This window comes from Cynocephalus volans, chromosome 10 (assembly GCF_027409185.1).
Source record: "Cynocephalus volans isolate mCynVol1 chromosome 10, mCynVol1.pri, whole genome shotgun sequence".
NCBI classification, from domain to species: Eukaryota; Metazoa; Chordata; class Mammalia; order Dermoptera; family Cynocephalidae; genus Cynocephalus; species Cynocephalus volans.
Genome location: NC_084469.1, coordinates 111,974,886 through 112,114,632, shown reverse-complemented (window position 1 = coordinate 112,114,632; position 139,747 = coordinate 111,974,886). Strand labels below are relative to the sequence as shown.

General features: G+C 49.3%; 5 protein-coding genes, 1 non-coding gene and 1 pseudogene across 15 annotated transcripts; 4 read left to right on the top strand and 3 right to left on the bottom strand.

Moving 5' to 3' along the window:
• The first annotated feature begins 4,690 nt into the window (after window positions 1-4,690).
• Window positions 4,691-20,965, top strand: DEF8 (differentially expressed in FDCP 8 homolog). 2 transcript variants are annotated; one of them, XM_063109515.1, is made up of 13 exons: window positions 4,691-4,743; window positions 5,883-5,963; window positions 8,470-8,650; window positions 9,453-9,550; window positions 11,488-11,637; window positions 12,857-12,998; window positions 14,304-14,468; window positions 15,085-15,212; window positions 15,368-15,481; window positions 16,432-16,512; window positions 17,579-17,668; window positions 17,845-17,954; window positions 19,005-20,965. In XM_063109515.1, the coding sequence occupies exons 2-13, from the start codon at window positions 5,922-5,924 to the stop codon at window positions 19,105-19,107; spliced, it is 1,404 nt and encodes a 467-aa protein (XP_062965585.1). In that variant the 5' UTR covers window positions 4,691-4,743; window positions 5,883-5,921; the 3' UTR covers window positions 19,108-20,965. The 2 variants fall into 2 exon arrangements, with proteins under 2 accessions (XP_062965585.1, XP_062965584.1); XM_063109514.1 differs by having other exon boundaries at window positions 17,528-17,668.
• Window positions 20,966-27,301: 6,336 nt separating this feature from the next.
• Window positions 27,302-27,405, bottom strand: LOC134389799 (U6 spliceosomal RNA). The gene has a single exon (XR_010024771.1). It is a non-coding gene; the product is annotated as a U6 spliceosomal RNA (small nuclear RNA).
• Window positions 27,406-32,686: 5,281 nt separating this feature from the next.
• On the top strand, window positions 32,687-58,308 carry LOC134388921 (AFG3-like protein 1). The gene is given in 18 exon segments (XM_063112291.1): window positions 32,687-32,827; window positions 36,331-36,421; window positions 37,043-37,111; window positions 38,316-38,410; window positions 39,260-39,409; window positions 40,971-41,039; window positions 41,610-41,734; window positions 43,306-43,493; window positions 43,496-43,575; window positions 45,638-45,775; window positions 46,448-46,601; window positions 48,176-48,283; window positions 48,945-49,070; window positions 54,959-55,069; window positions 56,259-56,374; window positions 56,916-57,116; window positions 57,199-57,393; window positions 57,563-58,308. Coding segments are annotated over 18 exon segments (2,376 nt in total). The 3' UTR covers window positions 57,782-58,308.
• Window positions 58,309-61,298: 2,990 nt separating this feature from the next.
• On the bottom strand, window positions 61,299-69,656 carry DBNDD1 (dysbindin domain containing 1). Its single transcript, XM_063112292.1, has 4 exons — window positions 69,626-69,656; window positions 62,658-62,804; window positions 62,198-62,338; window positions 61,299-61,456 (listed from the first exon to the last, which is right to left on the bottom strand). Exons 1-4 carry the CDS (start codon window positions 69,654-69,656, stop codon window positions 61,299-61,301), a joined length of 477 nt encoding a protein of 158 aa, XP_062968362.1.
• A 3,939-nt stretch (window positions 69,657-73,595) lies between these two features.
• Window positions 73,596-89,588, top strand: GAS8 (growth arrest specific 8). Of its 6 annotated transcripts, none has more exons than XM_063111417.1 (11): window positions 73,596-73,659; window positions 74,507-74,593; window positions 77,118-77,315; window positions 78,020-78,226; window positions 80,085-80,139; window positions 80,816-81,021; window positions 81,549-81,716; window positions 82,048-82,134; window positions 84,886-85,095; window positions 87,741-87,806; window positions 89,323-89,588. In XM_063111417.1, the coding sequence occupies exons 1-11, from the start codon at window positions 73,657-73,659 to the stop codon at window positions 89,470-89,472; spliced, it is 1,437 nt and encodes a 478-aa protein (XP_062967487.1). In that variant the 5' UTR covers window positions 73,596-73,656; the 3' UTR covers window positions 89,473-89,588. The 6 variants fall into 6 exon arrangements, with proteins under 6 accessions (XP_062967487.1, XP_062967486.1, XP_062967491.1 ...); XM_063111416.1 differs by having other exon boundaries at window positions 80,759-81,021; XM_063111421.1 differs by lacking the exons at window positions 73,596-73,659; window positions 74,507-74,593; window positions 77,118-77,315 and having other exon boundaries at window positions 78,170-78,230.
• Window positions 89,589-89,788: 200 nt separating this feature from the next.
• Window positions 89,789-92,732, bottom strand: LOC134389381 (5-hydroxyisourate hydrolase-like). Of its 4 annotated transcripts, none has more exons than XM_063112932.1 (4): window positions 92,694-92,732; window positions 92,089-92,228; window positions 90,593-90,728; window positions 89,789-90,035 (listed from the first exon to the last, which is right to left on the bottom strand). In XM_063112932.1, exons 2-4 carry the CDS (start codon window positions 92,217-92,219, stop codon window positions 89,946-89,948), a joined length of 357 nt encoding a protein of 118 aa, XP_062969002.1. In that variant the 5' UTR covers window positions 92,220-92,228; window positions 92,694-92,732; the 3' UTR covers window positions 89,789-89,945. The 4 variants fall into 4 exon arrangements, with proteins under 4 accessions (XP_062969002.1, XP_062969000.1, XP_062968999.1 ...); XM_063112930.1 differs by having other exon boundaries at window positions 92,653-92,713; XM_063112929.1 differs by lacking the exon at window positions 92,694-92,732 and adding an exon at window positions 92,607-92,688.
• Window positions 92,733-104,821: 12,089 nt separating this feature from the next.
• LOC134388685 (small ribosomal subunit protein eS27-like) lies at window positions 104,822-105,084 on the top strand (annotated as a pseudogene).
• Window positions 105,085-139,747: the final 34,663 nt, after the last annotated feature.

Sequence of the window (139,747 nt, the reverse complement as noted above, 5' to 3'; positions counted from 1 at the left end):
AAAACCCAGACAGTCTCTGAAGGGCAGGACAGTGGTGGGGATGGGGTGCAGTGAAACCAGTCCTTTGAGGAAGGCTGACAGGGCTGGGATGCTGGGCATGAGAACTCAGAGTGGGTGGCAGCCTCTCCAGGTGACAGTCTGCAGAGTGTGCACCAGTTAAGGGGAGAAAACTGAGGGTTGTGGATGACCCCTCAGCACAAGCAGGACGTGTGTGCGAGTCCAAGCAGCTCTCAGGAGGAATGCTGGGATGTTCCAGACCACACTGAGGTTGGCGTCCGACCTGAGGGCTTCTCTTGCTCCAGCTTCTGCAGCCCACACACTCCGGCCTCTCCAGCTATTCCTCTTGATCTCTGCTGGCTGTGTCCTTCTCTTTTGTAAACCTCCTAGCTCTGTCTGAACATTATTCTCAAGATGCCATGTTCCTGACAGATCGTATTTTCTAAAGATAGTCACGAAATATCTTCCATTCCATAGGCCTTCCTGCACTGTGACCCTGCCACTCTCACACCAAGAGGCAGGGTCTAATTCCCTTCTTCCTGAAACTGGAATGGCATTAGTCACATTTTCGTAAGAATAACTTTTGTGGAAGTGACACTGCGTGACTTCCAAGGGTAGCTCAGGAAAGGTCATGAGCTCCTGCTTGGTTCTCATGGAACACAGTGCCATGCTGTGAAAAGCACAGCCACATGGAGGCATCTGGTCGATCATGCCAGAGAGCCCAGCCTGAGTTGTTTCAGTCAATGCAGTCAGGAGCAAGAACGTGCAGGCAGCTTAAGTGTTTGAGTGTCCCCACCTGATGTCACAGAGTGCTTCAGGCATCACGGAGCAGAGACAAGCCACACCCATTCTGTCTGAATTCCTGACCCACAAGACTTGTGAGCACTTATTCATTGCACTAGGTTTTGCAGTAGTTTGTTATGCAGCAACAGATACCCCAAACAGACCCCTTGGGGCTACACCCTGGTGTGTGGCTTCTGCCTATCCTGGAGTTCAGAGCCTGCCAGAGGCTGTGGTGAAGGACGGTGTCTTCCCATCCTTGGGGTCTGCTGCAGATTGAATGTCCCCCCCAAACTCATTGAAGCTTGACCCCAGTAACAGTACTAAGAGGGTGGGAAATTTGATTATGGTATTTGAAAGGTGGGGCCTTTGAGAGGTGATTAGATTGTGAGGACTATGCCCTTGTGAATGGATTGACCCATTCATGGAGTAATGAGTTATCGTGGGTGTGGTTCTGATGACTTTATAAGGAGGGCAAGTGAGGAGGCTAGGGCTTTCTTACAAAGCCCATTCTTGCTATGTGACACTCTGTGTTGCCACAGGACCCTGCAGAGAGTTGCACTAAGAAAAAGGTCCTCACCAGATGCACCCCCTCAATTGTGAACTTCCCAGACTCTGAACTGTAAAAAATGAATTTTGTTTTCTTATAAATTACCTGGTTTCAGGTATTCTGTTATAAGCAACAGAAATGTACTAATACAGAATCCTACTCAGCAATAAAAAGAATAAACTACTGACACCTGTGACAATATGGTGCATCTCAAAATAATTACTCTGAATGAAAGAAGGCAGACAAAAAAAGGGTACCCACTATATCATTCTATTTCTATAAGATTCTAGAAAATGCAGCATAGTGACAGAAGCAGATTAGTGGTTGTCTGTGGATAGAGGCAGGGACAGAGGTGGGAGTTGCAAAAGGGCAAGATGAAACATTTAAGGGTGATGATAGGTTTACTGTCTTAATTATAGCATCTCAGGTATACACATATGTCAATACTTATCAAATTGTACACTTAAATATGTGCCATTTATCGTATGTCAGTTACATCTCAAGAAAACTGTTAAGAAAAAGGAAATTTCCAATGGCTTGTGTCTGGTCACAAATCAAAGCTGATGTATTTACGACTGGCCCGCAGCCCCTCCTGTCTCCAGGGCCCTCCTCTGACTCCACCTTGCCCCGAGTTTGGGCCACGTAGACCTGCTTTCGGTCCTGCAGGCTCTTTCAGTTCCTCGAGGCCTTGGCACTTGGAATTCCCCTTCCGGATGCTCTTTCTGAGCTCTTCGGTGGCTCCCTCCTTCTGACCCTTCAGGTACTGGCTCGAGCATCCAGTCCTCCTTCCCTGACCTCAGTCACTACTTTGTTTATTTCCTTCCTGGTGCGCATCACATCTGTGATTAATTTGCATCTTTGCTTATTGTCTCTTTGGTTCCCTGAGTGCTGAGACTTAGTTGGTCTTCTCACCCCGGTGTCCTGGTGCCCCAGCTGGAGCATGGTTCTCAGTAAATGTGCTGTTGAATGAATGGTCTACAGAGGAATGGAGAAATGGTAGTGACTCACTCTAATAAATAAGTAGACATTAAAAAATATATATATATATATTTATTTATTTTTAAAGATGACCGGTAAGGGGATCTTAACCCTTGACTTGGTGTTGTCAGCACCACGCTCTCCCAAGTGAGCCACGGGCCAGCCCAGAAATAAGTAGACCTTAAACTGCATGTAGAGAGGGCCACCTTTGTCTCTCCTTGGGGGTGTGTGTGTGTGTGGGGGTCCCATTGCTTGCATAGATACTGGTTCAGAGTCAACATCGGGTACTGATACGCGTTTGTGGAGTGGGCCACCTGCTGGGTGGAACATTCTTCCTCTCAGGGCTGGCCTCACCTGTAGACTCACCCCTTCCTTCATTCCTGTAACTGAGCACCCCCGTGTGCAGGCACCGGTCTAGGCCTTGAAGCAGTAAGAAAAGCCCCAAATGCTCGCCAGCTGCCCTTAGCTTCTTGGGGGGTGGGGATCAAGGACAAATAAAAATGTACAAGATAGAGGATGTCAGGCAGTGACAAGTGTGTGTGGGGAAGGGCCCTGCCTCCCAGAGAAGATTGCTGAAGCCTGCCGAGGAGGAAGGCAAGGGGCAGGTGTCTGGATATGACTGAGGAAGTCACAGAGGCTCAGCCAGGCAGATGCCCTGAGGGGTGAGCCTGGTGAGTCGAGAAGCCAGGAGGTGAAGTCTGGGGTAGACTTCTTTTTCCCAGGATCCCCCTGACCGTCAGATTGAGGGTGGGGAGGAGGCTGCTGCAGCTATCTGTGTGGTCACAATGGGGCAGGGACAAGGGGTCAGATTCTGGGTACAACTGGAAGGTGGACAGTTCAGATGAGGAGTGTGGGAAAGTGGGGGTCAGTGAGGTTGGGTCTCCAGCAGTGGGAAGAGTGCAGCTGCCATCCTAGAGGTGGTGACAGCTGTGGAGGACAGCTGTGGAGAGGTCAGATGTCCATTGGGACATGTTGAGTTTGAGACACTTCTGAGAAGACAGTTGGTGTCACTGCCTGAGCTGTGGGGAGAGGTGGGCTCACCACCGGGGAGCCTTCAGCACAGAGTTGTTTCCAGAGTCCCTGCCTAAGTGTGATCAGCAAGGCAGGGAACAAGCACCGAAGGGAGAAAAAGACCCATGCAGAGCCAGAACACTACAGTGTCCAGCGGCAGGAGGTGCTGAGGAGCTAGCAAAGGAGACCCAGAGGACGGCCAGTGGGGTGAGCAAGCAGAGGAGGGGGCTCCTGGGAGCCAGGTGAGGAAGGTGCCTTGTGAAGGTCTCAGTTCATTCTCCTCTGCCATTGCCCAGGCCTGGGCTTGCCAGGATGGTCCAAAGATCTGGCAGGAGAGGAGCCGGGAGAGGGAGGCCAGGTGGAAGCAGGATCCCTAGAACTGGGGATCCTGGAGAGGTAGATAGAACAGCAGCCCCAGGTCCCAGCTCAATGAATCCTCCATGCAGGTCTGAGCGAGCAGAGAGGAGGAGCGGGGTGCTAAAGCTATGCTGAGCTGGGCTGGAGTGTCACTCCACCCTTCTCCCACTATGTGACCTTGGTAAAGTTGATGGAGCCACCTCACCTAGAGGAGACCATCTGACTGCGAGCTCAGACAGGGTTAAATGAGATGGTGTGTGGCTCCCCCTTGGTGGAGGCCCCTGGCTGCTGGCACTATCATCATGGTGGCCCCTCTGAACAAAGTGGGCCAAGTCCAGAGGCAGCCAGAGCTGCACCCTTCTACATAAAGGGGAAACTGAGTCTGGGAGCTCAGGGGCACCACAACCCACACAGGGCTGCCTGCCTGTCTGCCTTCATCTGTCCTCAGCTCCCCTTGCACGTGTAAGGGGCATCAAGTAAAGAAGCTTATTTCTGGGCTGAGGGCAGGAACAGGGGTGTGGCAGGTGGTGGGGGAGCAGCCCTTTTTCTCTCTATAAACACCGGGGAGCAGTAACTATACCAGTCCCTGCAGGTAGGGGCTGCCTCCAAAGTCCCATCCCTCTGCTCCTCTATTGAACGCCCCATAACCTCGCTGTGCCTCAGTTTCCTCTTCTGTAAAGTGGGGTAGAGTGACAGCATTTTGCTCCCTTATCAGCTGTGAAGACCACACAGGGTCCTGCCGAGGGACCCAGCACAAGCCGCTGCTGCCCGCACGGTGCTTCTCCCTTTTCCTTTTTATAAAAAAATTAAATGTCACAATTTTTAAAAAAGTGTTGTGGCTTGAATTTAAACCAGGGCTTTTGTGATTAAAGGAAATATAGGGAATGCAGCCCCCACGGCCGTGCCACCTTGAGGTCGCTCATCTCCCGGAGGAGGCCCGGCGCGCAGACTCCGGGACCCGGCGCGTCATGAGCCTCCGGGCCAGAGGCGGCAGCAGCGGGCGGCCGGGCGGGACACAAAGTAGCGACGGCGGCGGGGCGGGTTACAATGTAGCAGGGCGCGGCCATCAGGTGAGCGGCGGAGGGGGGGCCTCGGCTGGCCGCGGTGGGGGCTGGAGGGGACAGGAGCGGGGGGCGATCGGCTGTCGGGGGTCCACACGGCCCGCCGGGCCCAGGGGCTCCGGGTCCCCCATTTCCCGATGCGGACACCGAGGGCGCAGGCCCTGCCCGAGATTCCGCGTTCCGGTCCTCTCCGGGTCAGAGCGGGCGGTCGTGACCTCAGCTGGCCCCCAGCCCCATGGGGGCAGGGTCAAGATGGAGAATCACCCCCCCCCCCCCCCCCGGCCCAGGTGACACTGTCACTGCTTCCTGCGATCAACACAGGCTGCCTCTGTGGCGCCCGTGAGGCCCTGGGGAGCTCCGGGGATGCTGGGCTGCTGGGCCTCAATTTCTCCACCTATGAAATGGGTGCGCATGGGGGGAGAGACCTGCTCCTAGGAGGAACCTGGGACACGAGGGTCTCCAGAGGGATTTTGTGTTGTTGTGGGTGAAGGTGGGGCCTCCTGGGGTGGCTTGTCTCTGCAGCAGGCGGTGGCCACACTGCCAGGCTTCAGTGGCAAACAGTTCTTAAAGGAATGGTAACCCTATCCCTGCACACCCCAGGGTCCTGGGAGGCCTCTTCCAGGCATGAGTGGATAATACCCGCCCCCACACACCAAAGACACCAGCGTGAATTGTCAGGGCGTCTGGGTGGCAGCTGCAGTGATAACTCCACTTCTTGGTGGCTGTACCTGGGCAGGACATGGAGGCTGGCTCAGAGCATCCTGAGCTTCAGCCCAGTGTCCCTCAGCCTCTCGGAGCCCCTTGGACTTTGTTCTGAGGTTTCCTTTAATTGCTAAGTTGTGGAGTCCTCTCCGCCAGGGGAGGGGTGGTCTCTAGAGAAGGGCAAAGGGTGGAATAGTGAGTTTTCTTCCTCTCAGTCTCCTTCCTTTCAAGGCCAAGCCCAAATTCTGGGGGTCGGGTTCTGTGGGGTGAACCGTGGGGGTGGGGAGCTGGTGCTGGGGGATCCCATCCTCCGGGTCTGTGAGCTGGGACATCATCTGTCTGCTGAGGGCAGGGATATACGTGTGATCTCCAACTTGGCAAAGAGAAACTAAGGCTGAGAGATCAAAAATCTTCATTCGTTCATTCGTCCACTGTCTCTGTGCCAGGCCTGGGTCTCGTACTGCTGCTCAGGAGGTGAATAAAAGATGCTTTTTTCCACAGTCCAGAGGAGAGCTGCTGGGAAGAGGGTAGGTGCTCCTGCCAGGGCGCCTGCCTTTGAGATCCTCTGGCCATATTTTAAAACACCGGCAGGTTTCCAGGGAGAGCCCCTGGGAGTGGCCCTGCCCCCCCCAGCCCCTTCTGGCTGGACTGGTCACCATGTGATGACCAGTGATGGGCTCAGCAGCAGTGCTGGGCTACCGGCTTCACTAACACACAAAAGTGCTTTTGCTTCTGTCCACCCCAGAATTAGGTGTTCTCTCCGATTATAGGCAAGAAAATGGGGTCCCAAAGCTCATCACTGTGAAAGCCAGAGCTTAAATCAGCTGTCTCGATTCTTTAAAACAACAGTAACAATGATTATAATAAGTTGTAGCTGACATTTATTGGGTGCTGATTATGTGCTGGTCAGTGTCCTCAGAACTTTGTATTAACTAATTAACCAATCTTTACAGTAACCCTGTATGTTACTATTATAATCCCCAATTGAGACATGAGACATTGGAAGCAGAGAAGGGTTTAGGCATTCACCCAAGGTCACACAGGTTGGAGCTGGCAGAACTGGGCTTCAAATCGGGCCTGTCTGTCTGATCACCACAAGGCTATTGGGGTGATCAGTCAGGATCTGTTTTGGCTGCAGGAGAGAGAAACCTCCCTCCGGATAACTGTGGTATAATAGAAATCTATTTCTGTCTCACTTGAATGAAGCTTAGCAGTGAGCAGCTCAGGGCTCAGGTGGACTCCCCTGCAATCTTGTCACTCTACCATCCTCATTCCTGGCTTCTGTGTCACAGCCCAAGGTGGCTGCTTCAGCTGCACCTGTTACACCTGCACCCAGATAGCAGGAGACAGGAAGAGCCGAACAGGGGCAGCCCCTTCCTTTAAAAACAATTTCCAGAATCTTCTATAATCTTTGTGTTCATGTCCCATTGGTCAGAACATGGTCACATTACCATGTCTCATTCAGGGGAGGCTAGGAAATCATGTGACAGACACAAGGTGAGGGTTCCCCACTTGGGAAGAAGGGTGAGTGAATTTTGGAACAGCTCGATCTCTCCTGCACTCTGGGTGTTCCCTAGGACACTCTGGGGAGGCATTGGGCATCAGGTGGCCACCTCAGACTCTACCACCCTGTGTGACTCACCAAAGTCACTCAGGTAATAAGTGAAAGAGGTGGGACTTGGGCCCATGGCACCTGTGTCGCCCCCGTGTCTCCCTGTTCTGACCCAGTGGCAGCCCATCAGCACATGCTAGGTCCTGCCAGACTGTAGCTCCAGCCACCCAACCCACACTGCCCACCACAAGGGCAGGACAAGGAGGTCCTTCAGGTGGTGTGGAGTCCCTGGCCCAGGTGGAGGTGACCAGTGTGGGGCTGGGGTGGGGCCTCCTTATGCAGCTGCTGTGAGGTAATTGGTTCAAACTCCAGCTCCCCATGGCCACACTGCATGACCCTGGGCAGGCTCAGTTCTCTTCTCTTTCTTTTGGGGAAGGGGGCATGGCAGGATTTGGAGGATTGTCTTTTATAGTTATGAATTATTTCAGACTATAACAGGTATAGAGAAAGCATAACCAATACCCATACTCTTCACGGCTTAAAAACAAAGTCCTTCTGACTTCTTATAACAATAGCAAACCCTACCAAGAGCCTGCTTTGTGCTCAGTATCTACGAACTCTTTTCACCTTCTCAATTAACACATGAGGAAATGGAGGCAGAGAGAGGCTCAGGAACATGGCCTGGCTAGTTACGTGGAGGAGCCAGATGCAAACTGCCTTCCCAACCACAGCCAGGAACCATCAGCCCTGTGTGTTCTGCAGTTACTGATCCTCGACTTCTGCCGGGTGGGTGGTGAGCTAGGCACTTCCTACCTGACTCCTGGGATCCCAAGGCATGGAGCTACGGGACTGACCCCGGTCATGTTGCCCATCAGAAGGATTGGAACCCAGGCCCAAAGAGGGGCCAGTGTGGCCTAGAGCCTAGATGCATTTATGGGGGCTTCTCCAGGAGCTGGCAGTTAAGACCCCCAAGAACCCCCACTCCTGGGGCTTGGAGAAAGTGGGCCCTGCCCGAGGTCATCCCACAGGTGGCAGAGCAGGGATAGGCCCTGGTATTGGCTCCAGAGCATCCAATACTGAGCATTCTGATCAGGCTATGGGTTTGGGGTGGTTTGGGAAAAAAGCACCTCAGGAAGGGGGCCAGGAAGGAGAAACCCAGTTTTGGGAGGCATGTCTCTTGGGCACAGGCTGACAACAAGGGCACGGCTGGACTGGAGCTGAGTGAGGCATCTGGGGCCAAAGCACCCTGTGCTGGGAGGCAGGGGACCTGGGTTCCAGAACATCTGGCTGGGCCCCCTTGGATAGGTCATGAACCCACATGATGTGCGTGGGACAGGCATCATGCTGTGGGGCTCTTCCTGAGGAGACATGTCAGGGGGACCTGGGCAGGGCAGCTGAGGTGGTTTGGGGAGGGGATGAGGATCGAGACTGTGGGGTGGAGGTGCCCCACCAGACCCCCTGGCCTTGCCCCCAAACCCCAGGGGGGATGTGGCGAGCCCGGGACTGGGCACTCATCCCGGCCCCACAGGTGGAATGCTATGGAATATGATGAGAAGCTGGCCCGGTTCCGGCAGGCCCACCTCAACCCCTTCAACAAGCAGCTTGCGCCGAGGCAGCATGAGCAAGAGCCCGGTGAGGAGGCCCCGCGTGTCACTTCTGAAGGTGGGTGCCAGTGGGGGCGCAAGCTGTGTGGGCAGTCCGAGCCCTCCTTCCTTCCTGCTCCCCTCCCGTGCACCGCTCTGGATCTGCCCTTTTCCCTGGCAGTGCAAACCACTTTCCACCTGCTCTGCAGTTTACTGCTGTCTCCCCTGCTAGAACGAACACTCCCGAGGGCAGGGCTTCGTGCCTGACTTGTCACTGTGGCTTCCCAGAGCCCAGCACACACTGGGTGGGAGAGAGGTTAGCAGATGGAGTGTCCTGACTCCTCTGGGGGTCAGGAGGGCATGAATGCTCAGGGCCAGGGTGGTTGCAGAGATGGTCTGGGGTCCACACAGGGCTTCATAAATTTTGCTGTGTAGCCATTCAGTGACTGTTCTTCAATCCATGTTTATATGCAAGGTGTCTGCCTTAGAAATTGGGATATTTCTAGGGCCGGCGCCTGGCTCACTTGGGAGAACGTGGTGCTGACAACACCAAGTCAAGAGTTAAGATCCCCTTACCGGTCATCTTTTAAAAAAGAGAAAAAAAGAAATTGGGCTGTTTCTGTAGGAGTGTCACCCCACTTCACCTTTTTGAGTGGCTCTTTCCTGTCTGCGCAAGGAGACAGGTTCCTTTGTAAATGCAAACCAGACAGATGTGCAGAACCGAGCAGCGCCCAGTGCACCCAGCGCCTCCTTCCTGTGGGCTCCCTGAGTTCCCTTCCCACCCCTGGCCACCCCAGCCTCCTCCCTGGGGGTGGGGGGCAGAAGACAGCAGGCTGGCCTTTCTCTCTGCCACCCCAACACCTGTCCCCCTCTCCCCACAGAGGCCCTGCCTGAGTTGTGCCCTGGGGAGCTGGAGTTCCACTGCACCGAGCGTGTGATGGATCTTGGCCTGTCTGAGGACCACTTCTCCCGCCCTGTGGTAAGGTCTGGAGTCGGGTGACTGTGTGAACCCCCAGGGTATGAGGGGCCAGTAGTTTTCTCCTCACCCCCTCCCAGGTGTCACATCCTTTCAGACGTGGTCCTGTGGGCTGGGGGTGCAGTCTTCCTCCCTGCGAGCCACCATTGTCAGCCTCAGCTGCCCCCTCCTCAGCCAGGACTCCTGGGCCTCAAATCTGAGGCCCACATGATACCCCCAATGCCCACCCTCCACGCCTGTCTGGCGGCAGGTGGAGACAGCCCGGCTTGGGGTTTGGGAGCCTGGGGCTGCTCCTCCCCGCTGAGCTCCAGGCTCATGTGAAGCAGATGTGAGTTGGTTCCACCTGAGGTCCTTGGAGTCCTGGGACATACTGCAGGGTGGGAACAGGGAGGGAAAGAGGGAAGCCCCCGGCCCTTCTCCCACCAGTCACTGCACCACAGCGCCATGCTCGTCTGCCCTGTGGTTTGTTTTACAGAAGCCTTGTTTTGAAGAAAAAAAGTAAAAGAGACCTAATGACTAAAAAAAAAAGAAAAAAAGTTGAAAACCAACCATCTCCAACTTTTATCTGAGAGAAGCGTGGTAGTAACATTACAATGTAACTGGCAAAAGATTGGGCTGGAGTCTCCCAATTCTTTTTTTTTTTTTTTTTTTTTTTAGATTTTACCAAATTATGCCTTATTAATATTATTTTTTACATTCTATGATGTGGAGGGAGTGGGAGAAGAGAAAGGAGGAGGAAATGGGATGGAAGAAGGAGGAAGGAGGAGGGGTGGGACTCAGTCCTGTGACACCCCCCACATTCCCACAGGGGAGACAGGGGGCTTCCAGCAGTGCTTGGTCCTTGCCCGGCTGGGTGCAGATGTCAGGGGTGTGTGGCAGAAGCCTTCGCCCCCCACGACCCCAGCTTGGGAACCTGGGGCCCTTCTTGCTGCGGCTTGGTGGTTGTCACTGGGCTGGTTGCGGGTGTCAGGGCGGGGGGATGTAGCCAAGGCCCTCAACCCCCCACTGCTCTGGCTACGGACCCAGGGTGCTTCCTGCAGCGGTGTGGTGTTCATTGCTGGACAGAGCCCCTCAATTCTAATTCATTTTTTACTTTGTATGTGGCCTTTAAGCTTTCCCACACAGATATACATTTCGTATATGTGTTTTGTATTTTTATTGTAACAGTTTTGAGCACTTCCTTTGGGCCACAGACTGAGAGCCAAGGGGGATTGGGGGTACCACCTCCTCTTTGCCTGGGCCTCTGAGCTCAGCATCCTGGAGGAGGAGGATAGCTCCGGAGGGCAGGGTCAGCCGAGCTCCCAAGCTCTAAGTCCTTGGTGGCAACCGTGTTCTGAGTCTGGTCTTGGCTGCCCTGGTTTGCTATGTGGTAAGAGCAGCTAGAAGGACCGGGCTGGGGTGGGTGGGCACCTCCAGGCTACCTTGCTGGCATCTGCCTGGGCTTGGCAATTAAACCAGAGGCCAGGCTGGTTGGTTAGCTTAGTTGGTTAGAGTGTGGTACTGATAACACCAAGGTCCAGGGTTTGATCACCGTACTGGCCAGCCACCAAAAAACACAAAAAACCTAAAATAACAAAAACTGGAGGCCACTTCCTCTCCATGATGGCGAATGTCATTTCCCCAACTTTCCTCTAAGAGGAAGCTGTTTAGAAATAAGTGAAATGGCATCATGAAAAAAGCAATCGAATTTCTAAAAGAAGGAAGTTGTCTTTGAAAAGCGCCCTGAATTGTTTCTTCAGAGGCCTGTGAGTAGACAGGTCCAGCCAAGGGGGCAAGTGGTGCAGGGTGGATCTTAACCATGCTGCTGACTCTCCTGGGGCTTGAGCAAATCTCCGGCCCCCTCTGGCCTTCAGTTTCCTCATCTGGGGGAGGGGGTGTTGAGCTCTGCTCTGGCTCTGACTCTATGAGGATGGGCCTAGCTTTGACCCCAACCTGGACAGGGTCTGTTCCTGGCCTCCGACATCCAGCAGCTGCAGCAGGCAATCGAGGAATGCAAACAGGTGATTCTGGAGCTGCCTGAGCAGTCGGAGAAGCAGAAAGATGCCGTGGTGAGGCTCATCCACCTCCGGCTGAAGCTCCAGGAGCTGAAGGTGGGTGCTGGCTCCCTCCCACGTGGGGGGGCTCCCTCTCGGCTCTGAGGGGCTGAGGTAGAAAGGTACCCAGAAAGGCAGTGTGAAAGGTGGAGTCCTCACCCCCTTGCAGGCTGTTTCTCCGTTAGTCTAGACCCTCTTGGTTGCAAGGGACAGAAACCCAACCTTAAGTAGATTAAATCAAAGAGAAAAAAGCATCTGCGTGGTGAATGAAAAATCCTCCAACAGCGTCAGGAGTCTTGCCATCCTTCTACTCTACTTTCTGTTTGATCCACTCTCAGGTGGGCTTTCCTCTTGTGGTGGCAGAGACAGCCCCAGCCCCTCTCTGGCTAGCTGCCCAGTCCTGGCACAGGAGTGCTGCCCTGTCTCAGTGGCCAGCAGGAGCTTCAGGCCTGATTTTCATTGGCCAGTCTTGGGCCTGCCCCTGACCCAATCACGGTGGCTGATTGGCCAGTTCTGGGTGGAGTGCCCACCCGGAAGCAATCACAGTGATTGGCCACTTCTGGAACATGTGCCCACCCTGGGGGTAAGTCCCACCTTGAACCACATGACCTAGAGTAGAAGGGGTGGTCTCTTGAAGGTGACAACAGGAGGAGGTAATGGATCCCAGAAGCCAGAAACCCCAGGGTCCCTGATGCAGTCCTCGAGTCTGGGCATTCTTTGGCTTGGCTGCCACTGTGTGCCCTGTACACTGCGTCCCTGGGAATTTAGACAGTGGAATATCACAAGGAAGTGGGCAAGGCTGTGGTAACAGAGGAGAGAGGTGTGTAATTTTCCTCATGTAAAAATCCTGTGGGTGGTTTAGGGCCCATGTGGCAGCTAATGGTGTAGGGATTGTTACTCTGCCAGTCCCTGGGGGGTGCAAAACAGCCCACACCACACCTCCCGCATCTGCACCAAACAGCAGAAGAGAGGGCGGGGGGAGAGGCTGCCTCCCTGCTGCTCACGTGTCCTCAGCCCCAGTGCAATTCCAGCAAGGACGTAGCTGCAAGGCTGGGAGTGCATAATCCTGGAGGTCTGTGCCTGACTGATCTTTGTTCTAGTGCTGAAGCAAAGAAGGAGCGTGGCACTGGCCAGAAACACAAAATTTCTACTACAAATGGTGCCTGGAAGAAATAATTTGAGGGGCTTGTATGAAGAAGGAGCTGCAGCCAGCTCACCCATGACCCCTCACCTGTGATCCCTTACCCGTGACCCCTCCCTGACCTTTCCTCTGCAGGACCCCAATGAAGATGAGCCCAACGTCCGTGTCCTCCTAGAGCATCGCTTCTACAAGGAGAAGAGCAAGAGTGTCAAGCAAACCTGTGACAAGTGCAACACCATCATCTGGGGGCTCATCCAGACCTGGTACACCTGCACAGGTGGGCCGAGACCTAGACCCACTCCCCTGAAAGAGTGGTCTGGGTCCCCAGGGCAGGGCAGACAAGCCCAAAGCTCTGCTCCCATGCCTGGGTCACCTTCAAGTGAATTATCTACAGTGTACTCAGTTTACTGAACCCCAGGGTGTGCTGGACATACACAGAATGAAAGAGACCAAAATCCCTGCCTCTGTTGGGCTCACATCCAAGATCCGAATTGTCCACTGTGGTGGCCACTAGTCTTAGGTGGCTGTTCAAATTTTAATTAATTAAATAGGTAGTTCCTCAGTTGTACTGTCTATATTGCAAGTGCTTAATAGCCACATGAGGCTGGTGGCTGCCACACTGGACAGTAGAGAGAGGACATCTCCATCATTGCAGGAAATTCCATGGGCGGTGCTGTTCTGGATGAGAAGTCAAACCAGGAAGTGACATGATATGTCACACAGTCATAGTACAGTGAAGAAAGAGGGAAGGGATGGCATGTGTGGGATGGAGCAGGCATGGCTTCAGAGTGCAGCGAAAAGGCATCACATGGCATTTGAGCAAAAACTTGGAGGTCAGGGAACAAGCCAGGAGTGTATCTAGGAATGTTCCTGTGGGGGGAGCCATGCGTGCGCAGGCCCCGTGGTGGATGTGTGTCTAGTGTCTTCGAGCAGGAGCAGAGAGCACTGTGTCTGTGGAAGGTGGGGTAGAGGTGGGCTCAGAGGTGGCTGGGGGCGTTTTTTTAAGTGCAGCAGGATCACTCCGGCTGCTGAGTTGAGCTTGGACTGGAGGAGGAGGGCAGAGGTGAGGGGAGATGAGTTTTCACTGTGGCTTTCTAATCATGCGGGGCAGTGGGAGTGTGAAGTGGCTGAGTTCGGTGCTACATGAAGTAGCTGAAGGTTTGGAAAGGGGGTGTGAGATAAGAATCAAGATGACTCATGACTTTTAGTCTCAGCAGTGTAGGGTGGAGTTGCTGAAATCTGAGATGGGAAAAGCCCCGGGGTGGAGTGGGGTGTGGGCCTGGTCCCGAAGAGTGGGGCTTCTATTTGGACAGCTTGGGTTTGATGGGTGAGAACAGCCATGGAGGTGCAACCCTGGGGCTGAGGGGGAAGGGTCTGGATCACCTTTGGGGCAAGGCTCAGGATGGGGACAAGAGGATCTTTGAGGGCGTAAGACCTGTAGGTATGCCAGGAGGTCTTGGATGAATCTGAGCGTGGGAGTGGAGCCTGTGAGGGAGGGGAGCAGTCTGGCTGAGGGCAGCCTGGGCTGCAGGAGGATGCTCCCCAGCTCCTAAGAGGCAGGTGGTTGGTTCCTCCACCCCAGGGTGTTACTACCGCTGCCACAGCAAGTGCTTGAACCTCGTCTCCAAGCCCTGTGTGAGCTCCAAAGTCAGCCACCAAGCTGAGTATGAGCTGAACATCTGCCCTGAGACAGGGCTGGACAGCCAGGATTACCGCTGTGCTGAGTGCCGGGTGCCCATCTCACTGCGTGAGTGGTGGCGGGGAGAGGACAGGGTGAGGGGGCTGCTCTGGGCAGGGAGGGGGCACACAGGAGCCTGAGAGCTACTGAGGACCCATGGACGGGGCAGTCCTTGCTTCTTGTCCTTGGGTGTGGCCAGGGGCTGTGACTGACATTTTTTCATTTCCCACTCAAGCAGACTGAAGTTCCAGCTGTTTCATGACTTGCCCAGGCCACCCAGGACTACCTGAGGGGCCGGCACCTGACAGCCTCCGTGTATGGCCCTTGGTCACAGAGAGCTCGTGTAGACGGGGACTAGGGAAAACCAAACAATCATCATGCCTGTGCTGTAGCAGGCCTTCTTTCTAGACTCACTCATCTTAATTCATGGGGTCCCTTCAGCATTCCTATGGCAGGATCCTGTTATTGTCCCATTTTATTGATGAGAAAACTGAGGGTGTGAGGCCAGCTCCTGAGGTCTCCTGGCTGAGAAGCGGATATATCGGGTTTGCAGGGTGCAAGCCCTGGCACAGCCGGCTCTCACCCGGGAGGACTGACGGCATGGCCTGGAAGCTGTTGGGGGGCAGGGGGTGAGGTGGGGACCCTGACAGCTACCCTGACCTTGTGAGGACCCTGTCCCCTGCAGGGGGCGTGCCCAGCGAGGCCCGGCAGTGTGACTACACCGGCCAGTACTACTGTAGCCACTGTCACTGGAATGACCTGGCTGTCATCCCTGCACGTGTTGTGCACAACTGGGACTTTGAGCCTCGCAAGGTGGGGCGTGGAAGGGTGTTGTGGGGTGTCCTGGGGTGGGGCAGGGTGGGTGTGCATGTCCCTGGGTGGGTGGGGGCTGGCTGTGCAGGCCTGAGTTTGGGGGCATGACACCTCCAGGTGTAGTGCTATAGGCGCCACTCAGCCGTGTCCCGCAGGTGTCTCGCAGCAGCATGCGCTACCTGGCGCTGATGGTGTCACGGCCAGTGCTCAGGCTCCGAGAGATCAATCCTCTGCTGTTCAACTATGTGGAGGAGCTGGTGGAGATCCGGGTGAGGCAGGGGTGGGAGCGCTGCATCAGATGGATCCTATGGCAGGGCCAGGGACCCTTTTCTCCTCTGGCTGCTGTGGGGGCCATGGGAGGTTCTGAGCAGAGGAGAGATGCCACTTGCTTAGGTTTAGCAGGGCCCCTTGGCTGTCCTTTGGATTGAAGAGGCTAGAGCCATGTACAGTAGCAATCTGGTGCCAAGGCAATTTAAAATATTTTAGTAGCCACATTAAAAGATGAAGTTAACTGTAATAATATTCTTTATTTAATCCAATATAGTCAAAAGATTATTTCAACATGCAATTAATATGCAAAACTATTGAGATATTTTACATTCTTTTTCGGGCCATGTCTTTGAATCACAGCAGTCTCAGTCCAGACCAGCACTCTCAAGTGCTCAGTGGCTGTCTGTGGCTGGTGGCCCCTCTCTTAGGCAGCAGTGAGGCAGGAGGTGGGGGAGGGCAGATGGGGCTTCAGTTCAGGCAGGAGGTGGTGTCTCAGGTGAAGTGGTGAGAGGGGGTTAGATTCCATTTTATAGGGGAGGAGACTGAGGCAGATGGGCTGAGGAGGGATCTGAGATTTGACTGGAAGTTTGTCTCAGTGTGTCTAATGCAGCCCCAAGCTGGCCCTGAGGCTGCTGGCTCCTGGACACGTGGTGTTCTGGGCCTGTAGGGCTGAGGAAAAGTGAATGTCAAGGTCCTGTCGAGCTCACAGCTTTGCTTTGAACTTGAGCTAGGCTGGAGCAGTCAAGTCTGGGACTATCCTGGGGAACATGAGGGCACCTTGTCCATCCCTCACTGACCCTCCTGTCCCCCAGAGTATAAGGTCAGATCATCCTGTAAGCGCAACTCCCTACAAAGCCAGCACAGGGCCAGCCCCATCAGCCACGCAGGTGTGGCCACGGTGCCAGCCTGTGTCCTGGCTGAGGAAGCCCACCTGCTTCCCTGTCCACAGAAGCTGCGCCAGGACATCCTTCGCATGAAGCCGTACTTCATCACCTGCAGGGAAGCCATGGAGGCACGTCTGCTGCTGCAGGTCAGACCAACAGGGGGAATGGCCCCAGCCGGGAAACAGAGCTCAGGTCCTTTCCAGATAACTTTATAGCTGGTGTATGTTGTGCCTTTAGCAGAGGGTCTCCCGAACTCTGTCCCAAGGAACACTAGATCTACAATAAGCAAACTGGTATTGTACCCATAGAAGTGTTCTCTGATTATATCAGTTTGGGAAATTCTGAGATAAGCAAGTTTAGCCTTTATGTGAATCTCCACGGGGCAGGGTCAGCCCAGCCCTCCTCAGGCAGGTTGACCATGAAGCACAGTTTTCAAGGCTCACCTATTTAGTTGTTCAACAAATGTTCACAGACACTGTTCTAGATTCTCAGGAGCAGTGAACAAAACAGGCCCTTAGAGAGCACCTTTCAGGTAGGCAAGGCAGGAGGAGTAGGCAGTCCTCCACGTCTGTGGGGTCTACATCCAGGGATTCAGCCAATTGGGAATCAAAAATATTTGGGAAAAAAAATTGCGTCTGTACTAAACATGCAGACTTTTATTCTTGTCATTATTCTCTAAATGATATAGTATAACAATGATTGACACGGCAATTAACGTTGTGTTAGGTATTACAGGTGACGTGGGGATGACTTAGAGTGTACATAGGTTACATGCAGATGCTGCAGATGCTGTGACATTTCATATCAGCCTCTTGAGCATCCTTGGATTTTTGATACCGGGGGAAGGTCCTGGAACCAATCCCCCATGGGTACTGAGGGACGACTGTAGTATGTTGGGGGTGCAGGTTAAACAGGGAGGTCAGGACCAGGCGGGAGGGTTGCCAGCAGGGGCAGTCAGTACAGGGGAGAGGAGAGAAGTGGAGCACACAGATCAGGAAATGGCCCTGGCCCCACCGTCCCCACTGGCTTCCCTGGGCTGGTGGATTCTGCTCTTGGGGCCCAGACACAGAACCCATCTGAAGTTTCTGCAAGTGGCCATAGGTGGGCAGCAGGAAAGGGCCCCTTCCAGTGCTTGGGGTCATAGCTGCTGGGACTTGGCAGCTCCAGGACCGGCAGCATTTCGTGGAGAACGACGAGATGTACTCCATCCAGGATCTCCTGGACGTGCACATGGGCCGCCTCGGCTGTTCGCTCACTGAGACCCACACGCTCTTCGCCAAGCACATCAAGCTGGACTGTGAGGTGGGCCCCCACCCCCACCGTGGCTGTGGTCTGCTCCAGAGGCAGCTCTTTGCCCCCAGCCCTGAGGGCTGAGCTTGGCAGGAGAAGCTGCTGGGCCCCCTGCTGGCCCCAGAGTGCCCTTCAGAGCCGGTGCTTATCTGCCCCCCCCGACCCCCACACTGTTCCCCTCCTGCCAGCGGTGCCAGGCCAAGGGCTTCGTGTGTGAGCTCTGCAGAGAGGGCGACGTGCTGTTCCCGTTTGACAGCCACACGTCCGTGTGCAGCGACTGCTCGGCTGTCTTCCACAGGTGGGTGTGGCCCGGCCCCACTCTCAGCCAGGTGCTGAGGCTCCACCCTGCCCTCTGACTGGGGGACCTGGCCTTTGCCTCAGCTGTATTGGTCCTGTGGGAGCCTGCACTACTGCCCATGAGAGAGGGAGAGACAGCCATCTGGGTCTTTGCTGCTCATTTTCAAAGCCCTTTGTTGATCCTGAGACATGGAGTTAGACCCTGATGTCTGTGGCTAAGTTCAAAGTTTCATTAGAAATGAACACCTGTGTTCAGGGGCTGGGGAGGGGGCTGCTGTGGCTGTTTGGAAAAATAATACACAGAAATTAGAAGAAAGATATCTTACTATCATTCTTTAATAGGCATAATTACCAATTACTTACTAATGACATGTGTGCATCTGCTGGGCTCTGGACACCTTCTCAAACCTGGAGTCAGATGGGACAATAGCACTCCCATTTCTGTCTACACTGATTTTTGCCTGGTCTTTGCTGTTTGTCATAGCAACTGTTGAAATACCAGCTCTGCAAAGCAATGTCTCAAAAACTAATGTTGAAACTGTGAACTCCCTTGAGCTAGCAGGGAGTGGGTGGCATCTGGCAGACCTCACACACTGCCATGTTCTCTTCAAAATCTTAAACTAGCCTGTGGAGCCCCGTGCAGTAGTGCCCTGGGGTTCTTTAATGAGCAGTTCGGGAACCATGACTATGGTAGTAGTGATAAGAACTGGTGGTGACAGTCTAGTAACTAAGAGCTTGGAGCCTGGTGTGGCTCTCTGGCTCATTCAGGCCCTTCAGCTGTGAGGCCTGGGACCTGAGTTGGCTGGGTATAACAGATGTCATGAGGATCCCTTAGGGAGGCCCGTATCAACACACCAGGTAAGTACATACCATACATGGGCCTCATGGTCAGTCACACCTGGGTGTGGACCCCACTTCTGCCCTTTGGTAATGTCTCTGAGCTTTAGTTTCCCCATCTGCAGAGGGGGTTAGTGGGAGCTGACTTAGGAAGCTTGTGAGGGTTTGGTGGTAAATTTCATGGCAAAAGCCCCAACCTTCTTCCTGCCCCCAGGGACTGTTACTACGACAACTCGACCACGTGCCCCAGGTGTGCCCGGCTCACCTTGAGGAAGCAGTCACTCTTCCAGGAGACTGGTCCAGATGTGGACGCCTAGGGTGCTGGGGGAAAGCACTGAGTGCTGCCTGGCCCATCTGGCGCCTGCCCTGCTGGTCATTGCCAAAGTCAAGGTATTCATTCTACTCTGGAGACCACCAGGGTGCTGCCCCTGGACCCCTCCACCCCTGCTGGGCGAGGGGGTGAGCCCACGAGGATGATCTCCCAGGTGCTTTCCCAGACTCATGGTGGCCACACCTGGCTGTACCTGGTTTGCTGCTGTGAGGGGTCATGGTGTGGCCCCCGCTCTCCGCCACTACAGGACTCCCTGGGGCCCACCCCAGAAGCTGGTCAGGATAGGCTGGCTATAGACTCCCAGCTCCAGCACAGCTTTATCTGCAGAGATGGTCTGGGTTCTGCTCGGATGTGCTCACCCCAGCTGCTTGTCTCTTCAGGGGCTTCTGGCTGTCCCTGGCTGGGGCTGTCCATGGTCTCTTCTGAATCTGTCTTGGGCAGTCCTTCCAGGAGGGTTACCATCCTCTCTGTACAGCCAGGAGAGATAGGGGTGTGGAGCTTTCTGCAGCTGCTCCTGCCTTGGTCCATCCCCTGTCATCCTGGTGCTCTGAGCTGGGTGGCTGGGGGTCCAGCCTGAGGAGGATGTCTTGGCTTCCAGCTGTGAAGCAGGGACAGTGCCCGCTGGTTACAGTGGGTCTGGGTGGCATTTCTTTGCCCCTGAGGGACTCTGTCATGCTGCCACAGGCCTATGGAGGGTCCAAATGGCTTGAGGTGACTGACCAGGGGTCTTTTGTTTGGGGGCTGCGGTCATTTGCCCGAGGGAGCCCTGGGCAGGATGATGGGGCAGGGGTGTGGGAGGTCCTGCACTCATGACAATGGCCCCTGGATGGCAGATGAGACCTACAGTCACCACTGGCCTAGGTGTTTGCACTTTATGGATCCTGCGGTCAGGGGCCACAGGAGGGGACGTTTCAGGATGCAGCTTCCCAGTCTTTGGCCCCAGGAGGCGGTGCTGCTTGCCTCTGCCCTTTTCCTGCCCTGGACTGTGCTTGGCTGTTGTGCACATGGTTGACACACGGGGAGCGGGCAGGGCACATGGCTGCGTGGATGTCTGTCACCTTTGACCAGGAAGCCTGAGGGGAGATACCTCAGCCAGCAGGAAGGTCAGCTTAGCTCACCGGCCATTCAAGGGGTGAAAAAAGAGAGCGTCTCCCCTCCCTGGCCCTCTGGCCATCAGGAAAGGGGTGGTGCCATCTTGCCCCACATGGGGGCTTCAGGCAAGTACTGTCTCCTCTGTCTCAGTCTCCCTATCTGGAAAATGGGGAGCAACCTCAGGGAGCAATGTGAGAAGGGAGCACTGTGGTGTCCTTGAGAGACTGGTGTGGGACTGGGCCAACAGCAGATCCCGTCCTGCTCCCCTTCCTCTGTGGGGCTGAACAGGGGTAAAGGTCAAATGCCGTTTTTCTGCACCCCTCAATCTGCACATCTATCAACACCACATCACATTCTGTCATGGGGATATTGGCCATTCCTGAGTCTCCTATGTAATCAGCATCACATTATTCCAGTTACAAATCACTGTGTCCATAGAAAATGTTAGTGTGCTGGCATTTGTTGGACAAAGGGTTGGGTCCCTTTTTTTTTTTTTTAACCTCCCACCCATACTTCCTCCCCCAACATTGTCCACCTGCCCCTTATAGATGACAAACTCTTTAAACAGAATCATGTGCGGGTCTTTCTGTGAGTCCACAGCATCATAGGAAGAACTCAGCAAGGAACCGATTTACATGGCCAGCGCCTTACAGAAGAGACCCTGAAGTTGGCCCCTCATGGGACCAGGCTGGCCCGAGGGATGCCCAGTTGCAACAAGGCTACTGTCACTGTCATTAAATATGCATTCTCTAGACTCATGTGTGGTGGATCAGGGACAAAGCAGAGTTTGTTGACATACAAGCCAATTGCAGGCGTGGGAAAAACTCACAGCCTTCCCCATCCAGGGGGTTGAATGTACCTGGTTTGGGATGAAGTCATGTGTCTTGATTGCTTGGGAGCAGCACAAATGTTTGGTGTCAGTCATAGGTCTCAGTCTGCTGTGACACAATGTGCAGGGAAGTTGCAGTCTTCTAGGCCTTCATTTCTTCTATGAGATGGGATGACAAACATATTTACCGGGATTGTTGGGGTTCCAGGAAGTGCTTAGTACTGTGCCTGGCATGCAGGAAATGCTCAGTAGATGGGAGCTGTGTCTTTCTAGAGTCCTCTTGTTGGAAGGATTGTCTCCATAACTTAAGCGTTGAGAAACTGGCCAGTCATGCAAATCACAGCAGGCACAGCAAAAGCCCCATCCTCTCATCTTCACACCAGACCCACTAAAAGGCCCCTCACCACAGCTTAGGGCTGTTTCCATTACCCTTAAGTAGGGGTTATTAATGGATAGACTCCAGGGGAACCATAAATTCCTCCCAAATCAGATTCAAAACTGTATGTGCACATCTTTCTGCAGAGATACCTAGGGTTGTGACCAGGATCTCAAAGGGGCTCTGCTTTGGAAGGTGCCTTTCTACCTCACCCATATCCAACTGCAATCCAGATGGATCCATAGACTGCAACCCTGTGCCTGAGAAGCTCCAGGGCACAGGCATTTCTTTCCTGCTGTGGGGGTGTGCCCAGAGGGCGGGGGAGGTGCTCCAGGGCTATCTGTGGGCCATGGTTCCGAGTTTGAAGATCTGCCTCCAGTTACACATTATAAGCACCTAAAGTTGCATTTGGCTATCAGACGGAGGGAGGATGCAATCCCCCACCCCCACTTCAGGTTATGAATGTTTTTTCTTTTAATGTTTTTACCATGACAGATGTAGGGTTACAGAGAAGTTGCAGAAGCGCTCCCGTGTACCCATCCCCCGGACTCCCCAAATGTCAGCATTTTGCCCGTTTGCTTCATTCTCTTAACACTTTTTTTTTTCCCTGAACCATTTGACAGGAAGCTGCAGAGGTGACACTCCTTTGCTTCTGGACACTTGTATGCATCTGTCTGGTTATGACAAGGGCTACTGCAAGGCTAATGTCTCGAATCCTGCTCAGAGCGCCAATTGTCTAGCTCTTAGTCCCTTTTTTATTTTTGTTTTTTAAAAGATGAACGGTAAGGGGATCTTAACCCTTGACTTGGTGTTGTCAGCCCCGTGCTCACCCAGTGAGCTAACCGGCCATCCCTATATGGGATCTGAACCCAGGGCCTTGGTGTTATCAGCATCACACTCTCCTGAGTGAGCCACGGGCCAGCCCTTAGTCCCTTTTTTAAAGGTCCTTGTACCGTTCAATCATTCCACTGTCTGGGGATGATATGGCACATGTAACTTCCATTGAATGGACAACTGGGAGGCCCACCTCTGAATCCCATGTCCAGTAAAGTGGGTTCCATTATCACTTTCTATAACTATAGGCCGGCCATACATAGCAGTAAGGCTATTCAATGTCTTTGCAGTGTTTACCTGGTCTGGGGCCTTGCAAGGCCATACAAACAAAAGACCAGTAGCTGTATCAACAGCTGTGAAGATGTATCTGAAATTCTCCAACTTTGGCAGTGGTCTGACTAAGTCCACCTGCCATTGAATCAGGGGCACCCTTCCTTGAGTTATTTGCCCATCTGTATGGGGCATCCGCTGGGGGTGTGGACTCTCTTGAGCACATACTGGACAAGCACGACAGGCATTCACTACATCTTCCCATTTTATAGGCAGGGCCCATCTTTGAGCTGCCATCCACATGTTTTTACTGCCAGCATGCTGCATTCGTCAATGTAACCACTGGGCTACATCAGTAGCTGGAGCTCTCTCCATCCATCTTACCTTAGCCAAGGCATCGGCTTCATCATTTCCTCGACTGGCCAAGGGGAAGTGTCCTGTGACATGGAAAAGAGTTACTTCTTTCTCATGCCCCAATTCCCATAACTCTTGCCACATGGCTGGTCCCCACAGGGGTTGGTGGCCTACCATCCACCATTGATACTTCCAAGTAGAAATCCAAAGGGTTAAACCTTTGTACACAGCCCAGCTGTCAGTACAGAGGGTTAATGGACCAGGCTCATTCTTTATCACCATCCATACTGCTCTCAGTTCAGCCCATTGACTGCTTTGCTCTGTGCCATTTTCATACCACATGGTATCTGTTGAGGGCTGGACAGCAACAGCTGTCCACAATGCTGAGGGTCCCATGCTAGAGCCATCTGTATACCAAGTTTGCTCTGTGATAGGTCCCTGTCCCTCATGGAAAGGTGTAGCCTCCACCTCCATGGGTAACAGTTGTGTCAAAGTTTCCTCCACAACCTCTACTGGGCCTAGCATAGTTTGCAACTTTTTGGACAGAGGACTCATTGACACAATGCTCGTTTGTTCTATATATGCTCCCCATTTAGATAGAGTGGGAGTCTGAGCTACACCTGTTTTAGGGCTGGTTGCCCACGTGCACAGCCAACATATTATGGGGTATGTCATCCTTACCAGGACTTTGGCAGTTCCTGTGATAGCTTCAGTGGCTATCAAGGCAGAATACACAGCTGCTAATTGCTTTTCTATTAGGGTGTAGCACACTTCAGCACCCTTCCAGAGCTGAGACAAGAATCCTACAGGTGTGTGGAATCAGTCTTGTCTCTGCCACAAACTCCATCCTAACACTTCCTGGGTTATATGTACGTCTGACTCAAATGGCTTAGTGGGGTTGGCCACTTGTAAAGCTTGTACTTGCTGTACTGCCTTTTTCGTAGCCTGATAAGCTTGTTCTATTTCCTCAGTCCAATCCCAGAGGGCTCCTTTCTTTGTCAATGCATATAGTGGGCATGCCATTTGGGGTACAAAAGCTCTCCAATACCCCAAAAGTCTCAAATATGTCTAGCTGAGCTACCATTGTGGGTCGAGGGTATGCCTGTATCTTATTTATAATAGCTTCTGCTATGACCCTTGTCTTACCTGACCAGACCACTCCTAGGAATTTGACTGACAGCCAGGTCCTTGCACTTTGGCTATGTTCACAGCCCACCCACATTGTTCCAAATGACTTAGCAGCGTTGGAGCTGCCTGGGTTAAATCTGCAAGAGAATCAGAGGTTAGTAACACATCACCAATGGAGTGAAACATTGTAACTGTGCTGGGCCTAGTCCACTTGGCTAGGTCCCCAGCCATCAGACTATGACAGATTGTTGTGCTATGCAGATAACCTTGGGGCAATACTTGAAAGGTCCACTGTCTTCCTTCCCATGTGAAGGTGAACTGATCTTGGCTATCAGCCAAGATTGGAATGGAGAAAAAAAGCATTTGCAAGGTCCAATACATAATGATTTTTTTTTTTTTTTTTTTTTTTTTCGTGACCTGCGCTCAGCCAGGGAGTGCACCGGTCATCCGTATATAGGATCCGAACCCGCGGCGGCGGGAGCGTCGCCGCGCTGCTAGCGCAGCACGCTACCGAGTGCGCCACGGGCTCAGCCCCCAATACATAATGATAAGTCACCAACTGAGTCATCAGCTGATCCATCAAGTCGTGAACTGAAGGCACAGCTGCCTGCAGAGGAGGCCCTACTTTGCTCAGTTCTCGGTAATCTACAGTCATTTTCCAGGTACCATCAGGCTTTTTCACTGGCCATACCAGAGCATTAAATGGGCTCTGAGCTGGATGAATAATGCCAACTTTCTCTAATTCCAATATAGTGGCACTTATCTCTGCATGTCCTCCTGGTAGGCGATACTGTTTTACATTAACTACACGTCTTGGCTTGGGTAACACCTGTGAGTCATGTTTAGCATATCCTTGTAACACAGCCTTTACTGTCTGTATTCACAGCCAAAACTCTCCAACTGTTGTTTGCAGGTGCAAACCATAAAGTACAGACATACCCAAGATGTATTCAGCTACAGGAGATATATATATATATACACACAATATATACAGGAGGAGGTAATCTTCCTATGCCCAATGGCAGTGACACAGCTTTGACTTCAATCGTATTTCCTACATTGCCATCTATACGAACTGTGGCCCCTGGAAACTTATCTGGATTGCCATATATCAGGCTACATTCTGCACATGTATCCACCAATGCCAAAACACGCTGCACATTCATCCTCGACCAATATATTGCCAATTCAACATGAGGCCTTGGGTCCTCGCCTGCCCCCAAAAGATGAGTACCTTGGCCTTTTCCCTAATCAGAATGGAACAGTTCATCTGCCTCCTCAAGAGCAACCAAAAAGTCCTTTAAGTCCACTGAGCATACCTTGCTACCTGTTTCCCAATGTTTAGTGAAATGCTGTTCAGGGCGCAATTGCTGCCACAAGGCAAACAGGACCACATTTGGCTGCAGGTCAATTTTCTTCCTATCAACCCCTGCTGCAAGCAAGTCAAGCCACATCCGCTTATGGCTAGTCTTGCTTGGTCCCTTTGGGATAAAATCTCGAGTATTTCTTGAGGGTTTGGTCTTAGCCACTTTTTGGACCCCTTTTGCTTGTCTGCTATCCTCTACTTCACCCAAGCCAGCTATCATGGTTGTTACCTTGTGTATAGGACGACCAATGTATGGGGCCAGTATGGCCATCAGTGACCCAAAGGACATTGACAGGGCATCTTGCAGCACTATGTCTTTCATGCTGCCTGTAAAGTTCTTATCATCTGGCCCATGAGTGTTCACATTAAACATGGACTGCCGCATCCCCAGATCTCAATTGCTTTGGACCAGCTCAGCATACGCTTGCCATTTACTAACAATCTTGGGCAGTTTTCCAGCATTTTCCCGCAGGGTTCGGGCAGCTGCATTCACCCAATCCATCAAGTAGTGATTACCTCATCCGGGTGCACATCTGTGGCTATTTTGCAGCCATTGTCTCAGGGACGGGTGCATGGTGATGGAGGCCAATTTCTCCACCTCCTCACCAGAGCACATTACACTATCCACCCCTAGGTCCCATAACTGCAACAGCCAAGCCAGCCAGGGACTCCCCGTTTCTGCCGAAACTGTCTCCCCAAGTCAACTAACTCAACCTGGGACATAGGTAGTAAATTGGGTCATCTGTGGATTGCCCACTGGTTGTCCACCCAATACCATAGGCTGCTCGTGCCTCAATTTCTCGTGCACAACAGGTTGTGCCTGGAGATGCGTGGTCTCCCCCAACTCACCAATGGGTTGGTCTTCTTCCCTGGTGTGAGGGGAAGGAGTGGCCAGTCGCCGCACATCGTCCTCCAGGACATTTATCCTTGCTTCCAATGACTCTGCTTTCTGCCTCAAATCTGCCAGTAGATGCACATCATCCGCCAACAACTCTGCTTTCCATTTCAGCTCTCGATCAGTTTGCAGCATAGTTAACAGGAGCCAGGCTCCGGTCAGCAGAAAAGTGGCCACCGGGCACCACACGCTCAAAGACAGCCATATTTCTTTTCCCTCCCAAGGGGTTTTCTGCCATAGTACCTGGTCTGTGCTGCCTTGCAGTACAGTGTGTAGCAACCAGGTCCCAGTCAACAGAAAGGTGGCCATAGGGCACAGAATATTCACAAATAGCCACATTTCCTCCTTCTTCCAAGGGCTTTCGGCTCCTGTATCTGCTTAGAGTACTGTTGCAGGATACGCAAAATGTGGCATAATCTTGCCCAACTACGCCAATTTGTCTGGCTACTGCAAGGGCTACTGCGAGGCTAAGGCTGATGTTGTGAATCCTACTCATAGCACCAAATGAGCTCATAGCTCTTAATCCTGTTCATGACGCCAATTGCAAAGCTAGGCAACCATGCTAGTTGTCGGGACTCTTTTACCTGCCAGTAATCCTGCACCGACTGGGCCGATTGTCGAGCTAGGGCTAGGTTTGAAGCTCCCAGACCCCTCAAGCCCATTCACAGACTGGGTCACAAACCCTTCACATGCCAGGCTGGGTCACCAGACTCCTTCACACAGTTCTATAAGCTAGGCAACTGGCCACATGGTCCTTGGAAGCTGCAGGTTTGGAAAAAACAAGGCTGTGCAGCGCAGGCACCTGAGGCAGTAAAATACCAGCCAAAGCAGCGCTGTGCGGGCACACTCACTCCACCCACACAATGTTTACCAAACTGCCCTGAACTGGCTCCAAGGTGAGGGGAGCCTGACCAAATTGTTCCATTTTCCCAACAGCATCCCCCCAAACCAGAACATGGCCTCACGTAGCCACAGTGCGATGACCAAAATCAGGATAGGAAAATCCCTCAACACAACTTAAAAAAAAAATTTTTTTACAAACATTGAACGCTTCATGAATTTGCATGTCATCTTTGCGCAGGGGCCATGCTAATCTCTGTACAGCTCCAATTTTGGTGAGTGTGCTGCTGACGCAAGCACAACATTGACACAATTCTGTAAAACCTACAGCAAACCCTGTCCAGATTTCACCAATTGTCCAGTATTTTATGGTCGACCTCTACCCCTCACCAAGACCCACAGCACCTCTGGTTGCCGTGTCTCTTTAGCCTTCTCTAATCAGACAAAACATTGGCATATTTGAAAAGTGCAACCTAATTATTTTGAAGAATGTCTCTCAGTTTGGGTTTGTTTCATGTTAGATTCAAGTTTTGCACTTTTGGCAAGAATTCCACAGCAGTGACAGTCCTCCCTGGTGGACTCAGGAGATTTGTCCATTGCTGGAGACCTGATGAAGGTGTTGTCTGCCAGTTTTCTCCACTGTAAGATGACGATATATTCTTTTGTAATTAATAAGTATCTTGTAGGGAGATACTTTTAAGACTATGTAAATATTCAGTTACTCCTCAGACTTCCACCCACCAATTTTAGCATCCACTGATGGTTCTTGCCTAATTCAAATATGACAAAGATTGCCAAACGGTGACTTTCTAGTTCCAGCATTACTTCTGGATTTACCAGTTGGCTTTCTATTGTACAGAAGAGATTTCCTTTCTCCCCATTTATTTATTTATGTACTGAAGTTCCTATTCTACTCAATGGGTTATAATCCTTTACTGTAATTATTTGACATCCAAATTGCCCCAGATTTGGCCAGTGGGAGCTCTTTCAACCTGTCTCCTGTGTCCTTTTGGCATGTCCGTCATTCTTCAGGTGCTTGTTTACTTTCAAGAAGCCAGGTGTTCCACGCTTCTCTGTAGTTCCCCAGCCTTAGCCCTGTAATCAGCCAGTTCTCCAAGGAGCCCTGATTCCTTTTAAGGATAATGGCGTTAGTAGCCAAAATGTGGTCGCTGGGTGTGCTTGCTGCTACTGGGGTGTCACTGCTTCTGGGTTCTTTCAACAGAGACAGGAAATAGCACCCCTACGTCTGTTTTTAAACATATTAGAAACCATGAGCTCACACTGACACTTTCAGTTTCAAAACAACACCATAAGGTTCATTCTTTCCCTTTGTGATATTTCTAACGCCCTTCCTTGACATGGAAACTTGGATCCATTATCCATAATATATTTATTTGCTCAATCCTAGAATATACAGAAACTAGTTACAGCATTGCTAACCCATGCCTTTGTGAAAAGGAAGCCTACCAACTAAGTTTAACATTTGTCTAGAGTTATTTTTATCTTTAGCCTGAGGGCATGTAGTCAAAATACGGTGTTCAAAATTTGGGTGTTTATCCCCTTCACTGTGGTTATGTCATTAATTTGAAATATGGTTCAGTTCACATATTTTATTTCCCATCCTTGTTTGACTGTGTGAGATACTAACATGGTTACAAAAGCCTGAACTTTACAAAAGGTGCACTCAGTGACATGTCCTCCTCCCCGGCATTCCTTTAATCCTTTCCACCCCCCATGCCCCGCAGGTAGTCCATCTCTGTAGTCTCTGGTTTCTTTGCCATGTGTTTCCTTTCGCACTAATGAGTAAGATACACGTATATTTTCTTACTTCCCCTTCTTTCTCCCACAGAGGGCAGTATACTAGACTCCTGCACATTGCTTTTCTCAGTTAATATGTCCTGGGAACCATTCCACACCAGTTCAGAGTTCTTCCTCATTCTATTATTGTTATAATTTACATCTGTATCATACTCCATTGTGTCAAATATTTGACTACTTTTCTACGTACAAATACTCAGGTTGCTTCCTGGCTTTTGCAGTTACAGACAAGGCTGTGATGCATAACCTGTGCACGTGTATTTTCTTTTGTTGGAAGTACATTTTCAGGGAACAATCCCAAGATGGGATTGCTGAGTCAAATCTACTTTTAAGTAGATAGTGCCAAATGCTCCTCCACTTGAGTTGTACCAATTTGCATTCCCACCACCCACACGAGAGCCTGGGATCCCCAGCCTCCCCACAGAATGTTGCCATATTTTTTGATTTTTGCAACATGAGAAATATACCTGTGTAGTTTTACTTTGCATTTTTCTAATTATCAGTGGGGTGAAACCTCTTTTCACGTGTCTCAGGATCTAATTTATTTTATGAATTATGTCTTTTGCCCATTTTTCTCTTGGATTCTTGGTGTTTTTTCTTTTCAATCTTCAAGAGTTCTTCACATATCAGGGATATTAGCCGATTATCTGTGACATATGTTGCAAATATTTTCTTTCAGTTTGTTAACTGCCTTTTGACCTTACTTTCGGTGTTTTCTTTCCCTGGAAAAGTTTTGTTTTGTTTACATTTTTATATGGTCAAATTAACTAATATTTTCTTTTATTTAATGTGGATTTTGAGTTACAGAAAATCTTTTCCTACACCCAGGTTAAAGAGGCATTCATTCATGTGTTTCTGCAGTACATGTAGTTTCACTTTTTACACTTAGATGCCTGATCTATTTGCAATTTATTCTTGTATATGCTGTGAGTTATTGATGTAATTTTATCTTCTTTCAAATGGTTAACCAGTTGTTCTGCACCATAAAGTCTATCTGCACTTTCTGTTCTACTCTACAGGTCTGACTACTACACTGCTTTAATTACTAAGGCTTTATAGAGTTTTAATGTCTGGAAGGGCTAGTCTTCCCTTTGCAATTTAAAAAAAAAAAATTTTCCTTGCTACTTGCGTGCAGTCTTTTTTTTTTCTTTCTTTTAACTGGTAAGGGGATCGCAACCCTTGGCTTGGTGCACCACGCTCTGCCAGTGAGCGCACCAGCCATCCCTATATAGGATCCAAACCCACGGCCTGGGCGCTACCAGTGCCACACTCTCCTGAGTGAGCCATGGGGTCGGCCCTTGCATGCAGTCCTGTTAAAGCACATATTTAAACAAAATTTTAATGACAAAATTTGATACTCTAAAGTGCCAAAATGGAAGTACCAGCAGCAAGGTTTCCAGGGATCTTAAACCTTGGGAAGCAGAGAGGCTTGGCTGGGCCTCAGCCATTGAGATCATCTTGGTGCTTCTGGCTTCACTCTGGCTGACTTCTGGTAACACACACTGCAAAGTGACCTGAGACAAGTGCTCTGAGTGCTGCTTCTTTTCATGGTACACTTCTCTGTAGCACTGTATTGCATCGATTGCTCTTGAAACTTTCAGTTTCCACTCATCATCAAGGCTGCTACTGGTAAGGACCTGCAAGCCAGCCTCGAAGTGCGAGAAGGCTGCCGACAGTTCTCCTGTGGTCAGCTGACACAGGGCAGGTGGCACATCTGCACTCTCCTCCTCTCCTGCAGCCTGCTCCTGTTCCAGCTGCATCAGTTCCTCATTTGAGAAATCGTCTTCACGGGACTGCAGCAACTGCTCCATGTCAGTCTCTACAACTTCTTCAAAGGCCACACTCTTGGCAAGGGTCACAATGTTTTGGTGAAGCTGTGCAATGGTATCTGTTTGAGAAAAACTCTGGGACTGAACACACTCAGGTCAAATCTTCCTCCACACACTGTTCATTATCGCTGGTTTGAGTTTCTCCCAAGCTACCGCGATATCGTCCACAGCATCCATGATGTTGCCGTTTCTCCAAAATTCCCTGATCGTAGCTGTATCCTCACCATCTGTTGCTTCTAGGATATGCTCAAAAGTCCTTCTCAGGTAATGAGCTTTGAAAGCAGAGGCTACACCTTGACCCCGGGGCTGGATTGAGTCCGCTGCACTGTCATGACGATACTCTACTCTTATGTTTTCAGAAAGATCGCTCAAATTTACTGGGTGGCATGGTGCATTGTCTAGGGTGAGCAATGCTTTGTTAGTGAGATTATTTGGGCACAGTATTCTTCAACGGCAAGGTGAAAGCAGTACGTGAACCACTCATGAAAGATGCTCCTGGTTACCCAAGCCTTTTTGTTTGAAAGCCAAATCACAGGCAAACTGTGCTTTGAGTATCCCTTCAGAGCTCTGGGGGTTTCAGAGTGGTACACCAGCAAGGGCTTCAACTTAAAGTCGCCAGCTGCATTGCCACCAAGAAGCAGCATCAAGCGATCTTTGGATGACTTAAACCCCGGCTCAGCTTTCTCTTCCACAGAAAGAAACGTTCCTTCAGGCATTCTCTTCCAATAAAGCCCTGTCTCATTTACATTAAAAACCAGCCGAGGGCTGTACTCACCTTCTTCGATGATGCTTTTCAGCGAGTCTGAATACACATCCTTCTTGCTGCCTGGAGCCTACCGTTCATCCTGAAGCGGGGCGAACGATGGCGCTCCTTGACCCTCACAAACTATCCTTTACTTGCACTAAACTTCTCCGTTGGAGAGCTTTCGCCCTGTCCACGCTGTAAGTCATCAAACTCTTAACCTTCTCCTGAATGATGGTAACACTCAGGGGCACATTTCGCTGGCTCTGGTCTTCGAGCCACTTGAGCTCAACAACGGCTCCATGGTCTCCATTGCCGTGCTTCGATGTCGAATCTACCGCGAGGCTTGCAAGGGAGCAGCTGTTCGTGAGCTCGCTTTGATTTTCTCTTTATTATCACGGATGGTCGCCACAGTAGAGACGGCCAGGCCTAAGGCCCTGGAGATCTGACTGAGCTTTTCACCCACTTCGAAACGTCTCAACACTTCCAATTTGACGTCGAGGGTAATTGCCTTCCGCTCCCTTTTGGCACTATGGCTGACAGTTGCACTTGGGGGCCTCTTCCCAGGCATTTCTGCGTCTGAAATGTGATAGAACCGCAGCGGTCTGTGGCGCAAGGAGGCTGCAGTCACTGCGTCCAACTGCAGAACCTGGGAGAGAGGACAGGGCCGCGAGCAGCGCAGGGCGACGGCCCTGGAGACGCTCCCGGAAACAGGCGGCTCGTGCTCGACGCCGGCGCGGCCTTCTGGGCCCCAGAGCACAGCCCGCCCGCCGGCGGGGGTCCCGACGCGGCCTAGCCTGCGCCGAGCCCGGCCCTCTGCTCCCGAGGCACATCGGTGCGGCGCCGGACAGACCAGGGACGCGCGGGGCTAGGCGGGCCGCGAGCGCCCACGCGCGAGCCGCTTCCCGCTGAGGACCCCAGAAGTGAGTGTCGTTGGAGGGGCCCGACTTAAAATAGGTCTAAAGGCTCTGTGAGGTCCCTTAGTGCCTAGCCCGAGTCCGTCGCTGGGGTTCCTGCGCGCAGCTGTCTCGGCAGGGAAAGCCGTCCGTCAAGTTCAAAGCCTCACGCAGTCAGGCGAGGAAATGGACACCTCAACAGAGGCCCCCGAGGCGGCGCGAGGGCGGCGCGCCCCTAGGACCTGTGCGCCGCTGCGCGTGCGCGCGCCCGAGCGGCGCGAAGTCGGGGGCGGGGGATGTCACACAGGCTGGCGGCGGCGGCCGGCAGCCGAGCGGTGGCCGGCCCGCTGGCCGTGCTGTGGAGGTGCGGCGGCGGCGGCCCAGGAGGCGGCAGGACGGCCGGGGCCGGCGTGAGGGCCCTCGGCAGCGCCCGGCAGGTGAGCGGGAGGTGCTGCCCGCCGGTTGCGGGCGGCGGGGGCGGGGCTACGCGCGACGCCGCGGTGACGCCATCAGCCTGCGCCGGCCGGTGCGGGGATGGCCGTGGGGGGCTCGCTCTCCGTCCTTCGAGGCCCTGCTCCGCCCGCCACCCCTTACGCCCACGGGTGTTGAATTCCCCACCGCCTCCCAGGTGCGCGGCCTGTGTCCGTCCCTGCGGGAAAGCGAACCGCTGCCTCCGCCTCCCCTCTCCAGAGAGCCCGCGGTGGAGCGACCCGCCTAGCGCGAGCCCAGCTTCCCCCGGGCTCAGCGATGCTAACATTTCTGCTGTGCAAGCCGGACATGGTGATGCTCGTGAACGAGTTTTGTGAACTGTTACGTGTTCTTTGTTCAGCCAACAGTCGTTGAGTCCAACCGTACCTTTCTAATAACAGCTCATATTTCTCGAGGGCTTAAGTGCTAGGGGCTTTACACGGATTATCGCCTTTAAATTTTACACCCGTTCTGTAGGTAGATATTGCTATAATCCTATTTTACTGAAGAGGTGATGTGCTCATTTTTCCGTATGTTAAGGTTGCTTTATTTTTGTATTGAGACATCCCAGTGGGTTGCAGTCACACTGAATTTTTTCTAATGCATTGATGTAGAGCTTTTGAATTTTGATCTCAGGAACGTATTATGTTTTTCAGATAGTAGTAAAATAGGAAGAATTCCATGAGTTTATGTATTTTCTGTCCTGTATTCAGAAGATGAATTTTCCCTTTATTCATTTGGGAAACAGCATGTTAGTTTTGTTTCCAGCAATGCTAGTGAAAGCATCTCAGCATTGCACAGGGTTGCTCTGGGAACGCGTGTTGAAAGTCAGTAATATACTGAGTGTACGCAGCCTGGTATAGTACAAGTGAGTCATGAATCACTGAGCTGCTGTGGACCTCAGTGTCTTTATGAAGGGAGGAAATTAGATGATCTTTAAATTCCTTCCCAGACTGTCATTCATCCTTACCTCATTAATTAGACAGATATTTATTGACAGTCTGCTAGCCAGGGGATATTGTGGTAAACAAGACAGGCAAGGCTCTGCCCTGTGGGGCCGCTCTCCTTTGAGGGCTTTGTGATCTGTGAGCCGAGGGGGCTGGTGGCAGTCTGCCTTATAGCTAGAAGACGTACCCTAGACTCAGCACTGCTCAGAAGACACTTACGTTGTGGAGGCTTCCATGCAGTCATTTTTAATTCGGTGAACTGCCTGTGCCATTCCTGCTGTCAGAGTTTACGTGCTCTGTGAGGAGGAACTAGACAATAAACAAACAAGCATATGGCATCTTAAATGGTTATGTGAGATATGAAGGAAAAGGAAGTAGAATAAGGGAAACAGAAGAGAAGGGAATGGAGGAGGGATAAACACTGTTGTTTTAGGTGGGATAGTCAGGCCACTGCAGGAAGTGAGAGGTTGAGGTGAGCTTACCAGGCAGGTGCAATAACGAGTGCTCTGCCTGGGGCAGGTGCAGCTGGTGTGTTCTGTGTGGGGCTATGATAGGTGGTGAGTCTGCACCTGTGTGCTGTGTATAAGTCTGTGGGACACAGATAAGGGTGGCCTGATTTGTGATCTGACTGGAAAGAAGACAGTGATACTTTGCCCTTTTGAAAGGAGGTCTTTGAAAGGAGCTTCAGGTCTGGGCTTTGTCTATGCAAAAACCAATTTAGCAAGTTTATCTATTGTGAGCTATGAATTGATTTGCTGAAACGAAACTCTACAAAGGGATGGTGTCTCAGTATTTACATTTCAGTGAGAGCTACATCTGACCGGATGTTCACAACCAAATCACAGAAGGACTAAATCATGAATTAAAACAGGAATGGGATGTGTTATCACGTTTGGGGGTTCCTGAAGAGTCATCCTTTGTACTCTAGAGCTGTAAGTTACCTCATATCTGTCAAGCCACAAGCACCAGAGCTGCTTTCTCTTTGGGGTGGTCCTGGAGAAGCCCTGGAAGGTTTGGCTACCAGAATTCTCATTGCACACCTCCAGCTACCAGTTGTCTTACTTCAGGCACTCACTTTACCACTCTCAATTTTTGCTTTTCTGCATGTGCAGTGGGGATGATAGCACCTGTTTTCACAGGGTGGGTGGTGAGGATCAAGTGAGGTGACTAAGGAGCACCTGGCTCCTTGCTAGTGCCTATAATGACCACCTTCTCTTCTCCTTTGTCTAGGTTTTCTCTTGACCTACACCTTAGGTTCCAAACCCCCATCAGGGTAATATGCCTTCATGGCATCTGTGTAGTTTCATTGTTCAGTCTCTCTCAGGTAGTGTTTCCCCTTGGTGATGAGAAAACTGTGGCAGACAGGTTTTCATTTGCGGTGGGGAGGCTCCCGTTAGCCTCACAGCCTTTACTTCTGGTGGTATGGTGTCATCACCATTACTGCCAACATCTCCTTTCTGAGCTTTCTTGTTTGGATTTTTCCCTAATTTTAATATTTTTCTCATAGCTTACTTTACTTTTCAGTCTACTGTGGCCTTTGATAGGGATACTTGAATAATTTAGTTAATTAGCAAGTTATTGATTGGAGCATGAGTTTGCTTTAGGGTAATATCCTATAGAGCCTGCCTCATCCTGAATGTTGACGTGGCTGAAATAACACAGGTGTCATCGCCTACCATTCTAATTTTATTATAGTAAAATATTGTATTTTACGGTATTTTATTATAAGTTTATTATAGTAAGATATAGTCTGAATTCTTTGGTTATGTTGGGATTTTGTTAATACAGTTAATACTGAGTTATTGAGTGTGCTTAGATTTTTACATGTATATATTTTTAAAGATGACCGGTAAGGGGATCTTAACCCTTGACTTGGTGTTGTCAGCACCATGCTCTCCGAAGTGAGCTAACCGGCCATCCCTAGATAGGGATCTGAACCCGTGGCCTTGGTGTTCTCAACACCACACTCTCCCAAGTGAGCCACGGGCTGGCCCTAGATTTTGTTTTTTTTTAATATGTTGGCTTTTATTGCATTTTTTGTTGTAATGGCCTTTGACCTATAAAAGTGAAAAATCTAAATTGTCTCTAGTCTTGTCATTAACTAATTTGTTAGGTACTATTAGCAGCTTGTGGAGAAAACTGGTATTTTCCTCTTGCAGACTGAATAAAATACGGGGGGCGTCTGGGAAATCGTTTGCCTTCTTGGCCTGGCAGAAACATTAATCTCTTGGCTGATAAAAGATGAATCATAGTGTCAGCATTTTAATTTTACATGATTGTAGTCTTACAGTTGTTTGTGAAGCTGTAGTATCTTAAGTTACTAAAATTGCCTCAGGCAAGAAATGATTAGTTTTGATTTTTTTTTTGGCTTGCTGTTTGAGGCCGTAGCTATAAAAATTCTCTCTGCATTTCTCAAGTGAATTTAGTTCCTGTTTATCCTGTTAAGCAGCAAGCTTACTCCTCAGCCACCGTCCTGTCCCTTATTGCAGAAAAAGCTAATAAGCTAATCCTGTCTCCCGTTTCAGTGCCTCCAGGGGATCCGATTTCAGCAGCTGGCTCTGCAGGCGAGATTGACGACATCATCTTCACAGTGGCTGTGTTCAAAACCACCTAAAGGTACCTGTTTTTCTTCTGCCATCATTAGCAGCATGAAGTTTGTAGGAACGAGTGTGGCTTCCTCAGGGTGTGTCTCCCACGGTGATTCACCCGGGAGTGAGGAGCAGGACAACTAAGGATGCCTCCGCCTCTCCCTCCTGGCTTCCACATTGAGCTGCACTATACCTTCTCTGTGCCTTTATGGTTTTGATGTCTCAGTGAAGCTTCCTTTCAGAAGGAAGTTGCCAGGTCAATCTTGTGGAAGGCATGGGAACAAAACTTTGTTTCTGTGTCTCTGACTCTGAAGCTAGCCAAGCCTCGTGTTTGGAAGGTAAAGCGAGATGATGTTCAGACTGTGGTTAGAGTGGAGTGCATTTGTCCACTTGGAGCCTGTCAGAGCACGCCGTGGCCTGTGCTTAGTGCTCCAGATACCCCACATCTCCACAGAGTGGAAGGCGCCCCCGACCCTTCTCCCAGTATTAGGTCCTACAGCTGCATATGGATTGTATCAAGCAAGAAGAAAGACAGGAAGGAAAACCAGCTTCTCTCTGACTCCCTCTATCCTGATTTGACAGTATGGTTGCTTTTCTCGGTGTGATTATTTCTCTTAAAGCACTAGAACCTCATCATTTTGTCTCTAAGGGTTTGAGAAATTCTTTAAGAGGAGTGGAAGAAACACAGACTCAGGAAAATCAACAACTGCAAAAAAAGGTAAAAGGGACAATTTGACAAATAAGACTGCCATGTTTTACGTTTGAGTATTTCTAAAGCGCTCTGGTTTTTGAGTTAATGTGCTTGGGAAGGACAAGTGGGGGGCGGGGTGTTTGTGAGGTGCTGACGTTCTCTTCCCTTTGCTTGGTTATGGTGCTGCCCGTCACGCCCTCACCTGTTCCTTGTCTTTGTCATCATTGCTTGGCATCTTCTTTGCCTGTTAGATCCTAAGCCTCAATGAATCATCTTTTAAATTAAATCAGGGTTTGGAGATATAGACTAGGTTTTGGGATTGGAAAAGTCAGTATTTATCAGATGTGTTTTTCTTGTGAAATGTCTCCTGCTCAGGTGCTCATGAGTGTGGAATCCGTATAACACATAAGAACATATTGGGAGGACTGGTGACGTGTCTTACTACAAGTGGAACATTTCTTTGAAGACTCATATTCTGTTCTTAAAATCTGTGCAGAATTTGACTCTGTCTCGTAATATGTTTTGCCATCCCCAGGGTCATGTTGGTATTCTCTGTGGTGGTGTTTTGGGGTGGTTGGACTGGCAGTATGTCTATCCTTGAAGGGGGCAATGTCATGGCTTATTTTTCCTGAAACTTGTTTGAACATTACAGAAATAGGCTCATGGGACTCCACCCCTGTAACACAGTCCATAGGTCACACATGTACACACGAGGCCAGGCTTTTCTAGGAGAGCTGGACTCTGCCTGAGAGCAGGTGACATGTGCTCCAGATCTCTTGAGAAGGGGACCCCATGCCAGCCTGCCTCATCTTTTTCTTTCTTCCTTTCTTTCCCCTAATTACAGCTGTAGACTGTTAGCCAAAAAAGATTTGCTATTAAAACTCAGGTCTGAAGCCTGTAAGGTGAAGTTTGAGGGATTTTAGATGCGTCTGAAGTTACTTCTCAGCAATATCTCCCCTTTTCCTTTTCCTGTTCCTTTTTTCAAGATTTGCTATTAAAACTCAGGTCTGAAGCCTGTAAGGTGAAGTTTGAGGGATTTTAGATGTATCTGAAGTTACTTCTCAGCAATATCTCCCCTTTTCCTCTTCCTGTTCCTTTTTCATTTCCAGAAGGCACTGGAAGGTGTTATTAAAATTGTATGTTGGGAAACCTTTTTCTGTTCTCTGAATCTTCTTTCTGTGGAAGATTACATATAATTGTTTTCTGAAAGCCAGACTTTGTTTTCTCTTAGAAACTGGTGAACCAAAGAGAGCAGGGCTTGGAGGAGATGGAAGCAAGAGAGATGGGAAGCAGGATGGCTTTGCCTGGTGGACACAGATACAGAAGGTTTGTGTGTCTGAGGACCAGACCTAGACACCCTGTCTCTCCCCACAAGAGGCAGTCACTGCAGAGCCGATGATGTGCATAATCTTTATTTCAGTCCATTCTGCTGCTGTAACAAAATACCTTGGACTGGGTAATTTATAAACAGCATAAATTTATTACTCATAGTTATGGAGGCTGGAAATCCAAAAGGTGCTGGCAGGTTTGGTGTCTGTTGAGGGCCTGGTTTCTGCCTCCTAGATGGTGCTCTGGAGGGGATGAACACTGCATCCCCACATGATGGAAGGGACTCTCTCCCTCAAGCCCTTTTATAAGGGCACTAATCTCATTCGTGAAGGTGGAGCCCTCATGACCTAATCACCTCCCAAGGGCCCACCTGTTAATACCATTACCTTGGGGGTTGGGTTCCAGCAAAGGAATTTTGGAGTGACACGTACATTCAAACCATAGCATTCTTTCCGCCTCTTTAGGGACAAGCAAATGAATTATTTCAGAGATCCTAAAATATTGATTTCTAAAACTGTGTTCAGATTTCTATCTGAATTTTAAAAGACCCAGATAAGAGAGAACCCCAGCAACAAGGGCTCCAAAGGCAGAACTCTCTGGAGATTTTCTGCTCCTCTTGGGGCATCTGGTGAGCTGTAACATTTGATGTGTTTTTATACACCGTGTAAAAGTCTTTCCTCATGAGAAGAGCAGTCTCGGCTTCACCACATACTGAGGTCACATGGTATTGTATCAGGAGGAAGGGAGTTTGGACAACTTCTTCAGTAACATCTGAAAAAGGAAATAGCCATTTTCATGAAGAAACCAACCTCATTTAACTGGAAAACGTTATTTTTCCTTCCACAGGGGGAGTTCCCCTGGGACGACAAGGATTTCCGCAGTCTGGCCGTTTTGGGGGCTGGTGTTGCCATGGGATTTTTCTACTTCTACTTTCGAGATCCTGGAAAAGAAATCACCTGGAAGCACTTTGTACAGTATTGCCTGGCCAGAGGTCTGGTGAGGAATTTATAGTCTGTCTGCCCAGGAAGGAGGCCCCTGCATGGGGCCTGTGAGGCCCTGAAGAGGCTGGGAGCTCCCAGGCCTGGGTGGAGACTCCATTGTCCTACCCGCGGGGCACAGACAAGGCACAATTTTACTTTTTCCAATAAGTAGACCAAAATAATGGTGTTATACCCACTTTCTCCGCTAACATCATGGCCTGACTTTTTCTTAGCTTTGGCTTTTAAGACTTAGTTCTGTCTGTCCATTTATCTTTAAATTCCAGTCTTATATCTGATTCAGATCTTTCCTGTCCCTCTAGTGCACCCTGGCCCCTGCTGGCTGGCCCTGGACAGTGGGCCTGGGCTTTCAGCCCTGGGGCTTGATGTCTGTGCAGTGGAGCCTATGGCACCAGCAGAGCCCTGGTGTCCTTCACAGACATGGTCTGTTGGTGAGGGTGCTGAGGCTGGGTGATGTACTGCCGGCTTCAGTGTGAGCATGCACAGGAGCAGGTGCCTTGTGCCTCGGTCACCATCAGAAGGATGTTTGCTGAATGACACACTGTTAAGATCTGAACTTCTGTCTGGTGACGTTTGCAGGAAATACTTGTTTCCCACCAGAGTCTGTGATCAGTGCCTTTTTTCTGGCTACAGGGCACATGCCTGTCTTCAGAGAGGCCCTTGGTGGCTCTCCCTCTAGTAGTCAGGGAGAAGGCTGCTGCAGTCCCTTCCTGCCCATGGACCTGCCACCTACAGGTGTGGCTGTAAGGAGGGGTGAGACAGGTGTGTTGGGCCCAGGCCGCTTTCCTGTGTGTGGATTCTGGACAGATTTCAGCGTTTCCACGATGTCCTTTCTGAGGGTCTGACACGGCTGCAGGGATGTGGTCATATTGCTGTGGTTGTAAGGCACCTCAATAATGAACACATTCGCATTAGTCATGTAACCCTAAGTTTTCATTTAGTTTCCAAGGAAAGTCATGTTGTAGTGGTTTATGATTCTGTGGGAGAAGAAGGGATGACGATGTTGTCGTTATGCTTCAGAAACTGGGTCGCGCTCTCCAGCTGTTCCTTCTTTTGCGTTGCTTCTCAGAGGGCCATGCTAGCCTGCTGGGCAGCTGTGTGGAGAGGTGGTGGCAGCTTGTGGGCCTTGGGGCTGCGTTCCCAAGTCTTGCTGGCACTGTTTTCTTGTGGTACCTGCAGCTGGGTGGATGAAATGCCTCTGAACCAGCTCTGTATTTAACACTTCACTGTATTGTCAGTTTAAGACTTTTATGAATTTCGTTTAGATTTTTAATCCAGTCTGGACTCTTGATGCTCAGATGTTTCAAATTTTAGTACCTCTTCTTGAATTGGTTTGTGTTTGTTAAAATGGAAATAGGTTTATACCGCAGGCGAAAATGTCCAAGTTAGTTGGTGGGAAAACAAAACTTGGATCTCTGCTGCGGAGTTTGTGTGGTCTCTTGGATGCAGTTGGAATCTCTGTCTGCACTGTGGACTGTGTCTGAGGATGAGCCTGTGGTTTGCTGTTGAACATCCTACCTCCTGCTTCAGTTGTTCTGATTATTTTTCTCTTTTTTTAGGTGGATCGGCTGGAAGTTGTGAACAAGCAGTTAGTGCGTGTTATCCCTCCCCCTGGGACATCTTCCAAGGTAAGGGGTGGGTTTAAGGCTGAGTGTTCCAGACATAGGTTTTTTAAAATGTAAAATGTAGTTTTTTGGTTTTTTCAGTAAAATGCCTCGCCTATTATCCAGCAGCAGCCCCTGTTAATGTGATGGTTTATCTTATTGACATGTATCAATAATGAGGTCTTCGAAGTAGGACAGGAGCACTTACACTACTGTACCTGTGACTCAGTTTTGCTGAGTAATGTGTCAGAACCACTTACCAAAGTTTGGGAGGAGAGAAGAATGAAAAGACAAAGAAAAAGAGACAAAGGAAAACTTCAGCAGATGTTGCTTCATTTTATACTTTCATCTAGAACTTAAAGCTTGTAATGTAGTGGGGCCAGAACCAAAAGATCTGCTGTTAGCAGAGTTGTCTTTAGAGCTGTCCTCAGGGTGCGACTCACCCGTGTTGTGGAAATCAGGGCTAGGTAAGAGGATTTGCTAGAAGAGGAGTTGGTGAGGATGGCAGGCTGTGGGCAGGTGCTTGTGTTGGGTGGTCTTGGTGTGGGACACAGTGGTGCAGCCTAAACTTGTTCTCGGTCTCGATCTCTGCAGAAATTCGTGTGGTTTAACATTGGAAGCAACGACACCTTTGAGCGCAACCTGGAGTCTGCTCAACGGGAGCTGGGGATTGAGCCCACCAGCCAGGCAGCTGTGGTCTACACCACTGAGAGGGACGGGTGAGTGGCTGGGATGAGGGGACAAAGCGCCACTCCAGTCCAGGGCCTCTGATTCTGAGCACAAAACAAAAATTCAGTGTTCAACCTATTTTGGAATGTGCTTCTTTCAAGCATTTTACAGGCATCTGCTAATATTTACAGTGTCTGTAGTAAAAAACATATATGTGTGTTAGCTCTTCTATTGAGAAGAGAATTATTGAAGCAGGAAAATATTTAGATAGGCAGCCTTAAAAAAGTATTGGATGGGAAAAATCAAACAGATGATGGATGTTGTATCATCATTGTAACACAAATTTCTTAAAGCCTTGTAGGAAACCTTCCAAAATCTGGTCACGCATAGGATCCCCGTGGGAACCCTTTCAAAATGCACCACCATTCTCTCCACCCCCAACTCCCGCAGACCTGTTGAAGCAGAGTGTCCGGAGGTTGGCCCAGCACCCGTGGCCTCCCCAGATTCCTGGTGCTGGCGGTCCCTACTCTGAGTCCTGCAGCTTCTGATGCATGGTCAAGCTGTGCTTATGCACAGCTCTCATGTCATCTTGTGTACTTTCTTGAATTTCACTGCATAGTATGTCCCTAAAACCATTATGGACTTGGGGGCAAATACCAGATTAAATACTCTGTGTACATCTTAAGACTTAGCACGGAGGTCAGCAGTGCTGAGCTCAGGTCCTGCTCTCACATTGACTTACTGGTGATGTCAGTGCCCTTCCCCCCTGAATTGAAAACTGAATCAGGAGCAGGTATGAGCTTAGTACCAACTTTAGCCAGGAGATGGGTAAAGAATTGTGATAATGGTGGTTTGGGTGGTTTCTTTAACTTCTAGATGTGTGTTTGAGGGCAGAGTGGGGATTGCATGGGGATGAGAGGAGATGAGGTAGGCAGAGTCCTGGAGGTGGGTTCTCAGAATTGCAGTGATGGGCCCAAAGTGCCCACAGTCTCCCACTAGAGCCCCCGAATATCATCTAGGGGGCTGTTTATTGTTGACTTGAGTTTTTACTTGCTGAGTTGCCAGGAATACTGGTTGCATGTGGGCCTGTCTTGTAAGAGTTGAGGATTTGTCCTGGGGCTGAAAGTGATAAGTGTGGCCTGGAGGAGTGGAATGGCCTCAAGCCTCTGGAGGGCATGGGTACTCTCCCTCTTTTGCTGATATTTCAGTTTCCATTTATAGAAGAAAAGATAAAGTATAGACAAAACAGACGGAGATTCAGTGTAAAGTAGAGAAAACAGTAAGAAATTCTGCTGTGGTGAAACAGGCCCGGTTGGCCTCAGCTGAGAGAAGGCTGCACTGCATCTGTGGGGAGCACATCCTAGGGGTGCTGCCTGGTTCCAGGTTGTAGAGGAGTCAGCCCCTCCTCACCCACAGACTGAAGTGTGGGACCAGACATTCAGAGTGGGAGAGGCCGAGTGCTATGGGGTGAAAATTTAAAATTATATACATTTAAAAATAGAAACCGCTCCCTTTTTGCGTGAAGCAAAGTTCTAGAGCAGTCCACCCTTCTGGCCTGAAGGTGGTATTTCTGCCCGCTCTGCTGAGGGAAGGTGACAAGTGGTTTTCTTTGATTTTCCAGGTCTTTCTTGAGAAGTCTGGTGCCCACCTTTCTCTTGGTGGGCATCGTTCTCTATGCTGTGAGGAGGGGCCCGATGGGGGCTGGGCGCAGCAGGCGAGGAGGGGGCTTTTTCAGTGTTGGTGAGACCACAGCCAAGATCTTTAAGAATAACATCGATGTGCGATTTGCAGACGTAGCTGGCTGTGAAGAGCCAAATTGGAAGTTATGGAGTTTGTGAATTTCCTGAAGAATCCAAAGCAGTATCAGGACTTAGGAGCCAAAATTCCAAAGGTATTGATTCCAGAAACATGGTAATGCCCTGAGCTCCAGTTCCTAGCTGGAGATTGCTGTGGTTCAGAGTTGACAGATATTCAACAACTCTATATTTTGTGAAGGTTTTCTATTTTATGACTCATAATAAAGAATGGAAATAGCATTTGCAGAGTGGAACAGTAAAAATCCTCTTATCTGATGGACTTGAGACCACAGTGAGGTAGTCTTAAAAATCTATAAAACTGTGGAATACCCACCTGAAGCGTATTTATTTTTAACTTAAAACGCAAGTGTACGTTCTTGATTGGTTTTTATTTAGAGACCAGTCCTTCCTCTGAGTTTGGTTCCAGTGATCAGAATCTTGTGTTAAATGTGCTGCGTGCACCACATATTATCTATTAATTTTTTTTTTTCTGCAGCCGGCTGTTCTGGGGATCTGAGCCTTGACCTTGGCGTTACAGTGCTGTGTTCTGACCAGCTGAGCTGACTGGCCAGCCCCTATCTACAGTCTGAGAAGCAGAACCCTCTGTATTTTTATAACATACTCTTGTACAATTTTCTCACCCACTTAACTTGATAGTAGTTTTTAAGCAGTTTGTTTTTATTTATTTTTGTTCTTGGGGGATTGGGAGGACTGGACTGGCCGGTATAGGGGTCCAAACCCTTGACCTTGTTTTATAATACCGTGCTCTAACCAACTGAGCCAACCGGCCAGCCTGTTTGTATTTTATTATCCAAAGCTTTCAACTTAGTTTTTGAAGAAACAACATTTTGTTATTCCTGTTTTATTATATGTAATACTAAATTACCATAACTAAGACCATAAGTACAACTCGCATGAACAGGTTTGGGATTTGCCACGGCTGCCTCTTGGTAAGCCTGCGGCCTGGTGGTGGAACAGGAGTGCACAGTGAGCCTGTCGGCGTGTCTCGGGTTGTGTAGGCCACTGTGTTGTATGGAGGAGGCTGAGCCTGGTGAATCACAGAGGGCAGGTTTCTCTGCTGGTGCCTTTTTGGGGTTATGGGCCCTGTGAGCGCCTGACAGAAGCCATGGGTTCTTTTCTCAGGAAGGTTTGCATGCCACACAGTTGGTTTGCAGACCTTTCAAGTCCTCTCCAGGTTTTGGACCAGGCTGAGAGCCAGTATAGGTGAGGCTTCTGTGACACCTGGGCGTTCACAGTAGCTTCCTTCTCCCATCAGCTCCTCCCTACAAGGTGAGCCTACCGCACAGTTTGTTCTGAGCAGCAAAAACTACCAACCACCATGAGCATGGGGCTTGGAGCCAGGAGGGCCTGCATCTGTGTTAGAATTTCGTGGGTGTTGGGGCTAGAAAGCCTGTGAGTGGGATGGAGGTGTAGCCCCACTGCTGTGGGCTCCCTGTGGGCACTCTGCCGGCAGCGAGCCAGGCTGCTGTTCCCGTCTATTCAGTCAGGTTTTGGGGTGGATGCTTCTGTTTGCTTTGCAGAATTTCTTTTTTAGGCATAATGATAATCTATAAAATGAAAACAGATGTGTTAAAAGGCATGAATTGATGATTTTAAACCTTAAGCCAGCATAGAAGAGACAGGTCACAGAAGAGAAAGTAGGTGCCGGGAACATGAATGTTGCCCAGTGTTGCGATGCAAGGATGTTTCCACCCTTCAGGCCAGCACAGTGCTAAGCGTGGCAGAGCTCACTGTGGCCAGAGGTGGAGAGGCAGGCTGGTTCATTCCTGGTGGGAGTGTGTTTTGGTATCCTTTGACAGTAATCATCATAGTAAACATTCAGACTCTTTGATCCAGCAAGTCTACCCCTGGGAGCTTTTCCTGCAGAGATAACCTGTTCACCTGAATGGGGATAGGGAGGGCTTTTGTTTCTATATTATGTCCATAATGTTTGAACTTTGTGTGGTGAACTTGTGTTAATTTTGAAGCAGAAAAATTGACCTCAGGCTTTAAGAGTGGTGTGTTTGATGGGTTCTTGTTAGTCATTGTAGAAGTCACCTGCTTAAGAAAACGTTCCTAGTCAGACCGAAGTAGAAAACAGGACTCCAACCTCCGTGCACCTCCTGTTGCCCTTTAAGATCCTGTTTTCTGTTTCAGGGAGCCATGCTCACAGGTTCTCCTGGTACTGGCAAGACCCTTCTTGCCAAAGCGACAGCAGGGGAGGCCAGCGTGCCCTTCATCACTGTGAACGGGTCGGAGTTCCTGGAGATGTTTGTCAGTGTGGGGCCAGCAAGGGTAGGTGGGTGGGAAGCCAGCTGTGGAAGATCAGAGTGTGCTTCTCGCTAGGACTGGCTGACTTGGACAGCTGCGGGCCTATGTGGGGCCCTCATGGGAGGGGGCTATTAGGTTTGGCAAGACGGAGAAAAGGGAGAGAGAGACCTGAGCCAGGCGCCATTTCAGCCAAAAAGCTTTATTCCACTAACGTGGAGGGGAGACTGAGCCAGATCAGTTCCCCTGAACAAAGGAAAGTAGGGGATTTTAAGCCTTTGAGGGTTCTGACAGAGTAATGGGCAACTTTGAAATCAGTGGTATGCAAGGTGACATAGCCCTTGTGTTCTGCTAACACCTGGTCATTTAGGGCATAGGCTTCTAATTAGTGTGGCCCCTATATCAGTGCAAAGTGCTCCAGCCCGAAGCTGGCTACCACAGCCCACAAGATGTTCCTTTGATGATAATGGTCATGTTTACCCCTTCCCAGGAGAGGAATTTCGCTGCTCAGTTCCTGGAGCAGAAAAGGTAAAGGGGAGGGGAAGAAGGGGGAAGGTTGCTTTAACCTGGCGGTGTTGATGTTAAGCCAGCCATGAGGCCTAGTAGGGGCAAGTTTCAGAATGAGGGCTGAGGATAAACTGTCTTTTCTGTCTTTGTACCGGTAACAAAATACACTCTTTATGTGGATTCCTGTTTCAGGTTCGTGACATGTTTGCAATGGCCCGAAAAAATGCTCCTTGTATCTTATTCATTGATGAGATTGATGCAGTTGGTAGGAAGCGAGGCCGGGGGCACTTTGGAGGCCAAAGTGAGCAAGAGAATACCTTGAACCAGATGCTCGTGGAGATGGATGGTGAGTGGACGCTCTGCGGCAGGCCTGCAGTGTTGGCACCGCCCTTCTCCAGCCTTTTCTCTATAAAGACCCTCATTGGAAGTGAATCCTTGATCATTTTGTGTTTAAGGAAGGCTGCTCTCGAACATCATGGGGAAAGCTGTGTTAGATCCACATAGTGCCCCCCAGTGCTCCGTGATAGGACACGTGCAGGCACGCACTGGCCTCAGGTGGAGGGGGATTAGCTGGGTGAGGAGGTGCCTGCTTCTTTGGGGAAATAGACCAGGTACGTGAGTGTTGGCTCCTGACGGTGCCACAAGGTGGTGTGGTGACAGCTCATGCCCTTCCACCTTGAGCCTTTGGGGGCTGCCCTTCCTTACCCAGAATCTTACAGACACCCAGGCCTTCTTCCTCCCAAAATGATTCTAGCTAAGCTATGACCCACAGCCTGCCAGTTTTGAATTTGGAAAAGCTATCATTGGATCTCTGGCAGTTTTTATCTTCATTTTGGCTTTAGGGCCCTGTGTTAGGGTCTCTAAGACCACCCCAGATTCCTTGATTTGGTAGGAGGAGCACAGGTCTCAGCACAGGGTTGGACTTTCAGCTGTGATTTATTACAGTGAAAGGACAGAGCAAAGCCAGCCAGGGGGAGACTGGGCCCAGCTCCCAGAGTCCTTCCCCAAGGGAATCACGTGGGGTGTGCTGATTTCCCAGCAATGAGTGTGTCAGCATGTGCAAGCACTGTCAACCAGGGAAACTGGCAAGAGACTTGCTGCTCAGGGATGGCTCCTCTGCCTGGCACATACCCAGATTCCGTACACCAGGAGGAAAGCTGGTGTTCCACATAAACTATGTTGTTTGCATAGCGTGTGCCCAGGAAGCTCTCTTATCAGAGAGTGGTGGGAATACTCCCAAATTGCAGCTCCCAGCCGAGGGCCTAGTTGTAAGCACACCTTTCTGAGGACAGTGGCCAGAGCTGCTGTGTTAATTCTTTTCTGCATAGGTTGAAAACATTTCCAAAATCTTTTATTGTCTTTAGTATCCAATAGTAATTCCAAATAGATCATTACTCTGTTCTGATATCTTGAGGGACTGACTGGAGAGGAAAGGGAGCAGGGTGTCTGCTCTTCCTCCTCTTACCTCCCCCTTTGCTGGGCGTCCTGTTCTCTGCACAGCCCCTTACTGCAAGCCCCCCAGGACCTCAGTGCATGGATACCTCCACTACCATGGTGGGGCACCACGTGGTATCAGAGGCTGGCAGGAACCAGGGTCAGGAGACTATGCTCTGGGACTTGACTCTCCAGGGCCAGGCCGTGGAGTTCCCAGTTAGCCAGGGAATATCTGGTTACCTGCTGGTGGGTGGAAACGTATCTCAGCTGAAGCAGTGGGGCCTGTAAGAACTGTGGGAACCAGAGGGGAAGCCTTCATGAAGGGTTCCTTCCTGCAGAGGCTTAGCAGGAAGCGGAGCCAGCGGAAGTGGAGCAGAGTCAGTGTAGGCTGACCCAGGGTGGGCGTCAGCTCTAGACAGGGACAGGGGTGCAGGAGGGGTCCTGGGGTGTGCTTTCTGTGGAGTCACCTGCTTTTCACGTGTCTAGGGTTCAACTCTACCACTAACATTGTGGTGCTGGCCGGCACCAACCGCCCTGACATCCTTGACCCTGCCCTGATGCGGCCTGGCCGGTTTGACCGCCAGATTTACATTGGTGAGTGCTCTGGTCCTTTGGGTACTCAGGTTTGGGCCTTCATCCCCTCGGGGTTAAAAGTTTGGTTAGGTCATTTGCTGTTTGTTTGGAGGAGATTTTGATGGGGACCCTCAAGCAATTAATGTAACATCTTGGAAAAGTGGAGACACTTGTGCCCCAGGTTGCTGCTGGGGGCTGTGTTCGGGCAGTCCACTTCTCTGGAGTAACCTATGTGGTTGGGCCTGCGAGACTGTCGCCGCAGTGCATATAGGTGGGAATGATGCCACAGATTTTTATCATCCAGCTTTTGTTTTTTATTCGGTGTTATAAACACTTGACAGTTTAGAGGACAAGAATGTACCTTTTACCCTTCACCCTGAGAACCAGCCACTGTCCTCTTCTTCTGTCCTTTCCCATTTGTTAGAAAGCACTGATCTTGTGTGGACATTTCCTGCTGCCTAGGGCAGTCGTTGTTGCACTCATTGTTGGGTTGCATGGCCCCTGGGGATGGATTTAATATTGGCCAAACGCAGTTAGTGGGGAGATGTTTTAATGGCCTTGTTTCTGCCATTGCTCCTGGCCCTGTCCAGTGACCACGGCAGGGAGTTCCTGGCACCCCAGGCTGTCCTGGCAGTTCTGGGAAGGCCCAGAGAACAAAAGAACTTGTCTCTTTTTTTGTTAGGCACCCCCGACATCAAAGGTAGGTCCTCCATCTTCAAGGTCCACCTGCATCCCTTGAAGTTGGACAAGAGCATCAGTAAGGATGCCCTGGCAAGGAAGCTGGCAGTGCTCATCCCGGGCTTCACTGGTGAGTTGCTGGCTGTGCCGCTTGTCTGGGGCAGGAACCGAGCCCGCTCAGCTCTTTGTGGTTGGCATGTGGTTACTGGTGTTGCCCACTTGGTCCTGGCAGTGATCACCCTTGTCTGTAGAACTTGGAGGCTGTTGGGACATCTCAGAGCCCTCAGAGATCTTTTTTCTTAACCCCAAAGCTAATTAGTGTCCATTTGGATTTCTGTTTTAATTCTGTTCAGGCTTACTGCAGAGCCCAAAATGGACTGTGAGGAGATATCTGCTTAAGTGACGATTCATGTTGTATTTTGGTCCTGGTCTTGAGCTCCCACCTGGGGAGGAGGTTCCTTTGTTTGTCTCTCTTCTTGTTAATTAAAACTGAATGTTTTGTACTAGGAAACTTCCTCCCCTTCCAGGGTGGTCTGAACTCCAGCAGTGAGTGGGGATTTTTCCAGGGGCTTCCTGACTAACTTAACTCCGTTTCAGCAGCTCTTTGGAAGCCTCAGTGCCTCATGGTTACTGTGGCAAGCTGTTGACCAGGGCCCCTGACCCACAACCACCTGCCCTGCCACCCCTGGAACTTTTTGCTGTGGAGTCTCATCCCCTCCAGTCACCTCAGGCTCCCCAGCATCCAGGCCAGTGGTGGGGACAGGTGTGCTCACACAGGAGTGTACCTTTGCTGCAGGGGATGAAGGAGGGGTGCTCCTCAGGCTGGCACATGTAGGGCCTTATCTGTCACATGCCCCAAATGTGCTTCCTGCCTCTTGTTCTCTCCTGCTGTGGACTTCAGGTGTTCACTTACACACCAAAGTTAAGAAACTGGAATAAATTACGCAGACTTTGGTTTTCCCTGCATCCCCATTCTAAGACACATGGGGGAATTTGTGGAATTCCTATAGTAAAAGAACTGTTGACTCATTTTGAAAAGCCACAGAAATAATTATCAGTTGTGTAATCCCAACTTTCTACTCTTGAGAACCTCCTCTCCACATGCACTGTACGCCCCTGTGGAGGAGATTCATCCATTTTACGCCTGGGTGGTTCCTCAGAATATGGGCAGTTTAAAATTCTCTTTTATTGTCTCTGCCCATTTTGTTGAGAAAAATGAAAGAAAGAAGGCATTTAAAAACTTGGCAAATGATTCAGTAGAAAGGTATAAAGTAGGCAAAGAGACAGGTAAGTATGGTCTATTCACAGGGAGAAAAAGAAATGAACAGAAGCTGTCCTGAGGCTGCACAGACATTGGACATACTAAACAAAGTCTTAAAATCAACTCAAAGATTTATATGCTCAAAGATCCTAAAGGAACCATGGGCACAGAACCAAAGGAAACCAGGAGAAGTGTTTGTCTCAACAAACAGAGAAGGATAATAAGGGGAAAAGTACTATGTACGACTGAAAGAAAAATTCATTAGAGGGGTTTAACAGCAGATTTGAATGAACAAAAGAACAGTGAACTTAGAGACAGATCAAATGAAATTCTCTAGTCTAAGGAGCAGAAAGAAAAAAGAATGAGGAAAAGTGAACAGAGCCAGAGGGACCTGAGGGGCCCCACCAGGCAGACCAACATATGCTTCATGGGAGTTCCAGAAGGAGAGGATGGAGAGTAGGGGGCACAAGGGGTAGTTGAAGAAATTATGGTTCAGAACTTCCCAAATTAGATAAAAGACCTGAATTTAAACATTCGAGAAGCTCAGCAGACTCCAAGTAGGAATGAATTTAGAAATCCACAGTGAAACACATTATAATTCAACCATCAAAAGCCAAAGATAACCTTGAAAGCAGCGAGAGAGAAGGGACACATAACATATAAGAGATCCTCAGTAAGATGAAAAACTGATTTCCCATTAGAAACCATAAAGGCCAGAAGGCACTGATGACATGTTCAGTGAGCTGAAAGAAAAACTCTCCACCAAGAATTCTGTGTCTGGCAAAACTATCCTTCAAGAGTGAAGGAGGGGGCTGGCCCTGGCTCACTTGGGAGAGCGTGGTGCTGATAACACCAAGGCCACGGGTTTGGATCCTGTATAGGGATGGCCTGTTAGCTCACTGGGTGAGCGTGGTGCTGACACCACCAAGCCAAGGGTTAAGATCCCCTTACCGGTCATCTTTTAAAAAAAAAAAAAAAGAGTGAAGGAGGGCTGGCTGGTTACTCAGTTGTTTAGAGCATGGTGCTGATAACACCTGAGGTCTGATGTTCTGATGGTCCCTATACTGGCCAGCAAAAACCAAAAAACAACAGCAAAAAAAACCCCACAAACCCCAAATAACCCAATTTAAAAATGGGCAAAGGAATTGAATAGGCATTTCTCAAAGGAAGTTGCACAAATAGCAAACACATGAAAAAATGCTCAACATCACTAAGCGTCAGGGAAATGCAAATCAAAACCACACTGAGATAACATCTCAGTTCAGTTAGACTGGCTATTATAGAAAGACAGAGACTAACAAATCCTGGTGAAGATGTGGGAAAAGAGGAACTCTTCTACACTGTTGCTGGGACTATAAATTAGTGCAATCATTATGGAAAATGGCATGGAGGTTTCTCAGACAATTACAGATAGAACTGCCATATGATCCAGCAATCCCACTGCTGGGTAAATACCCAAAGGAATGGAGATTATGTTGAAGAGATACCTGCACTCTCATGTTTATTGCAGCTCTATTCACAATAGCCAAAATATGGAACTGACCTAAATGTCCATCAATGGACGACGACTGGATAAGGAAAATGTGGTGTATATACACAATGGAATACTACTCAGCCATAAAAAAGAATGAAATTGTGCCATTTGCAGCAACATGGATGAACTTGGAGAAGATTAAGTGAAATAAGCCAGGAACAGAAAGAAATTCTGCATGTCCTCACTCATAAGTGGAAGCTAAGGGAGAAAGAAGGAAGGAAAGATAGATCACAATAATACATTGAATTTTCATTAGGAGAGAACAGATGTATGGTCACTAGAGGTGGGAAAGTGGGAAAGGGGAGTGGGAGGGGGGTTGGGAGAAATTTGGTAATGTACACAACAGTTACGATTTGTAATGAACATGCTTGTGATACTGATTTGATCATCACATGTTGTACAGAAACACTGGTAGTCAACGCTGTACCCCATCAATTATGTTTCAAGAGTAAAACAAAAAAAAAAAAGGAATTAAGACATTCTAGATTGAAAAAAAGCTTAAGGAATTTAGTACTAGACCTGCCCTATAAGAAATGCTAGGAGTCCTTAAGGCTGAAATGAAAGGATGAGGAAATCCTTCAGGCCAAAATGACAGGACACTTGACGGTAACTCAAAGCCCTGCAAAGAGTTAAGAATGCCAGCATAGGTGACTCAGGTAAATGTAAAAGCCAGGATGATTGTGTTTTTGGTTTGTAAATTTTTGTTAAACTATATAGTTGAAAAGACAAGTATATAAAACTCATTCTAAATCTGTATTGATGGGCACACAACATCTGTGACAATAACAACCTAAAGGGGAAGGGAAGGAGATTATTTAGGAGTAGAGTGTGTGTATTGTTAAAGCCACAAATAGAAATGCTGATTTTAAACTCCAAGTGGAAGAGCAGGGGCTCCAAACAGCCACAGCAGTCATGTAAACAGGGACAGAGTCAGAGGACCCACACGTCTGTGCTTGAGCATGTACCTCAGAGATGCAGTGAGCATAGCAGTGTGGCATTGACACCAGGGTGGACATGCAGACCCATGCAGCAGAGTTGAAAGTCCAGATAGAAGCCTGTACAACTGTGGTCAGTTGATCCCCCCCCCACCCCGCCCTACAATGTTGCCAAGACCGTTCAGTGGGGCTTTTTAACAAATGGTGCTGGGACAACTGGATATTCACATGCCAAAGAATGAAACTGGTCCTTTACCCCACACTATATATAAAAAGTAACTCAAAATGGGTAAAAGACCTAAAGTAAAGAGTTAAGGTTATAAACTTTTAAAAGAAAACACAGAGGTGGATCTTTGTCACCTTGGATCTGGCAATAGTTTCTTAATTGTGACACCGAAAGCACAAGCAGCAAATGAAAAAAATGGGTAAATTGGCCTTCACCAGGATTAAAATTTTGTGTATCAAAGGACCCTATGGAGAGTGAAAAGACAGCACACAGAATGGAAATCATGTATCAGATAAGGGTCTAGTATCCAGACTACATAAAGAACTTTTGTAACTCAGCAACAGAAAGAACCCAATTTAAAAATGGGCAAAAGATTTGAATACGTTTCTTCAAAGAAGATATACAGATGGCCAAAAAGCACGTGAAGATGCTCAATGTTATTTGTCATTAGGGAAATGTGAATCAAAACAACAGTGAGCTACTGCCTCACACATGCCAAGATGGCTGTAATCAAAAGACAGCTGGTGAGGTGGTGGGGACAAGAATCTGTGTATGTTGCTGGAGGGAATAAACCATGGTGCAGCCACTGTAGAAAGCAGTTCAGCAGGTTTTCAAGAAATGGAACAGTTACCACGTGACCCAGCAATTCCACTCCTAGGTGTATACCCAAGAGAGTGGAGAACAAATATCGCACAGACGTGTACAGGGATATCCATGACAGTGCTATTTGTAATAGCCTAAAAGTGGGAACACCCCCGATGTCTGCCAGTGGATGAGTGGATAAACAAAATGTGGCATATACTGTAATAGACACCATTCGGTTGTAAGAAGGAATGGAGTACTGACGCATGCCACAATGTGGATAAACCTATGTCACCTCCCACAGAGTGACGGAGATGCAAAAGATTACCCAGAGCCCATGTATTCAGAGCAATGAGAAGCCCAAAGGGACTGCACCAAGGAAAACTTCAAGAGAGGAGAGCCCAGGCACAGCCTCAAGTCAGTTTTTGCTTCAGTTTTTATTATAAGGACAGGAAAGTGACAGAAGAAAAACAGGTCGTTAATCAATCATAGTGAAAACATAAACTGGCTACGTGACAATCTTCATTAAAGTACTTGTAATTTAAAGTCATTCAAGCAATTTACCATCAAAAAGAGTCAAAACAGCTATGTGACATAAAAAAAGAATCAATGAGATAATCACCAAAGTGCCTAACTCCCCAAGAAACTCAAACAGCTTGGGGCAAGATGTGGACCGTCCCTCAAGCACTAACTAGCAGAATATCCTTGAAGATTTTAGCTCACATGCATTCCCATCATTTAGGTTTAGCTGCACCAAGGACAACTGCCCCCAGAGCAATCACTTTTCACTGTGCTTCAATCCTCTTATCTACATCAAAGGCTTTAGTCCTGTGAGAGTTTTCTGGTCTTTCTCAATCTCAGCATTTCTATGTGTTTTACTAAAGGGTTGGGCTTTGGCCCCGTAAGCTAGAGGCTTTGGCCTTCTAAACTAAGGAGTTTGGTTCTCTGAACAACATTTGTTTTATTTCTATCTCATTACTAACTTCTTAGTCAATATCCTCTACAAACCTAGGAAAATATGCTAAGTGAGGGAAGCCAGACACCAAAGGCCATGTGTTGTATGATTCCATTTATGTGAAATGTCCAGAATAGGCAAATCCATAGAGACAGAGAGCAGATTAGTGGTTGACTGGGGGTGGAAATGGGAATTAACTGTAAATAGGCACAGGGTATCTTACAGAGATGACAGAAAATGTCCAGAACCAGATTATGGCAGTAATTGCACAACTTGAAAAGTTTACGAAAGATCATTGATGTGTACACTTGAAAGGGTGAGATTTATGGCATGTAAACTGCACTTGAGTAGAGCTGTCTGACAGAAGCCTGGCTGAGGGTATGGCTGACAAAGAAGTGTCTGCACCTCTAGGTTGTCTGCTGAGGTTCAGCCCGGCCTCCCTCCGGGTTCTCCTCTAATAAAACTGATGGGATCGAACTCCAGCAGCTGGGAGCATTGACTGTCGACTGTCTTTTCCGGGGTCAGGTGCAGATATTTCCAACGTCTGCAATGAGGCAGCCCTGATTGCTGCCCGCTACTTGAGCTCTTGCGTTCGGGAGGAGCACTTTGAGCAGGCCATCGAGAGAGTCATTGGAGGTGAGCCAGCAGCCTCGGGAGGGAGGGGCGTTTCCAGCTCTGATCACGGCAGGCTCCCCTTGGGCTCCAGCCTCGCTTCTGCATCCAGGAATGTGACCAATTTTCTAAACCAAAATTTAGGACTTAGGATCTTCAACAGTTTTTGTGCCCCTTCTGGGAGAACTTCAAGGGGATCAGAGGGCCTGAGGAAACAGATTAGAGCCAGGTTTGGATGCTGGCAGCAAGTCCTCCCAGGAAGGGAGGGGGAGGGGGACAGAACAAATGGGTTTCCTGGGGAAAGCCTCGTGGAAGCTGCAGGAACCATCCCTGGGATCCCGTTGCCTGGCCTCTTGGGACTGTTGCTGTGAAAGGAACGAGTGTTAGTGTGTTTTCTTCAGTGCAGCCATCTGGGCAGTAGTGAGTCCCACAGCCCCCCCTGTAGCTTGGGGCAATTCAGAACTCCTCAGCTGCTGAGGAGCCTGGGGAAATGGAAGCAGCTGTGGATTAGGGTCTCCCAGGGTTGCTAGATCATGGGATGCCGGATGCTGCAAGGCATGTCTGTTTGTCCCTGGTGCTGTTCCTAGGGATGGGGATGAGAGAGTGGCCGTAGCCCCGCAGCTATGAGAGCCCACATCAGCTAGGTGCAGGGTGGTTCTTGCTGCTTCGTCTGTATTCAACTTTTTATTGGAGTATAGCATACAGAAAGTGCATATGATATGGACTAGCCCAAAGCAGACACTCCCAGGGCCTCTTGAGGGCTGTCCTGGGAGCTCTGGGGGTGGATTTCTGCAGAGTGGCTGGTCTGAGCAGGGCCAGGTGGAAAGTCTGTCTCGGCACACACCATCCTCTGTGCCTCCTCTTTGCCCTGATACCTGCTTAGATCTGTGCTGTTGGGTTGTTGAGAATCGTCCCTCTTTGTCTGCTGTGCTGCAAATTAGTCCAGCCATAGAAAGTGACGAGTACCTCCTTGTGGCTCATATGCAGCTATTTTTGTTGGCTTAAAATGGGCCTTCTGAAGTCCATGTGTGAGGTGCATGGCGTGGGATGCCATCCTCAGAGCTGGGGCCTTTCTGCCCTATGGCATGGAGGAGGAGTGATGTGCAGTGGTGCCTGCTGCACCATGCTGGTGGTGGGAGTGAAGAGTCGGCCCCCACTTCCCAGCTGCCCATTCCTCCCACGCCTCTTACTCATCCGGGAATGTGATTTGCAGGCCTTGAGAAGAAGACCCAGGTCCTGCAGCCCAGCGAGAAGGCGACTGTGGCCTACCACGAGGCTGGGCATGCAGTGGTGGGCTGGTTCCTGGAGCATGCGGACCCCCTGCTGAAGGTCGGTTTCTCGCCCCCGAGCCAGTCTGCCTGCCTGACCAGAGCCCTCTCCAGGCCTGGGCGTCCACCCCACTGTGTGGCTGTCTCAGTGCCAATGTGTGGGCACAGGACGTTCAAGGTGGTACCCTTTGACTTTTCAGGGAACGTACTAGCCTAATTTGTCAAAAGATTCCTTGTGGGGTGGGAAGGCAGAGCAGGGGGTGTTGGTTTCAGGTGGGGGGCCTCGGCAACCTGACTCTAGAGAATCTTTGATGTTAGGCTTGCTTTGCTCCCAGGGGTGGATCTTCATGGTCAGAGCAACCTCCGCAGGCAGGATGGAGATGATCTCCACATTAGCCTCCTGAGCTGTAGCCCCTGGATGTGGGGTGTGCTCCTCAGGGTGCCCCACTGGTGGGTGGTGGGGCCCTGGGTGCTGTCTGTTTCCTGCACTCTGGTGAAGGGACTGATGGCCAGAGCTGGGGTGAGGTCGGTCTTGGAGCTCCAGGGGCAGCAGCTGTGGGGGACAGTGTGGGGAGTGACAGGGCACGTCTCCTGTCTCGCAGGTGTCCATCATCCCCCGGGGCAAGGGGCTCAGCTATGCCCAGTACCTGCCCCGGGAGCAGCACCTCTACACACAGGAGCAGCTCTTTGACCGCATGTGCATGATGCTGGGGGGCAGGGTGGCTGAACAGCTCTTCTTTGAGTGCATCACCACGGGGGCCCAAGACGATCTGAGGAAGGTCACCCAGAGTGCCTATGCCCAGGTAAGGGGCAGGTGTCCTCATGCGCAACATCAGGTGGCCGCGTCAGGCACAGGCTCACCCTCGGCTCCTTGTGCACTTCCAGATCGTGCAGTTTGGGATGAGTGAGAAGCTGGGCCAGGTGTCCTTCGACTTCCCCCGACAAGGCGAGGCCCTGGTGGAGAAGCCGTACAGTGAAGCCACCGCCCAGCTCATTGACGAGGAGGTTCGGCACCTCATCAACTCCGCCTACACACGGACCCTGGACCTGCTGACGCGGTGCCAGACACAGGTGGAGAAGGTGAGTGGGGCCTTGCCTGGAATGGCAGGTTGTGGTCAGGCTATGTCATCCTCGTGGCCTGCTCAGGTTTGGGGCTGGCCATTGGCAGTGCCTGTTAAGCACAGCCCTGCCTTGGGAGGGTGTGAGCAGATCCCTCAGAGCAGCCTGACGGCGGGGCTGTCCTTTTTAGGTGGGCAAGCGGCTCCTGGAGAAGGAGGTGCTGGACAAGGCCGACATGGTGTACCTGCTGGGCCCGCGGCCCTTTGCAGAGAAGTCCACGTACGAGGAGCTTGTGGAGGGCACCAGCAGCCTGGAGGAGGATACGTCCCTTCCCGAGGGGCTGGAGGGCTGGAACCAGGGACGGGAGGAGGGGGGTATGGAGCAGCGCTTGCAGGGGAGCCCTGTGTAGCCTCTGTGGGGCAGCCGCCTGCACCCTGAGCCTTTGCAGAGCAGCTGCCAGAATCACCGGAAAACAAATTAAAACGTGATCATCACAAATAGGCCTTTTAGATAAGGGTGCTCTGAACCCACAGAGAAGAGCATTGGGAGCTGGCAGCAGCCAGCCAGAGAGGGAGCAGAGGAGGTGCCCTGAGTCCCTGCACCCTGTTCCTAGAGGACAGTTGGGTCCTGGGTCCGAGGGCAGAGGAAGCCAGGCTCACCCATGAGGAGCTAAGGGTAGGGCATGTGTCTTCCTGGAGCCCTGTGTGCAGGAGGCTGCAAGGGGCTCTGGACCCTCAGGGTCCTCGCATCAGGCACTTTCAGTGGAGACAAGACCTCAGGCTTTCCTGGGGAGCCTGCTCTCGTGGAGAGGGACGGATGTGGGTTGTCTTAAAATTGCTCAAACACAGACGCCCTCAGGGTTTGGGGGGGTAGAATTAAGAGAAGGAAATGAAAGCTGAGTATCAAGGGAAAGTCGGGTTTAAGTAGCTGCTGGGATTGGGGGAAGGCTGAGCAGTCCTGGTGAGGGAGGACGAGCCTGAGGGAAACGCCATTCCCTCAGCAGGACCTGGTGCCTATGCTTGGGGTGGGGCTGTTGCTGACCAGGGTGTGTCTGGATCTAATTCATCCCCTAGTAAGTTTCTGTTCCCTGCGGCCTCTTTTTGTTGGACTCAGGGAAAGGAGGGTCTGCAGGGCCCTGGCAGCTCTGTTTGTGGAGAGGCCATTGCTCTCAGGTCTCGGGAGAGCCTCCTATGGCCCTGGCACCTGTTTAACCCTCTGCCTGGTATTGGGAAGCTCTTGGTAGGAGGAGGCCAGGCCTGGGTTGTGAGCTCTGGGCCTTTTTGATGGTTGAACTGAGAGAAGCTCAGCTTTTTCTTGTTGGTCCTGGGATGTGATGAGGGCCCAGTGCTGTGGGATTCAGTGAAAATATCCCTGTGTGCTTTCTCCAGCATGTGAGCCTATATGCTGGGCCCACTGGAATCCCAGCAGTGACAGACTGTGAGCAGTCAGTGGTGTTAGCCGCCCCCTTCAGGTGGGTGGGCGGCTGGGTGTCTGGGTCATCTGGGACAGCTCGTGACCCCGGGAGACCCCCTGTGCTCACCCTCCACATGTCCAAGCCTAGACGCTTGGACTTTGTAGTACATCTTATAAATCGTTATGTTTGCCTCAAAATAGAACTTCCAACTGGGGACAGGCACTTCCAACTTTTGCTGTTTGTCAAATGTACATTATTGAATTCCTAAAATCTCCAGGACTTAGCTTGTACCGTGGCCTCCACCAAACCCAGATTAGCCTAGGGTCCTGTCGGGCCCAGTTTTGAGGTTCCCTCTAATGGAGGTGGGAATGCTCCCTCAACCCCAGCAGCCCCTGTGACATTGAAGCATCTGTGGTGGGGCCTCCCAGGGCATGGTGCTGTCACAGGGTCTCAGGAGGTTGCTGCCCTGGCGCACCTGTGGGGCTGGCTCTGGCGGTGACTGGCTCAGCCCATGGTTCCCACCAGCACACCTGCGAGAGCCTGGGATCTGTCACTGGTGAGGCTAGAATGGCCATCACCCACTAGCCACAGCTTCACCTCCCAACAGGCTGCGCTGTGCAGCCGTCTCCTCAGCACCCCCTTCCCTTACCAGCCCCTGTGTGTGGTCCTCACAAGCCGCCCTTGACAAAGTGGGACCAGCCTCGTGCTGGCGACTCCTGTTCTCCACTCTTCCTGTCCTCCCAAGTGCCCCTCGAGTGAGTTTGCCCCTCAGTGGCTGTCAGTGGACGGCTGGCATCACTGCCAGCCCCTGAGACATGCCAGCGGCTGAGCCAAATGCATGCTGCTTGTGGGAGCTGCTCCGTCGGTGGCAGAAACCTCACACTCTGGCCCTCAGTGCACCTGCGGCTCCTGGGCCCTGGAGCTCTGGTCGTGGCTCTCTGGCAGAGTGATCTAACTGCCTCCTCCAGCCTGGGCCCCCTTTGTGGGCACATGTACAGCAAGATTTTCACTTGCTTATGGTTCCTTTTGTCATATTAGGGACTAGAAATCCAGGGCACTTGTACCTGAAATGTGACCTAGGTAAGCACGGCCTGGAGTGCAGCCCAGCGGGCTCTGCATCCCTGGTGTCAGCCAGAAAGTAAGAGACATGTCAGGCCTTAAAATGGGGGTGACGCTTTAATGCCACGCTTTGTAAATGAGCTCAGTGGAGGCTGCAGCAGGAAGGGTGGAAAATGGGGGGGAAGACCCTGCTGGGTGGGAGTGTGGCCAGCGGCAGCTGGTTTTTTATAGGATCAAAAGAGAAAACTGGTTCTGTTGATTGGAAGCCAAGGACAGTTTTCATCTCAGGAGACCTGGCTGGGGTGGGAACTGGACTTGCCAGTGGGAGGTGGGTGGGGGTGGGGTGCTCAGCATTGGGAGCTGCAGCCCAGGGCCTGCCCCAGGCATCTGTCCAGGGGAGTCTGATGAAAATGAAGATCAAGAGCTTATTTTTCTTCCCCAGAAACATATTAGTGGGGAACAGGGCAGGGCAGGTTGCCTTGGGGAGAGAAAGCTTCAGCTTTTAAGACCTTTCTTGGACTTGGTGTCAGACAAGGAGACTATTCTGTGTCCTTTAGCACATAAAAAGCAGCACTGGGAGCCACTGAGCTGGATGCCTTCTATGCGTCCGCCCCCCCCCCCCCCCCCCGGCTGCGCCCAGGATAGACCTGCAGAGTGCGCCTGACTGGGCCATGCAGCTGGGTGGTGGGATATGGAGAGCAGACCCTGCCCCATGCAGTCCAGGAGGTTCCAAGATGTCTGGGGATGTTTGGTGTCCATATCTCTCAGTCATCACTGGCAGGGGCCAAGAGAAACAGCCTTACGGGTGGGCCTAGGGAGGGGACCCTTGTGCTGACAGTACCTCCCTGGGGCGGAGGAAGGGGGCAGGACTGAAGTCAAGGGGGAAATTTTGGGGACTGACTTCCAGGTGCTTGGCTGGACAGCAGAGCGTCCCGTGAGCCACCACTAAACCCACCTGCAGCTTCCAAGCTCCGTGGCAGGAAATGCTGGGATTGGAGAGCCCCCGCCGCCCCCCGGTATTCTTGGAGCAGATCTTCTCACCCTGAGCCTGCTAAGGAGTCTTATGACAGACGAGAGCATGGGTCCTACAGACAGAAGTTTCCAGGAGGCCCAGGCCACCCCTTGTTTCATCCAGGGGCAGTGACTCTGTGGCGCTGCCATCCCTGATCCAGGATCAGAAGCAAGCTGGACGTAAGGCCACTGGGCTGTGCTTGTGCCGGGGGTGTCAGAGGTGCATGGCCAGGCCTGACGTGTCTCCCAGGGAAGCCACTGGTTCCTGTGGGGCTGAGGCCTGTACCCTGCAGGTGTGGTGGCCCCCAGGCCAGCAGGAGGTGATGGCTGCAGCCACATGGGGAGGGTGGAGTGTGTCCATGCTGCCAGGGCTGCCTGCATTTATCATCATGGTGGTGTCCTGTCACCAGCCCTGTGGCGGCTTGGGGGCAGTGGAGACAGCCTAGTCCTCCTTGGGCCCCTCCACGGTGAGAAACATGTCCACAGTTGTGGTCTGCCGCTCAGGGTCACCCAGGGGCTGCTTCTCGCGGTTCTGCTCAGCCCTTGTCCTCGTCCAGGCAGGCGAGCACAGGCAGCCGGCCCGGGGCAGTGGGTGCATCCCTGGCGAGGACATGGGAAGTGGAATCTAGCAAGGCCAGTGACCTGGAGTGGACACGCTGTGACCTGGGCATGTCACTCCTGCTGAGGCAGCTGCTGTGATAGCCCCTGTGCCTGCCTCTCACATGGGCGGCACAAAACGCAGAGCTGACCCCACAGAAACGCAGACTGGTAGGTCTGCTTGGTCCTGGCAGGGGCTTCCTGATGCCCCCAGCATCACTGTGTACCTGCTTGAGCTTTGCCTCCTCCAGGTGTGAACCTGATCCTGGCCCCTCCTGCTTGGTCTGCATTGACCCAGGTGGGACCTCCCCAGAGCCCTGCAGCCCTCACTGACCCTCTGCCTGTCAGGAGTCTTCAGTCTGTCTGTAGGGTGTGGGGGGCTCAGACCCCAGCCCCACCTCCCCAGACAGCAGCCACGACCCCTCCACATGCCCGGCTGCCTTGGGGGTCAAAGGCCAACGACTGCTTGGGAACCACAGGGGAAACCAAATCAATGAGCTGAGGAGGAGCCCAGGCTTGTGGGTCCCCCCCCACTTTGTGTGTAGCCCAACTCATAATTAAAACATTTAGTAAATTCTGCTTTCAATGGGATGAGTGGCCTTGTTGTGGCAGGAGGACAAACGTGTAAAATGCAGATGGTGACAAACACTAGAACACCCGTCTGAGATGGAATTATTTCTAAAAATGGATTTGGGGAGCAGCAGCCCAGGACTTCCCAGCCCCCCACCCCAGACCCAGCCTCACCTGCTGGGGATTCGCTGTTCAGGTTCTCGTCATCTGAGTCGGCAAAGACCTCGGCCAGCTCCTGGTCCGACATGTCAGTCAGCTCGGTGAGGTCCAGGAGGTCAAAGTGCACCTCCAGAGAGGAGACGCTGCTCAGTGGCTCTGGGGGCCAAGGGACACAGTCACCCCACAGCCCCATCCCAGCGAGGGTGCTCAGAGCCCGAGGGCCTGGGAAGGTCCATGCTGCTGCCTCCCACAAGACGGTGGACAAACCTGCACTTTTTGTAAAGGCCCACAGCATCCAGATAAGATTGGGGCAAACCCAGACCCCAGGGCATCTGCACACTTGAGAAGAGAGAGCTTCCGAGGCCTTCCACTTCCCAGACGGTGCAGCTGAGGGCCCAGCGCCAAGGCTGTGAGGCCTCGGCCCTGGACCCCACCCTCACGCAGTGTGCACCCTGGGGCAGTTGGCGATACTTACGCCGCCTCTCTGTGACCTGCAGGAGCCCTGGTGCCGGTATTGGGATGCCCACCTCCTCCTCGGCCACAGGCGTGCAGCAGCTGCCACCTGTCCCGTGGGCTGGGACACCCAGAGCAGCCTGTGGCACCTCAGCTTCTTTCACGATCTCTGTGTCAGAAGACAGGCGTTACCTCGCAACGGGCTCCCACCTCCCCACCTAGGTCTCAGGGTCGGGGGACTGGAGCACTGGGCACGTCAAACCATCATTTGAGGCTCTGGGTAATGATTGGGCAGTGCCTGGGGTTGCAGCCATGCCAGGACCTGTCGGGGCAGTGATGACTCGGGTTTCCTAGCCTAGCCTTTCTGGTTCCCTTTAATCCAGAACAGCCTGCGTGCTCCCCTCTCCTCTGTGGACTGATGTTTCTTTGTAGAAACCTGCGTGGTTGTACTGAACTCAGAACCACACTCACAGCAGAAGGCAGGTAGCGAGACGAGCAGCTGCTCTGCTAGTCTAAGACACCTTCGCCCCAGTCACACCTCACAACTGGGCAGATGTCCTTCCAGGTTTTTTCAATGCAATTTTATTTTTCAAAAGTGTAATTGCTTCTTTCATGTTTAACAACTCTTTTGTCAGAGCGGGAAGCCCCTTGGGGGTCTGCTTGGTGGAGACTGAGCCCCTCGGAGGTGGGGCCAGCTGCCTCCAGAGGCACTGACCACACCCTTGGTTGCTCAGACCCAAGGCTTCGGGGTCATTCTGGACTCCTATTCTTTCCATCCTTCCATCCACACACCCTTCAGAATGTTCCAGAGCCCTCCATCTACTGCCCTTTATCCCTGGGGGCCTCCTCCACCTGCCCTGCTCTTGCCCACAGGCAGCCAGGGGTCCCGTCAGCCAGAGTCGAGCACATCTGCTTAGTGCATGGCCCCTGGGCCCCTGGGCCCTGTGGCTCCATCTCACTTAGGGAAGAGAGAAGCATCCACCTTCCCGTCCCCTTCCCACCTGTCCCTTGTCCCCACTGTGGCGCCACTGCCGGCCTTCCTCCCAGGAAACCCTTCCCAGGTACCCCAACTTCTCTCGGCTCCTTCCTAGACCTTTCACTGGAGGGGCCTTCCCTGGCCTGCCTGCCCCCCTGGCGCTCACTGTGCACATATGGGATGAATGGGTGCCTTGCGAATACCGCACGGGGTCTCTCCGGCAGCACTGGCTGAACCTGGGAGCTGCCGGGGAGTGATAAGGTAAGCAGGGGCAGCTGCTGCCCTGAGTGTTGCACTGGGGCATGGCTGGGGCTCCCAGCAATGACAGCTGCCTGCAGGGGTCGGCCTGTCCTCCTGATGTTAAATGTAACAACTCTGGTTGCTGCCACGTGGGACAGGGTCTGGAGATGCGCACCCCTCCCCAGTTGAGCTGAGGCAGGAGTGCTGAGGAGCACAGCTGTGGACAGGTGGCCTGACCTCTGTCTCGGGCCTGGGGGATCCAGTTTCCACCTCTCTAGCGGTTTTTGGAATGTGGTTTTCTGAGCCTCCTTGGAGGGTAAAGTTACACCCACCGGTGTCCTGGCTCACCTCCAGCCCCTCAAGGACACCTTCCTGCCCAGAGGACACAGCAGAAGAGGCCTAGATTCTGCTCCAAGCGGGCAACCAGGGAGCCCTGAGTCCACAGGGGCGTGGGTGACATTTCCCAAGGGGGTGTGCAGCTGGCGGCCCCATGTTCCTCCCTGAGGGTACGTGTGTGTCACTTGAGTGTGCTCATGGCCACTGGCCTGTGTCACGGTCATAATTCCAAAATGCTTCCACACAGCTCAGAGTGTGCCCAGGGCTGTGGCGTGGCTGTGTGGCTCCCTTGGGCTGGGCAGCCCAGGAAGGTGCTGGCCTCTGTCTGGGGCGTCCATACCAGCTGCAGGTGAGGCTGGGGCCTCAGACCCGCTGGGTCCAGAGTGAGTGGGCGCTGCCCCAGGCTTGGCGGGCCCAGAGCCCCGAGGGAGGTGCAGGTGGGGAAACTGAGGTGCAGAGGGTGTAAGGACCTTCCAGGCCGTGCTCTAAGTCATAGGGGCACTCCCCAGGTTCACAGGCTAGGCAGGGCCCCACATAGAGCCTCCACCCCAGAGCAGGAGGACCCTGGCCCTTGACTCCACCTCTCTGACAGCCCTCAAAATCAAGGAAATGCGGGGAGAAAGCAGCTCTGCAGAGACCTGGGGAGGTGGAGGCCTGGGGAGGTGGCTTGGGGTTAATGACAGTGGCTCGTGGTTTTCTGGTTCACGCTGCCAGGCATGGTCCCAGCATTCCCTTCCTCACCTAACCCCAGCTTCCAGCTACTGGGAGAGGCTCTGGGTTTTATACTTTGAAGATGAGGAAACTGAAGCACAGAGTGGCTAGCACCTGTCCTGGACACGCAGTGGCCTCTGATCTGGGTCATGGCATGGGGCTGGTGGCAGGGGACCACAGTTCAGCCAGCAGAGAGAGAACACGTGACTCACTGGTTTTAAGTTTCCCTGGGCCCTGACCCATGGGGAAGTGGATTTCTGAAAGAAGGTGGGGTGGAAGTGGGGTCTCACTGGTTCATTCATTCATCCCTCTAATAAAGATGGCCCAAGCGCCCACTTTGTTCTGGGGACATGCATGGACAAAACATGACTCCTGCCCTTGGAGGGGCAAATGGTACCAGGGGAGCAGCAGGGCTGTTCTCCCATTTTAGGGGGTCGGGAGGACTCTACTGAGACACGGAAGAGGAGTCTGAAGGTGGGAGAGCTGTGTGATACCTGGGGGAGCCGTGGCACTGGAATAGCACATGCAAAGGTCCTGAGGGAAGTGTGGCTGCACATCTGAAGGACAAGCGGGGGTGGTGGGGGCCCGGGCGGGGTGTGTGCGCAGGTCATGCGGATGCTGTTTGGAGAGCGGCTTCTACTCTAAGTGAGCCTGCAGAAGCCGCAGAAGGGCTTGAGCTGAGTGGGGCGGCTTCCACCTGCACTTAAGGGTGAGGCCAGCGAGGACACCGTCCAGGTGGGAGAGAAGAAGGCTGCAGGCACCGCCCCCTCCCTCCTCCACACATGCTGGCTCCTTCTGCTTGTGCTGAGACGGGGGCCCCAGCAGGACCTCAGCCAAACAGCAAGCTTGTTCTCCACCTTACATTGGGGAGGGTGGCTGGGAATGCCACCATTCCCCATTGTAGATCCTGGGATCACAAGGGGCCTCAGACAGCCCCTGGGACAAACTCCAGCCCCACAGGCACAGCACCCTGGTCATATTGGCCCTAAGAAGCTTCTCATATATGAACACCCCTGAAAGAGCAATGCATCTGCAGTCGATGGTGTCCTAGAGTTGATGGGATTTGGTCCCCTGAACTTTTGAAGTTGCCAGGTATATAGCTTCGATTCTTTTCTGCCTCCCTTTGGCAGTGGTCTGGTCTGTATTCTGTAAATTCTGGTGCCCTCGCCTGTGTCAAAGCTGTGGGGGAGGAAACGTACAAGATACAATTTTTGCCAGCAAGGACACTAAGCTTTTGGTTGGAAGAATGTGATGGAAATAAGTGGCTGAGTCAAAATGCCAGGGACAGATGAGGCCTGAGCCCCCAGGAGGAGCAAGATTGATCTAGGCCACCATGGAAGACAGTCCAGCAGTTCCTCAAATGATCACACATGGAGTATCACGTGACCTGTCAATTCTACTGCTAGGTGTATACCCAAGGTAAATGACCGCACACGTCCACACACAAGACTCACATGTGAGTGTTCATAGCAGCACGATTCACCGTAGCCCAAAGTAGAGACAACCCAAACGTCCAACAGTGGATCAATGAAATGTGGCCCACATGCAATGGGGTACCATTCAGCCATGAAAAGGGATGAAGGCCTGACACGCTGCAGTGAGGATGAACCTTGGCAACACTGTGGTGAGTGCAAGAAGCCAGTCACAAAAGGCCACATATTACATGATTCCATCATGTGGGATGTCCAGAACAGGAAAATCCATAGAGAGTAGATTAGTGATTGCCAGAGACTATGGGGTGGGGTGGGGGTGATGAAAATATTGTAAAATTAGGTAGTGGTGATGACTCCACAACTTTGTGAATATACTGAAAATACTGAATTGTACACTTTAAAAGAGTGAATTTTTGATATGTGAATTATATCTCAGTTAAAAAACAATCCTCAATGGAAACAAAGGTTGCTCTTGGCTGGAGTGGATGGCAAAGCTGGGGCACGAACGACTCTCATCTGCTGTCGAGGAGGCTGGGATTGGGATGAGCAGTGTGGCTCCCAGTAGCTCCGCCTGGCCCATCACTGTGTACCAGGGCCTATGCTTGGTAGGTGCACAATAAATGCTTCTTAAACGAATGAGCCCAAGACCCCACAGTTAGTCAGTAGCCGTGCTGGGAATCAACAAGGTCTGCCTGACACCCTCTTAACAGGCTCTTGTGGGAGGAAGGAGCAGTTCCCCACAGTGAGACCTGCTGCTCCTCACAGGGTGGGAAGCAGGCAGGAGCGGGCAGCCTGGCTCAGCCACGGGTGGGGTGGGCTCAGCAGCCCCTGGGGCCGCAAGGACAGAGTCAAGCCCCAGGAAGGGTCCCAGGGTGTGGGGTCACAGCAATGTGGTGTTCTCAACCTGGCATAGCCTCTGTCAAGCGGGGGAGACCCCAGCTCCCTGTGGGGGCTGCTGCTGCCCTGACCTGTGGGTGGGCACTGAGGCAGCACCCCCTGAAGGGAGACTGGAGTCGGGTGCTACAGTTCTGCCCTGGCAGGCTTCCCAAGGGCTGATTGCTGATACCTTGTGCTATGCTTCTGACCTATTTTCCAGCACATTCGTGACTGGAAAACTTAGCCTAAATCTCATGTTCCCTGCTGTGCCCCCAGGGCCATACCCAGACACCGCTGCACAAATGAGCAAATTAATGAAGTGAATGAGTGAATACATAAAAAAAAAAATGGCTGCAGGGAGGGAGAGGTGTTCACAGGTCGGGGGCACCTGTACCCCATTCCCAGCACCTCTGTCCCTAGATTCAGGGCCTCACCCCCAGCATTTCACGTGCATTGGGAAGGCCCTGTCTATACTCCTCGCCTCCTGAGGGCACGGCCACGGTCCCTCTCTTTCCCCCTGTAGACCGTCACAGACTTCGAGGTAGGAGTGGGCTAAAGCCCTGGTTTTCCAAAAGCACCAGTTGGAGCCCCTCGAGGAGGGCACCCTTCACACCCCTGTGCACACTCCACGGTCTACACACTTTGATATTAAGAAATCATTGCTAATTTGTTCATGTGAAAAATTGTGTTTTAATGATGCTTTCTAAAAATCTTATCTTTTAGAGATAATTTCTGAAATATTTATGCGTGATATAATATGTCTGGATTTGCTTCAAAATACTACCACAGGGAGGTTGGAGGTGGTCTGGATGAGACAGCCTGGCTGCGGATATGGGGGCTGAGAGGTGGCACATGGGTCTTTATCACACTGTTCTCTACTTTGGAATGTGTGCCCCATTCTCCAAAATAAAGTTTTCAAAAGTAAGTGAGAATTCAGATAATGGCAGTCATAGTCATCAACATGTGACCTCATGAACTCACCAGCCCACTTTGCAGACGAGGAAACAGGGTTAAGACCATCAAGACCAAGAGTGCATGAGGGCCGGGCCCACCTGTCCCTGCTGCGTCCCCTTCAGGTATGGTGCCTGCACAGAGCATGGTAAACAAATGTCTCTGCACTGAGTGAGTGAGATGTCCAGCTAGTAAGTGAAGAATTCAGAAACTGAACCTGCTCTCTCTGCCCTTTCAGCAGGGGGAAGTCCTCCTTCCCCAGAGCAGGAGGGAAGAGACATTGACTTCCTTTTCCAAAGGCCTCTGTTATCTGACTGTGGGCTCCCACAGCCCTGCAGTGAAAGGGGGGCTGTCTCCACTAACAGATGTGCAAATGGAGGCTCTGAGGCCAGCGTCTCGCAGCTGGGAAACAGCGCTGAGGTCCCCAAGCCCTTGTTCTGCAAGCCTCCCCCATCCAGTACCCACAAAGCTGGGAACACCCAGGGTCCTAGGACTGTCAGTGGCAAGAAAGACCTCTGACCACCCCCATGACAAAATAGAAAACCCAAACCCACTAGCCTGTAGGAGTATCTGGTGGTGCTTAGAGGGAGGGTGACAAGGGCTTCCAGACAGGACATTGTTCCTCCCCCCAGATGGCAGACAGTGGTAGTAGACCCACTGCTTCCTGACAGCTCCTAGGGACAGCCCGAGGCTTCAGAGGAGGCCGCTGTGTGTGGTTGGGGGACCAGTAGGTCCCCTGTGTAGTTACAGAGTGGCAGGCTAGCCTGTACCCCAGGAACCTGCTGGCTCCCTGGATTGAGAACTCCAGGAAACCCAGGAGGCCTCGCCCGGCCAGGCAGGTGGAGGAGTCTGCAGTTTGCACCCGAGTTCCTAGGCTCATGGAACCTGAAAACCCTTCTGGAAAGGCAAGGGGGAGGGGGCCGGTTCTGAGTCTTCCTCCCGTTACAGCCACCACCCTGCCCCGGGCGACTCCAAGCGGGGAGACCTGGGACAGGACCTCAGCCATCAAGGGTCCCCGACCACTGAGGGGACAGCCTATGAGCACCCACCCTCCTGGATGTGTGCGCCCCCACCGAGACCCCATCTCAGCTCCGCGACCCTTGCAGGATCCGGGCCCGCGGCCTCTGGGCGAACAAAGCGGAGGCGCGAGCGGGCGGGGCCGCAGCTCGCCGACCCCAACCCCGAACTCCGGCCCGGCGCGCCCCTCCCCCTCTCCCCATCCCCGCCGGGGCACAGGACGAACTCGGGCCACTCGGCGAGGGGCGCGTCAGGCGCAGCTTCCCCGGCCCACAGTGCGGAGGATAGGGGGGCAGGGACGTGGTCCGTGACCCCCAGCCCGGGGCCGGGGGCGCGGGGGCTCGAGCGGCCGCGGGTGTGCGCGGCCGATGGGGGGGCTCGTGGGGAGGGGCTGAGGCTCGCCGCGGGGCAGGCGAGGCCGGGGGTCCCGGGGGCTGGGGCCGCACTCACCTCCCGGGCCAGCGCCCTCCGGGGGCTCCATGCGGCCGGCAGGGTCTGGGAGGGGCTCGGGCGGTGGCGGCGTCACCCGGCCCGGGCGCCCCAACAGCTGCGGCGGCGACTGGGCCCTGGCTCCGGGCGCAGCGCATCGGGGCAGCAGCCGGGGGGCCGCGGCGGCGGGGAGGAGCGCGCGGGGCGGGGCGCGCAGCTGCTCCGGGCCTCGGTCCCCGCGCATCTGACCCCAGCCCGCAGGACAGGTGCGGCCCCGCCCCGCCCCGCGCGCGCCCCCTGCTGACCCTGCGGACCGCGCCCCCCGCCTCTCGCTCCCGGCGCTGCCTGGAGCCTCTGCGCACGCAGCGCCGGCCTCGCCCACCCGCGCCCCGCTGTTTGCCGGGCGCCGACTGCGTGCGGGGGCCTCGGGGGCTGGGCAAGGGGCGGGGATGCGAGGTAAGGGGATAGGGCCGGACAGGGAGGGCGCCCTGGCCGGGGAAGGCACGGAGGGCCTGGGTGTGCTGGGAGCGCCGGGACGGGTTCATTCAGGTCCCATCTCTGAACGCTGGTCTGCTGCACCGGCCTGCACACGAGCCCCCGGGATGTGGGGCGGACTCTGTTAAGCGCTGATGGTGTGCACCTGGCTCTGTGCCAACTTCTTTGTGCACAATATCCCATCACTGCTCCGGTGATCCTAAGAAGAAGGTATCGTGACTGTCCCCGCGAAGACTCTAAGCACAGAGAGGGTAGGTGATGTGTCCAAGGATTGCACAGCCAGGCGCTAGAAGCCAGAAGGGCCGACTCTGAGCCTACGGTCTGCACGCTTCCAGAAACAAAACAAACCAGAGACAAGCGTCAGAGAGAAAGAGTTTCACAGCTAGGAGTGGAAAATGCCCGCAGAAGAGGGAAGTGTGGGTGATCTTGCTGGGTGGACGTCAATAGGCCCGGATGCAGGAAAGGCTCAGGCTCAAAAGTGGGTGGTCCATACAGCCAGGCTCTGGCTGCCCACCCATCTCCCAGCTCCTTACCCATGGCCTTTGAGTCAGTCATCGAGGCAGGCTAATAGTTCTCTCTCTCTCTCTTTTTAAAGTTTACAACCCAAAAAGAAAGAAAAATTGCTGTTTAAAACCCTCTAAAATGATTTCATGACCCATTAAGGCACGCTGAGTCACAGTCTCTGTGATACCCCCCTGCGGAGAGTTTTGCCCCTCAGGGACGACGCTGAGCTCCAGGCTGGGTGGCTGGGTGGTGGGGATGTAAGCAAGCCAGTGACCACCCCAGGAAGTCGGACCGTGGGTGGGCATAGGCCACTCAGTCAGCTGGGATGGCAGGTTGTCTCAGAATGGCCACAGCAGTTAAAAAAAAAAAAAAAAAAGTCATGCACACACAAAAAGTCACAGCAGTATTTCTGATCCTACTTGTCTTCCAGAACCTTCCACGCCCATCAAGACGCTCCCCATCTGGGCTTTTTCTGCTTGACCAGCTGTGGCTGTTCTGGCCAGTAGAGTGTGGCAGAAGTGATGTTGTGTGACTCCCACAGCTGCATCATAAGCAGGGTTCAGCTCTCTGGGAAGGCTCCTATTGGAACCAGGCCACATGAGAGGCCACCTGTGTGTGATCTGGCTGGAGGTCCCGCTGAGGTCTCAGCCAATAGCAAGCCTCAATGGCCAGATGTGAGTGAGCCCATAGATGCTTCCAGACTCTGCCTTTGAGCTGTCTTGGGACAGAGTGACGGGGGTGGGGGGGCTGAGGTGAGCTGTCCCTCCTGAGTCAAGGCCAGGTTTGCAGATTCATGAGCAAAACAAAGTTGTCATTGCGTTAAGCCACTATGTAACTGTAACGGTAATTGTTTAATGATAAGTCCCATTTAAGAGACAAATAGATGGTGCTGAAAGGGTCTCATCAAAGGTTCCCCAGCTGGTAGTGGACAGATGATCTGACTCCAGAGGCCCATGTTTATTTTTCTTTAGCTTTTCATTAAGAACATTTTCAAACACACAAAAGTGGAGAGGGTGGTACAGTTAACCCACATGTACTTATCACCATGATTCAACAATTACCAACTCACAGCTGATCTCATTTCTTCTCTGTCCTCAATTGCCTCGCTCTGCTACTGGGTTGTTTTGAAGCAAATCCTGCACACATTATATAATTTCTCTGAAAGAAAGTTCAGTCTTCTTAAACACTCTTGTTATCCTAACATGCAGGCCTTCAGTGAGCTGATGCGGTGGCCTGAGGCAGTTTACCTGGAGGACCAAGTGGGTGTTAGGAAGAGCCAAACATTAGTCAAAAATGGTCCGTTGGTTTGTGTGTGTTAACATTCATTTGCTCTGAGATTTTGCAGGAAACTCAGATGCTATTTATCTGGGTTTCTGAGCTGCACAGCGTGATTCTGAATGAAAATATCTTAAAGCAAAAAGAAAGGCTCTTTTCTAAAAATCCGAACTCAAATTCAATATGAAAAAAACAGGTCACAGTGGCCTTGTCGGGAGCTGAGGGTGTCCGCAGCCAGGGCTCCTTAAACTATTCAGCTCTGAGATCCACACTGATGAACCAAGCCAGGCTCTTGGTTCGTGACAAACGAATACCCTGTCTAGGCTGTCCTGAGCTTGCCCTTTTTGCTGAACGGAATTTTTGTTAACGTGATTATTTAATTCAGGACTCCCAGCCAAACTTCTAAAGCAAAAAGCCAATCAGCAGGAAGCTCCTAGCATATTGGGTCGTTGAAGTAAGTGTTAAATAATAACAATTACCCCTCAGTGCTATCCAGGTGAACTGTCTGATCTGCTAAGCCTCCTCTGGGTAACTCCTACCTACCACCACCAGCTCTGGGGGAGGAGGTCCCTAGCTAGGTTGCCCAAGCACAGTGACTCCACCAGGCCTCACAACAGCCTTGGGGCCTACTATAAATAAATCACAGCTCTGTGCCAGCTGAGTCAATGCAGTCCTTCCACTTGGCTGCTCCCTTCCAAGAACAACCAGGGATTGGGTGGGCAAACACGGAAGCCATTGGGGATCATCACTGTGGCTCTCAGACCCCCACCACTGTAGGGGTGCCTGGTGCCTGAGCAAGCCCCGCTCATGTGGCGCCTTCCTCCCTGGGCTGGACAGGAAGACCTGAGCCCACCCAAATCCTTCCCTCATGACTCATACTTTGCCCCCAACACATCTCTCTGGAATCTTCATTACAAAACAGATGGGAAGCAAGACCTGCTGCAAGGCCACTTTTTAAAGGATGCTAAATTTGAGAGCTTATATTAAAAGAAAACAAATAGTGTGTAAAGAAAGGCACTTGCTTATGACAAATGCTCAGCCTCGGGGTGACGTAGATCATTGTGTGTAGGTAACAGGGCGATTGCAGGGATTGGAAATTTGCTTTGGGAATCGTAAAATAGTTAGCAGTTTTCAGAGCAAGGTTAGAAAGGGAAATGACAACTCTCCTTTTTCTGCAGTGCCTGTCTGGAAGCCTCTGGCTGAGGTTTTCGGTTCTCATCCATGAGGACAGGAGGCCACAGGGGAGGTCTCTTCAGGCAGAGGAGTTTATTTTTGTGAAGGGGACACTTGTTGCCTTCAAAATTTTGGAGCTAAGTTGCAACATACTTTTCTTTCCTATTTCTATTTCGTCGTCGTCTTGTGAGGGTTTGTGGAAGCCCAACTGTACCGGGCCTCAGCAGGACAGCAGGAGGGAGCGATCTTCAACGGCGGGCGGGGTGGTGAGGTGCAGGGGCAGAGTCTCAGCCCCAATTTGCATCTAATTTGGGCAGAATGGTCCTTCACTCTTTCTGAGCGTCTTTACTGAGCTCCTGCTGCGTGCTGTCCAGGCGTTCTCCCCGCCCTCCGGAGCTCGAGTTCCAGCGCGGGAGGCCGGCGGTAAACGAAGCACGACCCGCAGCGATCCCCGCTCGCGCCCCGGCTGCTTCCGGCGCGCGTTGCCAGGGACGCCCGTCCGCCGTTGCCAGGGCGTGTCGGCGAGCGGGGTCTCGCGAGAATCCCCGAGACCTCGCGCGTGATCTCCGCGGTTGCGGGGACGCCGGGGCTGCCGCGCCGGCGCCATGGTGAGCGGGGTCCGGGTCTCGGGCCCCGGGGCTGCCGCGGAGAGGCCCGGCGCCCTGGGTCCTGTGCCCACGGGTGGCCGTGGCCCCACAGGAGAGAACCAGGGTCGAGGGGTCCCGGGGACCCCGCGCTCACTAGCCAGGCTCGGGCACACGAGGGCGCCCGGAGGCGCGGGGCGGGGCCGCCCCCTGGAAGTTAAGTTTCAGGAAAAAGCCCCAAAGCGGACTGTGCCTTCGCCGGCGTGTGGGGGCGCGCGGTTGTTCTGTCCCTGATGGAAATGTCGCCTAGAAGCGCGGGCCCAAGAGGGTCGGTGTGGCCGAGGCGGAGGTGGCTGGAAGTTCAGGGTCTGCGGGGTGAGGGCCGCGTCCCCGAGCTCCCGGGTCGGGTGTTCGGGGGGGTTCCCTGCCTGGAGGTAGGAAGCCCCGAGTGGCCGTGGAGGGTCCGTGTCCCCGCACTTTGTGAACGGATTCTCGCACGTCTTTCCGTGGTGGTTACCAGCGTGGTGACATTTGGCAGTGTGGTGCTTGTTTTCTTTTTTGAGTCCAAATAAACTCTGCATGCAGACCAAAGAGTGAATGGGTTTCTCGTTCCTTTTAGAATGGGAAAATGTTCTCTTCTGAAAAGGAAGATTTCTCTTTTGTGCTTCTCGAAATGTTGGACAGGGGTGTGCGATGCAGGTGGGGCAGCTCGGGAAGAGTGAAGAGCTAGCTCCAGGCGCCGCTGCTGGGGGCTCGGGACAGTGCGCGCTGGGGACAGAGGCTCCGGAACAGGTGCTCACGGGCTGAGCGCATCGGAGCCAGCCGAGAAAGGGAACCCTGACTAACCCTATCATCTCTTCTTTAACCGAAGGCGCCGAAAAAGAAAGGGAAGAAGGGCAAAGCTAGAGGCACCCCGGTAGTCGATGGGCTGGCTCCAGAGGACATGAGCCAGGAGCAGGTGAGCAGGGCCCCATGGCGACCCCGGGGTGGGGCGGCTGCTGCCCGGCTGTCTTTGTGAACCTGACCGCTGTGTTTCTCCATCTCCCTCAGTCTGGACCCTCCAGTTCTGTCCAAGCCAGAATATGCCTCCCCCATGTCCACAATTTCCATCAGCTCCCAAGCTTTCAAAGGCGTGACATATTTTTAAAAATGCAGTCCCGCCACGTTAAAGAACTGTTTGATAGAGTGGTGGGAATTTGGAAGGAATTATTTTTCTGATGTAAAAGCTAGTTTTCATTTTCTGTATTACCTTTCAGTCTTATCCTTTTGTGTACTTGATGGTGACGGAGCTGTTATCATAGTACATGCATATAGAGCATTCTCTTTTATTTAGCATCAAACATAGCAAAAAGTAAGTTTTTAAAAGGAACAGAATATACTGATTAGTTTTCTCATTATTTTTGATAAAAGTTCCAAGAAGGAGTAACAGTGTCAGGGCTGCCTTTTTCTTGTTGTCTGTGCTTATTTTGGGGAGGGGGTGATGTTTTTATAATTTCTTTGCAAGAATTATTTAAAGTCACTTGTTCATTTTGCAGTAGTCAAGGGCTAGCGAGTATAATTATATAATTACAATTTCACATAAAAGGCTCCTGAAAACCACAATATGTGTCAAGCATGGGACATCTTCCGCCTCTGTGTTGACAGACAGTTGTGTGGTAAGCAGCTGACACAGGACCTGAGGGCTCTGTGTCAGCTTGTACATTAGTAAAACTTACTTTCTTATAGTTTTGATAAATAAATATGAAGGATACTGAGAGTCAGATGAGCTGCAGTTAGAGAGCCGGGCTAGGGCCCTTGCACACTGGTAAAGAGCGGCTTTATTTCACATGTGGTGGGACTGGGTTTGTGTTTTCGAAAGAGGGCTGGGGCTGCTGGGTGGAGGACAGGTTGGATATTGCTTTGCTGCCTCACTTGAGCTGATTCTTGTCTCCCTGTTCACTTCCCCTCCCTGTGGAGATAGCCTCGCCATTGCACGTGGCCTGGAGGCACAGACTTGGAAGCCTCCAGGGTCCAGGCAGGAGTGTGGGCACTGGGGTAACCTGGGGGCATGGGGCATTGGACTCCAGTGCTGTTTGTTTTTTGGTTTTTCAAGAGAAGCTAGAAATCTGGATATTTATAAGAAATCTAAATATTGAGTGATGGCAAAATCTAACACAATGTGAACCAACCAGAGCAGGTAGGAACCCTGGGTTAGTCTGAGTGATGCTAAAGGCCTGGACGTGAAGATGGTTGTCATTTTGCCCAGGCAGTAGTCAGATTTTGGGGTTCTGTGCCTCCCCCTCTGGGGGACCCAGGACCCGGCCCATCGCCCCCACCTCAAAGTCCCTCCTCCTGTTCCTCCTGGTTGGCTGTTTGTCCCATTTCTCTCTTGAGGCGAGAAATGTGGTTTCCCCCTGGGGTACGTGGTATGGGGAGAGAAAAAGTTTATAGTAAGTGGCCTGGGGCTGTGCCCAAAGGATAACTAATTCTTAAGGTAGGTGAGATCCCAAGAAAGCTGGAAGCCTGTCCTACCTTTTTTTTTTTTTTTAAGACCTATTTGTAGATTTGCAATTGGCTCTGGAACAAACTGTCTTGAGTGTTAGGAGTCTACTGGTTTTGTATATTTTTTGCTTAACATATCTTGAAAGGTGAATGTTTTTCATTTAACATTATTTTGTGGAATGTGTTTAACTGCTACTATATCATTTACGTATCTTTTTTGTGCCATGTAATATGTCTTCTAATTGACATTTTCAACTTTTTTTTTCAACATTTCCCTGTTTAAAATTATCTTAGATAATATCCTTTTTAATCTTTTTGCTGTTGTAATAGTAGTGTGGCTAATATCTTTGGACAACATGCTCTTGTGTTTCTTTTGATTTTCATTTTTGGTGGCTGGCCAGTATGGGGATCTAAACCCATGACTTTGGTATTACAAGGCTGTACTTTAACCAAAAAACTTAACTGGCTAGCCCCTCTTATGTTTCTCCTGAGAAACTTCTTTCATATAAATTCCCAGGAATGGATGAAAGATGTCATTGTTGTACGATTACTGGCTAAATTCAAGAGAGTGTATCCTGTCCCTGGTGGTCTCCTCACGTGTATATATATAGTTTTTGGTGGCTGGCTGGTAGGGGATCCGAACCCTTGACCTTGGTGTTATAACACCATGCTCTAACCAATCTCACATCATATTTTAACTTTTTACTTTATTTATTTTATTTATTTTATTTTTTTAAAGATGACCGGTAAGGGGATCTTAACCCTTGACTTGGTGTTGTCAGCACCACACTCAGCCAGTGAGCGAACCGGCCATCCGTATATGGGATCCGAACCTTGGGCCTTGGTGTTATCAGCACCGCACTCTCCCGAGTGAGCCACAGGCCGGCCCTTAACTTTTTACTTTAGCTGTTGTTTATTTTTAGTGAGAGTGGCCCTTCCTGTCTCCCTCGCTGTGGGTGGGCCCCTGATGGAGCCTCGCCTGCCCCTGTTGTCCTGGCCAGGTGGAAGAGCATGTCGGTCGCATCCGGGAGGAGCTGGACCGCGAGCGGGAGGAGCGCAACTATTTCCAGCTGGAGCGGGACAAGATCCACACGTTCTGGGAGATCACGCGCAGGCAGCTGGAGGAGAAGAAGGCTGAGCTGCGGAACAAGGATCGGGAGATGGAGGAGGCCGAGGAGAGGCACCAGGTGGAGATCAAGGTGAGTGGGAGGCCTGTGCCCATGCAGCACAGGGGATCTGGCCCTGGCAGTGGGGTGGGTTATAGCCCTCTGTGTGTGTCCTTTATGCTGGGAACTGCAAGGTGTTTTTTATAAAAGAGGCTGAGGGAGAGGAGCTTCATCCCTTCAGTGGCAGGAGAGGCTCTGCAGGTCCTGAGTGTTTGGAACTCACCTCCTCTCATGGTAGGAGCATGGGCTACGGGGGCAGGCTGGCATATTTGCAGCCTGGCTCTGCCGCTTAACACTGTGTGAGCTGGGGATGCACCTCACCTTCCAGCCTTGATGTCCTGCTCTGTGCCTTGGGTGAGCAGGCAAGTGCAGGTGTGTGCAGGTGAGCAGGCATGTGCAGGCGTGTGCAGGTGAGCAGATGCGTACAGGTGAGTAGGCATGTGCAGGTGTGTACAGGTGAGTAGGCATGTGCAGGCGTGTGCAGGTGAGCAGGCGCGTACAGGTGAGTAGGCATGTGCAGGTGTGTGCAGGTGTGTGCAGGTGAGTAGGCATGTGCAGGTGTGTGCAGGTGAGTAGGCATGTGCAGGTGAGCAGGTGTGTGCAGGTGAGCAGGCATGTGCAGGTGTGTGCAGGTGAGTAGGCGCGTACAGGTGAGTAGGCATGTGCAGGTGTGTGCAGGTGAGCAGGCATGTGCAGGTGTGAGTAGGTGAGCAGGTGGTGCTCCCCCTGCCCTTCAGGTATACAAGCAGAAGGTGAAGCACCTGCTGTATGAGCATCAGAACAACCTGACGGAAATGAAAGCTGAGGGCACAGTGGTCATGAAGCTGGCTCAGAAAGAGCACCACACACAGGAGGGCATGCTGCGCAAGGACGTGCGGGCGTTGAAGGTGGAGCTAAAGGAGCAGGAGCTGGCCAACGAGGTGGTGGTGAAGAACCTGCAGCTGGTAGGTACGAAGGGTGGCAATGGGGTCAAAGGCTGCTGGGGACAATGAGTCTGGGGCTGCCTAAACGCCCAATTATTATTATTATTATTATTTTTTTTTTTTAAAGATGACCGGTAAGGGGATCTTAACCCTTGACTTGGTGTTGTCAGCACCACGCTCACCCAGTGAGCTAACCGGCCATCCCTATATAGGATCCGAACCCGTGGCCCTGGTGTTATCAGCACCGCACTCTCCCGAGTGAGCCACAGGCCGGCCCTAAACGCCCAATTATTCAACAGCAACTGGGATTTCCTATTTTTATAAAAACTCCTGCATTTTTGCAATTCATTGAAATATGAAAGCACGCAGCCAAACCAACCCCATTTTGGGTCCAAATACAGAATTCTGTCTTAAACCCGAGCAACAAAATGACTTCCCCAAAGGAAGATCTGGCTCGGGGTCTTTCTTCATGTACTGCTGACGCCCGACACACAGATACTTTTCCTAGGCAAACGTCAGATGCATTTAGAAAAACACAAACCGACTGTTAAAGTATCCAGGGTGCCTGGGCAGCCGCAGCAGTTCGTTGTGCAAGCTTGTGAGCATCTGATTTACTTTTGAGGCTGGGATTGATCTTTTCTGTGGGAGGCTGGGAATTTCCAGGTGGGGACTGAGTGCCCATTAGGTGTCTGGCCCTGATCTGGTCTTTGACAAAGTGCCTGCCCGTGTGGGGCTGGTGGTTGAGAAGGGAAGGAGACAGCACGTGGGTAGAAGCAGGATACGTGTGTGAAACACATACTGCATATCTGGTGGGGATGAGGACTGTAGGGAGAGCAAAGTGCGGTGCTGAGAGTGCGGGATGTTGCCATTCTCAACCAGGGTTCCAGGAATGCCTCATTGGGAAGGTAACATTTATGCGAAGGCTGAAAGGAGGTAGGTGACCAGGCTAGGAGAGACCAACCCAGGAGAGGGATGGGCCAGTGCCAAGGCCCAGAAGCCAGAGGAGCAAGAGCAGGGGCTGGGGTGAGATGGGTCAGAGCTTGTTGGCCTTGAAAGCCACAGTGGGGTCTGGGGCTTCGACCTTGGGTGAGCCAGGACATCTTCTGAGAATCTGGGCAGAGAAGGGCTGTTTGACTTCAGTTTCCCAAAGTTTTTCCTGGCTGCTGAGCTAAGAAGACTTTGTCAACACATTTATCTCATGCCTGGAAGCCCCCAGCACCCAATGAATCTGGAAAAAACTCAGTGACTTTGCAGTGAAGCCTGCAGTGCTGAAGTGTGGGACCCTTCAGAATTGTCTCATCTTTCCTGCAAAGCACAGAATGGCTGGTTTCAGGTGAATTCAGTGATAGAGGCTGGCTCCTTACCCTGAGGCCTGGATATGGTATTGTTATCTGATCAGAGTTCTCTTTTGGGTAAAAATACTGCTCTAAAAAATAGTTTAAACTTTTTGTTCAAAAATTTAATATATAATGATTTTTTATTAAAATTATTCTTAAATGCTTCCCTAAGCAACAGTGAAGTAGGTTAGCTGGAGCTACGTAAGCCATCTGGAGAGAACCCACAGCTTTGTGAGACGTGCCTGCTGCTCTCTGCCTGTGGGAAGGCAGGTGAGGAGGCAGCGTGCTCAGTGCTCTGTCTCACGCCTGGAGCTGCCTTCAGCTGAGGGAAGTATGCGATGACACGAGGTTGGCAACACCGTGTTGTTCTGGTCATGTTTCGTGAATGTGCAGGCCTGGGGAACCTAGCAGTGGTGGCAGCAGCAGCAGTATAGGCTTTATTGAGCTGGATTTTTTATGGGAGTGAGGGGCAGGGTGAGCCTAAAAGGAGTGGACTTCTCTCTGTGTGGCCGTCCTGTAACTACCTTCTCTCATCTCTGCAGAAACACACCGAGGAGATCACCAAGATGCGGAATGACTTTGAGAGGCAAGTCCGAGGTCAGTTTCTCCCATGCAGATTGTGTAGGGTGTTGCCAGAGACCCCTGTGATTAGAAAGTAATTTACTTCCAGAGCTTGTTATCTCAGGGCACATAAGCCAGATTGAACAGCCCAGGCATGCAACGAGAGAATGTGGGAGTTTCCACAGCCAGTGGACCCACTCAGAATCCCAGAACAGCTTATTTTCATGAAAGTTTGGGCGGCTGTGATGACCACACACTTCTCCACTCCTGCTAAAATTGGCACTTAGCAGCAGGCAGTAGTCAGTCTTGTGGGCAGCTGTCTTAGAATAGTCTTCGCCACGGCTCCTGGCCTGAGAAGGCTCCAATTCCAGAAGTCTGGTTTATTAATAAAGCCACTCAGGCCATGGTTAGTGCCCTCTGGGATCAGCAACATTCAACTGTTGGAGCCCCAGTGCAGGGATCAATTAGCAGTGCCTGCCTCAGGCAGAGGAAGGACGATGGTGGCTTGTGCTGAATTTGCCACCTGTGAGTATCAGCAGAAGCAGCTCCACCCAGACCCACCCTGCTGTCCTAGGGCAGAGCATGTTTGTGCAGCTTTGTTCTGACCGTGGTGGGTGCTCCTGGGCCCTGTGTCAGGCCCCGTCTGTTCTCATAGCCACAGGGGCACCCGCTCTGCCTCTGCTAAGCTGCTGCACGTGCTGCTACCTTTTAGAAATCGAGGCCAAATATGACAAGAAGGTGAAGCTGCTGAGAGAGGAGCTCGACCTGCGGAGAAAGACTGAGATCCACGAGGTGGAGGAGAGGAAAAACGGGCAGATCCACATGCTGATGCAGCGCCACGAGGCGGCCTTCACTGACATCAAGAACTACTACAACGACATCACCCTCAACAATCTGGCCCTTATCAACTCCCTCAAGGTACCACACGGGGCGGCTGGAGGTGCCATCTGTCCTGACTGCGGGGTCCAGGCCCCAGCTCACAAGCCCCTCAGACCCAATACCCCTTTTGTAAAATATTCAATGATGTCCCTCTATTGTCCTTAGTTGAAAGTCATAAATAACCTGTCTACACCTATAATTGAAAACAATCAGGATTTTTCCCCAATGTGGTATGGAGGGGAAGTAATAAAATAAAGTGTGTTCTGATATGTAAAAGCTCAGGTGGAGCTGCTGTAGGCGCCGTGACATGGCCACAGTGTGGCCAGAGCGCTGGCAGTGACAGGATTCCCACAGTGCAGAGCGGCCTGGGGAGCCCTGAACAAAGTGAACCCTCTCAATTTGCATGGAAGCTGCATTCCTACGACATTCAGAATTAGTTAAAACTGTGTGCAGGTGCTCTGCTTATATGTAAAGCAGGTTGAGTGCCCAGCGCGTGAGGCTGACAGGCCCTTCTGTGGGCAGGACCTGCCTGCCCAGAGTCCCTGTGCCTGCACTTGGGCCGACAGGAGCAGATAGAGGACATGCGCAAGAAGGAGGACCGCCTAGAGAGGGAGATGGCAGAGGTGGCCACGCACAACAAGCGCCTGGCAGACCCTCTGCAGAAGGCTCGGGATGAGATGAGCGAGTTGCAGAAGCAGCTCGGGAACTACGAGAGGGACAAGCAGATCCTGGTTGTGAGTTCCCTGCTGAGTTCATCTCCCCCATGGCACGTGTGCTCCTGGGCCCGGGAGAGAAGGAACATCGGGAGGGAGAGATGGGGAGGCTGAACTCTCCCCTTTCTCTGCCTGGTGTTCTCCTGGGGGTGTAGGGTAGTGGGTGTCCTGGGAACCGAGGCCTGGCCCTGTGCCATGTCCCACTGGCTGCCCTGGTGGGGCTGAGCTGCTTGCATCTTTGAGCCACCAGTTCTTTCTGGCAATCGATCCCAAGAGCCTGTATTAGTTACATGGACACCTGGACACCTGTGAATCCTGAACACTTTCCTTCCCACTCCTGTCTTCTCTCCAGCACACAAAAGCACGTTTGAAAGTCACTGAGAAAGAGCTGAAAGACCTGCAGTGGGAGCACGAAGTGCTGGAGCAGCGTTTCGTCAAGGTGAGCAGGGGCTGCTGGCCCTCCGCCAGGACCCCCACCAGTGGGAGGGGGGCTGCCCTCAGGGCCCTGGCCCCTGTGACTGGCTCCAGGAGGTGCAGATCCTTGGCCAGGTTTTTGGGTTCAGAGCTGGAGGTCCTGCTGCCTGCTCTTCCCTCCACACAGTGTCTGTGAAGCAGAAACTCGTGGCTGTTCTGTAGAACCCTGGGGGTCTTGGGGGCAATGGACCACACCCACCTCTGTACCCTCGGGAGCTCCCCTCAGACACTTGGTGGTGGCTTGGCCCCTTGCAGCAACTATCTTTTTATCTGTCTATGTATGTTTCTCAGTACTGACCCATTTATTACATGTTCATTGCCAGAAGCTGTGGATCCTCAGTGTGTAAGTAAAGGTGGGTCCCCTGCTGCTTGGTGCTGGTCCTTACAGGTGGGGACAGTTCCATGAACCTCCTTCCAGACTCTTCCTGCATGCTGTAGTGTAGATGTGACTTTGCTTCACAAAAACAGGATCACGTCATAAACAGTGCATTTGTCTATTTCCGTTGCTTATAACAAAATATTTGGAACTCGGTAATTTATAAAGAAAACGAAATTTACTGCTTACAGTTTCTGAGGCTGGGAAGTCCAAAGTCCATCTGGTGGTGGAGACAGTGACCCAGGGGTCCCACACTGCAGGATGGTGGAAGCAGAGAGAGCAGAGAGCAGAGAGGTTTAAAGTCCTTTTAAAGTCCTCAGAACCACACCCCTGGCCACCATTTTTAATCCATTCTCTGCTGCATGGTCCTACCAATCCAATCACCCCCTCAAAGCCCCACCTTTCAACGACCATAGTAGGATTTCCCACCCTCTTAACAGTCTCAGTGGGGGCCAAGTTTCTAACACATAAAATTTGGGGGACACATTTCAAGCTTATGTGAGTTTTGGGAGGACGTAATTCAATCCAGTACACACAGCTTGCTTTTTAATTTCACAGCATATCCATGTTGCACATATAAAGTGGCCTCGTTCTTTTTACCAGCCAGGTGGTGCCATTACATGAGTGTCAACCATTTGTTGAGCTAGTTCCCCTTGATGCACATCTCTCTGTTTCCAGTCCTTTGCTGTGACAATTATCCTTTCAATTTCCTCTTTGTGCAATGCTATGAGGTAACTTCTAGGAAAGTCAGTTCCTGGCTGTGGAATCGCTGGGTTGGAGGGCTCTGCCCCGAGGGCTGTCCTGAGTTACATACACTCCTGCCACTGTGCATCAGGGACCTCTTCCCCCTCCTTCACCTGCACTAGATCTGAGGAATGTACACCTTTGCCGATATGGCCAGGTAGAAAATACCTCCTTTAATGTGCATTTCTGAGATGGGATGCTTGGTCCTGCCTCCCTCTGTGTGGTTTCAGAGGTCTGGCTTAGGGCCAGTGCCTGCACCTTGGCACCCTGGGCTTGGTCTGTGGTGTGCGTGGCCACAGCACTCTATCTGTGAGCTGTGGCTGTGCGTGCCATTTTTCTTTTCTCGCCTAATCGAAATTCGTGCATGTGGACTATAGTAACGGGACTGGCCCCACCTCCCCAGAGCAGGCTCCTCAGGAAAATCCCACTGATGTATCAGATTCACCTTCAGAGATGTTGAGGGTCCTGCAGGGTGTGAATCGCTGGGAGCCCGCAGGGGGAGCCAGTGAGACCTCGAGTCTGTGTGAGACAAGGACCCACTTCTTCCTTCCTGTGGGTTTCGAGGCACGGGGAGCAGAGACGTGCCTGGATTGCTGCTGTGATCTCTGCCACATTTTCTTCAGTTGTGGTTCATGATACGTGCCAGTCGGTGTCTCTTCTTAGAGAACCAAGAGCTCAAATTTGTCAAAATTTAGAGACCAAGGACGCTTACAATCTACATGTCTGTTGACGGAGAATTGGACTTAAGCAAATCTATGGATTCTGTACAATACTTAGAAAGGACGTGGAACCATGTATGTGCTACCGTGGATGGTGTACCTGGACATGCTGCTGTATGAAAACATGCTGCCGTGTTTTAGCATGATCCTCTTTCCTTCCTAACAGTAATAAATACTTCTACATGTGTAGAGAACATTCTGGAAGGAGTCACTCCAAATGTTCTCAGTGGTGGCCTCTGGGGTGTGGGTTTAAGGGGATATTTTGCTTTTTACTTTTTACCCTTCTGCAAAGTTTTGATTTTTTACAGTGCGTGGTTAACAAGGAGAAGTTAGGAGATGAAAAGAACAGTTTTGCTCACTGACAGGCAGCTGACTCTGAGGCCATGCTCCAGATCTGTGTTTGTGGGACACATCAACAGCTCGAGGGAGTCTGGGATCTGGGGCTGGCTGAGGGAGTGGATCCTCTAAGGGGCTCCCACCCCACAAACGTTGTGGGCTGGCACTAGGATGCCCTGGTTCTCACGTGGTCTCCTGAGCCCACAGCTCTCACTTGGGGCAAGGCTGGCCCTGGCCTACCCAGGGAGCTGCTTTCAGGGTGGGACTGCTCCAGTTGCTGCTTCCTGAGACCCCTTCCTGAGGGGAGGGCTTGTGCCGATGATCTCTTGCCTGCACTGTGTGGACAGCTGCACACCCTTAGTTCTGTGCACAGTGTGGACGGTGCACAGACCCACGTGCCCACGGGTACCATGCTAGTGAAAGGTGACCCTTCCACAGAAGCAGCGTGTTCCAGGCAGGGGCGGAGGTGGGAAGTGGCTGCTCCCCAGGGAGATGTCCCCAGGTGCAGGTCCTTGTCATCCAGCCTGTTGTGTCCCCTCAGGTGCAGCAGGAGCGGGACAAGCTCTATGGCAAGTTCACTGCAGCCATCCAGGAGGTGCAGCAGAAGACGGGCTTCAGGAACCTGGTGCTGGAGCGCAAGCTGCAGGCACTGAGCGCTGCCGTGGAGAAAAGGGAGGTGCAGTTCAACGAGGTGCTGGCCGCCTCCAACCTGGACCCCTCGGCCCTGACGCTCGTGTCCCGCAAGCTCGAGGTAGGCCCCAGACAAGTTCCTGCCCCCGTGGAGGCCTGCCTTTGTTCTGCACTGTGCCTCTGAGATGGGCACAGAGAGCCCTCCATCAGCCGCAGGGGAGGGGCTGCAGGCAGGCCCATCTGCACCAACAGTTTCCTCTCATCAGTTGTGCTTTAATCTTGGGTCTTCACGGATTCTCCTTAACTTCATGGTTCCTGACCAGCTCTGAGCCTCTGCCTGTGCCGTCCTCAAGACATGAGGATGGGCGCGAGTGTGGAAGAGCCATCAGGAATCCCCATGGGCCTCAGCTCCATGGTCGTTTGATGGCAGACTCAGACATCTCCTGATCGCAGCTGGGGCACGGCCACAGTCCCCCAGGGACAGAGGCAGCTCTGGCAGGCCGCCAAGACGTGCTGGTTCAGGATGGGGAACGTGTAGGGATGTGGCTGTGGGGGAGGTCCTAACTCTTTGCAGACTTTGTGGGTACTAGGGGGGTGCTAACCTAGCCTTTTTAGCCTTTGTGGGTGGTGGGGTGTGAGGTATGAGCAGAGCCCAGAATATTCCCTCATTCATGTGTTCTCAGCTGGTTATGGTGCTGCTGCTAGGACTGTCCTGGGCATGAGGGATGGCAGTCAGTCACTCAGATGAAGCCTTGGCCCTCAGGGCCAACTGGGTAGACAGTCAGCTACAGATCTGGGAGGCTGGAGGCTCCTGACAGAGCCCCACAGGACCTTTCCTGCTGCTTGTCTCTGCTCCCTGGACCTGGTTGAAGGGCACAGAAGGAACAGGACACAGGTGAGGGTACCTGTGGATGACATTGGAGCCCTGGCCAGCTGGGGTGGCCGGTGGCTGCCAGGCCCATGGCTGGTCTCCAGCAGTCCAGGTGCAGCTCCCTGGCCCCCTCCTTGCTGCCCCCTGCCCCAGCAGAGGCAGACACAGGTGCATGCACATCAGCGCACTGCTGGTGGGAAATGGCTGCTTCCAGAGCCTCCAACAGGCCCAGTGAGGGAAGGTGGCTCATCTAGGGCGAGATCCTCACAGGGCGGGAGGCACCTGTCTCTGCTGTTTGTGGGGGCTCATCCTTCAGAGGAATGGATGTCTGGGCCCTAGGCATGAGGCTTCTTCACGGTCTACGGGTGTTCTTTATCCTGAGAAGTATAACAGGCAGCATTATTTTTTTTGTGGTTGGCCAGTAAGGGGATCCAAACCCTCGACCTTGGTTGTAATACCATGCTCTAACCAACTGAGCTCACCAGCCATCCCCTCAGGCAGTGTTTTCAAAGTGATTCATCAACGCACACAGTTCAGCTGAACATAAATCCCATCTGCTCACTGCAGACCCCAGGTGCAGGAGACTGTGTTAGGTCACCTGATCTCCACTCAGGATACTCCCGCCTGGCTGGCCCCTAGCCCCCACCCTGAAGCCTGCAGCACTAGGGCCCTTTGAGCCCCTCGCTTACCTACCCTGGGTACACCCAGGTTTGGGGGGGTTTCTGAAAGGCCTGTAAGCTGCTACAGAAGGTTCTGGGCAGGGAAGACTGGATCAGAGAAAACCGCTGTGCCACAGATGGGAACGCAGGGCCACAGGGAGCAGGAAGCAGCTGGTGCAGAGCCGAGCGTTGCAGAGCTGCTGGGAGGGTCTGAGGGGATGATAGGCACACATTTCTGGCCCAGGAGACCAAGCGTTCTCTCACAGACGCCCTCATGGGGGAGTAGGGATGGGCTGGCTCTTGGGGTGGGGTCGTGCAGCCATGGGGTGGGGAAGTTGCTGGGCTTGGAGGAGCACCTTTGTCCCCAGGGTAGGGCCAATCACGTGAGCACAGGCAGTGGGGGAGGGGGAAAAGGGGAGTGAGGTCCTGCTGTCTGAAAATGGAGGGCACCTTCCCCCCTCTTTTGGGAAGGATGGCCAGCTCGATCTAGACGAGTCCCCTGTGCTGCTGGGGCTGTGGTGAGGGTGATAAAAACAGTGGTAGCCCACGATGGCCACCACAGCAGCGTCCACACGCCATGGTGCAGTGGCGCTCCGTGTAGTTCAGCTCCCACCTTTCCTGGTCCTTGCCACCCCAACTTTTGGGTGAGGAACATCCTAGGCAGTGGTGGATGCCTCCGCAGGTACGCTTCGCCCAGGCTGGGCAGGTGGGGTTTGAGAGGCTTCTCTGGACCGCGGTCAGTTGGCTCCAGAGCCAGGTCAGGCCCAGCTCCCAGTCTGGCGCCTGCAGCCCCCAGGTGCGACCCCTCGCAGCCTTGCCGTGTGGCGAGATAAGGCCCACGACGTCTGGGCGGCCCAAAACAGGTGATGTTTTAAAAGTTACACAGGCTGCTTGCTTTCTGCTTAAAGAAGATAGGATAAGTTCACATGATTCAAGAGAGTTAGTGTGAACGGTACTTGGTGACCAGTCCCACCATGCGAAGACACTGCTGCCTTCCCTTCTAGCCACTCCGTTTCTCATGGGTTGGGACAGTTTGTTCATGGAGATGCAGGCAGTGCAGATAGTGTTCCTGCCTTGCTGTCTCTACCTTGGAGGCCTTTTCCTGCTGACTCACCTGGGTGGGCGTACACATTGATTGAGCCAGGCCCTTACTGCCTGGACTTCTGAGGTCCCCTGCTGGCCCACCCATCTGGTGAAAGATGAGTCTCAAGCTCGTGTCTGCCCCTCTCTCCTCAGGATGTTCTGGAATCAAAGAACACCACCATCAAGGACCTGCAGTATGAGCTGGCCCGGGTCTGCAAGGTACGGCCCTGCCTCCTGTCCCTCCCTCAGCACCAGTGGTCACATCCCAAATGCAGCTGGTCTCTTTAGAGGCAGCATTGCTGTCCCTGGTGGTATTGCTCACCTGGTTTGGGATCAGGCACAGCTCTGGTGCTATCCTGCTGTCCCTAACAGGCCTATTCTGCACATGCTGAGGCAGCTTGTCCCTCGGCTCACCCCTCAGCACTGACCTGGCCTCTTGGCAGTTGGAGGGGCCTCTTCCACCCTCCCAGATTCATGCCGACGACAGTGACAGGTCTAATCTTTTACCACTCCTTTGTGAATGTTATGAAAGCCACATGCCCTTTCCATGCCAAAAATGCACATCAGCACAGACTCCTTCTGCAATTTTGGGGGTGGGGGTCAGATGCCTGGTGCCAGGAGCCCACTGTCTCATGTCCTGTGTACCTAAGAGATGCCTGGCTCTGCAACCAGATGGTGAGGCTGAGCCAGCTGCTGTCTGAGCTTTGCCCTCTGACTGCAGAGGGACTTAACAAGAGCAGGCGCCCCAAGTGTATGACTCAGACTTTGCATTCTGGTTTTGTTGTTTTGGGCCATGGCCAGATGTTACCATCTTCCTGGTTTTTAAGAATCCCAGGATGAAGGTGGGGCCTTCCTCTGCCCTCCCCAGACCACACTCAGGCCCTGCTCTGCCCATCCCGACCCTTCCCTCCCCTCCCCTCTCAGGCGCAGGATACTGGTATGTGTAAAACTAAGGCCACCTACTAGTATGTGCAAGTCCTGGAGGGAATGTCCCTGACTCCTGTGTGGTTCTCAGGATGCCTTAGCCTCAGAGAGAGGTGGGAACCACGGCCCAGCCCCTCAGCTCTCTCTGGAGCCCAGCCTGATTTGCCTTCTAACCCCGTCCCAAGCCCTGGGCTCCTCTCTCGTTGATGTGAGGAGAACCAAGCCTTCCGGGCATTTGCTCTGAATCAGGCCAGCTTCAAGTCATCAAACCTGCCCAATCACCCAGTCAAATGTGTCCTTTTTAAAGCATGAATTTTCCAGAGGGGGAGCAGATACTCCAGGCATGGCAGCTGGGAAGTTCCGCCCCAGCACCATTGCCAGGCTGCATCTCTCCTGGGGTGTCTGGGGGCAACCTGGGCAGCCCCCAGGTAAAGATGCAGCATTAGGGAGCTGGAGGGGGATGGAGATCGACAACGGCAGGGAGGGGACGTTGGGAAACATCCAGTGAGGATCCTGGAGTCCACTCAGTCCACAGTGCTGCTCTGGGCCCTGTCCTCTGCCTCAGTCTCCTCATTTGTGAGGTAGGAACAATGACAGCATCTCCCCATCATGGGTTTGCGTTAAAATCTATGAAGGTATTTGGTGCTGGTCTGGCAGAGTGAAGCCCTGGTCAATGCTGGCCTGTTCTCTTACACCTCCCCTCCCTGCCCCTGCATGGGGCTGAACGTAGCTCTGGGTGGGCCTGAGCATGTTGGCCATGGTGCCCAAGCTTAGGCGGGTCCCTCTTTCCTGACGCTGTTTGTCCCCACAGGCCCACAATGACCTGCTACGCACATATGAGGCGAAGCTGCTGGCCTTTGGCGTCCCGCTGGACAACGTGGGCTTCAAGCCTCTGGAGACAGCCGTGACCGGGCAGACGTTGGGCCAGGGCCCTGCAGGACTTGTGGGCACCCCAACGTAGCTGCCCAGCCCAGGGGCCTTGGCCCACAGAGCTGGCTGGGGTCACTCTCCAGATGACACCCCCTTTCACACACCTAGGACAGTAAGTTTTTGTTTTTAGATGTTTTCGTCAGCAAATAAAGGTTTTACACATTTCCTCAGTGTCCTCCCGCCTGGGTCTGTGGAGGAGACCCTCCTGCAGGGCCTCTGCCCACACCCTTCTGTGGGGGCATATCCAATGTGTGCCCATGTGCACCACTCCGAGCCCTGCAGCCGGGGCAGGGCCAGCGGAACTCTGCCTGCCCACACGCCACTCTCCTCCCAGCAAATGGAACAGCTTTGCAGATGCCCACCCTGACTTTATTAGTGCCCGAGTACAGCTGCCCACTGGGAAACTCCCAGGGCCAGAACCTCCCCCAGGAAGTGGGTGACCCCAGTGGGTGGCTCAGCCAGAGAAAAGGAGGAGGCAGGTGTCCTCGCGGCCCAGGCCCAGCTCTAGCTTCCCCGGTAGGTGGTGTAGGACCAGGGGCTGAGCAGCAAAGGCACGTGGAACTTCTGTGTCTCATTTGTGATGGTGAAAACAACCTGAGAAGCAGAGAAGGCCCAAGAAGACAGTGAGGGGCCCGCAGCACAAGCTGCCTGGGCCCTCCTTTGCCACTGAGAAGTCAGCAGCCCTTCCAGGGTCAGCTGGAGCCCAAAGGTGGAGGACGGGACAAAACCTGAGGGCTGAGGACGGGGCAAATCCTCCCCGGGAGACAGTGATCAGCTCAGAGGGAGGCCAAAGCCCCTTGGCCTGTAGGCATGTCCAGAACCTGGAAGAGCCCAGGTGCTCTGATGGTGGCCCCAGGTTAAGGGGAGGCAGGCTAGACCCAGTTAGCTGGAGTCTTGACTCAGATGAGAACCTGTCCACAAAGGGGAGCTGAGTCACCCTCAGTGTGGACTCCCCCAAAGCCTAACCCAGGGGGAGGTCAAGGATGGGCGTGTCATCAAAAGTTTTAATGATGCCTCAGGTACCTGGGAGAGGCAGGAGGGGCAGGCCCAGTCTGCTCACTGCCCAGGTGAGGCCTGGCCAGCAGGACCTGGCATGCAGGTCACAGCAAGTCACGGGCCTCCACGCCCCCAGCCCCACTTGCAGCCCTCACCTCCACGTATGGGTAGAAGCTCTCCTGCCCCTGCTTCTTCCAGTAGCCCTCGGTGTCAAAGGAGAGCTTGTAGGTGCCCGCTCTCATCTGGCCTGGCATCAGAAGCCCAGGGCAGCGGCCATCTGGGTCTGTGTAGCTGAGAGAAGAGAGGATGAGGTAGCAGAGAGGGGACGAAGAGCTGCCCGTGCCCTGACTCTCCTGGGCCTGCACCCCTGGCAGGCCTCAGACACGCCCTGAAGCCTGATGGTGGACCGGGGTGAGAAGACACGGACAGTTTCTAGGGCCTGTGGTTCTGGGGCAGCCCAGGGACACCACTGCACTGTCTCTTTAGGAGAAAACAGTGCAGAGAGGCTAAAAGAGAAAAAACCTCCCACAGTCTGCCCCATGAACAATAATCACTTCATACTTGGCATATATTTTTCTAGATTTCATCTATGTATAAGGACGTTTATAAACATTTTAAAAAAACATAAAATGAATACTACTTGTGTGTTTTATAACCTGCATTTTTCATTTACTATATTGTGCGTGACTTTCTGGGTCAGTAACTGGACCCAAACCCACATCCATGTGGCAGCCTATTTCCACCTGCACGGAGTGTCCACACTGATGAGCTGACCCTGGTCCAGGGTTCTGCAGGCCTGTGGCTTTGCTGTTTCACCTCCGAAAAAACCTGATGCTGTTCCGACCAGCTGTACTTTAAAGTGTGTGCTTCTACCTGTGATCAGAAAGAGGTAGTGTTGTGTGTGTGTGTCTCTATGACCTTCCATAAGATTCCAGGCTGCTCAGATGGGGCCTGGACCCCTCCCCCAGCCTCTGCGAAGAGCTGAATGCAGGGAAAGAGCTACACCCTCAGACCCTGAACCTTTGGGGCCGTCCCTCACCCCACCTCCCCAGACTTCCAGAGAACAAGCCTTCTTCAAGATAGAGGGGCCGGGGAATGCACTCACAGGGCTGACCCAGCAGAGCCTGTAACTGGGGTAGGGGCACAGTGCCCAGGGCCCTGGCTTGGAATCCCAGCTGTTACCTTGTCTCTTGCTGCCTCAGCCTCCCTGTCTATAAAAGGGTGTATGGAGAATAAAAGAAAGTGATTAGCCGCCCGCCGGGCACAAGGTCACCTACTAGTCAGGGCGACAGTGAAGCCTTTAGATTCCACATCAGGCCTTGACTAACCCAGCCCTCCCGGGCTGCTGGGCACGGCATCAAGGAGAGACAGAAACTCGCTGCCACCCAGCCGACCTCTCACGGGCGTGAGGCTGGAGGGTAGGAGGACGGAGGCTCGCGCTGACCCGCCACCTCACTGAACTGCGCTCACTGGACGAAACGGGGGGAGGGGCCGTAGCGTGAACCAGGCCTTGGCCCCGAGGCCGAGAGGTCAGCCGTGCCTGCCGTCCACGTGCCTTGGCTGTCTGGGACCCGTCCAAGGGTGGACTCAGGAAGGGCCCTGAGCTGGGGGAGGTGCTCTGGGCTCCGTCCTGCCCAGAGCCGGCTCCTACCTTTTCCTCAGCTCGGTCCAGTGCTGGCCGTGTTCCTCCAGCCTAGACAAACGGAGACAGAGGCCCCGGGCCGGGAGCCCCGAGGCGGTGTCCAGTACGTGTGTGGTCAGCGGGCTGCCGGCAGGTTCCATGACACCACCCTGGGCCGGGACAGAGGAACAGAGATGAACTCCCGGGGGCCTGTGCCCACGCGGCCCCAGCCTGGCTCCACGCCACCGGGGGAAAGTGAGCAGCCCCGGGATAGGTCCTCTCATCTCCCCAAGCTACCCGGGTCGCCGAGTCACCACGACGGGCGCCCAGTGCACAGTTCTGACCCGCGCCCTTCTCCCCGCGCACCGTTCCACGGGCGTGTCTTGTACTCCCAGCACCCAGCTCTCTCTCCGTCCCTGGCCACCCCCCGCCGACGACGGGACAGGGCCCCGCGGGCCCGGCCTGCCCCTCACCTCCGGGGAGCCCACCCCGCCGGCCGCCGCCGGCCGCTCCCCGGCGCCCGGGTTCCCCCGTGAGTCCCAACCCACAGGAGCCGCCTTCGGTCTCCCCATGAGGCCCCAGGGGGACGCTGACCAGGAGAGGGCTGCGGCGGGCGACTTGGGCGACACACACACCTTCACGGGCTCGGAGGCTCCTCCCGGGGCCGGGCCGGAAGTGCAGCCGCGGGGTGGGGGGCGTGGGCGTGGGGGCGGTGCCGGGGGGCGGGGCGTGGGGCGGCGCCGGGGGCGGGGCGTGCAGGTCCTGCGGGCTCGGGGCGGTGCGGGGGCGGAGCGGGTCCATCTCCACGTGGGGGCCAGCTGCATTTTGCTGGAAGCCTTTGAGCTGGGCAGGTAAAGTTTCTGATCCTGACTGCCCCGAGTGGCCATGTTACCTTGCCTCAGTTTCCTCATCTGTAAAGGGGGAGCAGTAACGACTCCGCAGGTTGTTGAGAGGGTTCCGCAGGAAAAGGCGAAGGTCTCCGAACTTCCGCCACCTGCTCCTCCCGACTTTCCTCTGCCCCCCTCCTCCGTGGCGTATGCGGCTTTATTCGCTGACATATAGGAGGTCCCTGCTGTGCAGAAAGCGAGAAAGATGGTAGAGCCATGGGTAGGGGCGCGATTCCATCGTTGCATTAAAATTATAGAACATTTATAGAGAACAAGTTTTTGATATATATTGTGTCATAAATAAAAATAAAGGCGCGCTCTATATTTAAAGTCTGGAAAGGTCTGCAACGTAATGTTGGAGACTGGTTGTCTTGGTGTGGGATATGGAAACGTTTTTTCTTGCCAGGATACATTGTCTAAGTATTTTATAGTGAGCACCGGTTATTTGTAAGTTAAGGATCAGGCCCGTCTAAAGGAAGGAGACCCTCTCAACAAAGGTTGGGAGTGTTCTGGTTACAACCACTTGGAGGCAATTAAGAGACATCTATTGGAGATCGAAGAGCACATGGCATTTGGCACGGCTTCTGTTTATAGGAGAGGCTCCCACTTGTGGGTGCCAGAGACCCGAGTAAGTAGACTGGCCTACTGGGGTCTCCCTAAGGAGGAGCTTAGTCCTCACTTCTGTGACCTGCATGCCAGTTTCCTCCGTGGTCCGATACAAACCCTTTTCATGTGGTCTCCTGGGTCACCACGGCCAATCCCGAGTCCTTTCGTTTGGCTCACTCAGCCAGCTTGAGAAGACTTTGCTTGATCTCACCACAAACTCACTCCATCGATCTCCTTCCAGCCTAACTCAAGACACACCTCCTCCAGGAAGGCTTCCCTGAATTACTGCCGGCTCTGGCCGTGTCCTCCAGCACCACTGATGGAGCCAGTTTGCAGGTCTGGGCTGTCAGGGGCCCTTCAGTCGTGAGTGTGTGTGTGTGAGAGTGACCTGGTGTGTACACGTGAATGTGAGTAACTGTGTGTGTGAGTGAATAGTGTGAGCGTGAGTTAGTTACTGTGTTAGGGTGAGTCTGCAGGAGACTGTGTGACTGCGAGTGTGTGTGAGGCGTGCTGTGAGCATGTGTGCATGTGTGTGTGAGTGGGTGCGTGTGTGCACACTTTGTCTCCTGGGGCGTCCGAGGGCACGCGAACACTCTCCCACAGCCTGGAGAGGGTTCTGTTCACAGCAGTCGCCCAACGGGGGTGTCTGACTCAGTAGAAAGAAGGTGGCCAGGCGGGACCATCCCTGAGGGTTTGGCGTGGGAGCCCGGCCAGCCTGGGCACGTCCTCACTCTCTCGCTGGGTGACTGGGAGGATCGTTCATTCTCAAGCCAACATTCTTGTGGGTGGGATGGGTGAGGCAACGCAGCTCCTTCCTGGTCAACATCTAGTGAAGGTTCACGAAGAGAATGTGCAGGCAGCTCCACCTGAAGCCTGGAACACAGCACCTACCGACAGTGTTCACCGTGGCTCCGGGAGGGCTGTGGCCCAAAGGTAGATACCCGTGCTCCCGCCGCCATGCACGGCAGTGATGCGGGCTGTGAGCGTGCTGTGCTGCACTCGCCACATCCCTGCGCAATCAGTGCCTGTGGAAATAACGCCCGCTTCCAGCCAGCTGTTTGGGTCTTACATAAGACATGGGTCAGGGTGCCCCAGCACTCTCTTGGGGCATAATGAGCTGCTGACATATTTTAAGTATTTTCTTCACTCCTTCCTCTGGCCAGCCTCCAGGGCGCCGCTGCCACCAGTGTCCTGGTCTGGTGTAGACTCAGCCACCAGTGGCCTGGATTCCAGCCTCACCCCAACCCGTGCTGGGTGTGCTGGTCAGGAACATGGGCAGCAGGCTGAGTCCCAACTGACCTCCTGCACCTGCAAGCTGTTTGGGGGGCCAAGCGGGACGTGATCTCCTGGCTGGTGCCAACGTCTGTGGACATTTCCACCATTTCACCAGAGGCATGAAGACAGCGCTCTCATTCACGTCCACCACGTCCACCATACTGTGGCTGTGGAGGTGGGGAGAGACGCCACGCAGGGCACTGCGTTCACCACCATCATGTAAAGGGTGTCCTGCTGTGTGGTCTAAAAATCTGAGCCCCAAGAGCGACAGTGGGTGCACTCTGTGTCCTTCATGTAGGGCCTTCCGTTGCTATCCTGCAAAGAAGCTCAGGCCCTGGCTGCAACCTTCTCTCAGGACAGGCAGGGGTCACATTTCTCGCGCTCGCTGCCCAGTCCTGGCCACCATCAGTGACAGCTGCAGGCAAGGTGTGAGCCAGGACCACCTGCCGAGCCCTTCCCAAATGCCTGGCCCACAGTGGTGCTGTGTGGGATGATTTGTTAAGTGGTAATAGCTGACTGGGACAAGGGGCAGCAGTGAGAAGACAGAAAACTCCCATTTCTGGGTTTCTAGGCAGTTCTCATCTGGAAGAACCAAACCGTGGTGGAGACTTTGCATTGTCATGTGTCTCCAGTTTTGCCCTGAGCGGGGACTTCCCAATAGCCATGTGTGTCTGACCACAAATCCCAGAATTCCTTGCGGCCACAGGTGCTGAGTCCAGACTGGAGGACAGGAGCAGCGGGAGCCACAGTGACAAGGATGGTTCTGTGCCCTGCGCTGAGCTGTGCTGCAGATGCTCCACACGTAGCGCAGCAGAGGAGCAGTGGCTCTGACACATACTGTGAAAACCAGGGCAACTGACTTCACCTCTGCATGCCTCAGTTTCCCCACCACCAAATGGACGTAATAGCAACACTTGTCTGCTAGGGTTGGAGTGAAAACTGAATGTGTTAATAATACACAGACAACCCCTGGCACTTAGCGAAGACTGTGTATATTGGCTCTCAGTATTGTTTTCTTCTTAATTCTCCCAACAGACTCATGAGGCCATGTTGGGCATTAAGCAGAATTATCAGAAAGTGTCCCTGGTAGGCTGGACCCCTGTGACCCCAATGCAGCCTTTTCCCCTGTAGGGGAGAGACCTTGCTCAGTCCCCAGCGAGGCCCTACCAAAGGATCAGGTGCAGGGTGGGGAGTAGTCTGGCAGGCTGTTGGCAGAATTCCTGTTTTTTGGCCCCTCAGCTCCCCAGGCTGGCCAACACACTGCCTCTGACCTTCTGCACATTTATTCAAAGACTCTCCCTCACTGCCCACCCCCAGTATTCTGGGGCCAAAAGACCATGCTTGGAACAAAGAGCAGACAGTGCGCGCTTCCTTCCAACCCCAGGATGTCCACTAGAGGCCATGAACTTCCAGGGGAGCCTGAGGGGTATGCTTAGGACCTCAGCCTGCACCATCCTGCTTTGTTCCTGACTCTGCCCTCCCCCCCATGAATCTGTCTTTGTGGGGAAGATAGGATAATTTAGTCAGGCTCTCTCGACATTTCTTGCTGTGGAGAATTAGTGTGCATGTGCGCCAATGTATCTTTTTAGTTAATTGCTATTGTGTGTTCTTCAGTTTGTGAAGCAGAAGTTGGCTGCAGAGCTTGAGTGTAAAAATAGAACGTGTTTACTCTGCTGACAGCTGCTCAGTTTTAGTTTTTCTTTGGAATTTGCCAGTAGTAGTTGAGTTTCTGAGTTTCTCTGTGGACTGCTTAGCTCATAGTGTTGTGTGCTGAATAAAGACTATTCCTTCTTCAACTGAAGCTCCAAGGACCTTTTTGCCTGTTACCTAGCTCATAGACCTGTGCGTGAAAGGTTTGTGAACCGGCTTGAGGGGTCTGTGAGCACCAGACCCTAGCCTTAGCTCTACAGTCTTCCTGTCCCTGTTTTTCTCTTTTTGATAGTTTCATCTTAGGTTTGCCATGAGTCAATTCTGGGGGAATGGTTCAGGCCCTCTGCATATTGTGGAGGCCACATCCTGCCTCCAGGGTGGGGAGGAGACAGATCCGAGTCATCTCCCAGAGTGGAACCTGCTCACTGAGGCTCTAGCCCCTGCCCTCCCTCCCTGGTCCCACCTCCCTGATTGCTCACCAGCATTCCAGGGTCCCCTCCCACAGATTCTTGGCTCAGGTTCTGCTTTGGGGGGAACTCGAATGAAGGCACCTGTGCAGTCTAGTTCTCTGAAAACGGCTCACATTGGTACTTTTCTGGGAGATGCAGGCGGTTCTTCCCCTTGCACTCGAGATTATGTTGTGGCTTTGTTTTGACTTCTCCCTTAGTCATTTTTTTTTTTTTTCTAAAGATGACCGGTAAGGGGATCTTAACCCTTGGCTTGGTGTTGTCAGCACCACACTCAGCCAGTGAGTGCACCGGCCATCCCTATATGGGATCCGAACCCATGGCCTTGGTGTTATCAGCACTGCACTCTCCCGAGTGAGCCACGGGATGGCCCCCTCCCTTAGTCATTTTGAGGCAAGCATTGGGGCCAGGACCACCATCTCAGTAGAAAGCCCTAAGGTGAGAAACTGTCAAGCCAGGGAGGTGACAATTGAGCCCCTGCCCCATCCTTGACCAGGGCAGACAGTAATCGATCACAGCCTGTTCCTTCCCGCAAGGCGTTGCAGGCAGTCCCTGCCCTGGCCCAGGAACTCTCCACCTCCCAGAGCTCCCAATGCCTTTGCTGTTTTCAGAGGCCATTGTGGCGACAGTGAAGGGCTGGGTCTGTTGTTTAAGATGGAGAACATGGCCTTCCAGGCTGGCGAGCCAGGGGTGTCTGCGTCTGCCACCTTCAGCCTCACTTTCCTGTCATCTGCCTTGTTCTCAAATGCCTGGCCCACGTGCAGCAATCAAAGGACACGGGCGGCTCATTCCCGATGTCCTGTTTGGGGGTTCAGGAAGCAAACACCCTGCACCAGCCTTGAGGGAACTTTGTCATGGCAGGAGGGTTCATTGTTCTGAGCAAGACGGCCATGGTGACAGTCCTCTGGACCCCGTCAGCTCAAGAACAAGTGCTGCTGGGTGCATGTGGGGTGTGTGGGGGACCTCCAGCAGCCCTGTGTTCCTTCTCATCTCCGTCTTCTGTCCTGCTCTACATGGGAAGGCTGAGCAATGTCTCCCAGGCCTCTGCAGCCTGGATCTGAGTGTGAGCCGGCAGGAGGAGGATGGGTCCATGGCCACTCACAGTTGTTCTGGGCTCCATTCCCTGTCACTGCCACCAGGAGAAGCTCCGCTGTGACCACAGACACACCAGGTCCTGTCTGCAGCCCAGGGTGGGGTCCTCCAGCCCTTCCCACCCACTTTCCAACTCAGTCTCCATGAGGAACATATTTCTACGTCTCAAGTCAGGCATGTGAGATTGCACGTGGACCTGAGCCTCAGGTGAGTCGGTGACATCAGCCCCAGCTGCCATGGGAGCAATGCTGGGTCTGTGGCTAGGGCCACTTGGATGGGAGGGTAGTGTCCAGACACCGCTGTATGCTTCATTTACAGGGAGTGAGGGCATGTGACCCTCTCTGCTGGTCTCTGTGTCCTGCATATCTGTCCTGTGACCAAAAGACAATAATGAATGGTGGCCTAATGTAGAGAGGGGTGGGCTCCCCAGCTGTGGCGGGCCCAGCAACAGCAGACTTCCCAGTTCAAAAGAAGTTGCTCATTTATTTTTGGGGTACATCTCCCAGAGCAGAGAGAGCATTCTCTTTGAGGTCAGACTGGTCTAGGTTAAAATTCCAGCCCCCAAATCCCTGTACCAGCTCCTCACACACATGACTTATGGTTGTCCTCACACAACCTTATGGGACAAACATTACTGACCCCCTTATAGGCGTGATAACATGGGGTGGGGGGTCAGATGATTCCCCATTTGACCAGGCTATTGGCTGTCTTCCCTAGTGCACACATTACTGTTGCAATGTGCTGACGTGGTTAACTTTCACTGCACCCCACAAGCAGGTACTGTCATCTCCTCTGATTCTGAGGTGGGGCAGAGAAAGGCTAGGTGATGTGGTCATGGTCCCAGGACTGAGAAAGGATGATGCGGACTGGAATCCAAAGGCCCTGCCTAAAGCACTCCCCTGGACCTCACACGGGTCCTGGCCCTTTTTCCTGAGAAAGCCTAGGGCCCCGGACACTCAGGCATCCATCAGGGACAGCCACGGAATCCAGATCCTGTGTCCCAGGGCTTAAGCCAGCTGAGTGCCAAGTGGAAAGCCCTAGGTGAGTGCCCTGGAAGGCCAGCCAGAGTATCCAGACAACGCGGCCTGCAGGCTTCACCTCTGCCAGGGCAGGGAGCTGGTGGTCAGGCCCTCTGTGTGTGAGTCCCCTGAACTGTAACCCTGGCTGCCTGGACAGCTTCCAGCCGGAGCAGCCGTGCAACACATTTCTGGCCCATGAGACAAAAATGTGTCTATTCAGTGAGGTTTTCTGCAAAAGGGACCTGGCATGGCTTTTGCCTCATCCCTTGCTCTTCTTTCTGATTGGATCGTAGTGTGATGCTGGAGATGTGGCAGCCACCTTGCCCCCAGGAGGACAAAACACACTGAGGAGGACAGAACAACAAGACAAGGCAGCTGTGTCCCTGGTGTGCTGCTGGGCTATCCAGCAGGCCTGGCCCTCCCGTCTCTCATTATGTTACAATAACTACAATAAACCAGAGCAATAAACCAGTCATGGGTAAACTACTCTTGAGTTTTCTGAAAGCATTTTTATCTGATAAACCTGCCTCACAGAGTTGAGATCATGTAGGTAAAATGTGTCACACACATACTGTCCAATAGCTCAGAACTGATGTTTCTTCTAGGTCAGACAACACCTTCAGCAGTTAGAGAGCCTCTTACCTTCTCTCTTCCCCCAGTCAGAAGTTAGCTGGTCTCACGGCCATCTGGTTTCCACCAACATCGGCCATGCCTTCCCTCAGCCCACCTGCTTTGGCCTTCAAGGTTCTGGGTAGGTACTGATATGGGAGGTCCCTGCCCCACCTTGAACCACGAGAGGTGCCCATGTGGGGTTTCCAGCTGTGGCTGTGCAGTCACAGGGGCCCACTGAGGTGGCTGGACTCACCACGGGAAAGATGCCTGTCCTCCCATCCCCCAACCCCGATCCCACATCTCCCAGGCTACCGTAGTGAGAATTTGTGGTTGGATCTCAGAGACCTTGACTCCATTTCAATTGGTGCCTGAACTGAGGGGACATGAGGGCAGCTGGGACCTTCTTTTGTTGAAGAGATACTGACGGAACATCACTGGTGCAGAGCTCTAAGCTCACTCATGGACACAGGTGGTGGGAGGGATGGCTCTAAACACCAGAACATACAACATTTTTGGAGGTGGTATGTGCTGGGAAGAAAGCTCACCGTGATGTGCCAGAAGGCAGTGTCTGCTGAACTTCAAGTGTGGTGTTCTCAGAGCAGGAGGAGGATGTGGGGAGGGTGGCATTGTGTGGAGATGCTGAGGGTGGGGGCCCACTCTGCAGAGTTCTGAGACGGGACACGCCTGGCATGTGAGGAGCCAGCAAGGGGCTGAGGGGCTGGAGGCGGACGTGTGGGGAGGCAGCAATGAGGGCCTGAGCTGGGCAGCGGCTTGGGGACCATGGGAAGGTTTGGGTTTGATTTGATTGAGAGCATTTGACTCATGCTGTCCATCACACACACACTGCACACATTCCCTCCTTGTGCCGACACACATGTTCACACATAGACACACGCTCACATGCACACTCACACACGGTACACATGGAGGGAGAGACACGCAGATAAGGGCAGCTGTTCCTCAGCCCTCAAGAGGTTCAAGTACACCCCAGCCCTTGGGTTCCCCCAAATGCTCTGTTTCTTTATGGTAGACTTCCTCTGTCCTTCATTCATCCAAGTGTCCTGAACTGTACCTTCCCTGAGAAGCCTGGAGTCGGTTCCTGCCATCTGGATCTGAGGGCTCTTTATCTTAACCAGTGGGGGCCAGAGGGCTCCAGGCCAAGGTCCAAGCCCCTCTCCCATGCCCAAGATGAGCACATCTGCTTCTGCCTTCTGCACTTAGCTGTGCATTTGGGTTGCCAGGAGCCTGAGGATGACCAATGCCCTGGAACGGGGTGAAATTGTCAGCACACCCCCAAGCTCCCAGCTGCATGTAGTGTGCACTTGGGCTGAATCGCAACGTGCTGCTCCATAGACAGTGCTTTAAACCATTGAGGGTTCCCAGGACTCACTGCAGAGCACACTCTGCCAGTCTCAGCTGTTGGCAACTGTGACTGTGGCTGTTGCTACCCTACTTAAGCCTTCAGTGTGTGACTGGGAGCATGGGAACAGAACAGTCAGCACGGGGGACTGCAGACCAGGTCTGGATCACCTACCCTATCCAGAGAGACTGTGGGAGACCCCGAGGAACCAAACTCCCGGGGAAGGTCCTGACAGCGAGGTTCCCTGTGGACCAGCTCCTCCACTAACATGACCATCTTTAGGGGCTGGGGCTCTGCCGGGTGTTTAAGGAAATGTCGAGCACCTCTCAGCTTCCATTTGCCCCTCACTCTCCAAAGAAGCAAATTCTTCGATAAATTCACACCATCCCCTCCCAATATGACTTCTGACGCAGGGGGAGATTTCTTTTTACCTGGACTGGGATCTGATCAACATATTCCCAGTCCCAGTCCCACCACCATGCCTGTGGGGGTCCTGGCACCCTTTTATTATGTGTTCAACATGTGTGGGGGTGATGTCCAGCTACATTTTCCATCAGAGAATGTGGTCTAATTTTGTGGGAAGCCGACCCATTTTGTTGTGCCAGTTACAGGAGGGATCTTGTGGATTGCATTTCTGATTTACTGTAGTGATGCTTTAGTGATTACTGTGCCCAGGACCAAAGTCAGCCTGCACAGCAACGGACAGCTCTCTGCAGCTGGTATCTCTCCTGATTGGTCAATGCCTGTTCTGATTGGTTGGTGACTGTTCTGATCGGTCAGTGCCTGTTCTGATTGGTGGTTGCCTATGCCTTACCAGCTGGGACAAATGTACATTTGACTGCACCCCTTTGACCCTTCCTGACTCCTGACCTCTCCATCCCAGAAGTGAGCACCCTGATGGTGAGCACTGCCGCATTGCAGGTGTCCCCACAATCATCTACGTGTGCTGCTGTGACCACATTGCAGAGGTTCCTGCAAGGAACAGAAGGCTGTGGATTTGATCATCTCCACAGCTAGCAGCCTCATAATGATACAGATTAATACAGAAATCTGAAAATACATGTATTCCCTTCTAGTCCACTAATGCTACAGACTGAGGCTGCTTATCAGGTAGTACAAGTTCTAGTTCAAATAATCCATCAAATTATTATAATAATTTCCAAACGACCTATTGACTTCTTAGAAGTTGTTAGGCATCTTTTCATGTGGCTGTCACTATGGGAACCCTCTCCTCCATTAAAACCGTACTTCAGGGGGCTGAGGTCCTGCCCGGTGCCTACAGGAGGTTGGCGCGGCTGGTCTCTGTCTCATCTTTCTACCTGCCCCACTGCGTGCAGGCCTCTTCTGTACCTCTTCCCCACCATTGCCAGAGTCCTGTCTGGGCACATGTCAAGAGCGGGGCCACATGCACAGCCAGAGAGAGGGGTGGTGAAGGCACTGGGCACGGGTGGGTGGGGCAGTGTGTCCTGGTGCTAGAACCACAAGTCTGGAGTTTTCCTGTTTACTCCCCCGAGGGAACCAGAGATGGCTGCTCGCCTCGTGTGAGTGAGCAGGAGACAGTGCTGGCTGGGGAGGCCGTGGTTTGTTGCATGAACAAAGGTAGAAAGAGGAGGATAGGAAAGGTGAAGGGGAAGAAGAAAGCATTAATGGCTGTTACCATCAGGCCAGGAGAGGAAAGAGAACACTCCATCAGAATGTCCTTTTCCTATGAAATGCCTGTGATTTTCAGTGTCATTTCAAATTGAGCCCAAGGACTGGGACCTCATCACCCATCCCTGAAACATCAGCTCTGAAGCCGGGAATTGACTGGGCCACAGCTGCTGGGAGGTCAGTCATGAGAAGCTGTTTGGAAGCTTCCACTTCCCTATGAAAGCTCATTGGAATCAGGGGTGGATCCTGGATCTAGTGTAGCCATCAGATCCTTGTTTCAGGAGAATGAATCAGGAAACGTGAGGAGGCTTGAGCAGGGAGAAACAAGCCGAAGCTGGAGGGATAGTCGGGAGAAGCCATGAAATGGACCAGCTCCAGGGTGGGGAAGGGGCTGTGGGGGGCCTGGAGGAAGCCCACGACATGAGGATGCAGAACCCAGCAGACACCAGCAGGGGCACCACCCAGGCAGTGGCAGAGGAGTGTGCGGACCCACAGCGCCCGGACCCTCTTGCTTAGGTCCCTGTCAGCCCATCTCTGCGGGATCCTGTTGGCCTGTGGCCATCCCCTCTCCCAGCTTCCCTGAGCCAGCCTGGGAGTGTCTCTGCTGCTTGAAACCAAAAAAAGCCTCTTCAACCCTTGGGCTGCCCCCTCCGATCTCAAAGAGCAGACACTGCCCCGTTCAGCGCAAGGCCGCGTGCTGACCTGCAGGAGGGTTTCCTCAGCACCCACGCTTCGCTTTTCCAGAATCTTCATCTTCCCCCCGCTTCTTCTGCCACATGTCACCAAAACCCCCATTGTTCTAACTAACCCAGGCAGGCTCCTTCCATCCCTGGCCCCTCAAAGACCTCCTGGGTGAATTCAGCCTGTTGTCATTCTGGTCTGTCACCATGACCAGTCTCCAGATGGTCCTCAACAGCGTCTCCATTTGAACACAAGAGCTGTGAGGCACTATGATGGTGTAGAGGACACAGTGAGGGTCACACCCGTGGCCGTGGCCATTTATCACACACCTGCTGCCATGCTGGGTCCCCTTCCCTACAACATCTCATGTCCCAGTCACCAGCGAGGCCGAGAAAGCCACACGTCTCCAGCCTCAGTGAAATCCTACAGCTCTCCCCTCAGGTTTCCCTGCTGTCGGGCTCAAGGCCGGCTACTCGCACCCTTCACCCAGCTCCCCCTTCATATGATACCCAGCTCAGCTGTCACCACATGCCCAGACTCTCAGGGATGGACCACAAGAAGTGATGTCTGCAGTTTCCGCATCACTCCCTGAAGGGAGATTGCTCCCCCACCCCTGTCTTTTTCCCTTCTCTGTTGTGGAACCTGGGTCCGAATCAGACCCACTCAACAAAGTCAAGGCTTTGTTTGGGTCAAGCACATGGCCTTGGTCTCACTCAGAAGGGTGTGGCCTGAGAGTCTACTGGACAAGACCCCCTGAGGTATGTAAATTTAGAAGGGTGCCTAGCATCACATCTAATAACAATAGCTAATAGGTGCCCAGAACCATGTATTGCTCTAAGTGCTTCACATATATTAACCCACCAGCAAAAGGAAATTGGGGCTCAGAGGGGTAAGTACCACACCCAGAGCTACGTAGTTATTAAGTGCCCCAGCTGGGGTTTGATTGCAGCCTGTCCAGCTCTGGATCCTACACGGTTACCATTTGCAGATGGTCTAGAATGTTCATCTCTCCAAGGTCCCAGCTTAGAGTCACGAGGCTGTCCCCTTCTCTCTGTTAACCCGCTCTTGCCACACCTCTCCTCCCCACCTTTATCTTTGCTCAGGTGTCATGCCCAGGTAGAATCCCCCCCCCAGGTAGAAAGCAGGTCCTCCAGGAGTCTGTATTATGCCTCTCTGTATCTAACAGAGTGGTGGAAACAGTAACAGCAGTAATGATATTCCTCCACGTGTCCGTCTTTCTCTGTGCTCAGAAGCTCCCCTAATCTCCTGGAATCCTGACCCTCAGCCAGTGTTGGAACTTGTCCATGACCCCAAAGCTGGATCATAGGCTGTAAAGCTCAGATCTGCACCCACCTCTGCCCACCCCCTTATGTGTGTACCTGGAACATAACAGGTGCTCAAAAATGTTTTATGAATAACTTTAAAAACCAAGTGGTGCCTTTCTGGTGGTGAAGACCTACCCACAAGAACATGCCTCTCGCAAACAATCTACTCCACCCCTCTCCAGAAGAGGAGAAGAGGAGACACAGGAAGAAGCCCCTGGTCCAGCGCCCGAATTCTTACTTCATGGACATGAAGTGCCCGGGGTGCTATAAAATCACCACGGTCTTCAGCCATGCGCACAAATGGTAGTTTCGTGTGTCGGCTGCTCCACTGTCCCCTGCCAGCCTACAGGAGGAAAAGCAAGGCCTATAGAAGGGTGTTCCTTCAGGAGGAAGCAACACTAAAAGCACTGAATCAAGATGCTGGGAAACCGTCCCAATAAACACATTTTGGATATATATAAAAAAAACCAAAAACAACAAAAAACAACCAAGTGGCTGTCTGAAACATTTAGAAAACGAGATCTTGCCTCTTGCCAGCACCCCAAAACCGCACAGGAGGCACTCACGACACAGCATGCGGCCTTTTCCTCTGTCCAGGGCCTTTGTTGTCTTCAGCCACCATTTCCCTTCCAATAGCAGATGTTCCGTGGGGAGGTTCGTCAGCTCCCCAGCTGGTGATGCCGTGGAAAGTCTTGACTGCATCGTCCCTGTTGGGTCTGATCTGAAGACAACCCAAAACAGAGCTGGCAAAGACACACTGGCTCAGGTCTGAATCCCCCTCGTTAGGGACCCCTTGAGCAAAATCAAAATCCCCCTTTTGATATACCTGAAACAGCTTTTCAGGGAACGGCCCCTTTTCATTCTCTGGGCAGTGGATGGAGGGACAGCCCGGTCTCGCTCCTGCCTCCTGAGACTGAGGTGGACGTTGGGGAATGTTGGCACTTCCGCCTGATGTCCAGAGAGAGCATCCTAAAAGGACAGGAGGTGACGCACAAGTGACAGACAAGCCATCTGGTGGGGCTGCTTCTAGTACCCACCTCAGTGACCTCCTGGAGGGTCTTGGGTTTGTTGCCATCCTGCTCTGCCACCATCAACACCAGCATCTGGGGGATCCTGGGAGCCCCTGTATTGGAAAGCATCACATGTACAGAAAGCAACACAACCAACAGGAGGAGGACAGGGACATGGAGGACAGGCCCTGAAGCCCCCATTCTGGGTCTTGTTTCTCTAGTGCTCCCCAGAAAACATCTGGACACCCCTTTCATGGCCTCAAGAGTTTTCCGAACACCTTCCTCAGCTCCAAATTTCTGGGAGAAGGGAGGCAATAGCCTGTGCCCACGTCTCCAGACTCTGTCTTCACCACCCCAGACCTTGATTTCATGAGAAATCAGACCTTAATTGCTCTTTAAAGGTTTTCTGTTAACCTGGATCTCACTTGTAATTCACCCCAAGCCGCAGACCCTCTGCAGCCCCTGCCCCATCTGTGCTGTTTCCCAGATAATTGGGGTTCATGTCAGATGTGTGTGAGATTAGCCAATAGTGGGGTCATGTTCCAGGATCCAGGGGAGCAATCTGGGTTCTGAGTCAGAGTGCTTAGGAGCCAAGATGAAGTGTCAGGTGGGGAGTAATACAGTGGAGCAATCCTCACAGCACCCTTGGGTGAGTGTGCTTGTGCTGTGATGGTTCCTGGACAGACTGTCTGCTGTCTCTGTGGTGGTGTCACTGACTCTAAACGTAGACTGCTTCTTGACTTCTTGGTCCTCTTGGCTGATTGTTTGCAGATATGTATGTGGTTATATTAACCTTAACCAGTGTCCTATACACCAAACTACTATAAATATTTCTCTATGGAAACATCACTTGTTATATTTAGTTTAACACGAGTTTAAAGCAATGCCTCCAACTCTAGTTTATACAACTACATCAGGTATTCTAACCACCTCACTCACATCACTCATGTGTCACCTTCTGACCCAGCAGTGACATACATGTCTTCTTCCTTCTGACATATACAAGGGTACTTGGAAAAGTTTATGGGAAAATGGCATTGAAAAATTATATGAATCTTTCCAGGATCTTTTGGAAATATCTTGTATTTATTTGTTCAGTTTCAGTGTACATGTACAGTGGTTTCACAGTAGTTAACTAATACACTCTTGGGGAAGAACTTTTATCATATAAACCCTTCTGCTTCTTCATAGTTCCTTTTGTCTGCAGCCTTACAGATTCTGCACATTTGCAGAGTTTCTGAGGTCAGCACTTCCCCCCCACCGCTTGTAGTGAGCTTTTCATATACATGAATACAGTTAGATTCTTCAGTCACATTTTTATTCCATTTTGGTATCTAGTGACCTGAGTCATTTTTGTGATATATTTTTAAATTACAATTTACTCTTCATGCTGTAAAAATTTACAGGCTTTGTTCAATGCACAGTGACAGATATCCACCATTAAAGTATCATACAGAAGTCTTCACCTAAGTCTGAAGAATCTCTAGGAAACACTGATCTTATGAATTCTGTATTTTCTTTCCCAAATGTTTTATAAATGGTAACTTAAAGTACACAGCCTTACAGATGTCTTCTTCCTCTTAGCAATGTGGTTTTGGGTTTTATCCATGCTTTCTGTGGCTTATGAACTCTTTTTTTTCTTTATCATGGAAGAGTATTCCATTGCGTGGATGTACCACATCTTGGTTATTCATTCACCTGATGAGGCCATCTTGGTACATCCCTGCATCTGGCCTCTGTATGTCAAGGTGCAGTACACATTTGTGTGTTGATTTATATGTTCTCATTGGTGGTGAAACCACTTGTGTTAACACCTAGGAGCATGATGGGTTGATAATATGGTGAGACTATCTTTCGCTTTGTAAGAAGTTGCCAATGTGTCAGTTACTGCCAGATGCAATAAAAGAGCATTTCTTTTCTGCATCCCACCATCAATAGGTATTGTTTTGTTTGCATTTTAGCTACTCTAACGTACATGCAATAGTCTCATTTTTGTTTTAATATTAGTTTGCTTTGTGATGACAATTGATTGTGAATATGTTTTTACAGGCTTATTTGCCATCTTTATACCTTTTTTGGTGAGGTTTCTGTTTAGACTTTACCCGTTTATTTGTGGTGTTTGTTTCCTTATTGTTTAGTTTCACACGCCCTTTGTATGTTTTGATACAAATCCTTTTTCTAATATGTGGCTTGTAACTATTTCTATTAGTCTAGGGCTAGTCTATTGACATTGTCTTTCTCAGAGTACAAATTTTTAATTTTAACAAAATGCACATATTCATTTTTCTTTCTCGACTCATTGTTTCAATGTTGTGTATAAAAGTTCATGGGAAAACACAAGTTCATGTAGATTTTCTTTTGTGCATTCTTGTAGCGTGCTGTAGACTGGATGCCTCCCCCCCCAACCTCATTGAAACTTAGTCTCCACAGTAACTGTTGAAGGTGGGAAATCATATTATGGTATTTAAAACGTAGGGCCTTGAAGAGGTGATTAGCTTCTAGGACCATGCCATAGTGAATGGATTAATAATGGTGGTCAGGGGTGTGGTTCTGAGGGCTTCTAAAGGAGAGTGAATGCGGAGGTTAGTCTCTCCCTCTGCTTCTACCATCTTGCAGTGTGGGACACCTCGGTCACTCACTGTCACCACCACCAGATGTGTTCCTTGGAATCTGGACTTTTCCAGCTCAGAAACTCTAAGCAATAAATTTCATTTTCTTTATAAATTACCCAGTTCTCTGCATTTTCTTACAAGCAACGGAAGTGGACTAATACATATTATTTTTACATTTAAGTCTATGAAGTATTTTGAGTGAATTTTTGTGTAAGGTGCAAAATCGGTGTCTTTTTTTCATATTTAGTCATCTAATTGTTCTATCTAAATGTGATTTACACCTCTCATGAAGATTAGTTGTCTATGCTTGCATGGTTCTATTTGTGAATTCTATGTTTTCTTTCATTTGTCTACATGTCTGTTTTTCTCCTAGTGTTGCACCATTTTACTTATCACAGCATGATAATATGTCTTGGAATAAGTAAGTGTGATTTCTTTCGATTTGTTCTTCATTGCATAGACTATTCTCGGTATGGAAACCATTTTTTGCTATTTACAAAGTACCTCGTTAGAATTTTGGTTGGACTCTACATATATAGATAGAGTTGGAAAGAAGATACATGTCGTATGAGGAAAGGAGCATATTTATCCATTTGTTTAGGTTGCCATTGATTTATTTCACTGTGTTTCGTAGCTTCTGGATATAAATTTGTACATATTCTGTTAGATTTATACAGAAAAAGGCTTATTTTTTGATGATATCATAAATGATATTTTAAAAAATTTTAATTTGAATAACAATTGTTTAGAGAGAGGAAATGAACTGATTTTGTGTATTGACTTTATACTTTGATTTTTGTTAACTTTATTTGCTGTCACCATTTATAGCATATTGAACTCTGTTATTATTGAACTTCTAAAATGTTGGCATTGAAAAATCTGAATATTGAAATTCTGTGATTCAATGGGGGAAGGTCAGGAGGAGACACATGGAAAATGTTAAACAGTGATTGCCACACAGACACCATATTCATCTTTTCTGACCAGATGACACCTCAAACAATGTGCAAAATGCCTTTCTATCAGCACTACAGATTTTGATGCAGCTTTTTCAGGAACAACAGCTTTCGCTTTCAGAAAGACCAAGTGCCCAAGGAGGTCTTTGCTGCAGACTTGAGAAAAACTTGATGCCATGTCAACAGAAAATTCTTACTCTTATTGTGCCAATCCTAGGTTGATCCTAAAAGCTTTTTACTGTATTGAGTTGACATCTCTTCCCATTTCTTGTTTTCCCAGTGTGTTTATCGTGAGAAGGTGTCAGATTTTGTCAAATGCTTGTTCTGCATCATTCAATGATTATGTGTCATTTTTTCTTTTTTAGGTTGATGTGATATATTACATTTATTCTCCTATGTTGAGATGCTCCTGGGTTCCTAGGATAGATCACATTTTGTTATGGCATATAATTTTTTAACATGCTAATGAATTCAGTTTGCTAGCTTTATGTAGGAGAAGAAAAAGAGATTGCAGTAACCCTGGCTGTGCAGACCGAGGTAAATGCCAACTCATTCAAGCTGAGTGCAACTGAAAAGGAGTATGCAGATAGTGAGTGGCCTCCAGAGAATCCCAGGCAAGAGAAAGAGTTTTTCAACATACCAAGCCTTGCAGATGCTTACAGAAAGGTGTTGAGCACCAACTCAGTTCTGATGGGGGGATTAAATTCCCTTGTCAAAGAACTGAAGGAGAGATCCAAACTGTCTAAAGTGGTGGAGATGATAAAAATCCTTGAGTTTCTAGGAGAGATCATGGAATTTACCACACCACAAGGAGATTTTCCAAATCTGCCAGGAGGCCAGAGCCAAACCCAGCTGGTTCCTTCCCCAGGCGTGGACCTGGGTCTTAAGGCAGATCTATTCCCTCCGCTCCACTCGGGCCTCCTGAGCTCTCAGGCTTCCTGGGTTCAGCACATCAGCTGTATCTGAAGGTCTTTGAAGCCAGCAGATTCAGGGGAGCCCCACCCCGGGCTGCAGTTCCTCCACCTCCACGTGCTGGACACAGTATTCGGCCACTTTATGGTCAGTTCCTTCAAATCTAAAGAATATTGGAGTTCCTGGAGCACAACAAGAAATGTGTATCTTTCTTTTTCTTCCCAGAAAGTTTGAATTTTCTCTCCTTAGCATTAAAAACATGCTGTCCATTACCAACTAGTCTTTTATTCAGATTGGCAATTCATAGAACTGTGGTTATGAAGACATTGTTTTGTTAATATTATTTATATATTAATCATATAAATGAAGTATTTATATTTTATTCTATATAAAAGCTTTGTTATAATTTGAAAATATATATCTGAGCAGTTAAGCCTTTTAGCACTTAATAGCAATGTTTATTTCTGGACTTTCATTCACAACATTGTCATAGGACAGTAGGTATTTGCGATGTATAAACATAAGATAACATTATTTTTGAGATGAAATTACATGGTATCCTTAAAGAGAAATTTATATTATTTAATATTTTTATTCAAATATTATAACAGCTAAATATTTTTTAAAAACAAAATTGATAAATTGCAGAGAGATTGATGTCTTTCACAGGAAGACACTGAATTATGCATTTTCTGACCAGGAGTAAATTTCTCTGGGATGACTTGGGGAGACTTCCACATTGCTGACCCTCATTTCTTTCTCTCACCACCTAACACTTCTCAGAGGAAAGTTGAGGGAATTCTCAAGGGGTTTCTCTCCCACGAAATTAAGCCAGGGTTCCTACAATTAGTATCTTTAGTCAACAACGATGTCCTCTCATTAGGTAATGAGCACAAACTGGTTGTTCTCATGATAGAAGAGAAGCAGCAAGTGACACATTATTTGGGGGATCACATGAGATAAATGACAGAGACAGTATCGTGAGAAGATATGTGGCTTCTTCTCAAAATTGATAAATAAAACTGTGCTGGGGTTTGAGTCAGAATCATAAATACCAGAAAACTGTCTTTGTCAGAGAGTTGCTGACATTTTAGGAAAGAAAGGCAGTGACTAAACAACGAAACTAGGAGAAGAAACATTATGTCAAGAGGTAATGGGTTTTATGGAGAAGTATAAACAGGTGAGGGGGGGAATGGGGTAAGCACTTTTAGGAGTGGATAGGGAAGACCTCTCTGAGGAGGGGACACCTGAGCAATGAGGACACCTGAACAGTGAGGACACCTTGAGAAGAACTTTTCTCCCTAAGGGGAAAGAACGGATGTTATCCCTGAAGTGGGCATGCGCATGGTGGGTGTGAGGACAAGCCAGAGGGCAGAGCGTTCTGAACACAATGAATGATGGCCTGAGAAAAGGGGGTAAAGTCCACCAAGGTCAGATGATGGTGAAGCTGTCACAATGATAAAACTCTTAAATTTGAAAAGTCAGAAGGGGAAGTGGGTAAAGCAGGGACACCAGGTGGGAGTCACCAGACAGTGACTCCAGGCTGAGGATGGAGATGGCTGGATCAGGGGAAGCAGTGGAGGTAGAGATGGAGAAAGGAGGTCAGGTCCAGTACCTGCTCTGCAGGCAGAGACCACGAGACTCACTGATGACTCTGGGGGTTAGAGATGAGGAGGATGAGGTTGAGGAGCACGTTTATGAGGGGCACGTTCTTCACTGGAAAAAGGAGGAATGGCAGAGCCCTGTTACTGCCTGGGGAATTGGAAGTTGGTTTGTTTGGGAGGAGACTTTAGATAGGGTCCTTTTATGCAAGAGTAGAAATATCAAGTGGCAGGAGAGTAGAAAGATGTCGGACTTAAATCATGATCACAGCTGCAATGTTTTGGGTCGGGGGTGCTGTGACATTACTATCACAGAGAAGATGTCCATAGCTGGGCAGATTCCAAGGGATAAATCCATTGGCCATGTTTGTGGGCAGAGCCCCACTTGGGTTTTCCAATATCAACATTATGAAAACACTCAACAGTGACCTACCTGAATTTGTCCCCATTTTGGACATTTGGGGACATTGTGGGCAAAGCTTGTTGGTATCTGTGTTAACTGTCATATAAAAGTTACTGTATATAGTCATTGCACTATACGTGCAAGGTTATTTTGGTGGAATTATGGCTAGAAAATTACTATTTTTCCTCTGAACTGTTATGTGGGCAATTAATTTTTAAAAATATTTTTAAAAAACAATTTTTAAATATTGTAGTGGATTGGATGATGTCCCCCCCCCAAACTCACTGGAACTTGAATTGTGTCCCCCAAGTTTTATGTATTAGAAACTTAGCCCCCACTATGACTGTTAAGAGGGTGGGAAATCCTATTATGGTCATTGAAAGTTGGGGCCTTGAAGAGGTGATTGGATTATAGGACCATGCAGTAGTGAGTGGATTTAAAATTGTGTTCTGGGGAGTGGTTCTAAGGGCTTTATTTATTAATTTATTTTTAAAAAGATGACCAGTAAGGGGATCTTAACCCTTGGCCTTAGTGTTATCAGCACCACACTCTCCCGAGTGAGCCATGGGCCGGCCCTCTGAGGGCTTTAAAAGAAGAAAGAAGAGAATCTCTTTCTCTCTCTGCTTCCAGCATCTTGCAATGTGAGACCCCTGGGTCACTGTCACCACCACCAGATGGACTTTGGACTTCCCAGTCTCAGAAACTGTAAGCAAGTAAATTTCATTTTCTTTATAAATTACCCAGTTCCAAGTGTTGTCTTCTAAGCAACACAAACGAACTAATATAAATACATTCAAAGCCTATTGAAATTGTTCTTTTAACATTGGTAAGTGATTTTAGCTTACTGGTTTCTTTTTATATGAATAAATACAGATTCATGTGATGAAGGAAGTACTCATATATTCACACATCCAACACTCACTACATAGCAGATAATTCTTTTAAAAGTCTAGTTTTTCCCTTCATTCTCTGAAAAGATCAACTTTATTTTGAAGCAATGATTTGTGTTTACTTCTATTTCATTTTACAGGTGGTTCGTAGAATATTACTAACAATCATTGTCATTACAGAAAAGGTAAGCAATTTTTTTTCACATTTGTACATGAAAAATCTTTCATTTCTTTTAAAGAAGTATTTTGCAATGAAAAATCAAAATCCATACCTTTTAAAATTTAAATATTCACGTTCATAATTTTGGTTGCTGACTGCTACTCAGATTTGATTAAGTATTTGTTCCTTCAACAGCCAGCACACAGCTGGAAGCATGAGTTTGGTTATTTTCTTGATCACGTGGTGAGTGAATAATTGTAATTATATTTAGCTATCATTTATTGACATGGTTTTGAATCACTTGTGTATTTTACAAGAATTATTTATTTGAAACTGGAACATATGATTCATATGTTTCCTAACAGGTCCCACCTAAACTGCAGGATGGTGCTATGTGCTGAAAGCACATGAAAGAGTCCCTGGCCAGCCTCTGACATGATGAGGGAAGAACTATATAGACCATCCTGGATGGTCTCATAGTGACTGAGTGTTGAGACCAGTGATGATCCATATCTAAATATCACTAAATCTAAGAAGTATTTTTTTCTCTTTTTTTAAGAGAAGATTAGTCTTGGCTATTTTCCAACTTTATTCTATGGTTTTGGGATTCAACAGGAATTTCCTTTTCAAAGGGTCAACAATGCTGTGCACTCACTGACTCACATTCTTGCCCTCATCTCCGAGGTTTATTTCCTAGGTTTGATTTGTGCAAACAGATCTTGAGTCATGTTTTCTTTCATAAAAAAAGAAAATTGGGGCCGAGCCCGTGGCGCACTTGGGAGAGTGCGGCGCTGGGAGCACAGCAACGCTTCCACCGTGGGTTCGGATCTTATATAGGAATGGCCGGTGCACTCACTCACTGGCTGAGTGCTGGACACGAAAAAAAAAGGCAAAAAAAAAAAAAAAAAAAAAGAGAAAATTGGCTCATGGTTATAACATATATTAAAACAAAGAGCAGTAGTGGTCTTATTCACCAAGCTTATTGTCTCTTCCTACCACTTCCACTGTTAGGCTGCCCAGCTTATTTGTTCTTAGGTATGACCACACGAATAGGGTCTGGCCAAGTGAAGGTGGGCAGAAGTGATCTTTGCTCAGTACAGTCCTGACTCAGGACAGTCCATGAGGCTCCATATACTTTTTCTTTTACTACGACCAACACGAAAAACCACAGGCACCATAGCAAGTTTTGAAAACACATGTTAGCAATGACAAATTCACCAGTCAATGGTACCTGAGTTCTTGAATCTTCTTTTGGAGAGTCATCAAGCACTGTCAGTTGATATTTGAGGGCCCGTGTTGAGGTGGTATATACAGTAATGATAAATTTTGCATGATGTTCCAACAGCTGATACTTCTGGAATTATCTCTTGCAGCAGCTAACTTTACATTAACTTACAAAGTCTGTTACGTAAGAATATACTGAAGAAAAGTGTGTATTGCAAATATATTTTCTAATTCTGTGTCTGGAAAATATTCCCTGAATATTTCAAATCATAGAAATAAAAACCTTAAGATTATTTATATAAGAAACACAGATTATGTTCTCTAGTCTAAATCTTTTTGGAAATTCAAGATGCAGAAAATAGGTAGATATATTTACAGGATTTAGGTTTCATATGTTTTGTCAAACAGCAATATGAATGTAGATTGCATCATTAAATAGAAAGTGTTATGAGTTTCAATTGATTATTTTCTTACTTTTCATAGGGAATTTTTAAAAAAAATTTTATTTTGTCGATATACATTGTGGCTGATTATTGCTCCCCATCACCAAAACCTCCCTCCCTTCTCCCTCCCCCCCTCCCCCCCGACAATGTCCTTTCTGTTTGCCTGTCGTATCAACTTCAAGTAATTGTGGTTGTTATATCTTCTTCCCCCCCACCCCGGTTTTTTTTTTTTGTGTGTGTGTGTGTGTGTGTGTGTGAATTTATATATTAATTTTTAGCTCCCACCAATAAGTGAGAACATGTGGTATTTCTCTTTCTGTGCCTGACTTGTTTCACTTAATATAATTCTCTCGAGGTCCATCCATGTTGTTGCAAATGGCAGTATTTCATTCGTTTTTATAGCTGAGTAGTATTCCATTGTGTAGATGTACCACATTTTCCATATCCACTCATCTGATGATGGATATTTGGGCTGGTTCCAACTGTTGGCTATTGTAAAGAGTGCTGCGATGAACATTGGGGAACAGGTATACCTTCGACTTGATGATTTCCATTCCTCTGGGTATATTCCCAACAGTGGGATAGCTGGGTCGTATGGTAGATCTATCTGCAATTGTTTGAGGAACCTCCATACCATTTTCCATAGAGGCTGCACCATTTTGCAGTCCCACCAACAATGTATGAGAGTTCCTTTTTCTCCGCAACCTCGCCAGCATTTATCGTTCAGAGTCTTTTGGATTTTAGCCATCCTAACTGGGGTTAGATGGTATCTCAGTGTGGTTTTGATTTGCATTTCCTGGATGCTGAGTGATGTTGAGCATTTTTTCATATGTCTGTTGGCCATTTGTATATCTTCCTTAGAGAAATGCCTACTTAGCTCTTTTGCCCATTTTTTAATTGGGTTGCTTGTTTTCTTCTTGTAAAGTTGTTTGAGTTCCTTATGTATTCTGGATATTAATCCTTTGTCAGATGTATATTTTGCAAATATTTTCTCCCACTCTGTTGGTTGTCTTTTAACTCTGTTAATTGTTTCTTTTGCTGTGCAGAAGCTTTTTAGTTTGATATAATCCCATTTGTTTATTTTTCCTTTGGTTGCCCGTGCTTTTGGGGTCGTATTCATGAAGTCTGTGCCCAGTCCTATTTCCTGAAGTGTTTCTCCTATGTTTTCTTTAAGAAGTTTTATTGTTTCAGGGTGTATATTTAAATCCTTAATCCATTTTGAGTTGATTTTAGTATACGGTGAGAGGTATGGATCTAGTTTCATTCTCCTGCATATGGATATCCAGTTATCCCAGCACCATTTGCTGAAGAGGCAGTCCCTTCCCCAGTGAATAGGCTTGGTGCCTTTGTCAAAGATCAGATGGCAGTAAGTGTGTGGGTTGATTTCTGGATTCTCTATTCTATTCCATTGGTCAGTGTGTCTGTTTTTATGCCAGTACATACTGTTTTGGTTATTATAGCTTTTTAGTATAGCTTAAGGTCAGGTAGTGTTATGCCTCCAGCTTTATTTTTTTTGCTCAGCATTGCTTTGGCTATGCGTGGTCTTTTATTGTTCCATATAAATGACTGGATAGTTTTTTCTATTTCTGAGAAAAATGTCTTTGGAATTTTGATGGGGATTGCATTGAATTTGTAGATCACTTTGGGTAGTATGGACATTTTCACTATGTTGATTCTTCCAATCCAAGAGCATGGGATATCTTTCCATCTTCTTGTATCCTCTCTAATTTCTCTCAGCAGTGGTTTGTAGTTCTCATTATAGAGATTTTTCACCTCCTTGGTTAACTCAATTCCTAAGTATTTTATTTTTTTGGTGGCTATTGTAAATGGGCAGGCTTTCTTGATTTCTTCTTCTGCATGTTCACTATTGGAGAAAATAAATGCTACTGATTTTTGTGTGTTGATTTTGTATCCTGCTACTGTGCTGAAATCATTTATCAATTCCAACAGTTTTTTTGTAGAGGTTTTAGGCTGTTCGATATATAGGATCATGTCATCTGCAAACAGGGACAGTTTGACTTCATCTTTTCCAATCTGGATGCCCTTTATTTCCTTCTCTTCTCTGATTGCTCTGGCTAGTACTTCCAACACTATGTTGAATAGGAGTGGTGAGAGTGGGCATCCTTGTCTAGTTCCTGTTCTTAAAGGAAAAGCTTTCAGCTTTTCCCCATTCAGGATGATATTGGCTGTGGGTTTGGCATATATGGCTTTAATTATGTTGAGATACTTTCCTTCTATACCTAACTTATAGAGGGTCTTTGTCATGAATGAGTGCTGAATTTTATCAAATGCTTTTTCAGCATCTATAGAGATGATCATATGGTCCTTGTGTTTGAGTTTATTAATATGGTGTATCACATTTATTGATTTGCGTATGTTGAACCAACCTTGCATCCCTGGGATGAATCCCACTTGATCGTGATGAATAATTTTTCGTATGTGTTGCTGTATTCTGTTTGCTAGTATTTTAGTGAGGATTTTTGCATCTGTATTCATCAAGGATATCGGCCTGTAGTTTTCTTTTTTGGTTATATCTTTACCTGTTTTTGGTATCAGGATGATGTTTGCTTCATAGAATGAGTTTGGGAGATTTGTGTATGTTTCAATCTTTTGGAATAGTTTGTAAAGAATCGGTGTCAATTCCTCTTTGAATGTTTGGTAAAATTCTGCTGTGAATCCATCTGGTCCTGGGCTTTTCTTTGTTGGGAGCCTTCTGATAACAGCTTCAATCTCCTTTATTGTTATTGGTCTGTTCAAATTTTCTACGTCTTCATGGTTCAGTTTTGGGAGCTTGTGTGTGTCCAGAAATTTATCCATTTCCTCCAGATTTTCAAATTTGTTGGCATATAGTTGTTTATAGTAGTCTCGAATGATTCCTTGTATTTCAGATGAATCAGTTGTAATATTGCCTTTTTCATTTCTAATTTTTGTTATTTGAGTCTTCTCTCTTCTTTTTTTTGTTAGCCATGCTAATGGTTTGTCAATTTTATTTATCTTTTCAAAAAACCAACTTTTTGATTCGTTGATCTTTTGAATTGTTTTTTGATTTTCAATTTCATTCAGTTCTGCTCTGATCTTAATGATTTCTTTCCGTCTGCTAACTTTAGGTTTGGATTGTTCTTGTTTTTCTAGTTCTTTAAGGTGAAGTGTTAGGTTGTTCACTTGCCATCTTTCCATTCTTCTGAAGTGAGCGTTTAATGCAATAAATTTTCCCCTCAATACTGCTTTTGCAGTATCCCACAGGTTTTGGTATGATGTATCATTGTTTTCATTAGTTTCAATAAATTTTTTGATTTCCTGCTTGATTTCTTCTTGGACCCATATGTCATTAAGTAGAATGCTGTTTAATTTCCATGTGTTTGTATAGTTTCCAGAGTTTCGTTTGTTATTAATTTCTAGTTTTAATCCATTGTGGTCTGAGAAGATACATGGGATAATTCCAATTTTTTTGAATTTATTGAGACTTGATTTGTGACCTAATATGTGATCTATCCTGGAGAATGATCCATGTGCTGATGAGAAGAATGAATATTCTGAGGTTGTTGGGTGGAGTGTTCTGTAGATATCTGCCAATTCCAATTGGTCTAGAGTCTTGTTTAGATCTTGTGTTTCTCTACTGATTCTTTGCCTAGATGATCTGTCTAATATTGACAGTGGGGTGTTCAGGTCCCCTGCTATTATGGTATTAGTGTCTATTTCCTTCTTTAGGTCTAATAGAGTTTGTTTTATAAATCTGGATGCTCCAACATTGGGTGCGTACATATTTATGATTGTTATGTCTTCTTGATGGATCAGTCCTTTTATCATTAAGTAGTGTCCCTCATTGTCTCTTTTTATAGTTTTTAGTTTAAAGTCTATTTTGTCAGATGTAAGAATAGCTACTCCAGCTCGTTTTTCTTTTCTGTTTGCATGGTAAATCTTTTTCCATCCTTTCACTCTTAGTCTGTGTGAATCTTTATGGGTGAGGTGGGTCTCTTGTAGGCAGCATATAGTTGGGTCCTCCTTTTTGATCCAGTCAGCCAGTCTGTGTCTTTTGATTGGGGAATTTAAGCCTTTTACATTAAGAGTTGTTATTGAAAGGTGTTGATTTATTCCTAGCGTTTTATTGGTTGTTTGGTTGTCTTAGGTGTCTTTTGTTCCTTGCTTTCTGATTTACTGTTTGGTTTCTGTGTTTGTTGGTTCCTTAGGTTGAAGATAGTGTTTTTGTTTGCTTGTTTTCTCTTCAGGAATGCCATTTTTATTATACTAGTGGGTATTGATTTTTCTTGGGTTTTTATGGCAGTGGTAGTTATTTTTCAGGAACCAAACCCAGTACTCACTTGAGGATTTCTTGTAAGGGTGGTCCTGTGGTAGTGAACTCCTGCAGTTTTTGTTTGTCTGAGAAATATACTATTTGCCCTTCATTTTGGAAGGATAGCCTTGCAGGGTAGAGTATTCTTGGCTGGCAATCTTTGTCTTTTAGTATTTTGAAAATATCATCCCATTCCTTTCTAGCTTTTAGGGTTTGTGATGAGAAGTCTGATATTAGCCTGATTGGGGCTCCCTTATAGGTGATTTGACGCTTTTTTCTTGCAGCTTTTAAGATTCTCTCTTTGTCTCTGAGTTTTGCCAATTTGACTATGACATGTCTTGGAGAAGGCCTTTTTGGGTTGAATACGTTTGGAGATCGTTGAGCTTCCTGGATCTGAAGATCTGTGACTTTTCCTATACCTGGGAAGTTTTCTGCCACTATTTTTTTGAATATGTTTTCAATGCAATCTCCATTTTCCTCCCCTTCTGGAATACCCATGACTCGGATATTTGAGCGCTTGAGGTTGTCTGATATCTCTCTCAGATTTTCTTCAATGTCCTTGATTCTTTTTTCTTTCTTTTTGTCTGCTTGTGTTATTTCAAACAGCCCATCTTCAAGTTCAGAGGTTCTCTCTTCAACTTCGACAAGCCTGCTGGTTAAACTCTCCGTTGTGTTTTTTATTTCGCTGAATAACTTCTTCAGTTCAGCAAGTTCTGCTACATTTTTTTTCAGTACATTGATTTCTTTGTACATTTCCTCTTTCAGGTCCTGTATACTTTTCCTCATTTCATCATGATGTCTAGCTGTGTTTTCTTGTATCTCATTCAGTTTCCTTAGAATTATCACTCGAAATTCCTTGTCAGTCATTTCAAGGGCTTCTTGTTCTATAGGATCTAGAGTTTGAGATTTATTAACTTTTGGTGGTGTACTTTCTTGATTTTTTGTATTTCTGGTATCTTTTTTTTGATGTTTATTCATTGTGGCCGGGGGTTTCACAGTCCCCCGGTTTGAGACTAATGACTAACTAGGATGTTGCTGTGGTTGCCAATTTCATATGGTTACCTCCGTGGCTGCTCAATTGGCCACTAGTGCCTTGTGTGTGTGGTTGCCTCGGGTCTTGGGCTTCTCCGGGGAGCCACCTTTCTGGTCAGCTTGGACTCTGCTGGGCTGGTGGATCATGTACCACAGGGTGTGTGATCGCTGTTGAGCTTTCACTTCCTGTCCAGGACTTCTCCCTGTTCCTGTGCTCTGGCCCCGGCTGTTGGATCGTGCAGTGGCGACCCCATAGGGTGTGTGGTTTCTGTCGAGTCTCCTCCTCCCTGGCCACACGTCTGCCCACTCTGTGCACACTGTGCTGGGCTGGGGCGTGTCTTCTGCAGCCCTTGTCTATCAGCTGGGCCTTCAACACCCTGCTTGGCACCGCCTCGCCCAGGAAGTCTACCAGGTTTCTGCTAGGCACAGACGACCGGTCTCTCTGGGTGCCTTTGTAGCACTGTGTAGATCTTTCTCGGGACTTGTTCACCTTTGTATCCCCCTGGTATAAACCGAGTCTAGCGCCAGCCTGCAGCCAGCTCTCTGGCAGGTTCAAGCGGACCTGGGAACTCTCCTACCACACTATTCCCAACTAGAAATTGGTTAGGCTTTTTTCCGAACTGTTGGCCGCAGAGATGGTATCTGCCTCCCAGTAACAGGAAGTTTACTGGGGGCCGGAGTCCAGGGTGTGGTGGAGTGACAGTCGGCCCGCCCGTACTTCGTTGCCCTCCCGACACTGGCCAGGGACGCCCCACGCCACCAGCCCCGCCAGAGAACCATGGAGGGAGTGGGAGGGGAGGCCGGCCCACAGGCTCCGGAAAGCCCTGCACTGGGCCAAGCAAGTGGGAAGGCTCAGTGACGGCCAAGCCGGGCGGAGCGGCCAGCACCTGGGAAAATGGAGGCAGTCCCGGGGTGGTGAGTGGCCTGGTGATGCAGGCGGGAGCCGGGTGGGCGGCAGCCCCCCAAACAGGGCTGGTCCAGGGGTCACTCACAGGGTTGTGCCAGGTCGGGCGCTCACTCTCTGCCTCTGGTTTGCCGCCTTCCCCGTTCTCGGCCGCTGCCACCTCGGGCTGTTCAGTCGCGGAACGGCTCGGGCGCTCCCAGGAATCTTCTTTAATGCCGGCCTGAAACCTCGAATCCTGAATAAGGCAGCTGGCCGCCTTCAGCGCGGCCCCGGCCTCCGGGATCCTGTCTGCATCCACAGCAGCCCTGGCGCCGTGTTCCCTGTTTAGAGACTCGCTTTTGCAGCTAAGAAACAGTTCTTTTCCTGCTCCACACTTCAAAGCTGTTGCCTGTAAATGAGGCAGCCTCTCCTGCCGGGGGCAAAGTGGCGGTCACCCCCCCACGACCGGCCACCAGCAGTGGTCCTCCCTTAAGAGATGGCAAGAGGAAGGTCCACAAGTTTCCCAGCTGCCTGAGGCCCAGTGGCCGCCTTTTCCACCTCAGCTACTCTGCGCCAACCGCCGCAGCCACTGCCATCTTGAAACCACCCTAGGGAATTGTTATGTGAGAGAAAAGTGCAACTCTGTTTGATCTTTGTCAAGATCCACGGCACACCGGCTGTATTCCACTGCTCAGGTAGCTACTGATTCCTTGGGAATACCTCGAGAGAGCAGTTTCCAAATAGAGACAAGTCAGAAGATCATCCTTTTTCATCTTATGTTCCAGTTGTTTATGATTGTGACAAAACCTAGATAGTGACTGACTTTAGAGGATTATATCCCAAGAAGCAGTGCACTCACCTGTGTTGTACGGGAGGAAGTTCTGTAGTGAAATCTGATGGTGGAAAGAAATGGCTCATTTTTTTGTGGATTTTCTTCTCTTTTCTAGGAAAGATGGAGAAGGTACTGTCATTCAGACATAACTGAGAAGGGATCCCTTTGAGATGTCCTCTTGGCCCCATGGCATGTCACAGCCACTTGAGCAGAAAGACATGGACCTTGAGAATGTAAGCATTTCAGCAGGAGGACCAGCAGGGAGCACTAGCAACCTCTCAACATGAGCTTGAAGCTTCCTGAGCCGAACCCACAAGGCCGGCAGGGGGCGCCTGAACCCTCCATTGACCCAAAGTGGTGCACATGCGTGTTTTGTCTGTGGGTGGCAGCTGCTTCCTCCACACTGAGGGTAAGAACTTCTTCATTTCCCTCAGGACCAACCAAGGAGGCACTGCTGGGGCTTTGACATAACTTGGGGCCTCATCCACAGGGAGGAAGAAGCCCTTGTTCACAGCCTTGAAGGCTGAGGAGGAAGCTTGACTGTGGCTTCTCCTGAATGTTTTTATTGAAACAGGCAGGATGAGTTTGGACAGCGTCCCAGGGGAGCAGGGACATTTTCCTCCTTCAGAACTGACACGCAGTTTCTGGGCAAGGAAGCATCTCCCCACGGATGGTCCTTCTCCGTGTGTCCAGCAGGGTCCAAGGATCTGACCAACCCTGTGACCCCATGTCTCTGTGCTGCCTGTGGTGTTGGGATGAGTTTCAAATGATCTGCTCCCCACACTGATGCTCACTTGTCCCAGACCCCACAAAGAAAGTGCATGAAAGAGGGGTCAGGAGAGGTCGTGTTGTGCTCCCTTACTGTATCCTTGCAGGGGAGGTGACTCCGGAGCCCCGAGGCTGTGGCCACAGTGAGTTCCAGCTCATGAAGTGCAGGTGTGAGAGATGAGTGAGCAGAGGCTCAGGGGCTGGTCAGGAGGCAGGTGTGTCCCAGGTGAGTCCCTCAGTCCAGGGCAGCAGGTGCTGGCTGAGGTTGGGCATGTGGAGGGTGGGAGGGAAATTGCAACTGGAGGATCAGGACTGAGAGAGAGGAGTGGGGACTTATTTTTCCCACTTTAATTTTTTTTTTCCTGAAAATACGATGGATCATTCTGAAAAGTTCAAAACATATAAATAAAATACTTCTTTCCAATTTTTCCCAAACTACACATTTTTTTCTTTTCTAAGCAACTTAGGTTTAGAAACTGAAAGTCAACTTTACGAAGTATTTCCTGAATAGTGGCTGTGGAGTCAGGAACACAGTAGGTAATTTAACATTTAGAATCTGTGGGGAGTTTTAGGACTGGAGGGACCCTAAAAATCCCCACGGATTCTAAATGAAACCATCTAGAGGCTTCTATTTCTCTGTAAGCAGAAAGGCAGGGGGAAGCTACAGGACAGACAGTGGCAATGGAAGCTGTGAGGTCCCCCTCCCCCCAAAAAGAAAATGGACAGGAAGGAACAGTTCATCCTGCAGGAAGGGCCAGTCTCAGACTATACATCTGTCCAGCTGCCCCAGGAGAGGCTGGTGTGTGAAGCCAAACCTGGCTGTCCTCATATCTGGCAATGAAGACAGGCTTTGTGGTGACATGAGAGAGGCAGCAACTGCTGAAGCCAAGTTCCGCGTAAAGCCTGTTCACTCACGCACAATGGTGGAGGCTGCATCACGGTTCTCTGTCATTTTAATGAATCATACTTATGCAGATTTTATTTTGGGGTTTTTACTATGTAAGAAACACTTTCTCTATTAGCTTAATTACTCACGCAACACTCTCGAGAGTTTATTAAGCCATTTAATACATATGTTTTGTCAGGTTAATATTGTGGAATAATTTGTGTATAGTCACAGTTGATAAGTGGTCTGTCATGGGCATTGATTATATTTTAAAATATGGGTGTTATTATTATTCACATAGGATAGGCAAGTAGTACAGCTCATACCCAAAATGAAGGAGGACTCTACTTTCAGTTTTTGCATTTAGGATGGGAATACACAGGAGCATTTTACAAATGAAACGCCAACACTTGGAACCAAGCATAAGCACATGGCAGCAGGAAGTGGGGCCTCCTCAGGATTCCACCGCCTTCTAGGGGAACCATCTGCTAAGCAAAAAGGAGCTTAGACGCTCACCATTCCAGTCTGAGGCCAACCCACTTCCTGCACCGGTTGTTTCCAAATACAAGTTTGATTATTATTCAGGTTTGGTGCCACCTACACCTCAGGAGATGACTGCCATTGGAAAGGTAGTTTGTTATACTCACAGATCCCAAGGGATGTTGGCACACCATTCCAGGGGAAGACGTGGGGCAGCCCGGAGGTCAGTCAGGATGCAGACTGAGCAAAGGGAAAATGTGCACAAGAGCCTGTGTTCTGGTTTCCATGGGATGGGAAGGAACCAGTGAGGCAGGGAAGGCAGGCTTAGGGTTGCCTAGTTTGATAATTTCAGTGGGCTCTGGGGCATAGGTTTGTCTCTAATATCCTTGGACCTGACACTGAGGTGATTAGGGCAGGATGATAGTGGCTGGGTGTGTGAGAGACTGTTAAGGGAGGTGGCTGGTGGTGTGCAGTCTGGATTGCTTGATGTGCATATGCTGTGGTTTGGCTGTGTCTCCCCAAAGTACGTGTGTTGTAAATACAATCCTCAATGCATCGGTGTTGGGAGTTGGGGCCTAATAAGAGGGAACTGGGTTATGATGGAGAAGCCTTTATGAAAAGATTAATGTCATTATCATGAGAGGGGATTAGTTATCATTAAAGTGAGTTTTTATAAAATGTGTTTGGGCCCTGGCACCTCTCTCTGTCTCTCACACTTGCTCATTCTTCCACCAAATTCAGACGCAGGAAGAAGGCTTTTGTCAGATGCTGGTGCCATGCTCTTGGACTTCCCAGTCTTGAGAACAGTGAGCTAAATAACTTTCTGCTCACTATAAATTACCCAATCTCAGGTATTCTATCATAGCAACAGAAATCAGACTAACACAGCATAGGGGACTTGCTTGTTATCTCTCAGAATAAGCTAACCCTGGGAGGGGAAATCGAGGGGCAGCAAGTCCCCAAAGAGAATCAGAAAATATAATTCTGGTTAGTACACTTGCCTGTGTTTACTTCAAATTTCATTAAAATTGTGGGAGAAGACTATGAATTCCCAAGCACATATTTTATAATCACCAGCCTGGAAGTTAGAATTAACATTTTATCATAGAATGTCCAGGGGATTTCACATCACAATTTATGAGGTATTTCTTTATGACAAACTTATTAAGTATTTAGAATGTGCATATTTCTGTGAACTTATCTGTCAGCACCACGCTCAGCCAGTGAGCGAACCGGCCATCCCTATATAGGATCCGAACCCGTGGCCTTGGTGTTACCAGCACCGCACTCTCCCGAGTGAGCCACGGGCTGGCCTGTGAACTTATCTGAAAGTCCTATGGCATCTTGGCTGAGAGAAACATTTGGTCTTTCACACACATAGCTACCATCTCCAAGAGCCATATTATTATTTTTTTCTTTTAATATCACCTGTAGACATAGGTGGGAATGGTACAGACTGAACCAGGATTTCCACCATGTTTTAGGAACAGTGAACTTCAATGACTTGACTGTGGACTTCACATAGGAAGAGTGGCCCCTGCTGGATACATCCCAGAGATGTGATGCTGGAGAACATCAGTCCTCTGGTACCTGTGGGTGAGTCTTTCAACATTCATATACTGTATTAAATAAAAAAATATGCAGAATATTTTATATTCCACTTCTCTGCCTACCCTGATCAATATAATTTCATACACTGCTTACATCTTTGCATCTACATGAAGAAGTTTTGTATATTAATTTATTTATTCATACACAGTTTGTCACCCCATATTGGTGTATACTTCTTGGTAATGAATTATCTTTTTTGTCTTCAAGTCTATTAACACTGTTTTACGTGTGTTAGAGAGCAGTGAAATCACTACTGTGATACATGGTATTTGTGAAAATAACACTGCTCCCAGCTTGGTGTGCATGTAGAATTCTTAGAAACATATTTTGTACATGAGTCATTAAACACAATTTTGTAGTATGTTTAGAAAAGGGCTCAAGGGAACCAGCTAGTCCCTTATTGCCCTTCTGCCTTCCACCACTTGAGGACAAAGCAACAAAGTGCCATCTTGGAAGAATAGAGAGAGCCTCCAGCAGACACCAGATCTCTTGGCACCTTGATCTTGGACTTACCAGGCTGTAGAACTGTGAGAAATAAGTTCCTGTTGTTTATAAATGGCTCAGTCAAATGTATTTTATTATAGCAGCAAAACCAGGCTGAGACACATAGATAACCAGGGAGTTTATACATCCATTTACACTTATGTACCGCATGAAACACTTAGGTCAATAACTACGTATACGACGGTGGTCTGAGCAACGGGCTATACTGTATAGGCTAGGTATGTAGTAGGGTATACCATCTAGGTTTGTGTAAGTACACTGTATAATGTTCACATGAGCAAATCACCTGAGGACACATTTCTCAAAATGTGTTCCTGTCATTATGCAACATATGATTGTAATCTACACTTTTACAAGTTGGAGTACAGGTAGCTCTGTTAGAAACAATTTTTGTAAATGTGTCTTCTAACACTGTTTTACACACATCACAGAGTAGGGACGATGTCCATCAACTGAAATAATGCTGGTCTCAGCTTAAAACCCCAGTAACACTCTTAGAAACATCTTTTATACATGTGTGTTTTCAAAACCATTTCACATGCATTGCAGAGTGTTCAAGACATCCATTCCCTGAAACAACACTGCTCTCAGCATGTCATGCAAGTAGCATTCTTGGAATCATATGTTATGCATGTGTCTCCAAGCAGTACTGTGTATTTTTGATAGTGTTGAGTACACACCTATGTAACTGTGTGGTGAATGTGACATTTAAGTAGCTCCCTTAGAAGCATCTTTTATACGTGTGTCATTAAATCCATCATTAAATGTATTACAGTGTGGAGACCACAGCCATCATCTCAATAACACTGTTTTCAATATGCCATGCAAGTTGCACTCTTAGAAACATCTTCTCTACATGTGTGTTGAAACTCTCCACTACAATTATTACAGTATGATCACCACATCATTTCACTGAAATAACACTGTTCTCAATGTGGGGAGAAAGTAGCCTTCTTATAAACCCTTTTTATACATGTGTTTCTGACCTTTCCTTACATGCATTATAAAGTGGCCATCGCATCCATTTACTGAAATAACACTGTTCTCAATGTGGCATGCAGGTAATATTCTTAGTGACATATTTTATGCATATGTCTTTAAACACAATTCTACTTCATTATGTGTTGGTGAACACATCCATGGGTGCACCAATTTCAGTCCCCAACAACAGTGTACAAATATCTTTTCTTTCCTTACAATTATCTTGCCAATATTTATCTCTTTTCTTTTTTAGAATAGTCATGCAACTAGTGTGAGTTCCTGTCATTGTGGTGTTGATTTGAATTTCTCTGAGATTAGTCATGATGAGCACCTTTTCATAAACCTATTGGCCATTTTTATATCTTCCTTGGAGAAATAACCATTTTGACACTTTGCCCATTTTTAATGTCTATTTGTTTTTCTGCAATTGAGTTGTGTGAGTGCTTTTTATATTTTGGGTACCAACCTCTCATCAGATATATGGTTTGCAAATATTTTCCCTTAATCAATAGGGTGCTTTTTAATTTTATTGATTCATTTGCTCTGCAAATGCTTTTAGTTTTATGTAGTCCTGTATGTTTACCTTTGTTCTTGTTTCCTGAGTTTTTGGTGTAATATACAAAAAGTTAGTGCCAAGGCCAATATCATGCATAGAACTTTCCCCCCCTGTTTTCTTTTAAGAGTTTTATGGTTTCAGGTCTGTCATTTAGGATTTATGTCATTGATTCACTTTGAGTTAGATTTTGTGTATCATGTACGATAAGGATCCATTTGTCTGTGTCTGGACAGCCAGTTTTTCCAACACTGTTAGTTGAAGAGACCATCCTTGCCCCATTGTGTCTTCTAGGTGCCCTTGTAAAAAATTAGTTGACCATATAGGCTTAGGTTTATTTCTGTGTTCTCTATTTCATTTCACTGGCCTATGTGTCTGTTTTTATGCCAGTGGCCATACTGTTTTGATATAGCTTTGTAATATAATTGGCAATAAAGAAGTGTAATGCCTCCGACTTTTTTTTCCCTCAAAATTGTTTGAGCTCTTTGGTATCTTTTGTGGTGCCACATGAATTTTAGAACCATTTTTTTTCTATTTCTGTGAACACTCTATTGGAATATTTCTATAAATTTTGTTGAATCTGTATATCGCTTTGGGGAATATGGACATTTTAACAATATTAATTTTTCTAATCTCTGTACACGAGTTATCTTTCCATTTATTTGTCTTTTTCCTTCCTTTTATTGGTGTTTTGTAATTTTCAGAGTACAGATAGCTTACTTTTGTAGTCAAATGTATTCTTAGTACTTTATTATTTTTGATGCTATCATAAATGGATTTTTTTTCTACATTTTTTAGATAGATTGCTTTTGGTGTCCGGAAATACAAATGATTTTTGCATGTTCATTTAGCATTTTTCAACTCTATTGAATTCATACATTAGTTCTAACAGGATCATATCATCTGCAAATGGGGACAATTTTACTTATTTCTTTCTAAATTAGAAGATTTTTATTTACTTTTCTTGCCTGAATTCTCTATAATATACGTGGCAACAGTGGTCATTCTTGCCTCCTACTGAGTCTTAGAGAAAAAGTTTTAAGTTTTTGTTTTCATTGGTTATGATGTCAGCTGAGGGCTTTTCATAAGTGGCCTTTTTTATGTTGAGCAAGTTTCCTTCTGTACTTTGTTGAGAGATTTTGTCAAGAATGATGTTAAAGTTCTTCAAATGCTTTTTCTTCATCAATTACTATGATCATGTGATTTTTATCTTTCATTCTCCTAATTGATTTGCAGATGTTAAATGAGCCTTTCATGCCAGGGATAAATTCTACTTCTTAATGAGGTACAATGTATTGTTTTCCTGCTGCTGACTGATGATGTATAATTTTTCGATGTGCTGTTGAATTTGGTTTTGTAGTATTTTGTTGAGAACTTTTGCATCTAGTTTTATCAGCGATATTGGCTTGTGGTTTTATTTCTTCATGGTGTCTTTGGTTTTAGTATGAAGGTGATGCTGGCCTTATACAAACTTGGAAGTATTCACTCTAGTTCAATTTTGGGAAAGAGTGTAAGAAGGATTGGTATTCCTGTTTGAGTGTTTGGTAGAATTATACAGCTATGAATCTATCTCATCTTGTACGAAGTTGAGGGGATGGAATTGAGAAAGAAAAGTGTGACAGAGGAAGAGGGAACAGAGGAAGAGGTAGGGGCTTAAAAGGGGACTATTCAAAGATGGAAATGTGCTAAAAGGTACATCTAAGGTGGTCAAAGGAAGAGAGAGGGATGGAGGTTATGGAAGAGAGAGGTCCAAGTGGTAAACGTTTGAGAGATCTTAAGTTTCCCCAAGAAGCCATTAAAGTTCCTAATTATCCTCAGTAAAATTATGCCAGATAGGAAGATGTGAATATAAAATCATTTCAAAGTAAAATGTTTAATTAAATAGTAAAAAGATATATATAAAACACTTGCAAATGGAATATAGTGATATATTAAAAGGACAGTAAGTACGTCAATAATAATAAATAGAATTCTAGGAATTGAAGGTCAAGTTGGTATATGAAACATGAATATATTTACCATATTAACAGAATTGAGAAAAACGAGCATTTCAATGTGAGTATGATATGCAATACGAGTATTTCAATAGACGCAGGAGAAGAATAGGAAAAGTCTAACTTCCAGTCTTAGTTTACACTCTCAGCATACGAGGAAAAGAAGGAAACTTCTGTAACCTAACAAAGGGGATCTCCACAGAAGCCTGCAGCTCACAGTCCAGTGAATGGTGAAAAGCCGGCTTCCCCTTGAGATGCTAAACTTGACAAGGACGCACCGTCTCTCCATACTCAGGTGGGATCTGTGGTTTGTGGCCTGGAGGGACAAGGTGACCAATAAAAGAAACTCCTGAAATAAAGAGAGCTTCTTGGAGGCCACCATGAGACACTCCAGCAGCCGTCCCAGGCAGAAGGTGGTGCCCACACTTGACGTCACTGCAGACTGGGCCAATCAGAATCCTTTGTGGTCTGGGGCCAGTCACGTAGGGCTGTGCCTGGTTGTGGGAGAGAAGAGGGAGGCTCAGGTGGGAGGTCCGGCAGCCTGGCCTTGTTGGGCCTGGACCCTTCTTGAAGTGTAATGGAAAAGTGTGTTATCTCTTATTGGGGTGCTAATGTAGTAATTGGGAAATATAGCTTTAACCTGCACAATTTGCTAGTATAGCTTTAACCTGCACAATTTGCTTCTGCAAATGCTTGCTAAAACGGGGAAACATATCTAAAGGCATTTTAAGTAAAGCAGCTTCTAAGGGGCTATTGAAATGTAAAGCAGGGCCGAGCCCGTGGTGCACTCGGTAGAGTGCGGCGCTGGGAGCGCAGCGATGCTCCCACCGCGGGTTCGGATCCTATATAGGAATGACTGGTGCACTCACTGGCTGATGTGCCGGTCACGAAAAATGACCAAAATAAATAAATAAATAAAATAAATAAATAAATGTAAAGCAGCTTCTAAGAGGCTATTAAGCAGCAGGGGGCCCAAGTACGCTAAACATTCCAAGAAGAGCATGGCCCCACCTGGTCCCCAGGAACGGGCTGGTTCCTTATCTAAGAGCCTCCTTGCCAGGCACCAAGGAAGATATACAATTGAAAAAAGCGCCATTTCTTATTGGGGGTACCAGCCTGCTAAAGTTTGCCCATAAATCCAAGGGCGCCACAGATAACCGACAACTCATCCTGTCATAAAGATCTGTTCAGGAAAAACTGTATAAAAAGTGCTTGTATTGTAAACTGGGGGGCCGCTTTCCGAAAGGCAAAGCGCCCCAGCATGCTGGAAAAATAAAATTCCTCTTGCTGATTGCAACGGTCCTGGTCTTGTAGTCTTTGGGAGGCGAGCCACTCCGGAATGTAGGATTTGTGCTTGGTGCACGGGTCTTACAGCAGCAGGGGGTGCTATCACTTCCACGGGGTTCCTGCCTCCTGAGGTCTCACCCTCTCGCTTGTTTGAGGGGATCCTCTCATCTGGAGCTTGCAGTAACCTGCTTCAGGTGAGTTACAGTTTCAGGAATGTTTATAGGCCTCTCCACCTTTCTTTTTCTTCAAATTCTCTGCCCATTGTTCTTTTGGGTTTTTAAAAGGTTTTTCTTATGTTGATTTGAAGGATGCTAAAGATATTCTGTAAGTTAATCCTTTTTTGATTCATTTCTGTTATAATGATTTATTTCCTAGTCTGATCCTTGTCCTTTCGTTTTATTTTGTATTTCTTGCTGGTACATAGTAACCCAGTTGGTTTTACATATTGATTTTGTATCCAGTAATCTTAATTCACTAGTGAATTGCCATGATTTTCCGATTATGGTGGAATTACCACGTATATGGTCGTGTCCCTCACTTAGAATAACAGCTTTACTGCTTAATATTGATTCTTATTCCTTCTTCGTTTTTCTAAGTTTATTGTCCTGATTACCCCTCTAGTATTGTGTTAACCGCAGGTGGTGTGATCAGGTAACCTGGTCTGGTTCTGATTCCAAAGAAAAGATCCCGATAATCCTGAACTGATTATGTTGCTTATTAGAAGTTCATTTTACACAAATTTGACCAGATTAAAGAAGTTGCCTTTTTTTTTTTCTAAGCGGTATATTTTATGACTAATTGTTGAATTTTAATAAATACTTTTTTACACTAGTGGTAATTCTTCACATTTTTTCTCCTTTTATTTTTCTGCTAATGGGATATTTTACATGATCTATTTTTGAGAGTTAACCACTCTAACTTTTTAGTATATTTCAATTGGTATCGATGTATTGTGTTTTCATATGTCGCTTAATTCATATAATAGTTTTCTTAGAATATTTGCCTCTCTGTTTATGAAAGAGCATCTGTAATTTTCTTTCTATCTAAGGTTTAGGTCACATTGTGGTATCAATATGATGTTGGCCTCAGAAAATAAATTGAAAAATGTGCCCTATTTTTCTGCTTTTTCGGAGAGTCTGGAAATTTTGGTGTTTTTTCTTTCTGAAAAGTTTAAAATATTTCATGAGTACAGACCTGGAATTTTCTTTGTGAAATATGATTTATTTGATGGTTTGTTTGATTTTTATAAGTAATTCAAATTATTTAGTATAGACAGGAGTTTAGTTTTTGTTTCAGAATTAGTAAGTTATTTTTTAACAGGGTAAATTTTGATCTCTGTTGTCAAAGTTATAGTCCTACTTCACAAATTCTTCCTAGCATCTTGTTGAGGTCTACAGGCTCTTAGAGAAGGCCTCTTTTTTGATTTCTTATATTAGTCATTTTTGGTTTTTCTCTGTTTTCTTTAATCAGTTTTGCTAGTGGTATATTAACTTTTTAAATTTTTTAAAATGTGGTTTTAGCTTTGTTTCTGTTAAATATATTTTTCTGTGAATTCTGCTATTATATGCATATTGCCTTCATTCTATATTCTTTCCATTTTCTTTTTAATTTCTGGCAAGGGAACTGAGATGATTGATTTTCAGTCTTGCTTTTTTTCTAACATATTCACTTAAGGTTATAAATTTCCCTCCAAGTATGGACTTATCTGGCATCTCATGTGTTCCTACATGTGTTTCCCAACCCGGTTACTGCAGTTCCTGTCTGCCCCATGGCCAGCATCTCCACCCCTGGGTGCCTGCAGCCAGGCCAGACTTCCTGTGTCTTCATCCCCGTGTCTGCAGCCTGTATCTTCTCTCCAGTATCACGTCCCGTATAACTCCAGCCCACATTTGGCCACGTGTGTTGTCAGCTTGTTCTATCCTCTCTGCCTGCAGTAAATGCCAGCTTTCAAAAGCCCCTATTTCATGTGCCTGCAGTTCCCACTTGCTCTAACCTCTGTGCCTGCAGCACATCTTGTCTTAAGTGTTGTCATTTCCTTCACCTACATCCAATAGCTGCCCTAAAATGTCTCAGACCCTTTGCCTGCATCTCATTTTATCCCTTTCTTAGGTATGTCTCCTGCGCTTCTTTCCTTGTAAGCTCAGGTTATCTACATTCCCTTTACCTCTATGTCTTTGATCAGTGATTTCATCCCTGTTCTTTTAGACCATGTCTGAATTCCTGTGTCTTCTTCCCCTGATCCCACAGCCCATTTTGATCCTCCTGTTTCTGTATCACCTCTCCCAGGAGATCATGTCAAAACTCACATCCTGGGCCGGCCCCGTGGCTCTCTCGGGAGAGTGCGGTGCTGGTGGTGCCGATGCCGCGGGTTCAGATCCTATATAGGGATGGCCGGTGTGCCCTTTGGCTGAGCGTGGTGCAGACCCACACCATGCTGAGGGTTTCGATCCCCTTACCGGTTAGAAAAAAAAAAAAAACCCCAAAAACCAAAAACCTCACGTCCCCATTGCTTGTACCAATGAGACAATCTCAGCCCTCTTGTGTCTCCATGCATTGTGACTGCAGCAGATGCCAGCCCTGAGTATCTCTTCCCCCTGTGCCTGCTTTTCATGCCAATCCTCCTCTGTCTCTTGCCCATTTGCATAGAGCCCATGTCTTCCCTTCTGGGTCTGTAGCCCTTGTCCATGTAGCTCATGTCAGCATTCTTGTGTGTCCAATCCTTCATCCTACAGGACATGTTTACCCTTTATTGTCTTCAGCCCCAATGCTTCACTCTAGGCCACAACAGTCATTCCTGCCTCTTTGTCCTGTGCCTGTAGCTGTGTCTGTCTCTGAGTGTACCTCTTTGCTGTGTGCCTGCTGCCAGCATCTTCCATAAGAATTCCCATGACTGTAGCCCATTACCTCTCATATGTCCTCATTCTCCATTCCTGCAGTTAGAGTGGGCCCTTCCATGTGTGCGTAGCCCATCTGTACCAGGCCTAGTAATGGTAGGCTTTGCTTTGCAAGGACCTGCCAAGATGTCTTCTAAAGTGGTTGTACTGTAACACTTTCCTCAGTGTAACTGAGATGAAAAAGAGAAAGAAATAATTCACTCAAGGTAACATCAATGAGGCCTGGAGGGACTGCCACCGATGAGGGGAGCAGCAGTCCCTATCCAAAATCAGACTTTCTTTTTATTGACAAGACAAGAAGCTTTCACAAGAAAAATCAGTTGATTCAATCATCAAAGAAAGACATAAAAACAGGCAGTGTTACAGAAGGGAATTATAGCTAAGTATAGCTTTAAACAACTAAAACTAGTAATAGCAGTAAAATTAACAATGTGACATTCCAGAATGCAATTAGTAAAAAGCCAAGTCGATCCACCAACAAACAGCTTGCCCTTAGTAAACATTTTCTTTTTCACATACTTCCTACAGCAATTTCTTTAGCATATTTAAACAGCAATCAAGCAGATCCTTAACATATCTTAAGAACAATCAGTAGGTTAAATAGTCAATAGTCATTCAAGCCAGAATCAAACCAGCAACCTAAAACAAAGTACACAATCCCATCACTAAACAGTGATTAGAATTGATTAGATGGCTTCTGCCAAACTTATCTGTGGACCTTCCTCCCTTACTTGAGAAACTTTTGGCTCATTCATGCATTACCTAAAAATGCTATTCTAAGACCAAAGGAGAATCAAGATTTCTAACCCATTACATTGCACCGTAATGCATTGCCACTAGCAGTGAATGAAATTTCCTATTTTCACGCATCCTCAACTGTAATTAGTATCATCAGTTTTTGGATAGTAGCCATCATGACAGATGTTTAAGGTATAGCATTGCTCTTTTAATTTCCTTTTTTTCTATTGCAAAATCAATTTTCTTTTCCCCCAAATCTTTAACATTAAGCATCTTTTAGTATGCTTATTTGAATTTCTACATCTCTTTGTTGAGGTGTCTCTCAGTATATATGCCCATTATTTTTTTAATTGGGGAATTTGTTTTCTTATTGTTGAGTTTTACTAGTCTTTGAATATTTTTCTTGCAAGTTATTCTTCAGGTATGTGTTTTGCCAAATATTGTCTCACAATCTCAGGTGTGTGTTTTCGTTCTTTGAACAGTGTCTTTTACACAGTGAATATTTTCACTTTAATAAAGTCTATGTTATCAATTTTTTTCATGGATTGTGCTCTTGGTTTTGAATAATAAATGAATTACTAAACTGAAGTCCACATACATTTTTGTCCTACATTCTTCACTACAGTGTTTATAGTTTTGTAGTTTATATTTAAGTCTCTGAAATATTTTGAATGAATTTATGTGGAAGGGGCTAAATTTCCATATTTGTTCATTTATTTCGATATGATCATCCATTTATATCATGCTCATTTCTTGAGAAGACTTTTGTGTTGCTTTGACTGTGTTTTTTCCTTTGACCAAGATCAGTGAACTGTATTTGCATGTAAAAAAATTGAAATTAGGAAGTTTGAATTCTTCAGTGTTGTTTCTTGGTATTGTGTAGACTATGCCAAATTTTTTCTGTAGAGGGTTAGAAATCTTAATTCTCAGTTGGCTTTTAGAATAGTGTTTTTAGGTAAATGCCTGTGTGGGACAAAAGTCCTTGATTAGCAGATGACACCCTACAGATAGCAGGGCAACAGCCCAACTGTAATCACTGCTGAGGTATGGGATTGTATACTTTAATGATTTTAGAGCTAACAGGTGCTTGTAATACGGATCCTGTTAAGAGATTTTAAGAATTGCTGAAGGGCAAGATGTGAAAAAATGTTTACTAAGGGCAAGCTGTCTGTTGGTGGAAACTTTAGAGACAATTATACTTAGTTTTTAATCATAAGAATGTAAACTTTGCTTAAATCATTTGAGGAGAGGTTATATTTTAGATAATGATCACAGTTTGACCAACTTAGCTTTTCACAAAATGTACTTTGGAATGTCACGTTGTTAATTTTACTGATGTTACTAGTTTCCCCTTTTTAAGCAATACTTAGCCATAGATAACTTATGTCACACTGCCCCTGTCCTTGTGCCCTTTTGTAATGATTGAATCAACAGATTTTTCTTGTGAAACTTCCTTGTCTTTACAATAAAAAACAGAAGCTAATTTTGAATCAGGGCTGTACCCAGATTTCTCCTTCTAACAGGAGTAACTGAGGTGCAGCCCCTTCTGGCTTCTCATCACATTCATGGTGCTTTGAGTAACCCTTTTTTTTAATCTCCATTACACAGTGCAAAGTGTAATGTCTTTAAAAAAATATTTTCCTGATATCTATAAAATAGCTTGTTTAGATTTTTATTGATATTGTGCTGAATATTTACTTCAAGTTGGGAAGAATTGAAATCTTAATATTGTCTTTTGACTATAAACAAGGAATACATCTATACTGATTTAGATATATTTTTTTTCAACAGAATTTTGTAGTTTACCTTACATGGATGTGTACATTTTATGTTCATTTTTACTATAAAACTTTCTGGGGCTTTTTGTTTGCTTGCCATAAATGCTATTGTTATAGGTGACTTTTATATATTGTTATTGTATTTGGTGGCTTCTAATCTTTGTCAGTACTCATTGAGGTAAAGCATAATGGGCTCCATTTCCAGTTGAACTTTCAATGTCAGGGCATTGAGTATCTGCACAATGAATGTCCGGGCTTCGGTGAGATGGCCTGGGGTTGGCATACGGCCTCAGCTAAACAGTGAGCTCTTTGAGTCTTGCCCTGCACCTTGGTGGTTGGCAGGGGGTGCCTGCACTGGCCATATTGCCCTGTGTGGCATGCATGCATGTGCATTCTGTTTGCTGATGTGGGTTTCATGTCCAGAATGAGAACAAGAGATTTTCTTCCCTCAAGGCTCACTGAGGACGGGCTGATGTGGCTTCCTGAGGACCAGGGCCCACTTCATGGGTAGGAAATAGGTTCTGTCCGTGGCCCTGAAAGGTGAGGAAGGGGATTTGCCAAGGCTACTCCTGAATGTTTTTCTTATACAGTCAACACAGACGCTATCATTTTTCTAGACTGCTCCTGACTGTTTTATTCTTTACTTTATCTTATACTATGTTAGAAGACTTATTTTACAAAAGCATCCATGATTAACAAGTTTAGCGGGTCAATATCATATCATGCTGTACTACTATTTGTACAATCAGCATTGTTTTTGGGGTGAAACATTGGCATAGATTCAAGGAGCAAAACACATAGGATGGTAAAATGAATATAAAAAATACCAGCACCTTCAGTTGAATGAGTTGGAGACAGTGCCCAGGCGTGCCATGTGGAAGTCTGAGGCAAAATGAAATAAAAGTGATAACTATATGCATGATTATAATAATGTTTTGATGTTTAATATTCCTACACCTTTAATTAAAAGATAAAAAAGTGAATTAAAAATCACATGAGGGCCGAGCCCGTGGCGCACTCGGGAGAGTGCGGCGCTGGGAGCGCGGCGACACTCCTGCCGCGGGTTCGGATCCTATATAGGGATGGCCGGTGCGCTCACTGGCTGAGTGCCAGTCATGAAAAAGACAAAAAAAAAAAAAAAAAAAAAAAATCACAAGATATTTTCATATCCCTGAGGCTCTCATACAAGTTAACAGTAAAAAAAAAAAAACAAGTAACCCAATTAAAAGGTGAGCAAAGGAGCTGAACAGGCATTTCTCAAAGGAAGATATATGAATGGCCAACAGACACATGAAAAAAGGCTGAACATCACTAAGCATCAGGGAAATACAAATCAAAACCTCATTAGGTATCATCTCACACCAGCTGGACTGGCCATCATCAAAAAGACAGAGATAACAAATGCTGACAAAGGTGCAGAGAAAGGGGAACACTCCTACACTGTTGGTGCAGCCATTATGGAAAACTGTATGGAAGGTCCTTACACAACTATAGATAGAACTGCCACACAATCCACAAATCCCACTGCTTGGTGTATACCCAAAGGAAAGCAAGTCATTATGTTGAAGAGATGCTTGTACTCACATGTTTACTGCAGCTCTCTTGACAATAGTTAAGAGTTGGAATCAACCTAAATGTCCATTGATGGGTGACTGGATAAAGAAAATGTGGTATATATACACAGTGGACTAGTACTCTGCCATCAAAAAGAATGAAATTCTGCCCTCCACAGCAACATGGATGAACTTAGAGAAAATTATGTTAAGTGAAATAAGCCAGGTATAGAAAGAGAAATACCAGACTTCCTCACTCAAAAGTGGGATCTGAGAGAAAAAATAAATGAAAGAAAGAAAGAAAGATCACAATAATTCCTTGAATTTTCAAAAGGAAAGAATAGAACTGAAGCCGTCCACCAGAGGTGGGAAAGGGAGACGGGGTGGGTTGTTAGGGAGAAATGGGTAAAGAGCCACAGAAAACGTTTCCATTGCATAATGATAAAATAAAAAACAGTCTTTCCATTATGCATTCTTCGAGTGTTTTATACCGGTGTGAAATCTTTTCTGTTTTTAAATTGTTAATCTATGTGTTAAATGTGTTTGTTTCTTTTCATTTTTGAAATAACTCTTAAGCATGAATTATCTGGAATTCTCTAAGAGGCTCCCTGCTCATGCTAGACTTTCTTATTTCTTGGTTGAGGCATCATTCTATGCTGAGTTTCAATGTTCATTTCCCGGGTATATGTAATAGTTTCTTAATTTTTATCTAGTATCTCACAGAAAGAATTTAAACAGTGGAGTATACTGTTTATACCCAACTCGCTTTGATTTAGTCTTAAAGATTCCCCTAATTTCCAAAGTTACTAAGTCAACGTCTTCTCCCCCACCATGTGCAGTGTTTGCTTATACATACGTAGTACAGTTAGATTCCTTCCTCACAGTCTGCATGTTGTTTTGCCCGTTTTAGGCTGTTCTATTAACAGCATGATACAGTATGTACTCTTTCAAACTGGCTTCTTTCACTTAGCAATATACATTTAACATTTTTCTTGTCTTAATTTTCATGGCTTAATAGCTTATTCCATTTGATTGGGGATTAGTAATACATCGAATAGAATTGCCACAGTTTGGGTATGCATAAATGTATTGAAGGTGTGCATTGGTATTTCATTGCTGTTTTCATTTTTGTTTCTCTGCTGAAAAATAATGCTGAGCGGTTTTTGACCGCTTATTTGCCTTCTGCTTATCTTCTTTGGTGAGGTGTCCATTAAAATCAAGTTTGGTGGGGTGTTTTTTTGTTTGTTTGTTTGTTTGTTTTTGCAGAGTTTTATTCATTTATTGTATATTTTAGATTCATTTCATTTTTTCTGATATGTGTTTTGCCAGTATTTTCTATCAGTCTGAGTCTTGTCTTCAAATTCTGTTAACAGTATCTTGGCAGAGTAGAAAATATGATAAAGTATTACTACTTTATTATTTCTTGCTACTGCCCCCAAACTTATCTCTCCCAGCTGTCATGGTGCATGTATGTGTACAAGAGCTTTTTTTCCCATCAGGACTGACCCCAGGATGTGCTGCTGAAGCTTCCGTATGACTTGGGTCACATATACTGGGAGGAATATATTCCTGTCCATGGCCCTGAAAGGTGAGGATGGGGATTTGCCATGACTTTCACAATACTCTTTACCCTCTTAATTTTTCTCTCCCCAGTTTGCTCCTTGCAGATCTTCAGTTGGTTTTGTATAGCCTCATTTCTAGTTGTCTTCTGTGGGAAGATTGCTCTGAATCACTCATATTTCCAGGCCTAAAGGGGAGTCACCTTTTCTTCTATTCATTGCTGGGGTCA

What these genes read in the sequence shown, in the direction of transcription:
- DEF8 (XM_063109514.1), top strand. Translation starts at nt 5,922, where the DNA reads ATGCTTTTTTCCACAGTCCAGAGGAGAGCTGCTGGGAAGAGG. An exon ending in AGGAGCTGGTGGAGATCCGG is followed by an intron (nt 15,482 to 16,431) that starts GTGAGGCAGGGG and finishes CCCTGTCCACAG; the next exon opens with AAGCTGCGCCAGGACATCCT. An exon ending in AGGCACGTCTGCTGCTGCAG is followed by an intron (nt 16,513 to 17,527) that starts GTCAGACCAACA and finishes GGGACTTGGCAG; the next exon opens with CTCCAGGACCGGCAGCATTT.
- DBNDD1 (XM_063112292.1), bottom strand. Translation starts at nt 69,656, where the DNA reads ATGGAGCCCCCGGAGGGCGCTGGCCCGGGAG. An exon ending in GGAGGGCGCTGGCCCGGGAG is followed by an intron (nt 62,805 to 69,625) that starts GTGAGTGCGGCC and finishes CTTCTGACACAG; the next exon opens with AGATCGTGAAAGAAGCTGAG. An exon ending in GAACAGCGAATCCCCAGCAG is followed by an intron (nt 61,457 to 62,197) that starts GTGAGGCTGGGT and finishes TGTCCTCGCCAG; the next exon opens with GGATGCACCCACTGCCCCGG.
- GAS8 (XM_063111416.1), top strand. An exon ending in TGGTGAAGAACCTGCAGCTG is followed by an intron (nt 78,227 to 80,084) that starts GTAGGTACGAAG and finishes TCATCTCTGCAG; the next exon opens with AAACACACCGAGGAGATCAC. An exon ending in CCCTTATCAACTCCCTCAAG is followed by an intron (nt 81,022 to 81,548) that starts GTACCACACGGG and finishes TTGGGCCGACAG; the next exon opens with GAGCAGATAGAGGACATGCG.
- LOC134389381 (XM_063112929.1), bottom strand. Translation starts at nt 92,630, where the DNA reads ATGGGGAGACCGAAGGCGGCTCCT. An exon ending in GGAGACCGAAGGCGGCTCCT is followed by an intron (nt 92,229 to 92,606) that starts GTGGGTTGGGAC and finishes GTCCCGGCCCAG; the next exon opens with GGTGGTGTCATGGAACCTGC. An exon ending in GCTTCTACCCATACGTGGAG is followed by an intron (nt 90,036 to 90,592) that starts GTGAGGGCTGCA and finishes TCTGCTTCTCAG; the next exon opens with GTTGTTTTCACCATCACAAA.